The 144179-nt window shown below is 36.4% G+C and overlaps 2 protein-coding genes and 1 pseudogene across 4 annotated transcripts; 2 read left to right on the forward strand and 1 right to left on the reverse strand.

The window, feature by feature from the left end:
- Nucleotides 1–1186: 1186 nt before the first annotated feature.
- On the reverse strand, nucleotides 1187–52543 carry CDC40 (cell division cycle 40). Its single transcript, XM_026511643.4, has 15 exons — nucleotides 52314–52543; nucleotides 41735–41821; nucleotides 34086–34215; nucleotides 26506–26589; nucleotides 24684–24823; nucleotides 23447–23543; nucleotides 21966–22105; nucleotides 21032–21106; nucleotides 18515–18560; nucleotides 16165–16266; nucleotides 15040–15155; nucleotides 14669–14802; nucleotides 5982–6058; nucleotides 4324–4468; nucleotides 1187–3210 (listed from the first exon to the last, which is right to left on the reverse strand). The coding sequence occupies exons 1-15, from the start codon at nucleotides 52500–52502 to the stop codon at nucleotides 3033–3035; spliced, it is 1740 nt and encodes a 579-aa protein (XP_026367428.2). The 5' UTR covers nucleotides 52503–52543; the 3' UTR covers nucleotides 1187–3032.
- LOC123001748 (AP-2 complex subunit beta-like) lies at nucleotides 29205–31306 on the forward strand (annotated as a pseudogene).
- A 709-nt stretch (nucleotides 52544–53252) lies between the features above and the next one.
- Nucleotides 53253–120492, forward strand: WASF1 (WASP family member 1). 3 transcript variants are annotated; one of them, XM_057311147.1, is made up of 11 exons: nucleotides 53253–53503; nucleotides 58102–58146; nucleotides 67815–67915; nucleotides 99150–99310; nucleotides 106999–107133; nucleotides 111686–111839; nucleotides 112916–113033; nucleotides 114513–114685; nucleotides 116831–117010; nucleotides 118108–118736; nucleotides 119628–120492. In XM_057311147.1, the coding sequence occupies exons 4-11, from the start codon at nucleotides 99178–99180 to the stop codon at nucleotides 119783–119785; spliced, it is 1680 nt and encodes a 559-aa protein (XP_057167130.1). In that variant the 5' UTR covers nucleotides 53253–53503; nucleotides 58102–58146; nucleotides 67815–67915; nucleotides 99150–99177; the 3' UTR covers nucleotides 119786–120492. The 3 variants fall into 3 exon arrangements, with proteins under 3 accessions (XP_057167130.1, XP_048082089.1, XP_057167131.1); XM_057311148.1 differs by lacking the exon at nucleotides 58102–58146 and having other exon boundaries at nucleotides 53273–53503; nucleotides 67820–67915; XM_048226132.2 differs by lacking the exons at nucleotides 58102–58146; nucleotides 67815–67915.
- The last annotated feature ends 23687 nt before the right edge of the window (nucleotides 120493–144179 follow it).

Raw genomic sequence — 144179 nt, forward strand, 5'->3', positions numbered from 1 at the left:
AGTTCATTCATTTTATTTGCTGACTGATCAAATGAACATTTGAGAACATGGGTGTTCTCTGAAAATTCATGGGCTCTCATGAATTTTGAGCCACGTGCTACGATAGAACCATCTTTCTACTGGATCATCTCTTCTCCTTCATAGGTCCCTTAGCACTTGCTTTGTTTCTACTCTATTTCATCGACTGCTGTATGATCCACTAAGAGAGAATGCTGCCAGTTAAACCATGCATCTTTGATGGCACACAACATTGGTGTTCCCTAGGCCTCACCTTGAGACCCAAATTGAATACTACTGATGGGTATGTGGACCTGGATGGTACTTCGCACGTGCCTTCTCCATACCTGAATTCATTATGGCTCCTCCAGCTAAGTCCGTTTTCTTCTCTTTTGTATCTCAGTGAGCAACACCATCTCTGGGTGATTCTGATGCAGATGGTTCTCAGTCTGTGCTGAGAAACACTGTTCTTCAAGGAAAGCCATCTATAATCATTGCTAGTGTTGCAGTCCTTACGGCTGTCATTCAAGAGTTTACTATTTCACCATTGTTTTCCTTCTGGTAATTTATAAACATGCTAATAAGGACAGCCTCACAATGCATCGTTAAGAATCACTCTATACTTTTTTACTTAGGGAAGTGCCTGTTGGATGCTATTCCCTGTTCCCTATCTTAAAACTGTCTCCTGAGTTAGGACAAAATATTCCCAGCTTGTCCTTCAATATTTAAATATTCATTTGATTAAAACTTTCAGTAAGCATCACTTTTATTCTAATCTTTAGGAAGGAAATCTGTCCTGGGTGTGATAAAAAGGTTGCAGTGAGGAAAACAGGCTAGCAGGTAACTACTTAATTCCAGTAACAACATGATCTTGAGACTTTTTTAAGCTGGAAAAGAACCCCACTCGTTTGTGTACTCTGAAATGGGTGCAATTCGAACCCTGTGCCACCACGAAGTGAATATGGAATGTGTTAGACTTAATCTGTGTGCTCTCAGCACGCTGCCCTGTATTTCTTAGTATGTTCTTTAGAATAAACCCATTAATATACCATATTAGTATATCATCCCCATCTCTAAAGCATCATTTCTCCCCATAAAATAAAAGTGACCCATTTAAAATCTGCAGATGGTTTAATTTGTTGTCTCAACAGTTAAGACTTAAGACTAAGAATGAAAATTTTGATAACACTTTCTAGAAAAAATGCTTTATTTAAAAATACGATCTTTTTTTTTAAAAAAAGAGACAACTTTTATATACAGTTACTTAGTTTAGAAACAGTCAAAAACACAATAAAATAAATCCAGATTTAGAAATTATGATTTGTAACATATACAACACTGATGCTGAACAAGATAGTTTAAATGTATGATTAATTCTTTCTGTCCCATCACGTTGCGATCATTCACATTTGTTAACACCAGTGGTCTGGGACTAAAGAAAAGCTCTTCTGCAAATTGCTTCGTCTTCAGGAAGTGGCCGCCCCTCTTCCTGGCAGATACAGAAAGGCAGCAGCCAGGCAGTGCATTCTTATTTCTCTGAGTGTCTGTGTGCCCCAAAATAACATCTTACCATTTTTTATTCTCTTTTTCTATTTTCTTCTTTGAAATTTATTTATATGTGGCCATAGTGCCAGGTCATCTATACCAGGCCTTTTTAAAAATTAATTTTTAAAAATGGAAGTTCGAAGCCCAAGGAGCATGAATTGCTATCAACAGCCCAGGACGCAGAGCTAATGCCCTTAGGATCTCAACATTCAACATGATTTTGGTCTCCAAGTCAGCACTCTGAGCAGCTATGAACCAATGTTTTTAAGCATGGTACTGAAATATTTCAAAGCACATTCAAATATCTTACAACAGAGATTTGTAATAAACCGGGAGAAACGGCTTGTCAACCAAAATGCTGTTAGCTACTATATTCAAGAGGCTATCTTGATTTCACAATCTGAAGTTCTTAAACTTTTTTTTTTAAACCAACCAGTTATTGCTTCTCAAACTGGGGAACCACAGCCATCTTCCTGGAGTGTCAATTTGATTCAAAGATTTGGAAAGAAGTTAAAAATTTTCCTAATCTTAAAAAGTTCTGTTGCATATATTCATAAGCAAAATCAGAATAATTTTAAAGATAAAACATATCACTTCAAAGAAACTACAAGCTGACATTTTGGACGATGCCCTCATACCCCATCTCCTATGAGGAGTATTTCAGTAGTAACATCTATGAATCGATGACCTAGGAGACCCTGATTTCTGGAAGTGTAGCCAGGTCCTTACAGATAGTAAATACAAATAAAACTCAAAGTCTTGACTCAATTCTCTTGAGTTTCACCTTCAAAAATAACATAATTCTCTGATTATATATAGTCCTGTCTATACTGATCGGGAAGAAAGCCAAGGAAAAAACTCTGGACTGTTTATTTCCCATTGTTTAATAGTTAGAGGAATGCTGCAGTCAGAGAAGATTGCTGGCTTACAAGTAAACATACCATATATGTCATAAAAAATAGAACTCCTGAATCCAAAAGATTTGAACTTGACCCACCAAAAATAATGGGAACAGTAATTGTGGGTAGTTTTACCTTCTTTCAGATTCACATTAACATCGTCCCTGTTCCTTACTTCCCTTTTGGTTGAAGAGGTAAACATGGTGCCTTTCAGAATTATTCATCATTATTTATATTACCTCCTTTAAAACCCCAAATCCACCAGGGATTCTTCCTCAACTCCAAACAGATCCTTGCAGTATGTCAAGGGGGGTAAACCCAAACTGCCTGCTAACAACTACTCACCACATAGAAAGTCAATGGTCATTCTCTGTATAAATAACATCTATAAAGAACAAAATGAAGTTGCCAATGAAATTATATGAGCCGAATTTACAAAAAAAAAATATTTTTAAACAATGGGTCAACTTCATAAGGCCATGTACGGAAGTCATAATTTGTAAAGCAAGTTGTCATCCAACACATTTAATAATTAAATATAGTTAAATATGATACCGGATCAAAAATGACCCTAGGTAAGGATTAATCTCATTAATCCCACAATTTAATGAGACCATCCCAACCGCATGTTATGACTTTAGATGTTTCATGAGGATGCCACACTGCTCCTATACACACTTTATCGTGAGCTTTAAATCGACTGTAGAGTTTGGTGGTCTTCCAGTCCCAGATATTCAATTTTCCATTTCCATCTCCTGAAATCACGTAGCTAGAATGGGAAGAGAAATAAATTCAAATTGTTCAAACACCTTAAACTGACAAAGGGGATTAGGAAAAGAGAGTTTATCTTTTTCACAGTAACATAAAAAAAAAAAAGGTCAATGTGAATATACAATACTCAGTGAGAATAACAAGGTTGAGCATAAAGCAGTCTATAACTTCTTTTTTTAATAATATTTTTTATTATATTATGTTAGTCACCATACAGTACATCCCTAGTTTTTGATGTAAAGTTCGATGATTCATTACTTGCGTGTAACACCCAGTGCACCATGCAATACGTGCCCTCCTTACTACCCATCACCAAAAAACCCTCCCCATCAAGCTACCAATCTGTGAGTGAAAAATGTATTAACCCAAAGGTTGGGAAACCCAGGGGCCACATTAAAAGCAGTATCAAATCACTCTTCAGACAATCAGAAACAGTGCAGGGGAACCAGCCTCACACAGAGCCCGGGATACCCGTTCTACCGTAGTCAGACTCGACCACATTCCAAATTATTTTTTGGCTTCAACATCTTTTGAAAATGTGTAAGACTGACTTGGAGGTAGGAGTCTAAGGTACATTACCCAGCCAAACATACAAGCTTACAGAGATTTCTGGATTACTTCTCTCTGTTTCAGCTAAGAATGGGGAAATGAAAGACTCCATCTGGGCTTCGCAAATATAGTGCGGCCGAGAAAGAGTCAAGAGCTGGATCTGAGGTCTCACCACAGAAAAGCTGCAGTGGAGTTGTTAATGTCAACACCGCAGTACAGAATTAGTGCTGCCAGGGTTTAATCACAGCCTTACAGTGACTACAGTCCTCCGAGCCTCGTGAGGAAAGGAGAGAACATACGGCACAGCCCGTGTAGACAGGAACTTATGATGTGGTTAAAGGGCACAGGACTAAGCAAGATTAAGAGACCCGCTGAAGAACTTCAAAAAGCCACATGCAGTTTTCATAACTTGCTCTTGTCTTTCTATCAGGCAGTGTGACACTCTGCATAGTTATCACGTGATCACATACGTGACAGTGATTTTTAAAGTGTTACTATTTGTATGACATTAGTTATGTCATCACATTTGAATATAAGAACACACGAAGAGATTTAAACTTACCTCATGTCTGGTGAAAAGTCCACCTGACAAGCGTAACCCGCTACCATATGGCCCTTAAAAATTTTTTTCTTATTCAATCTAAATCTGTTCTGTGCTCCAAAAATTAAGATTTGGTTGTCCATTGATTGGCATGCTAGCCATTTCCCTGTAAATTCAATAAATGAGACAAGTTAGAGCAAGACTGAAAATTCTAAAAAGACTTTATTTTAAATATGTTCAGACATTAATATTCTTTTGTTCCCAATTACTTTACAATAATAGGAAAATGAATTTACCATACTATCTGTAAAGTGTTACAAATTTGTCGCTGACAAGAGGGATTTATATATAAAGAAGTAATGGATTTTGCTCAGATAATCCCAAATTGTTGAGCACTCTTCATATAAAAGCTTTTTTTGTTTGAATAAGGATATACAGAAATTCTGAGTTTAGCATTAACAGAACTAAAGTAAAACTTTATGAAATGAAATTAATTTGGAGTGAGTACAGACAAGAGAACCATGGGGGAAAAGAGACTTATCTGCATTAATTACGGAAAAAGGAGATTAACGCTAGGTGAGAAAACCTAGGATTATTAAATAAAACCATGCAAAAAAAGAGATACGATTAAAAAAATTATCGGAACTGTTCCTGAAAGGCCAAACTGCTTTTATCTAGCCAAGAGTCACCAAAGTCTCTAGAGCCTGAACTGTAGTATCTTCTTGCATCCGATGTGCCTGCAGACGTTATTAACTACGGGAACGCTCTTAACAGTATTCAGCTTGAGAGCGTAAATAGCCTTGCTCAAGATGGGCTCGATATTTGTAATGGGCAGTGTAAAAATACACTACAGAAAGTGTAGAGAGAGACAAATGTGACAGTATACGATGTGGTGGTTATCAGAATAGGACCCAGTTAGGCTGCTCTTCTCATCAAAATCATAGGGCACTTGACAAAACGATCCCTGATCTGCCTGTGGTAGACGCCTCGACGGGAGAGCAAACTCTTTCTTGCCTCCTCTTCCTTGCTGCACGCTCACAGGAGATATGGGAGCGAACAGGGGCTCTGATGACAGTGTTGCCCAAACACCAGACCCCCCACTCTAATACCTGCATGGAGAGCCATAATGCTACCAGTATACTGTCAGCATATCTGTAGTACGAATTACTTTGTACTTAGAAGGCAATGCACTATTGAATAGAAAACAGTAGTAGATGCATTTATCTTTTTTATTTTGGCTCAGAAAATCTTTTATAGTAAATTGCTAAAGTATTCTTATTATGGGGAACCAGATTAAAATTTTCTATCCTCTGAAAGAAAAAGAGCTCACAATAAATCACTAAATGATTGAACATGATTCTGCTGGAAGGAGAATTATTACAAAAAAAAAACAAAACCCTGATCCTCAGAGGGAAATCCTTAGATGTTCAGTCAATGTTAGCTGCAATTCACTGTTTATTATTATTATTATTATTAATATTATTAAAACCAAGAGAATGGGTGAGGTGACTCACAGATGAAAACCGGTGACTATTTCTAATACTGAAAAGGTTTCCTTATACAAGTATGGCCCTGTGACAGACTTCCCCTAGGAGGAAAAGGCCAAAGTTCTTTTGAATACAGAAATCACATCTTGTCTTCGAGGCTCATTTAAAACCACATTCTACCTACTCACTCACCATTTGGCGACAAAGTCACTGCAGGCATCGAGTGCATACTGGGCTCTGCTATGTACTTGAAATCCACAGGGATATCCCTAAAATTTAAAAACAGCTTATCAGAATAAGTAATTTTTAAAAAGTACCTTTAGGAGAATTATCTCTGAAACTAAAGAGATATTCTTGAGATTATGTATTTAATAAACCTTTCACGAAACTTCCTGGGGGAAGGAAAATCACAAAATGGCATCCCGTTGCTTATTACAAACCTTGTACTTCTCAAATGCCTTTCCATGATAATTGTAACAGTGTTAGTGATTTAGTTTTCCAACTCTATTTGACTTAAACTTTGGACTTTATGTTAAAAAAAAAAAAAAAAAGGCTGTGACTGAAGTTCTCTGACAATGAACTCATCTAAAAATGTACCATGGTGGGCAGGAGCAAGATGTCTGAGGCAGCCTCGGGGAGGGGGGTGTTCTTAGTTTACCTGCCGGCCTGCCAGCCTTGCTAACTCTGCAAGCGGGTGAGGGGTGAAGAGCCTTCAGCAATGCGAGGGGATAGCAGGCAACGCTGTACGGTAATTAAGCGCATCTGCTATTATTCTAAATGTGTGCGGTGCAGGAGAAAAGTGCATTACAGAAATTCTTACATGAGTGACACAAAGAAGAAAACACACCACAAAAATCTGAAACTAGTCACCTCAATCTAGAACCATGAAGAGTTCCAAATGCCTTTTTGTTTTTAATATTCTCCATGATAAAAAAAAAAACAAAAAAACTCTTCAGTAATTCTGAAAGATTTTGGTCTTGTTGCTTTTCATGAGTGACCAGAAATGTTTTGTTTTGTTTTTTTACAGAGTAACGTGTGGAATATGTAATCTGATGAATAACACAGAATATAAAGCAGCAGTATCAATTTCTAACTATGGTTCAAGTTCTAAAACTTTGATTAGTTAGAAAATAATAACTACCTATAACAATTTGCCTTTAAGTAAGGATTTTCTCTATCCATCCATCTACCCATTCAGAAGAAGCAAATGTTTAGAAAAAACTTCTATGGGCATCTTGGTTAGAAGAAAGTAGTTTTAGGTGTAACCTGGGGAACATTATCATTTATCAAATCCAACCCTTTATACCTCTCTAAGGTACCAAACGAGAAGTGATATTCAAAATGGCCCAAATGTACTGAAAAGAACCTCAGTCCAAAAAGGGTTCAACTGTTTTTCCCTCCTCAAATAAAATGATTAGCCAATAATAATCAATAACATAAGAGCATTTCTAAATTAACCATAGTCTAGGTTCAGATCAATCAATGTTTGCTTAAAAGTAAACAAACAAAAAAAATGTATGTAGATCCCTTATTTCAAGAACTCTTGGTACAGTGAGCTCTAGAACAAGAAATGGGTTTGAACATTCTATGAACATTGTTATTGCTAGTGAAAATGTCTGCTAGGCATAATTATATTTAATAATTTACTACTAATAATAACACAACACTATTTTCTAATTAGAAACTGTAATTCAGTATAATAAAAGTTAGTAACTTATATCTTACATATAATCTTCAGTCTGGAAATGAAATCATTGAAAAAAACCTTAATAAAAATCTATGAAATTTTAAAGATAAAAGATAAACAGTAGGATCAAAATCTGTCAAATTTTCTCCTAAAAATATTTTAACATAATAAATAACTTTGGGAGAAAACATGTCTATGACATCCCATGAATTTAGCCAATACCACAGGCTGTTCAATATCTAATTATAATCTCTTATTTTCTTTTAAAACTGTCTACTAGTCTTAATCTAGTATTGTTTAAGAAAACCAAGTTTCCGGGGGCGCCTGGGTGGCACAGCGGTTAAGCGTCTGCCTTCGGCTCAGGGCGTGATCCCAGCGTTCTGGGATCGAGCCCCACATCAGGCTCCTCTGCTATGAGCCTGCTTCTTCCTCTCCCACTCCCCCTGCTTGTGTTCCCTCTCTCGCTGGCTGTCTCTATCTCTGTCGAATAAATAAATAAAATCTTTAAAAAAAAAAAAAAAGAAAACCAAGTTTCCTTTAGTTTGTTTTCTTGTATCACTGTGCTACTCTTAGCAGGCATAGGGTGTAGAAGTTTGGCAAACACCACCTGTCTAAAAGTCCTAGTAATAAGACTCTTCTTACTGCTGGGGTCAGTTTTCACGCCTCCCTTTCTGCAAGCTGCCAGGAACACTAGTAACTGCTTTCAGGGATGGCTGTATGTGGTAAAGCATAGCTCCACGGATCCTGAGGTGGTTTTGCTTCCTACTTGTCTTTGTAGCAAGACTGATCCTCATGTTTCCTTCTGACTAATCAAACCGGATGCGACTTACCTTCTCTCCCCACCAGACCCTTCATTCATCTAACTATCCAGCTATATGATTAAGAATTCAAGCTCTGCATGTTTTATGTAAGCCTCATGGTATCCACAAAGCAAAAACCTATCACTGATACACAAAAGAGAAACAGAAATCAAAACATACTACTATAGAAATCATTAAATCACAAAGGAAGAGAGGAAGAGATAAAGGAACAAAGGAACTATAATCAACCAGAAAACAATGAACAAAATGGCACTAGTAAAAGCCCAGACCTCTCACTAATTACTTCAAATGTAAATGGTCTAAATTTACAAAAGACACAAGTTAGTTAAATGGATTAACACACACACACACACACACACACACAAGACCCAACTATATACTGTGTATAAGAGACTCACTTCAGTTTTAAGGACACACACAGACTGAGTGTGAAAGGATGGAAAACATATCCCATGAAAATGGAAACTAAAAGAAAGCAGGGGTAGCTGCTATACTTATATCAAACAAAATAAACTTTAAGCCAAAAACTGCAATAAGAGACAAAGAAGGTCATTATATAATGATAAAGGGGTCAATTCATTAAGACAATATAACAAATACAAGTATTTATATACCCAACATTAGAGCACCTAAATACATAAAGCAAATGTTAACAGATCTGAAGGGAGAAATAGATAGCAAGCAATACAATAATAGCAGGGAACTTCCATACTCCTTGTCAACAATGGATAGGTCATCCAGACAGAAAATCAATAAGGAAACATTGCCCTTAGATGACACATTAGACCAGATGGTCCTAACTGACATAGATAGAACATTCCACCAAACAGTAGCAGAATACACATTCTTCTCAAGTGCACATGAAATATTCTCCAGGATAGATCATTTATTATGCCACAAGACAGTCTTAATATATTTAACAAGACTGAAATCTTATCAAGCATCTTTTCTGACTACAAAGGTATGAAATTGGAAATCAATTACAAGAAAACTGGAAAATGTATAAGTATGTGGAGTTAACATGCTACTAAACAAAACACGGGTCAAAGATGAAAACAAAAGGGAAATCAAAACCTATCTTGAGACAAATGAAAATAGAAACACAATACACCAAAACTTATGGGATGCAGCAAAAGCCAGAGGGAAGTTTATATTGATAAACACCTGTATTAAGGAAGAAGAATCTCAAATAAACAACTTAACTTCACACTTCGAAGAACTAGGAAAAGAAGAACAATCTAAGACCCAAGTTAGCAGAAGGAAGAAAACACAAAGATCAGAGAGGAAACACATAAAATTTGATAAACATTTAGCTAAACTAAGAAAAAAAGAGAAAAACTCAAGTAAAAACAGAAATGAAAGAGACATTACAACTGATAATATAGAAGCACTAAGGATCACAAGAAACTACTTTGAACAATTATATACCAACAAATTAGAAAACCTAGAAGCAATGAATAAATTCCTAGAAACATGCAACTTACTGAGACAGACTCATGAAGAAATAGAAAATCTGAACAGACCAATAATGACTAAGGAGATTGAAACAGTAATCAAAAACCTCCCAAGAACAAAAAAAGTCCAGGACCAGATGGCTTCACTGGGGAGTTACACCAAACATCTGAAGAAGAATTAAAATTAATCCTTCTCAAACTCTTCCAAAAAAATAGAAAAGGAAGGAACACCTCCAAATTCATTTTATAAGGCCAATATTATCCTGATACCAAAGCCAGATAAAGACACTACAAGAAAAGAAAATTACAGGCCAACATCCCTGATGAATATGGATGCAAAAATACTCAGTAAAATTTTAGCAAACTGAATTCAACAGTACATTAGAGGAATTACATACCATGATCAAGTGGGATTTATCCCTGGGATGCAAGGATGGTTCAACATATGCAAATCAATCAATGAAATACAAAAAGGAAGGATAAAAATCATACGATAATCTCAATAAATGCAAAAAATAGACAATATTCAATATTCTTTCATGATAAAAAGTCTCAATAAACTGGGTATATGGGGAACATAGCCATGTGTGACAAGCCCACAGCTAATATCATACTTAATTGTAAATGGCTGAAAGCTTTTACTCTAAGATCAGGAAGAATGTCTGCTCTAATCACTTTTATACAACATAGTATTGAGAGTCCTAGCCAGAGCAATCAGGCCAGAAGAAAAAGTATCCAAAAAAAAAAGAAGTAAAACGTCTCTGCAAATGACATAATATTATATACAGAAAACTCTAATGATTTCACACACATACACACAAAAACTTTTAGAACTAATCAATGATTCAGTGAAGTTGCAGGATACAAACTCAATATTAAAAAATCAGTTGCATTTCTAGATGCTAACAATGAACTACTGGAAAGAGAAATTAAGAAAACAATTCCATTTATAACAGCATCAAAAAAACACGAAAATACTTAGGAATAAATTTAACCAAGGTGAAAGATCTGTACACAGAATTGATATTGTAAAATGTCCGTAATACCCAAAGCAATCTACAGAGCCAATTCATATCTACCAAAATTCCAATGGCATATTTGACAGAAGCAGAACAATTCTTAAATTTGTATGGAACCCCAAAAGACTCCAAAGCAATCCTGAGAAAGAACAAAGCTGGAGGCATCAAGCTTCCTGATTTTAACTATAGTTAAATTAAAGCTATAGTAATCAAAACAGTATGGTATTGGTATAAAAACAGAAACACAGATCAAACGGAACAGAATGGAGAGCCCAGATATAAACCCATGCATCTATAATCAATTAATTTTTGACAGAAGAGCCAAAAATAAACAATGGAGAAAGGATGGTCTTCAATAAATGGTGTTGGGAAAACTTGATATTCACATGCAAGAGAATGAAAATGGATGGACCCCTACCTTACACCATACACAGAAATCAACTCAAAATGGATTGAAGATTTGAACATAAGACCTGAAACTCCTGGGAGAAAACAAAGGAGATAAGCTCCTGGACATTGGTCTTTGCAAATATTTTCTGGATTAGACACCTTAACCAAGGCAACAAAAACAAAAATAAACAAGTGGGACTACCTCAAAGTAAAAAGCTTCTGGACGGTAAAGGAAACCATCAACAAAATGCAAAGGCAACCTAAGGAATGGCAGAAAATATCTGCAAACCACATATCTGACAAGGAGTCAATATCCAAAATATATAAAGAACTCATACAATTATTATCAAAAACCCTAGTAACCCAGTTAAAAAACGGGCAAAGGACGTGAACAGACATTTTCCCACAGAAGACAGACAAAGGGCCGACAGGTACAGGAAAGTGACCAATACTACATGTCATCAGGGAAATGCAAATCAAAACCACAATGAGCTATCACTTACACACCAGGATGACTACCATGAAAAAGATAAGAGATGACAAATGCTGGTGAGGATGTAGAGGAAAGGGAACTCTCGTATAGTGTTGGTGGGAATGCAAGCTGGTACGTATAGCTACTATGGAAAACAGGACGGAGATTCCTCAAGAAATTTAAAAGAGCACTACTGTATGAGCCATCAATCCTATTTCTGGGTATATATCCAAAGGTAATGAAATCACTATCCTGAAGAGATATTGGTACTCCTGTGTTTAATGTAGCATTACTCACAATAGCCAAGGTAGGGAAACAGTCTTAGTGTGAAAAAATGGATAAAGAAAATGTGGTATTTATATATATAATGGAATATTATTCAGACTTAAAAAAGGGAATGCTGCCGTTTGCAGCAACATGGATGAACCTGGACAGCATTATGCTATGTGAAATAAGCCAGACAGACAAAGACAAACACTGCATAGTATCACTTATATATGCACTCTTCAAAAAAACAAAAAAAAAACAAAACCATCAAACGCACAGCAACAGAGCAGGCTGGTGGTGGCCAGGGACTCCAGTTGGGGTGGGGAACTACGTGAGGCTGGTAAAACGGTACAAACTCTTATTTGTAGGATGAATAAGGTCTGAGGACCTAATGTATGACATGGCGACTCTAGTTACAATAGTGTATTGTATAACCGCAATTTGCTAAGAGAGTAGAACCTAAGTGTTCTTACCAAACAAAAAAGGTAAATATCTAAGGTGGTGGATGGGCTAACTCAGTGAGATCCTTTCACAATGTATCCATATACCAAATCATTATGTTACACACTTTAAATATATTACAATTTTGTCAATTGTACCTCAATTAAGCTGGAAAAAAATCTCAAGCTTTGGAATCAGCTTAATACAAGTTTGAATTCTGGATTTTCATGTCTCGTGGAATCTTGGGTAAATTACTTAACCTATATTAGTTTCCTCATCTATAAAACTGGGATAGCAAATACATCTATCTCGTAAGACTACTTTGGCACATTAAATCAGAGAGTTCCCATAAAATGCTTAGCGTGCTTGGCACACAGAAAGGGCTCAATAGATGTAGGCTCATTAATAATTCCGACAATAACGACTTCCTTAGATATTCAGCACATATGACGTGCCAGGCACTGGGGTAAGTGTGAGCATAGCTGACGCAGGAACGAATGCGCAAGCACTAAAAAACTGTGAGAAGCAAAGCACTGTGTGGAATCATGGACAAGAGGCACATATCCTCACGCGAAGATTGGTGAGGAAGGCTCCAAAAGCAAACGAAATCTAAAGGATGTCATCACTTATAAATGAAACACTATCATGACTCTTCGGAGTATTTCTTAAGCTCTGATGAGGGAAAACAAGAAACATGCTGACATTACCCCTTAATTTAATCAAAATATTTTGCTGACCAATGCTCTAATTTAGAAAGCACACACAAGTGTTCTTAGAGCCCTGTAATTGGTGCTTCATTTAAATATTTACCAATTTCGTTTATACCACTCCACATTTTAAAATGGAGCTGAAATATCATCTGTAGAAACATCTGAAAGTTAAAGTATAATCAAACTGCTGAAGTATATAAACAAAACAAGCACACGGATATGTTTATTCTTCAGAGGATGGTGCAAGTGGTCTAAGGCGGCTCATATAAAACTTGAGGTCTCTGCATGTAACATCATTTCTGAAGTAAGAAAGATCTTAGCTATAACACAGTCTCAAATCACGAACTCTAAGGATGATATCAACACTCTACATAAAGTATACAGTTGGCTCGCCATGAATGGGGGCAACGTGAAGGGGTTTGCTGGTGGTGAGCGTGGGAGAAACTGCAGTTAAATTACATGAAACCTTCAAGTACCCAAATTTCCCTGACGGTGTTAGGGACCTGCTCAGCTCCCCCAAAGGGACTCCGTTTCAGGAGCAAACTACCGGCTGTAATGAAAGGCTTCCCACTTCTTAAAGCAGAACAACTTCCGGGGTGGGAAGTCACACCTTCTAGGCCCTGCAAGGCTGTACCCACGGCTGAGCTGTGCTTCATAACTGACTATAAAAATGAGCTGGGCTCCATCCAAACATTCCTTTGAACAAAAAGACTATTATGCATTTCTTTGTAAATAAAGGATAAAACATGATTTATGATATTTAGTGAAACTAGCTTTAGTATTTCTTGACTTTAGAAAAATTTTTTTTCTCTCTCAAGGAAAGCAAAATTAACCAACATATTCTACAAATAAAACATTTGTTTCCTACCATTATGTATTATGAATGGCAGGACACAATGGGTGATGACATGGGGCCATTTTCAGTACTGAATAATCATAATGTAGGCGTTTAAAAACCTAAGAGATTTTTAAATATTTTTTCTTTTTTTTGGGTTGACTCTGAGGCCAGGATCTAATGGTCCATCCCCACCATAAATAATTTGGTCTACACATTTGTGGGCCCTGCATCTCATCAGTCATTTTGAAAGACAAAATACCTAATAAAGAATGTACGGCAGCACAATACGAACTTTCTGCCGATGCAGGAAAAATGGCTCAAAATATAGAACCTTTAGGGGCGCCTGGGTGGCACAGCGGTTAAGCGTCTGCCTTCGGCTCAGGGCGTGATCCCGGCGTTGTGGGATCGAGCCCCACATCAGGCTCCTCCGCTGGGAGCCTGCTTCTTCCTCTCCTACTCCCCCTGCTTGTGTTCCCTCTCTCACTGGCTGTCTCTGTCTCTGTCGAATAAATAAATAAAATCTTTAAAAAAAAAAATATATATATATATATATATAACCTTTGGATAGACTGCCCAAAGACTACGAAACGTACCATGTCTAAATTTTTATTTCCACATTCTGGGTCCTTAAATGTTTAAAACAGTTTGGTTGGCAAGCCAGAGATCACAGGTGTGAAAATATTCAAATCGTTGCATATTATCAGGCTTTTCTTTGGCTACAAATTTTTAAACTGCTTGCTACAATTATATAAATCAGATCTTCTACTGACAGAAACTCACCATTCCCAAACTCGTAGGCTCTTATCATCAGATGTGCTCACGAATCTCCTATTCTCATCAACAAAAACAATGGTGTTGACAGCTCCCAAATGCCGGTCATACTCCTGCACAATTTCTCCACTTCGAATGTCCCACTGTATAGCAAACAAGAGAAAAGGTAAGACCGAAGTGGAGCAGATACGAAAATAAAGATCAGAACTGTGGAAAAGTGAAGAAAAAGATCTCTAACATAATGACTGTTTTCTACTAAAAACAGACCGTTAGCAGTCCCTAAAAGCAGCAAGCATTAAACAAATTAATATTCCTTATTCCATCCCCTAATACAACGTAAACTATAGGAATCTTACTAAGAATACTGTAAAAAGACTTACCTGCACAATCTTTTTATCCGACATACCAGCTACAAAGAGATTTTGCTTATCTTCATCGGGATTAAATTTGACACAATAGGGCACTTTTCGGTTTGTAAATCTTGATATACACTGTCCTAAAACCAAAGACTCAAGTTAAAGTAGGTAAAATAAATTTGAACACTTCAAAGACAGCCCTGGGATTAACATCTAGAGAGCATCTGCTTAATACAATTTGGGGAAGGGCAGCCTGCTTGCTCTTTACTATAAATGATATTGTTCCTTTTCACAGATTCTTTATATGGATTAAAAATATTTTTTTTCAAAAGTAAATCCGTATCATCAATTGCAGAACAGATAAAGTGATTATGATGTGTAGCCTGAATTGAGAACCACTGTGGAGTAAGAGTAGGGGCTCTGGCATTAGAGAGACCTCGGTTTAAATCAGTTCAGCCACTTCCTAGCTATGTGGCTCTGGAAAAGTTCCCCCTTTAAGCCTCAATTTCTTCATCTATAATAATAATAGTAATTCTGGGGATATTTTAAGAATTGGATGTGATACTGGATACAGGTGCATAGCACAATGTCTGGTAAACAATAAGTGTTCAATAAATATTAGCTATTATCTTTTCCCTTAAAACTCAGTAAGATCAAAGATGGTTCTCTAATGATATAAAATTATACCAGCCACCATGTACTAATACAATTAACATCTGTGAATATATAAAACGACGTGACCCATGGGTCTGTAAACAGACTTACTTTTTAATCCATGTGGGCAATTAAATTTAATTTTGTTCATCAGACATTTATTGTGCTTCTATTATGTGTAACGCAGTGAGCTGGGCGGTGGAGGGGAACAAAAAGATCAATTAACTAGTCTGTGGAAGATTTCAAATTTGCTTGTCTATCAGGATGTTTGCTTTATAAATTGTATTTGGTGGAAACAAAGTTTCAGATAAAAGAGCTACTTACATAGCTGAGTGTGAACTCTACAAACATTTTATGATATTAGCTGACCGTCGATGATACGAGAATCATTTTGCCTCTGTAGACCTGAACTGAAGACCACTCAATGTTGTATCATTTATAAATGCTAATTTATAAGATAAATACGTATTGGCATTAGCATAAGTGAGCTCTTACCTGTCTCAGTGTCCCAGAGCTTAAGGTACCTGTCATAGGCTGCGCTGAGGAACTGTGTTCCTGCAGTATTAAAGCAGATGTCCCTAACGGCTTTGCTGTGGCCTAAGGCAGGGACAACAGAAATGCAGGTGAGCTGAAGTATCTTCTCTTAAAACACAAACACCATATGAGAAATAGCATTTTCAAGCCACCCTATGAGTCAAAATCTCTGGAATCCCATCCCCTGACTTTCTGATGTGGACTATGTTAGGTGTGGGCTTGGGAACGTAGGTGGTTTTTATTTCCCCTTCAGAAAGCGCCCTAGCTGTTTCTGATGCATAACATTTAGGTAAGAATCAAGAGAAAAGATCTAACATTTTTTTTTTTTAGAGTTTGTCATAGAAATCTTTTAACATGCTATATACATAATTGATGACTAAGCAGCCAGGAATTTAAGGAAACATAACAGACCAATTATTGCCAACGAAAGAGGAGGGCCGAGTGACATCTGGGAGGTTCCTGCTCCAGATTACTCACTAAGTGAAACAAAGCGACCTAACCCAAAAGTTCACGGAATCACAGCTCTTCTGCAATACCTGTCATTTCTGTGATCACATTACCAAGTTTCAGAGAAGTGACTTCAGAATCTCAGAGACTAAACCTTTTGGAAACTATAACTTCTGTTTGTTTTAAGATAGATTTTGACAACAAATTAACTTCAAGGTGCTTTGCTTAGAAATCAGTCTGCCAGACCAATCACCTCTTTTGAAAGTTACAGGGACAAACTGTGGCTAAATGAGAGCAGAAACTTTCCTATTTTCTATCACCCCTTCACGACCAAGACCGACAAAATGTGCATTGCACGAATCGTCAGCCACACACAGCAGCCCTGGGCCACCATCCCCAGTGAACTCGAATCAGGCCATGTGCCACAGTAATTAGGCGTTGTTTTCTACAGCAAGGGTCCCATCTTCCAAAACTGGTAATTTTGTTTTCCACTGAAAAACTGTCTGCCAGTGCAGGGGAGACGGATGGAGACCAGGTCAACTACATGTAGAAGAGGCATTTCCCCCCTGTCTGCTGCTGGGAGTCCTCCTGTAGGATGCCATGCATCTTGGGCAGTAGTTATTTGTTCAGCGAGGCCCTAAAATCATAACAAAGCACTGCGGAACGGACTCCCACTTGAATCTAAGAACAGAGACACTACGATTCACGCAAATAGTGTTTCAATAATGTACAGTTAAATTTGGAGATGGAACCAGGCTGCACATGAAATCTCACGAGGACAGTAAACTATCCTCTACCAAAAAGGCTCGTTTGCCACAAAGCTGTTCTCTTTTTGGCCTTGTTTTCTCCCTCACGGAGTTCGCTCAATCTTATTCTTTCGTATACTTGAGCCGCCAATTCTGAACCTCTTTTCAAAGCTCAGCACCTGGCTAATTGCTTACTGGCCACGTTCATCTCGATATCCCAAAGGCAGGTCAAATTTAATGAGTGGCACCTCGTCATCCTCTTATGTCCCCTCTCTTGGTGAAGGGGACCAGCGCTCAGCCAGCCAGCTGGGCATCACCCTAGATTTCTGCTTCACTCTTATCACTCACATCCAGGGACTAAGTCCCGCTGATTTTAACTCTTTTTTTTTTTTTTAAGATTTTATTTATTTATTCGACAGAGATAGAGACAGCCAGCCAGAGAGGGAACACAAGAAGGGGGAGTGGGAGAGGAAGAAGCAGGCTCATAGCGGAAGAGCCTAATGTGGGGCTCGATCCCAGAACACCGGGATCACGCCCTGAGCCGAAGGCAGATGCTTAACCGCTGTGCCACCCAGGCGCCCCTGATTTTAACTCTTGATTGTTCCTTTCCTCTCTATCTGCTGCTTTAGTCCAGGCTCTCATCATGTCTAATCCAGACCGATGAAATAACCCTGTCATTCATTTCCCTGCCTACAGGCCTGCCCTACCAGAGCATCTTCCATACTGCCACTGTGATCTCCGTAAACTTCAAATCTGATCGAGTTAATTTCTACAAGAGCTGTTTAATGGATCCTACACTCCTTATTGATGGCACATAAGGTCCTTCATGCTCTGCCCCTGGTTATACTGCTTTTTCCTCTTGTCCTCTCTCATCATATCCCCTCCCTAGCAATTCTGAAATATACTTGGCGGTCCCAAAGCAGCCTGCTTTCTCAAACCACTTTTGCTTTTGCTGCTCTCTCTTCCGGGTTCCCTTTTGGGAGAACTTCCTCTTCAAGACTCAGTTCGAGTCTTTGAAGACTTTCCTTATCAGTGTAGTAATATTACTGTTAATGATGTTATCTTAGTTTAAAAGTCTTCCCAAATAGATTTATAGACGGAGAGAAAAGAAGTATTACCAATAAATGTTCGCAGGCAGCGTCTGTCTCCGTAAACCTCCCATAGCTGGGGAAAAAACACATAGAAATATTAAATTGAATACAAGACTTTGATAAAGCGACAAGTTTCAATCAAGAACAACAACCATACGCCAGCTATGTGTGTGCATATCTGTGGGTACTGGGGATTTAACCAAGGCATCATACATCAACAAACATGATGCTTGGTGCTGCTAGTCTGTGTTGTACCACTTAGATTACATACACACACACACACACACACACACACACACACATTTGAAATCTGATACTGAAAGATACACCAAAATATCAAGAGAACTTAGATGGAGCTAATACAAGTGATTTTCACTTTCTTCTTTTTTTCTATATTTTATATATTTTCTATGATGAAAAGTTTCTGCTTATGTAATATTATGAGCTACTTTCAGAAGAACTAAATGTTATTAAAGCTGCTATGTTTATAACATTTTGGTACTGAAGATTTTTTTTGAGCTTTCTGAAGTAACAAAATATTATAGAAGCTATATGAAAATAATGATCTAGACTAAAATGTAACAGGCTAATGATTCTCATCGCACCTAAAGTGAATTAATACAATAGCTTCAAAACTCCTTCCTTCCTTCCTTCCTTCCTTCCTTCCTTCCTTCCTTCTCTTTTTCTTTCTTTCTCTTTTTCTTTCCTCCCACCCCGCCTCCCTCCCTCCCTTCCTTCCTTCTTAAAGATTTTATTGGTCAGAGAGAGAGAGAAAGACAGTGAGAGCACAAGCAAGGGGAGCGGCAGGTAGAGGGAGAAGCAGGCTCCCCACTGAGCAAGGACCCCGATGTGAGACTGGTTCCCAGGACCCTGAGATCATGACCTGAGCTGAAGGCAGACGCTTAACCGACTGAGTCAAACCAGGCGTCCCTAAAATTACCTTTATTCTTGCCTGCCTCAAATCTAATCCTCAATAATGTTACTAGTGTTCTAAAAGAGACCGCACTTCCTGGCCACCCAGTGCCAACAGGATAAAGTCTCAGTTCCCACAGCATACCAGGCAAGGACCTCTAGCACCTGATCCTTTGGTGAGGACTGCTGCTATGCTGTATCTCTCTGATTCGAGACTCCAGCAACCACAAACTTGCAGTGTTCAGCACACGCCATGCCTATCCATTCTATTCACTCATTTCAGACATACTCTACTACCTACGCTCCCTTCCCTCACCACCACTTTACTTGGTTACCTTCCTGCTGAAGGATGCTCCTCTTAGAAACCAGAACACCTTCCGCCTGACTCTATAACATCATTTATATCATAATGAAATAATTACCATGAGGGCAGGGACAGGGCCTTGATAAATTTTTAGTCTCAGCCCCTTGCACACAATAGGTACCTAATAAATGTTTACGGATATGAACAAAATTGAACTCTATGCTTTTTTAATTGGTCAAAAGACCTTAATCTCAACAAACATAGCTTGTATGAAGTCAAAGTTAAAGGAAACAAAGGTTTTTTACTCCAAACTGTTAGCCTGTGACTTTAAGCTATTGAGTAGAGATAAATGCCTAAATGGCTGTTCTCATCAAGAAAAGCTACCTTCATATATTGTTCATATTCATGAACTGTTTACAAAGAGTAAAATGTTAATGACTCAACTTTCCAAGCCTCAAGAGTATTACAGAGTTGATATTTCTTGACCATCATAACAATTTAGACACAGAAGACACAAAAAAAGATAACTATTCTTTCAGATTTAAGATTTTTTTTTTTAAGATTTTATTTATTTATTTGACAGAGAGAGACAGCCAGCGAGAGAGGGAACACAAGCAGGGGGAGTGGGAGAGGAAGAGCAGGCTCCCAGAGGAGGAGCCTGATGTGGGGCTCGATCCCAGGACTCTGGGATCACGCCCTGAGCCGAAGGCAGACGCTTAACGACTGAGCCACCCAGGCACCCCTCAGATTTAAGATTTTTTAAAAGGCTTTCCCCATGTTCAAGCTGACATGCAGTGGCAACTGAGTTTTCTCCCCCACATACTCTACAGCTGAAATTTAGCTTAAAGTGGAGCTTCCTAAGACTATAAAAGCTGAGAGAAGAGGCTGGGAGCATTTCTGCTACTTGGTATCTACTTGCATTTATAAGAAAAAGGATGAATTGCATTATCTATTTTCTACAATGGGATTTCTATCGCGTGTCCTCTCTACCTCCTACGGTTCTGAGGAACAAATGAACTCAGTTACACATCCAAAACCTCTAAAAAAATGCATTATTAGTGGTTAAATATTTATGTATCTAAACCAGAGTGATTGATTATATTCTAATCAGTTATCTAAGCTTACAAAAGAGCCTCGCCAATTGGACCACAGAGCCATATTTTAATCAACATGTTTGGAAGGAGTTCATAAATGGCTGCATTCATGGGGCCTAAGAGAAAATTTTTAGCCTCTAATTGCCTAACAAACCCAAATTTATTTATAATTAACCAAAGAGACTTCACCAAAGCACTAGCTCTGCAGCATTCCTACTGTTACTGAAGACTCACCTTAATTTTACAGTCCATGGAACAAGACAGCAATAAATGGCCAGAGAGAGGGAATAATCTGACGGCACTGACGCCCTAGAAAAAGGTGTTACAGTTATCAATCAGAAACATTCAACTATCACCTGAAATGAAACGTAAGGACAGTGTATTTTTATTTTATTTTTTATTTTTTATTTTTTAAAGATTTTATTTATTTAGTTGACAGAGATAGAGACAGCCAGCGAGAGAGGGAACACAAGCAGGGGGAGTGAGAGAGGAAGAAGCAAGCTCCCAGCAGAGGAGCCTGATGTGGGGCTCGATCCCAGAACGCCAGGATCACGCCCTGAGCCAAAGGCAGACGCTTAACCGCTGTGCCACCCAGGCGCCCCAGGACAGTGTATTTTTAAGCAACTTAATGTACTATTTTTCTTCATCCCAAAAATCATGCCTGAGCACAGCCTTCATTAGTATTCCAAGAACAGCCCTTATTGACACGAAGCTTTCGAAGATTTGTTTTTTAAACTTTAATACTGACTTTCTCACCCAAGGGAATACTTGCTCAATCAAGTTGCTAATGCTCTCTCTCTTCTTCCTTTTACTCAGTTCCTTTGCTCTTTGCCAAGAGCTGGGAATGATCAGTTGGAATAGTGCAGATGACAAGGAATATCAACATCAAAAGTTTCAAGTATCTTGTCTCTACATTAGTTTCAATATGACCAGAGTTTATCAACCAGAAACCAGCTAATCTTCTCTTAAGCACGATAATCCCAAGAGCTTAGGCAAGATTACTGAGGTTTTGGTGCTACTACCAACCCATTATTCATGGATGTGGTGTCCCAGAAAAAGCAGATTGTGGCAGGAATTTGTGGGGAAAGGCTTGGGCTACCCTAAGGCGACAGGACACCGAATTAAGAAATGTTATGTCATGGCCAATCCCTGTGACCAATCTGCTTACCTTTGTATGTCCCGACCACACATGAATTTGTTTTTTGGGGAGGTAGCACTTCTCAGGTGGCACAGTGGACCGCAGATTAACACCAACATCCTGAGGTATGTGAAGATAGGATCTACCTTGGTAGTCATACATTTCTTTAACTGAAACAACGAGACAGAGGAAAGCAGTGAACAAATACCAGCTACAGTCATAAAATCTATATCCTTAAATGATAACGGTTTTCTCATAGGGATATTGTTCCTTATTAAGGTTTGGGTAATAATGCTGATGAAGTTAAGACCAAGAGTCAGCTAAAATTTAGCTGCTTGAAATCCCTGCTGTTATTTAAATTAGAGGTAGTGTTTTGGAATTTCTAAATACCCAGAGAATATCAGACCTTTAAATAACATCTATACTTCTTTTACTTAGTTACACATTTTAATGATATATAAAAAAAGACTTCACTGCAGCATAATTACAGCGAGGGAAGACAAGAAAATACTTGGGCCTTGTGAGTCACTGGCAAAGACCCAGAAGCAAAACAGGACAGAAAAGAAGTTAAAACAAAAATATCAACTATCCTTTTTCCGTCTTCCTCTTTTATGCCCTTCCAGGTTCCTTTTCCCTTCTCTTTTCCACTTTCAACACAAAGTTTGCAGTGAAGTCACTTGTGGGACTTAAATGACATAGTGTATATAAAGCATTTAGTAGCATGTTTGGCACAGAGGAAGTCCTCGATGGATGTTGGCTGTTATTTTTATTATGGCTGCAAGCACCACAGTATTAAATAGCGTCCTTGAAGACAAAACTGAGTTTAAGAAACCAAATATGGCCTCATCAAACCTAAATATTTGATATGTGATCTAACATTAGAATAATCAAAAATTGATACTAAATTATTCTTTACAGTTTGATAATCACTACATAATTTTCCAAATGCAACTAATTATTAGTTATATTTGGTACCTGAACCAGGTACATTCTAGAATATTTATAATTTATTTTAGAATACATTTCCTGAATATGCTTTCCTTCCACATATCAAAATTAGCATGAGAATCTTAATCTCCAGTCTATTCACATGAAAAACAAAGTTTTTCTTTTCAAGTTTAATTTAGTAATAGTTATGAATTATGTGGCTATCTGGAGAATATCTGACTTGAGTTAAAAACAAAAGGATAAAATGGGGCAAGAGTCTGTTCTTAGGAAAGAACAGATTATGACAATTCAGATTTCTTCTTTATCTACTATTTTTAAAAATTCACTAGCACTTGAAAGAATCATCTGTGGCAATCATTAATCATGCTATTTTCTCTCCTTTATTAGTATATGGAAGAGTGTGCTGTAATTTCTTTGAGATGCAAATAGTCAAATACAATTATTCCTAATATAGGGAAGTACAGCAGCTGATTAGTATGGGCAATTGATAGTATACGAACAGAGAACAGAGTGAGTATCTGAAAGTTTATCATAAAAATGAAGAGGCATAAAAAATATATTACCATGTAAGATTGTCTTCTCCTCCCCAGGTTTCTCTTCTTCCTGTTTGCCCTTTTTCTGCCTCTTTGCTGTGATTTCATCCAATTCTTTTTGTTCTTCCTAAGGAAATTAAGGAATGAACTTTAAAATGGATGTTTTAGAACCCCACTGTGCCCAAAGCTGGTTATAAATACTTTATAATGAGGTCCAATTTTGGGTGAAGCAATAGCTGTAAGTATGTCTCCTGGGATACAAGTCTCAACTCTTTGACAGATTACAAAATGACATTAAACACATAATGGGTACTAGTTAATACTTTTAAACTTATTTTATTCAAAACCCATCTTTCTGGAACACCTAGAAACAAATGTATTGTATTATGCTAATTAAGCAAAAAGACAAAGTGGTTAGAAAATCTAGTATTGGAAAGGAAACTCAATTTTTGTACACAATGTTGTTCTCCAGTAAATAGCTTTTACTAAGTCATAAGGATATAAGCAATGACTACAGATTTATGACACAACTTTTATGGGAGGAGCAGTGGAAGGAAGGTGGGATAGTAGTAAGTCTTTATCTATAATAACAAAGAGGTCAACAAGTGATGTCTAATGTAAATAAAAAGTGGCATATGTATTTGATTGAGATACATGAATGAAAGATACAGCTAGAATATAAGCTTCATGAGGACAGGATTTTCTTGATCTTTTCCACTGCTATATCTCTAAGACCTAGGATAGTCACTGGCTTACACAGATAGTGGGATTAGGAAATGGAGAAGGACAGGTAGGGTTCTATGGTTGTACTTTATAACATTACATGGTATTATTATTTTTTTAAAAATAGATTATTATTTGTTAAAATTTTTAAATAAGTTAATAAACAAACAAAACCCACCATCAATTCTAAAATTACAGAAAGGTTGATTCTGTGATTACTATCTCAGTATATGGTATCAAAACCAGCTACCACCATAACTTAATAGCATTATCAATTTTTATTAAATTTTAATTTGTATTAAAAATTGTTCAATATTGTATTTTAATTAAAAATAAAGAAGAAAATAAATCAGAAAAGGATAAATTGAAAATATTCACAAGAAAAATTAGAAACTCTTACTCTATTTTCCCAATCAACCATGGCAGAGAAATATTGATGAGTAATCATTTGGTTCTCTAAGGAATCTCAAGTTTATTAATATAGATATCCTTCACAGAAACACAGCATCTACCTGAATTGGCAATGAAAAACATCAAAACTCACTTCTGAGGGTTTGGCTACATCTTTTTCATCCACATATTTTGCCCACGGTCCCAAAAAACCATCAATATTAGATGCGTCATTTTCTTTGAACTTTTTCCTCTTTTCTATTTTTTTCTGACCAGTTTCAAACACGGTTAAACCTACATTAAAAAAATACATAATAGAGATCACAAATATGGATATCTTCTAAAGAAAGAGTAGCATATAAATAATTTTTACTTTATATGGTTAAAGAAAATTGATTGTTCAAGTGACCAAAGATTTATTAAAGAACACAAAATGAAATCTATATGAATCTGCCAGGTACACCAACTCATACCATACAAAAAGAGACTCAATCTTCTGGGAAGAGAAGCTTTCTCCTACTGCAATATTTTGCAAGTCCTAATATATTTAAAGAAAAGACCTGGCTATGTAATCCTACAAGGTACACAATCCTTTTAATGAATCAAGGACCTGGATCAGTGGATTTTACCACTTTTTGAAAGGAATCCAGCAACTTAATATTGCTAAATAACGATAAAGCTACTTTCTTTTTTTTAAGAGAGAGAGAGTGTGTGTGGTGGGGAGGGGGAGAGGGAGAGGGAGAGAGAGAATCTTCAACAGGCTCCACGCTCTGCATGGAATCCGACACGGGGCTTGATCTCATGACCCTGAGATCGTGACCTGAGCCGAAATCAAGAGTCAGATGCTCCAATGACTGACAAGAATAAATTAAAATGTATCATTTAAAAACTGAATTAGATTAAATTACAGTAAGTAATTAATAACTTTGATTCACTTGCAATTTAACAATATAAATTAAGCAAGGTTTCACAAGAATCTGGTATTCTTCTAAGTGATCTAAATCTAAATTGGACCTCTAATATAAGTCTTAGATTAAAAAGAAAAGAGGAAAGAGGATGTTTCTAGTTGAGATTCTGAGTTGATCGGTAGGAGGTGGCAAGCTGTGTGTAGCCAGTAAACTGGAAAAAAAAGTTTTATGGGAGTCATAATTACAGTTTAACTATTAACGGAGACTCTAACTACATAAGAGATTTGGCGTGTAGAGGTCTAACTCAAAGAAAAAAGCTTACCTACATTAATTCAAATGCGTTTCCGTTAGGTTGTGTGCTACAACAAAAGCTTGTCGAAATTCTACTGAATAAAAATGTAGCTCGTACACCGAAGGTCGCTGGTTGATATAAGGTCTGTAGCTACTAAGTAGAAGTATCCTCATACGAGCAGCGTATTCTTTTTCTAATGAGCATAACTTACGGGTAAGATTCCAATGATGAGCTTTGTGACAAGTCAGCATGTAGAGTATGACGCTTTGTTATAAGTACAAAATGAATATGAGCACAAATACATATTCTAAAACATACTCAAACTCAGCCTTCAAAGCAACCCTAAGACAATCTCTGTAGACAATGTATAATAAAACTTGTTCTGCTCTGTAAAAATGTAGCTTGACATTAGTGTTGAGAAATAAACCGCAAACATTTGCTACGCATTAATTATAATTTACTGAATGATTTCTACAGGGTTGGCACTGTGCCAAGTACTCATAACAACCCAGAATAAATAGGTACCAACATCTTCCCTACAAGGATGCATGCCTCATGAATGGCAAAAATGAGCTTTAAACTGTAATGGTTCTCGACCATATTGCTCTATAATAGATTACTCGCTTGTTTCAACTTAAAAATAAAATCAATCTAATAAAATACTAGTTTTTACTACAGTCTCAGGTCATTTTGCAAGACAGTAATTATAAGTGTGTGTGTGTATATATACACATATACTTGATATGAAATATTTCAGATAAATTTGAATAAATTACCTTGATTTTTTTCAGCTTCTTCTACTGAACCAATATATTTAGTAGACACTTGATGATTATCTAATGAAGGGTCTAATGCATAACCTGAAAGGAAAAAAGTACTTATTACTGACTCCATTTTTGCCACTTATAATTCGTTTTATCACTATACAGATATACTCATCTCACATTTTCCTTCCCAGATGTTGAAATGGTCGCTTTAACTTAGGACTATCTTTCTTTCCTGAGCTATATTCCTATTTAGAACAATTAACCCAAATCTCAGACTGGACATGAAGGACTTCAGCCAAGTAAGAAGTATCTTATAGGATGAATCTAGCATATTGATATTACATTATTAACAGTCTCTCTGAATTTTAGTCTTTAATTTCTAAGATCTTAAAAATATATGTACACCACACATTTGGAAGTTTAGAAAGCATTTCCTTTTTGGTTTTGGTAATAGAAAATACATGGCTTTAGCTTATCAAATTATATTAACTATTAAATAATTTAAAAAAGAATAGAGTAAGAAGAATTATATAAAATCTAGCTATTTGAAAATGTTATTCTCTGTAAAGACAGTCTTCCCTCTCAATTTTAAAATAATACATTTTTACTTCATAAATCATTATGTATGTTTCCTTGGTAAGAAAAGTGAGAATATCAACTGGCATGTGAATACACGCCTTCAAAAAGTGATGAAAGTATGTAGCTACTATCTATATAAATGTAGTCTTCAGTGGTCTTTGGGGACTTCAGGAAAGAAAATCTATCTATGTTAACTCAAATCAATTTTCCTTAAGTGGGGGTGCTATAACATGATATATGTTTGGTAAAATTAGTTTTAGTAATCACCACTAATTTACAAAAGAGCCTAGGTCATTAAACAGTTTATGGTCTATGACCCATGTGAATAATCATAAAATATATAAAAGTACTAGCCACTTTTTTAAGGGGTCCATCCTAGTAGATAAAGTTGACACTTTAATTTTCCAGCTAAAGATTAAAGAGAACTTCTTTTGGGGAACAGAAAAAGATTTGTCATCAAACACACTTTTCAAACAAGCTAAGGATAGAGGTATTCAACTCACCCTCATGATATGCTAGAAAAGAACCAACCACCTGGCTATTAATGCAATTGCTTACAGTTTTTTGAGTAATAAAATATGTCCTCAGCCACAGGAGAGAGCCTGATGGCAGAAAAGCAGCTTTGGAATAACCTCTCTGAAATCACAGGTCCAAATCCCATGAGTTATTTATCTTTTGTCTCTTTGATGTACAGAACAGTGTTCTGTAAAGGATTTTTTAAATGAGATTTTATAAGGCTCATATAAAATTTAGACCAACATATCTGATGTTAAAAATCTCCATCTCAATCAGAAAAATTTATCCAGAATGTAATTCTATCTTGAGAGAGATTTATGTCTATACAAATGCCACTGCATTATATGTTTGGAGGGATGGAGTGGGAGGCAGAGAGGAAAGGCAGATCCCTGGTACTTCCTGTGATACCTACGTAAGCACCAATCCCCAGCTTATTTGGCCATAGTCTTGTTTCTGAGCACAGGAATTTATGCTCTCTTCCTTTTCCACATCATCTACGGTAAAATAAATCTTCACTGTCATTATTACCATTACTACTACTATTGCCTCCCACGTCAGGTAATTAAGGGATAATAATATTTCCCCTTTACAAATAAGAGAAGCTAAATATTAGCTATATGCCCTACTAGAAGGCAGCAAGTGACAGAGCAAGATATACTTCTAACACTACAAAATTTTAGTCCAATTAGTTTTCTATATTATCCTATGTCTCAAGTGACTATGTCTGCATTCTAGTTCTAATATTCCCATCTATCTTTGTTTTCCTTTTTATATTTTTAATACAGTTAATGTCTTTCTTCCTTTGTAGTCTTATTTGAAATATCTCTATTTTAAAAAATTTTTTATTTAAATTCTATGTAATTAACATATAGTGTAGTACTAGTTTCAGAGTGATCGAATTTAGTGATTCATCAGTTGCATCTAACAGCCACTGCTCGTCACATCACGTGCCCTCCTTTATGCTCATCACCCAGTTACCCCATTCCCCACCCACCTTCCCATCCCATCAATTCTCAATTTGTTTCCTAGAGTTAGGAGTCTCTAATAACACCAATTTTATTATTAGATCCTTAAGATCATTAATACTAATATCTCAATATGTAAATAAGATAAAAATGATCTGCAAAGACTGGTCACAAATATATCGAAAAACCTTCAACCTCACTAGTAGTCCAAATGGAACAAATTAAAGAGAGTATTTTTGTTATCACATAAATAAAGGAAAAACAATCACACAGAACTTAGGAAAAGAGAAATAGGACTTGAACACGTGGTGGTGGGCATGTAAGTTGGGAGAATTCTTTTGGAAAGCAATTTGACAAGATATAGCAAAACCCCTGAAAACATTTATATTCAGTAATGTGCAGGAAACCACTACAACACCACTTGGGCCATGTTCTCTGGCTGCGGCCGCCACCCCCACCCTTGCCTCCAGTGCACATTAAAGATCCCAAACCATGACTGACTCCAATACTTCACAGTCAATAAAAACGGCGAAATCTTTGAATTGAAGGCTGAACTCAACAATGAAAAGAAAGAAAAGAGGAAGGAAGCTGTCTAGAAAGTGATTGCTGCCATGACTGTGGGGAAGGATGTCAGCTCTCTCTTTCCAGATGTAAACTAACAGTCTAGAATTAAAGCAGCTTGGGTGTCTCTTGTTTGATGAACTATGCCACGAGTCAGCCAGACATGGCCATCATGGCTGTCAACAGCTTTGTGAAGGACAGTGAAGCTCCCAATCCCCTAATTTGGGCCTGGGCCGTCAGGACCATGGGGGGGGGGTGGTCATCCAGGTGGACAAGATTACAGAATATCTCTGTGAACCCCTCTGCAAGTGCTTGAAGGATGAGGATCCCTATGTTTGGAAAACAGCAGCAGTCTGTGTGGCAAAACTCCAGATATCAATGCCCAAACGGTGGAAGATCAGGGATTTCTAGATTCTCTGTGGAATCCCATAGCAGATTCAAAGCCAATGGTGGGGGCTTATGCAGTTATGCATTATCTGAAATCTGTGAATCTCGTCCAAGCAGCAACCTACTTGATCTGAACCCACAGAACATTAACAAGCTGCTGACAGCCCTGAATGAGTGCACTGGATGGGGTGAGGTCTTCATCTTGGACTGCGCGTCTAATTACAACCCTGAGACGACCGGAAGGCTCAGAGCAGCTGTGAGCGTGTACCATTAGCCTCCCAATGCTTTTGTGGAAGGAAGTCATGGAATCCATCACAAACACTTGCCAATACACCATGGGAGCACTGATGCAGGTGACAGCCCTGTGGGCACCACCACTGCCACCAACCCGGAACAGCCTCAGGTTATCCCCTCTCAAGGTGACCTTCTAGGAGAACTTTTAAACTTTAAACCTTGACCTCGGCCCCCCAGTCAATGTGCCACAGGTGTCTTCCATGCAGATGGGAGCAGTAAATCTCTTGGGAGGAGGACTAGATAGTATGGTGGGACAATCCTTCATCATCCCCTCATCAGAGCCTGCAACTTTTGCTCCTTCACCTACTCCTGCTGTGGTTAGCAGTGGTCTGAATGACCTGTTTGAACTCTCCATGGGGATAGGCATGGCACCTGGTGGATGTCTAGCCTCCTATAGTAAAAGCTAAAGGCTTGGAGATTTCTGGAACATTTAGTCACTGCCAAGGGCACATCTATATGGAAATGAACTTCACCAACAAAGCTCTCCAGCACGACAGACTTTGCAATCCAGTTTAACGAGAATAGCTTTGGGTGTCATCCCGAGTGCTCCTCTGGCCATCCGTACACCACTGATGCGAAACCAGAGCATTGATGTCTCCGTGCCTCTCAACACTTTGGGCCCAGTCATGAAGATAGAACCTCTGCATAAACCGCAGGTAGCTGTGAAAACTAATACTGATGTCTTCTACTTCAGCTGCCTTATCCCATTCAATGTGTGTTCTGTAAAAGATGGCAAAATGGAGCACCTGGTCTTCCTTGCAACATGGAAGGGCATTCCCAATAAAATGAGCTAGTTTCAGATTAAGGAATGTCACTTAAATGCTGACACTGTTCCAACAAATTGTAAAACAACAATGTTTATACTATTGCCAAGAGGAATGTGGAAGGGCAGGACATGATGTACCAATCCCTGAAGTTCACTAATGGCATTTGGATTTTGGCTGAGCTATGTAGCCAGCCAAGAAACCCAAATTATATGCTATCACTGAAGTGTAGAGCTCCTGAAGTCTTTCAGTACCTCTATCAGGGCTACGACAGCATTCTGAAAAATGAATAGACTGGTCCGGTGCCCCCTGGCCACCCCATGATTGGTGCAAGCCCAGAACTCTTACCTGGAAGAAACTGTATTACCATGTAGACTCTGAACCCAAACACACTGAGGCCACCCAGCAAGGTAGTGACCAGTCTGATCTGTGCTAACACCAAGGCACAATCTGTTGGATAGTTTTAGCTTTCATTTTTTATGTCTTTAACTCACTGGATAGTTCAATCTCTGTCTTAGCCCACCACCCCCTAAAGGGAGAGGCAAAAACCACTGGCTATTAAAAAAAACAGGCCCATTTTTGAAACCAGGTCTAAAGCCAACTGAGTAGTTTTAAATGCCTACTCTTACTATAGGATAATTTAAGAAGAAAAATAGGTACCAGATAAACTTAATTGAACCTTTTCTTTTCTGTTTTGTTTTAAAGTACTCGTAGCTATCTAAATTATTGCTTAAGTTCTTTCTAAGGTCTAAAACAAAGTCTTTAAAAGTCTGTTTCATTATAGGCTAGAATATAGCAAACTCATGATGCAATAAAGTTGATTTTTATGTGCTGCATATATACTTGATATTTACACGGGATCCCTTATACAAGTAATTCATACAATGCATTGATAACCATTTTTTTTTTTTTTGGACTGGAAGTGTCCAACCCTTCCAGGTGATTTCAGAGGTATACAGTCTTAGCTTTTGGCACACTGTCAATTATAACCTTGTTATGGTGAAATATGATTTAATATACGACAATCTTTTTACAACCAGTTTCCAAGAATATATCGTGATAAATAACTAAGACTATCTGTACTAAAACTCTAAACTAATTTATAGTGAATCAGTTTACATCACTCCCTAAAAATTAGAAAAAAAGTAACTTTCCAATATTAGAATAATTATGTAAATTATGGTACAGACACTACATAGTTCTAAAAAATGACAAACTGAGATTATAAATTAACACTGAAAAATGTTTATGATAGAACACTGAATAAAAAGATGAGATGCAAATTTTTTTGTATAGACTGATTATAGTATAGAGTAACTTGGAGAGATAAAGATCATGATGCTAACAGTAGATATGTTAGTATAGTGGGATTATAGGTAACCTTTTTCTTCTCTCTTTCCTAAAAGTTTAAAATTTGTTTATATTATTTAACGAAAATAACTACTATTAAAAAGCATCACTGAATACATATATTTCACATGATGCTGTTTTTTTTTTAACCTTTTTTAATCCTATCTTATAATAATGGAAGTTAATGGCAGAGAAGGTAGAAAAATTTGTTCAGAACTTAAAACAAATTCTATAAGAAATAAAAGGAAGAGGTAGAATTCTGATTGCAAAGAAAACTAAAGAAAAAAAAAGAGACAATTTACTGATGTCTAAAGATGTGATTATAAAATTTGTTGTAAAATTCTAAGTTTTCTTTTTCAATTACCTTTTTGGAAAGAAACACTAGCATAAGTAACTGATTTATAAAGAAGATCCCAACTACAATAGGCAAAAAGACACAGATGAGCTTATAGAAAGAGAAAGGAAGGGCACCACCAAATATTAGCAAATCTGGTATCAGTGACCAGGAACTATCAACAAGGACGTTATAAAGACCACCTTCTTTTAGAGGAGATTCCCAATCCTGTGTGCATGTTAACTTTCTTAAATCTGATAGGATATAGTTATCTTACACAATGAATCTGTGGCCATTCTATTTCCTGATGTCCTTTAATGAACAAGAGAAAACATTTCAGAGATAAGATCTGAGAAACAGAATAAAGTCAATCAGTAAATAACAAGATAAAAAGAATATGCCAAAAAACCAAATAATCTGATGAAAAATGGGCAAAAGACATGAATAGACACTTCCCCAAAGAAGACATCCAAATGGCCAACAGACACATGAAGACACACTTAACATCGCTCATCCTCAGGGATGCAAATGAGAACCACAATGAGTATCATGTCACACCTGTCAGAATGGCTAACATCAAAAACACAAGAAACAACAGGTGTTGGCAAGAATGAGGAAAAAAAGGAACCCTTGTGCACCACTGGCAGGAATACAAACTGGTGCAGCCACTATGGAAAACAGTATGGAGGTTCCTCAAAAAATTAAAAACAGAATTACTATAGGATCCAGTAATTCTACTACTGTTTACCCAAAGAATATGAAAACACTAATTCAAGAAGATATATGTAACCCTATGTTTATTGCAGCATTATTTACAATGGCCAAATTATGGAAGCAGCCCAGTGTCCACTGACAGATGATTGGGTAAAGAAGATGTAATATATATACACTGGAATATTACTCAGCCATAAAAGAGAATGAAATCTTGCCATTTGCAACAACATGGATGGATCTAGGGGGTATAATGTCAAGTGAAATAGGTTGGTCCAAGAAAGACAAATACCATATGATTTCACTCATATGTTGAATTTAAGAAATAAAAGAAATGAACAAAGGAAAAAAGAGATAAAGCAAAAAAAAAAAAATTTTTTTTTTTAAAAAAAGATTTTATTTATTTGACAGAGAGAGTGGCAGCGAGAGAGGGAACACAAGCAGGGGGAGTGGGAGAAGGAGAAGCAGGCTCCCAGTGGAGCAGGGAGCCCGATGCAGGGCTCGATCCCAGGACCCTAGGATCAGGCCCTGAGCCGAAGGCAGACGCTTAATGACTGAGCCACCCAGGCGCCCCCCCAAAAATGACTCTTAACTAGAGAGAACACACTGATGGTTACCAGAAGGGAGGTAGGTGGGGGGATGGGTGAAATAGGTGAAGGAGATTAAGAGTACACTTATCATGGTGAGCACTGGGTAATGTACAGAATTGTTGAATCACTATATTTATTGTACACCTGAAACTAATATAATGCTGTACGTTAATTATACTGGAATTAAAAAATAAAAGTAACCTCTTAACACTATCTGGTCATTTACCAACTTCAACAGCAACCTGCATATGATGGACATTCAATAACAAGCGTTCATTATCAAGTACAACAAAGAGTATTCCGTTTTTAAAACCTCAGACTACTTTTAGTATTCAGAAAACACAGCAAATTTAGAATGATAGTTAAAAATATTAGTTCATCTTCCCATTTGTATAAATATTTATAGATGCGTTTAAGAAAATATACTACCGTTTTTAAAAAAGGAATCTAGATTAATAAATTTAAAAAGCAAGAAGATAAAACAGATTATCCACACAGAAATATGTCGAACTGGAAACTGTAAATCTTATCACCTTACCGTATGTGGCAAAAGTTCTTCTTTGCTGTTCAAACATAAAATCATTGATATGAGCTGGTTCAGCATATCCAGAAAGCATATTTCGAGGGGCAGCCATTTGCTGTGTCCTAAAGGGATTTTCTGGTCCAAACTGCAATGTTGTAAGAAAAAAACGAACTTAAATTCTGAGTATATAAAGCTAGAATTACTAGAACTATTGTACAATATATTCTCAACTCTATATCATGAGGGGCTGAGTAACCGATCTGGAACACGCTCACCACACGTGCTCAGTGCAGCTGGGCAATGGCTGATGAGCAGTGTCTGTCAGCCCGTAGGTCAGAAGGAGAGGAATCCAGCTCACCTAAGTCTTTGTGTGGCTATTCAAATTTGAATTAATTAAAATAAAATATTCAGTTCCTCGGTCACACTAGCCACACTCCAGGACTTCAAAAGCCATTTTGGCTACTACATTTCCATCATTGCAGGAAGTTCTATTTGACAATGCTGCTCTTGATAATTGATAACTATATTTTGTCTAAACCATGATTTGGGGGATTTTTGGTGACTCTTTTTTAATTTGTAAAGATGATTTTTGGTGACTTTTATATCAATAATGGCACCATGATGTGATTTAAAAAATATATGTTTCTTCTCCATTAGATTATGAATTCCTCAGAGGTAGAGACTTAAAATCTTCAATACTTACCATAGTGCCTGGCATATAGAAAGCACTAATGAAGGAAAGATTAATCAGAACCCCACTGCGGGCAGAGAATAGGAAATAGATAGTATAATTAAAGTGCTTGAAAAAGTCCCTAGAAAAGACATTACAAATGGAAATAAAATTTCTCTACTGTGAAAAGTCACACTGTGAAAGTCTTACACAAAATAGTACATTATTATCTATTTGTTTATAATGCTTCAAGGTTCCATAACGGTTTCCAAATATTATTTAATTTGATCTGTACAAAAATCCTGGAAAGTTAGAGAGGTATTCTCTTTTTCATGTTAGAAATGAAAAAAAAAAGCCAAAGATGATGTATTTTATCTGCCCTAGAATCAATAGTTTTATTCTTAACTGGCAGAACCAGGTTAGAACAAACCCTAGTCTAGGATTCTACTGCATCGTAACATTCTTTAAGTGTACAATCATACTAACTTTTTAAAAAATTGGGTAAAAAGTACCAGATTGGGGCGCCTGCGTGGCTCAGTCATTAAGCACCTGCCTTCGGCTCAGGGTGTGATCCCAGGGTCCTGGGATCGAGCCCCACATCAGGCTCCTCCGCTGGGAGCCTGCTTCTTCCTCTCCCACTCCCCCTGCTTGTGTTCCCTCTCTCGCTGGCTGTCTCTCTCTCTCTGTCAAATAAATAAATAAAATCTTAAAAAAAAAAAGTACCAGATTATATCAAACACTATTAATTTAATGATATTTAATTAATGGTAATGGGAAAATCCAATTTTGCATTTTCTTTTCAAGATTTTATTTATTTGAGGGGGGGGGAGCACAAAGGGAGAGTGAGAGAGCGAGCCAGACTCCCCACTGAGTAAGGAGCCTGACTCAGGACTCAATCCCAAGACCCTGCAATCATGACCCAAGCCATAGGCAGACACTTAACTGACCGAGCCACACAGGCACCCCTGTATTTTCTTTTTAAATAAAGAATAAAATGAACTTCCCACTTTGGAAATAGTGGAATTAGACAGGATATTTTTATTTGAACTCTGGAAGGTCTATTGTCACGATGAAGTATTTTGATGTTAGGACATCTTAGGTCACTACCATTAGAAGCCACCTTTCCTATGATATATTTCTAGAGCCATAAATGTAAGTTATTGATCTTAAGCAGAATGCTGCCTTCTCTAGATAGGACAAAAATCTGAAATTAAATGTTACACTTGCCTAATGGTTTTTCTGCTTCAGAAGAAAATAAATTACTATAATATTCTTTTATATTGACAGCTTCCATTTCTATATTTAAAATGATTCAATTTAAAAATATCCGATTTACATATAAAACTTTTATTATTATTTATTCTGAATTATAATAAAGGATAGTGCCATGACTTCATAGCCAATATTGGTTCCTTCTTGCTGATGGGTGGAAATGTAGGGGAGAAAAAAAATTAGACTTCTGAATGCTGGCGGTCAGAGTAATTTCATTCAGGCATGAAATTTATTACAAAAACAAGGGATATCCATAAAATTAAAGATAATAAAGTGATTTAAAAGTTTCCTAGATGCTCTACCTAATATAGTCAGGTATCATCTGCAAAGCAGTATCTGACATTACTGGGGAAAAAATCTAAAGTGATAAAAATCTCTATTACTATTATTGTTACTCATATAATAAGTTAATCGTTATGTTTACACTTTCCAATTTGAAAAAGGAAAATACAGTTTCCATAGTCTTATTTTATTAAGAGTTTACAAAAAAAGAACAATTCTTCTATCAGCCATACATATCAAATCAGCTCTATCTTTTAAAGAAAAATTCTCAGTGTTAAGGAACTTTGATTTCTATATAAATACAGATCCACATATTATAGCTAAGTGTATCTTCTATGGGTGCTATTCCTAAAGCAGTCTAAAAATTTAAACGTGCTACATTTTACAGATATTTATGTTGAGACAACAAAAAAAAATCTTCTAATAGGAAGCTGGGTTGGGGGAGGATCCATCTACTTTCAGCTCTCCTTAACTGCCTGGTTACCAGCATCTACTGGAACTGACCTCAGAGACATTAAATAAATGCCAACAAAGAAAGGGAGAGAATGTTATTCAGCAGAACTCAGCTCTTCCCAATTACTTAAAAACTCTGTGTCCCAGATGTTCCTGGTCTCTGTGAATATGCACTTCTTTTAATTCCGGGTTAACTATTAAAAAAAACAAAACAAAACACAGGAGCGCCTGGCTGGCTCAGTTAGGAAAGCATGCGACACTCGATCTCAGGGTTGTAAGTCTGAGCCCCATTTTGGAAGCAGAGACTACATAAAAATAAAATCTTAAAAAAAAAATAAAAACAAAGCATATAAAAAACACACAAAACTGACTTCCAAATCTCTTTTTAACTTCTGGTAATTAACTAAGTTTAAGAGTAAATTTGCATTCAAGGAATTTTAAAAATACATATTCGAGTTAATTAGGTATGAGTATTTAACAGTTTTTAGCTAAGACCATATTGAAGTACACCACAGTCAATTATAATCTTAATCTCCCATATAAAATATACATATTTAAGTATTAATTCATAATTCAGATCACTACACTTCAGGATGTTCCTAAGTATGCTTACATCTTTCACCTGAGTGAAGTAGTGATTTATTTATAAAATAGGAGAAAAGCATTTTTTAAAAAGACTCATTTATTTGAGAGAGAGAGAGAGAGAGAGAGAGTGCGTGTGTGTGGGGGGAGAGGGTCAGAGGGAGAGAATCCCAAGCAGATCCCCCACGGAGTGTGGAGCCCCACAGAGACAGATCCTACGACCCCTGAGATCACGACCTGAGCCGAAACTAAGAGTCCAAGGCTGAACCGACTGAGCCACCCAGGGGCCCTGAGAAAAGCGTTTTTAATTTGTTAAGACACTGGTAGATAAATCTAAGCAATCTGTGTATTGTAAGACAGTGGTTCTCAAAAGTCTTCAGAAGGTAGAATGCTTGAGGGTCAACGTCTTAGTAGTATAACATAACATCACAAGAATTAAAACTTAACACTGGTAAAACCCGACTATATGAAATCATAATAATAAGTTTACATATAGAACGCCCCTCCAAATTACTGAACTAATAATCATATTATACTTAGATTGCTAATAAGTTTTTCATTAATATTTATTGCAGTCATCAATGTTTAAACACAAACTTTAAGGTAAGAGAGCTTGTTGAATAACTTAATTATTTTCCACAAATTTGTAGAAGATCACCACCATTCCATTTAATTGGCTGAATACCTCAATCTTTTAAGACATAAAAGCACGATTTAAATATTACTAATAAAAGAATATTTTATTAGTGTGAGTTCTATGACCTTAGGTCTCAGTTTCCTCATCTATGAAAGAAAAGAGCTGCACTATCGGATTTCTAAAGTTCATCCTAACATTAATATTTCTAGCAGCCCTATGGCCAGATTTTTAACAGAAACTAGGATTTTTTTTCCTTTTAACTTTGATATTTTTTCTATTCCTAAAAGTACTATTATTTTAAATCTGAAAATCTCCCAGGCTTATGGGTTTTACATGAGTCTTGAAAAGCTAACAAATACACTTTTCTCTAAGTAGATCCAAAAAGGATTGAGTGAAATGAAGAAAATCAGGGGACTAAAGCAAGGGCTATTATCTCTTCAAGTTCTGTCTATAATTTGAGAAAGCTATCTGGACCATTTAGGAAAAGTCCTTGGTTGGGGGGGAAAACATGTTTTATAAAATAAAAGTCAATTCAGTTAAATTACTGAACTAGCAAAGTCAAAGTATGTGCATAGGAGTGTAACATGCAAATCCCATAATGGTCTGCAAACTGGTCTTCCAGCCACAGAACAATTGTTAGGAGTGATATGAACTCACATTCCCAAATATGTTACTTGCTGGCAGTATAACCTGAGACTTGGTTTCCCCAGTATAAAATAGGGATTAGAGTACTTACTTCACAGGATTATTGTGAAGACAAAAGAGATAAGGTACACAAATATATAAATCCCTCAGTATGGTACCTGGCATACAGTAATAAATGGTAAGTTTTATTTCATTAGTTTCTATCCCTGTTCTTTGCCATCATGCAAACACTTACCAAATTAGCCTTCCTACAAAATTCAGCTTTGATTATGCCACTCTTTAATAAGAACCTTAAAAATCTATTTATCATCTATTAAATCAAGACCAAACTGCTTACCTTGGCCCCAAGATCCCTGTGCAACACTATATAAACTACCATTCTAGTCTTACCTCCCTACTCTCCCTTATTGACAACGATTAAAGTATTCCTGTTCTTTGGATCTTTTATGATTTAGCAAATGTTTTTCTCTTCTGTCTGGAAACTTTCCTTGTAAAAGCCTTCCTAGCATCAATGCCAATAACAGTAACATAGATAACAACAAGGGCTGCTATTTACTAAATGCTTACTCTGTGCCAGAGAGTTTCCTAACCATGTTATACATTACTGCATGTATCCATATAACTCGGTAAAGGAGAAGTTGTCTTCATTTTACCTATGAGAAAACTGAGGTAATCCAAGGTTACACCGGAGCTAATAAGCACTGTATTTAACCCCAAATCTCATGTTCTTAACCTGGACTTTATTGCTTATTGTAAATACTTCTTCCTCCATGCAACTTTTTCTTATCTTCACAACCAGATACAATCTCTCCCTTAACCTGAATAGCACTTTAGGCATTATAGGAAACAGTCTGGTCTCTATCTTTTTAAAAATAACACTGAACATCTCATCTCTGGTAAACAGTAGCTTGAGGAGAAGGATTATATCTTTTTCTAACAATGGATTCTTAAGATATGGGAACTTGAATTTCATTAAGCAAAGTTCCTGGTAACACCTTTCATACTTTGTCAAATGATATAGATCCTACTCATAAAATTCAAAGGTAATAATCTATTATGTAACAGACAGTTCATTTGGCAACCAGGAAAAATAGTAATTTTTCTTCATTTGTCAATCTCATCTCTCGTCTTAAAATCATGACAAGCATCAGTGTTCCTAACATAAATTAATCTATATTTTGAACGTGAGGCTACGTACCATGAGAAAAAAACCCAGAATACCTTTTAAAAGGATTGGTAATTTCAGAAAGAGAATGATAGGCCTAATTCCTCATCAGTATCACCAAAAAAAATCTTAATCTTCTAAATTTCGAAAACTATAATCACACAGCAATATATTAGTTATGCATGAGATGTAAAAATGGAAGAGAAACAGACTTCATATAAAATGCACTGACATAGGAATGTCACACACCACGCTACTTCCAAATTTTCTTTTTCTGTAATTAGTGGTCCTGTTTTACTGAAGCACTTTTCATTTAAAAAATCATGAAGCCTATATATAATATATAACCTTTCTTCACTGTGCCAGCTAAAATGGTGCCAAGGGATATGAAACAGTCTACAGGTTCAACAGACTAGAAGGATTTAAGAAAAATAAAATAAAATTTAAAATGTGCTGCAGTATGAGAAAGAGATTTTTTGCTTACTGTACACCCAGGGAACTGCTAGAGCACAGTCTAAATACTACCACTGACATCATCGGCTCCGCTACATATTTCAATTGCCGTATTTTAAGTGACTACAGAAACCTGAGCAGGCAAATTATATGAAACAGCTTTATGACTCTGCTTTATCAAAAAAAAAAAAAAAAAAAAAGGACAATGACTACATGCTAAAAACAAAATATTAAAAAGTACATCTTTCTCCACCCAGTTGCAATAAAATATGGCTCCTTACCCCCATTTTTAAAGTGTTTCTTAAAAATCCTCCTCCTGATGGCTTATTTTGTTTTATAATGACCATTTTCTGGCATCTCTATTTTTTTTTTTTAAAGATTTATTTTATTATTTATTTGACAGAGATAGAGACAGCCAGCGAGAGAGGGAACACAAGCAGGGGGAGTGGGAGAGGAAGAAGCAGGCTCACAGTGGAGGAGCCCGATGTGGGGCTCGATCCCATAACGCCGGGATCACGCCCTGAGCCGAAGGCAGACGCTTAACCGCTGTGCCACCCAGGCGCCCCTTGGCATCTCTATTTTCTTAATCAAGCATTCTTTCCATTTTTAAAAACAAAATAGTGAGAAATTTAATTTTTTCTACAAAGACTTTCCTAAATGGACAATTTTCACTAGTTTTTTTTTTTTTGCCTTTTTCCCTTCCTCATCTTCTTTATGCTTCCATCACCATTTAGCATCATCATCACTGTCATCACCATCATCATCACCACCACCATCATCACCACCATCATAAGATGTCTCACCCAGAGCAGGCAATACACACTGTGACTACTCGCGAGCAGTGAACACGCTAGGATGGCACTTCTTCTGAGCATTTAGCACAGGAGCACTTGTAACCTGATGTTTCATAATATTCTATGCACTGATGATGCTAATAAAACAAGTTTTTTCTCCCTTATGGTTAATTTATAATAGTCCCTTAACAGTACTGAGGAAGATGCTAACCACGTTCACATCTAAGAATCAGATATTTAAAAAGTTCCTTTTTCCAAAAGACATCATTCCATTCTATCAGATGTTGTATGTTGGTAGATAAACAGTAGTGGATTTTTTTTTTTTAAAGATTTTGTTTATTTATTCGACAGAGATAGAGACAGGGAACACAAGCAGGGGGAGTGGGAAAGGAAGAAGCAGGCTCATAGCGGAGGAGCCTGATGTGGGGCTCGATCCCATAACGCCGGGATCATGCCCTGAGCCGAAGGCAGACGCTTAACCGCTGTGCCACCCAGGCGCCCCAACAGTAGTGGATTTTTTAAAAGTACATTTTCTTTTCTATTTATTTAAAAATTGAGATATAATTGACATACAACAGGACATATTTTTTCAAAGTTTAAGTAGTATACTCTTCTGAGAAAACTCTGAAAAATTTGCCAACTGTTTATCTACTTATGTATAATTCATATGCTTTAGCAAAAGGCAGAATCTTAAATATAATGTTTTCTCACCTCAGGAGCAAACATGGTCTCATAGGTAGGATTATACTGAACCTCTTTGACAGCAGGGTCAATGTGAACTCCAGTCTCCAAATCTTCCTAAAAGAAAACCAAAAGAACATTAAATTTCTGACAAATAATCATTTTATTCTGGAAATGATATTAAGGTCACACTAGCTATTTTAATACCAATTTTATGATTATTATACTAGTGTCATATGATTAATAATTCTAATACTCAGAGACTAAAAGTAATGTGTGTAGGTAAAAAGGTTAGAATGCATAACATTTTTTCCTTTCAAAATGCTGACTTTATCCCATCTGAACAAATTAAAAATTTCTAAACAAGCTAATAAGCTACTCAAAGTTTCACATTAAGAGAGTCCAACTCCTCTTTTTTATGAACTCGAAAGACCTAATCTCTGGTCCCAAATTCAGGACAACTCCTTCTTTATTCAGCAAACTTTATTAGACATATACCCATATGGCACATGGTTCCAGGCTGCAGAAGTGGCAGGGCCCTAATATTCTAAATCTAAATCTTACACTCCATGCCAGTGTTTCAACCTTCTGAAATTCATCCCCCAGTTCAATGAACATAAAAATCTCATGTCCACTAGAGAACCACTGGTGATCTCTATTTTGTGTAACCACACCACCTACCACAAATATAATTCTCAAACTGGTATCTCTAGCCTGGACCTCACCTCTGAACTCTAAGACTTAGGTATCTAACATTTAGCTCAACATTTTTTCTCCCAGGATGCCTAACAGACATCTCAAACTTAATACACCCCAAAGGGAACTTCTGGTCTCCCCCTGCTCAATGACTTCTTCCAGCCTTACATTTGCTCAGGCAGAAACTCCTGAAGTTATCCTTGATTCCTCTTTCTTTCACATTGTATCTTTAATCCATCAACAAATCCTCTACCTTCTATATACATCTAAAGTTCAACCACTTCTCAAGTCCTGTTTCACGGTCATCTCATAGTCCACTTTACCAACTCACACCTGATTATTGTAACAGCCTCTTAAGTGGGCTCCCTGCTTCTACCCTTGTTCACCCACAGCCTTGCTCCATGCAGGAAGCTGTGTGATTTTTCAAGATTATGTTACTCCTGCTCTAAACCCTCAGGTAGCTTCTCCACTCAGAGTAAAAGCCTAATGAAGGCCTAAAGGCTCATTACCAGTTGTTCTCAGAAAGTAAGTATGGTTCCCTAGGGTGGTGTTATAGGGCATTTTTATCTTCCTGTATTGTCCTGCCTGAGTATTTACATATTAAAAACATGTTATTCGTACATGTTTCATTCACATATTTAACAGGCTATAAATACCTTTCCTTTAATTAGGGCACTCAAGTTATATTTTGAAATTTTTAAAGAAGTTACATATCATCTATAAATTATATTTCAGTAAAGTAGAATTACAGAGTTGCCATTACAAAATGAGGATGTTTGAATCTAACTGGTTGAGAATTTTCCTCCTCTTCCGAGATCTCAGAGGGATCTCTCCCCGCCAAACTTGCCCCCACAAACTTCTGTCTTCATCAAGTCCGGTACAGGTGCTCATCAACTCCAGCCTCACTGGTTCATTTGCTATTCCTAGAATTCACCAAAAGTCAATCCTGCCTCAGGGTCTCTGCGTACAGTATTTCCTTTCCCTGGAATGTTCTTTCCCTGGATATCCACATGATTGTTCTCTCTCTTTTATCAGGTCTCTGCTCAATTTTTCTACTTTCCTCTTACCTTGCTTTATTTTTCTCCATTATATTTATCATCATCTGACACATATATTTATTGTCTACTGCCCCTTACTAAAGTATAAGCTATACAAGTTGGATTTCATATGCACAAATGTATCCTCGACCCCTAGAATTATCCCTATCAAATCACCATCTTTATTCTGTTGGCCTTTTGCTGATGTAAGATACATCTGTCAACACAATACAAAACACAATTCAAAGTAATACTGAAAAATTTTTTTAATGAGATATCATGAAGTTGGCAGTGATGCTGGAGAAGAAGCAATGCCACTGACAAAAGATGTGATAGACTTAGAACAACTGATGACTAAAGACTAGAAAACAAGCAAACAAAAGCAATACAACAGGCATACAACTAGTGTTCCAAAATTTTACCACTTTTAAAGCAACCCTCACCCAAAGCAGGAAACTTAATTTCTCTACTTCTCAAAGATAGGGTTCCTCAAGTATGACTCCCTTAAACTTCTATCTTCTCTAGTTTCATAACTGTCCATATCTTTACCTTATCTTCTCTTTCTCAGGACTTCAATCTCCACCTCAAATTTTTATCTGCAATCTTGACCACACTCCCGGCCTCTGGATCCATACACCTAACTGCCTCCTAAACTACATGATACGGCTGTTCCACAGCATCACACACTCTGCAAAATCTCATTCTGTGCTTCCACCTTGACCCACTAACAAATAAGGCACTGAGTCTTACTGATTCTACCTCTGAAATAGCTCTCCAGCAACCCTACTTCTACTGTCCTTCCCATCCTTGTCCCTACTAGCCTAGTCCAGACTTCATCATAGCTTGCCTCATCTATTATCACACCTCCTTATCTGGTCATACACTCCCACCTTTGTCTTATTAGACAAATTACTTATTTTTAAAAATATCAAGCACTTTCACCCTTGCTGTACTGCTGGCAATGTTACTGTCTTTGTTCCTAATGCATTTCCCTTTATTATATCATAATATGTCATCTTCTTATTTTCTCCTATACGTTCCCTTCTCTTGGCTCAGGAAAACTGCCTTTCCATAATCCTAAGGAATGTTTTACGTAATTCCTTATAGCAATTGTTACATTATATGATTTGTTGCACATGACTTTTACTAACATATTATATTCTCACTGCCTAGTAGAATGCAGGGTAATCAGTGCATGTTCAATAAATATTTGTAAATTGAAAAAAGAAAAAGTCAAATCCATTGAGAAGGAGGATGAAGGCTGACTAAAGATCATTAAATTTGGCAATTACGTCACATAAAACCTTTGCCAGAGCGATTCTGGTAGTGGGGTAGAGCATGGAAAAGCAGTCATAAGAGGCAGAGGTATAACTAAGGATTTAGAAAAACAAGACAGTAATAAGTTTTACTCTCTCAAGACATTTGGCAATAAAGAAAAGAAGAGATGGGTGCCAGATTGAAGGCTTTTTGAGGTAAAATTAAGTTTGTTTTTTCCCTCAAGAAAAGACTAAACCAAGATTTAGTCAAGTATTAGCTACCAGATATGAGTGAGTAGGGAGAAACACAGGAACAAAGCCAGGACACAGCTGTAAGGTTATCTTCTGAGAAGAGGAGAGCCCTCTCTGAGACAAAAGAGAGAGGACAAAAACAAGGATGGATGATGGGTGATGATGTCTGGAGCTGATGGGAGATGTTGGAACTCATAACCGATCTTATTTTCTTTGTGTAGTTGGGGGCACAGGCCTCTTCACAAAGCAAGTATGGTAACTTCAAATTCATTTATACAACCAACAAATATTGACTGGGTGCCTACTATGTGCCAGGCATTGTTCTAGGCCCATAGAAATAGAAAAAGCTCCTTGTCCTTTTGGAGCTTATATTCTAGTGAGGGAGACAGACAATAAGCAATACATTTATTGTGAATTATATAGTTTGCTAGAAGAGGGTAAGTGCTATGAAAAAAAAGGGTTTAACGACCTTAATGTTGTCTCACATTATCTCATATAATTCCTACAGCACTTCTATGAAATAAGTGCTAGCAACATTAAGTCACTTACCCCAAGATGCTAACAGAAAATGAGAAGGGGAAAAATTTCAAGTAGCCACAAGGAACGATGTTAAAGGCACCCAATTAGCAACAACAAAAAAATCACCAGCAGATTATCAGTTCGGGTTCTTAGCTGAAAGCAGCTGAAACCCTTACAGACCGATTAAACAGTATTGAATCTTTTTGAGTATGACACCTTTTGTCTTAGAATTGCCAAGAAGGGTGGAGAATCAGTTTGGGGAACTAGGGTGAGTATACAGATGGAATCACAATTAAAATCAATCATATCACAGAACCAGTCCACTGAGGACAAGAGTTCACCATCACTGAACATCATTACTATTGTGCCCACTACTGGATTCTGCTGTTGAGCCTACTGGCCCGAGAAACTAGATGTTGGCCCCCACTGCCACTTAACATATTCTCTTCCCTTGCTTCTTTGTGGATTAGGTTTAGATTAGAATTTAGGTGAGTGCATTTGTCTGGTCAGCCGAAGTTACCGTCCCCAGCCTTAGCTGAAGGGAGCTGGGAGAACAAGAATCTGGGCTTTCAGCCTCCAGAGGTTGGGGGCAGCAAGGGCTGTTCCTCACATTAAGATTCTTAGGGAGAGGATTCAGATGCTGGGCCACCTAAAATATGATACATATACAACTGACCCCTGAACAACATGGGTTTGAATTTATATGCAGATTTTTTTCAATAAATACGGTACAGTGCTGTAAATGTATTTTCTTTTATGATCTTCTTCATAACATTTTTTCTCTAGCTTCCTTTATTGTAAGAATATAGTATAAAATACACATGACAAAGTATGTTTTAATTGACTATTTATGTTATCAGTAAGGCTTCCGTCACCAGTAGGCTATCAGTAGTTAAGTTTTTGGGTAGTCAAAATGATACTCAGATTTTCAACTGCACAGTGCATTGTTCAAGGGTGAATTATTACCCTAGAATGCACACTAGAATCTTCATTGGTTAAAGACAGTATCTGCCTAATGTTGAGTAGAAAAATTCAGTACCATAAAATTAAAAGGTCATATACAAGTGGCTTCAACTGCATAAAAACTAAATTAAATGCATTTCTTAGTATTTAACTCTAGTATAAACTGCTTAAAATAACAAGGTTTAGCCACATTCCTACCTCCCTAGTGGATTTCACAGAATACAGTTTCTAGAACCACTTTATAATATGGTTTACCAGATTGTTCCGACTACAAGTATTTTAAATTTGAATTATTTTGAACAGAGTATCATGAGATACCAAATTTTAAATGCAAAATACAATTTAAAAAGAATTACTCTTATATACACGACAGTGGCAACTAATAAAAAATATAAATAGGTCCCAGTCTCTGGTTCCTGCTAAAATTGTAGAACAAATTGAACAACCCTCCAGAAAATGAAGAGTTATTAATTAATTATACACTTAATTAGAAAAACTTGGACAATACCACAACCTTGTTTTAATACCCAAGAGGAGTTTAGTAATAATTAAGCATGCAATTGAAATTACCACAGAACTACAGAGGACTTCTATTCAGTTTTAATTATCCATAAAAATTAAAGTACAGTGAGTGAAGGGTACCCTATGGGTCAAATAAGTTTGAACAGGTTATCTTCTGTTGATTCAAAGTAATTTGAGAATAAAATGAGATAATATTTACTTTTGAGTCCTTTTCACATTTTTTACTATGTACAAATAAGAAAATAGATGGGAAAGCACTTTGTAAACCATAAAGCAGAAAACAAATATTAATCATTATTATGAACTATTTATCAGTTTATAGCTCCCCCCCCAAAATTTATAGCTCCCCCCCAAAAGTAGAAATGAATAAACTTCCTAAGATGGAAGTTTACATGGATGAGATAAAAGAATAGAAATTCACATAAAGATATCCTTTGGGTTTGGCCCTCAACAAACGCAGAGGAAAAAGGTGATCTATTTGAAGTTCAGGAGTATGAGAAAGATCACCCAAAAAGAAGAAATTTTAAAATATGCTGAAAATTAGAGGCAGAATTTTCATTTTACTCAAGTTGGCTATGTTAAAGCAGGGAATGCATTGGGGAAAAGTAACACAGTCATGGACTAAAATGAGAGGAAGCTGGGTCTGTTTTTATTTTTTTAATTTTAAAGTCAATTAACAAGCAACTCTTGTAACCCAATAAGGTTCATTACATGATTTCCAAAGTGCCAAATGTGACAGTGTTGCATTAAAATACGTTTTTAAACAGAGAATAATTATCATACATTGGAGAACAGGACTAAAATAATATGTGAAGACATAAGAACTGAGAACTTTCGAGAAACATTGACAATCCACACGCCAAACCAATCAATTTCCAATTAAAGAAACCCCACAAATTCTGAGCAGGACAAACAAAAAGAAATCCACACCTGGGTATCCCATAATGAATGTAAAGACTGAAACTACACCCCCCAAAAGGGGGCAGAGGGTAAGGGTCTTAAAAGCATTCTGAAGAAAAAAGAAAAAAGCTACACTGACAGCTGACTTGTTATCAGTGACAGTGAAGATCAGAAAATAGAATATTTTAAATATGCTGAGAGAAAAAAATTGCCAGTTAAGTAAACTAAAGCCAGTGAAAAGATCTTTCAAGAAAGAGGGTTTAAGTAAAAACATTTTAAAGACAAACTGAGGGGGCATGTGGGTGGTGCCTCAGTTGGCTGAGCGGTCAACTCCTGGCTTCAGCTCAGGTCATGATCTCGGGGTAATGGGATCCAGCCTCATGTGGGGCTCTGTGCTAAGTGGGGAGTCTGCTTGGGATTCTTTCCTTCTATCCCCCGCGCCCCGCCCCCCCCCACCCCCGCTCACTCAATCACTCTCTCTCTCAAATAAAGAAATAAATCTATAAAGGAAAAAAAAGACAAACTAAAACTACAAGCAGTTGCCACCAGTTAACCCTCACAAGAGGACATGAAGTACGCACTACAGGGAGAAAAAAGCAACCTCTTGCGTATAAGATACAAGAATCAGCTTAGCTTACCCTCATCTTCTGATGTTTAAATATATATTAAAAATACAGGACAATAATAGCTAAAGTAGGGGTAGGGGAATGTTAATAAAATTGAAGTATTCTAAGGTTTTTGCACTGTTCAGTAAGAGGCAAAAGTACTGATAAATTCAGATATGTTTTAATGTCTACAGGTAACCACTCAAAGAGCAGAAACTGAGGACATAATTTACAAATGAATACAGGAATAGAATGGAATGATAAAAAAAAAAAATCAATCCAAAAGTATGGATGCCTAGCATACTAACTTTCTGCCTGTCTTCTCCATTACCTGTATTTAAGACTATACTTAAAAAAAAATACTGCTAGGGTTGCGCCTCACAAGTTCTGGTATTATTTTCCTTATTATTCAGTTCAAAATATTCTCCATTATCATTATTTTTTATTTTGGCTCATGAGTTATTGAGAAGTATAATTTCATAATTTTCAAATGTGGGAATTTTATATTTTATCCTATTTGTTTGGCATATAAGCACGTGTTGGTTCACAAACTAGTGATAATTAACGTCCCTGACTCTCTCATCATAGAACTTCCAACGACTGGGGAAGAGGGGGCATCCAGCTCCATCTTTGTGCTCTGCTTCTAATGCACCTTTGGTCCCTTATGCGACCTCTCTTCCTGGATGATCTCACTTAAAACTTGAGGTGACTGAACAGAGTGAGTTCTAGAAACATTCCCTTGCCCCCACCCAATCAATGTACATGCTTTTTCAAGACTTTCTTTTTCACTTACTTTTTCATTTATTCTTTCACCAAATATATTTCCCTCTATCTTGTATACTAGGCATAGGAGACATGAAAATAAATAGACACAACCATCTCTGGCCCCCAGGGTCTCACAATAGTTCAGGGTAAAGAAAATGCTAGGTCACAGCAATGCAGGAAGTGCTACATCTGAGGCACAAAGGAGGGCTGCCTGGACAGACAGAGGAGGAAACGTGCACTGAGATGGAAGGACAGTAGAACTGGGCGGGGAGGCAGCATGAGGAACAAGGAAAGGGATTTCCATGTACAGAGACAAGTATGGACAAAAGTCTTGAGAGAAAAAAAGAAAATAAGGCTTTGGGGGCTTATTTTGTAGAGAGTTCAGCACGGGAGAATGGCAGGCCTCACATTACACAAGGAACTTAGAAATTATCCAGTAGTAACACAGTGTCTTTGGGCAGGAAAGTGATAAAACGCTGGACTTTAGAAAGATTACTTTGGGTGCGCTGTGAAGGAAAGAATGGAATATGGCACTAGGAAACAAGAAAGGAAAAGAAAAAGAAAAAGAAAGATCAGTTGGAAGGTTATTATAATAGTCTTGCAAAGAAATAAGAATCTGAAATAAAATATTTGATAAATACCATTGTGTCACGATGACAGGACCCATGACCCAGAAGCAGGGGTTGAAAGAGAAAGGAAAAACAAGAATGGCTCCTGGGAGAAGTAAGGAAGACATGAAGTAAGGCTGTATCAGTGAAAATGGAGAGGAAAAAATTAATTCGAGAGAAATTAATGAAGCAGAAAATTTAGAACCAGCTGAATGACTAGCTTCAGGGGTTGAGGAGGAAGGAAAAGGAAGACCCTTCTATTTTGGCTTGGACTAATAAGTGGGTTGTGGGATCATTAACCAAAACGGGAAAAACAGGTGAGGTGGATCATGAGGGGGAAAAAAAGTGTTAATTTTTCAGCACATTGGATTGGAGGTGCCTGAAAACCCTCGAGAGAGAGAGTTTAGTAGTTCTGGAGCTAGAAAGGAGTTTAGAGTTGGAAATAGTAGGGACAGTGTGTCTGAGAGAGTGGTAAGTGCTTAATGTGCTTTACGACAAGTCTATCCACAAGATCGGTCCTAGTGTCACCCCCACTTTACAGATGAGAAAGATCTTTGGCACAGAGCACTTAGGTAACTCATCCAACGTGAGCACTTGGGTGAGTGCTGGAGCAGTATTGGAATCCTGACAGTCTCGATTCCAACGCCTGTGTGAACCACTTCAGAGTGTTCACCTGTGAGGTATCAGAAGCACGACTGAGGTTGAAGGCATGAGAGAACATGAGAGGTGAAAGGGGGACTAAAGGCAGAGTCGCAGGAAACATACAAGGGAGCACAGAGGAGCAGGGTTTTGGAAGACCGAGGATAGCCCTACAGAAGCCATAGGGAGAGAAAGTTTCAAGAAACAAGACCTATTTAAGTGTCACTTGATGCAGACATTCAAGTCAGATAGCAGAACTTGATAAGTTCTCAGCATTTCTTAGGGAGAGTAAGTAGTTTTCTAAGAGAGTAGGGCTAGGTTACGCTTGGTTGAGGAGAAAATGAGATGAAGTGAGAGCTCCAAAGAATGAAGCTGTGCAAAAGAATGACAACTCAGGTTGCTGGGGTGATACAAGTTTGGGGAGTTTGTTTTGTTATAAAGATAGGAGGATCCTAAGCATTTTTTTCATACCATTCTATTAATAAAAAGTAAAACTCATAAAAACTTGCAGAAGACTTAAAGTCATAACACTAGACTTGGGAACATTTTTTGTTTGTTTGATTGATTTTTTTTTTATTGAAGTACAATTAGCATACAATGTTATATTAGTTTCAGGTATACAACATACTGATTTGACAATTCCATAGGAAACATCTTAAGTACAAAGTAATTTTTGCACACTGCCTCCCATCCCACATCTTGAGCTTCTGATCATTCCCATTAGGCTCTACTGGGCCTATACTACCAACTGGTGGATGCTTTCCTCTGGCTCTAGACACACCAACCTTTCCTCAGATCTTCAAACACACTAGGCTCTTTGTCATCTCAAAGCTTGCATCTCCTTTAGAAACTCTCGCCTTATCTTGCACATGGCTGGTCTCTCCTTCTTCAGAGCTGCTTTTTCAGAAAAGACTTCCCTGATCAATCTACGGAAGTCATACTCCTACCTTATTCTCTATCACGAAACTCATTTTTTTTTCCCTTCATTGTACTCAGTCCAATCTGTTACCACTGTATTTGCTCACATTTTATTGGCTGCCTCTTCCACTAGCATGTATGCATCAAGATAGCAAAGATGTCTGGCTTGTTGGCCTCTGTGTCTTCAGCCCCTAGAATAGTTCCTGGCAAATAACATGTCTTCAGTAAATATTTGTTAAATGATCCACACAACCCAATTTCTCCCTCTATCACCTTCCTCAACTGAGATCAAGCACACTGTTTCTTAAACCCAAGGCCTTTTCTCACTATATTGACATATATAACCACAAGGGTTAAACTAACATTTATTGTACTTTTATTAGATACTAGGCTCTGTGCGATCAGCTACATTTGTATCATTTCACTTAAATTTTTACATAACCCTCTCATATAGATATGTACTTCTAAAATTATCACCACTGTACAGGCGATGAAACAGAGGAGGGTGTATAACTTGCCCAAGTTCACAGAAGTGGTGGAGCCGGGATCTAGTTCTAACTTCAGAAACAAAGCCCAGGCCATTACTCACTTCAAGTGAAGATACATACTCTAGTTTGGGCAGTTCTGATTTACACTTGCTCTACCCAGGCCACATCCTAATCACAATAAATTCAAGTTTCACAACCCCCCCACTCCCCTTCCCACTTGCTTGCTGGCGGGAGGCAAGAGCGGGGAGCTGTGGAGAGCTGTCCTGAACTTCCAAGTCCCGGCTTCTCCCGAGGAAGATGCATGTAGGAAGAAGAGATCCGAGCGTTAGCAACTTATATCTCAGCACTGAGGAACAGGTAACCCGGGGCCTAATAGGAGACTTTCGGATTTTGGAGCAGAAGCAGACAATCCCGCACTGCATCAGTGGCCAAAGAGCTTACCTTAACTGCCACCTCCGGAGCCGAGTCCACCGCCACTGCCAGAGAGGGCTTGGTCGAAGCTGATTTCGTCAAGTGCATGAGGGAGTCGGCGGCTGGCAGGGAACACCGTCCGCCCTCACTGTCCGAGTCCGATTCGGACCCTGAACCCGAACCGTAGGACGCAGCCAGAGCTGCAATCGCAGCCGACATGACGGCAACAGATCCTCTGCGGAGACCAGGCCCGGGCGGAAGAAGCTGCTCCCAGGTCCTGACAGATGACCATAACACACATTATTTACTTCCTTTGCTAAGAATTCCCTTACAAAATTTTGGATTGTACATTAATTAGTATTTAATACGTATAGGAGAACCGAGAATATGAAAAAATTTATCTAGGGAAATAGAATTATAATACCTTTATAACTTTCAGGACCTATGTGGCTGGATTAAAGACTACGAGTTCCGAAATACCTTGAGGCCGCGAGGTCCTACACTCCCGGCGTGCAGCGCGGCGGGAAGTGGGAGAGGCACAGTGGGAAGTGTAGTTTGGAGCGAGGGGAGGGGCGAAGTGGGCAGGCCTCTCTTCAACCCCTCCCCTGAATGGATGGTTCATTCAATTGGCTATCATCTTCCCTCACTCCCTGGCCAAGCACTGTTCTCTCCGTCCCCTTCCCCCAAATTGAGGATTGGGCAATACCATACAGCCTCAGGAAATGGGGGGGAAAGCCGTATTCATTCCCTCTATTGGGAGAGTGGGAGAAAGCTGAGTTTTCCACCACGGCTGCACCTAGGCACTGGGAGAAGAGGAAAGAGAGACTCTTAAGTTGGAAGACCTTGAGTGGTGGAGAATAGCTCCTGTTGGGAAGGATGGGAGATTAAGTGGCGAGGGCCAGCGGTCCCCCCTGCTTCAGGCGCGGATCCCTGCGTCCGGTTGTGGAGCGTCGCGCGCGGGGAGGGGGCGGGCGGGGGGCGGTGGCGGCGGCTCTCGGTGTTGTTCGCTCGCGTCGAGCACACGGTGGGTCCGGCGACCGGCGGGCGCCGCAGGCGGCGTTCCCAGAAGCCCGGTGCCTCGGCCGCTGCCCGGAGCGGATTCCACGCAGGAGCCTGTCGCTCCTGGAGGCTCTAGGTGGAGTCCCGGGAGCTGAGGGGGACCGGCGGCCGCCACCGAAGCATGAAGACGGGGTAAGGCAAGAGCCCCCCATGATTTCACGGTGAGCGCGAGTCTCTCAGGAATTGTTTTTTGGTAGGGACAGGGTGCTGGGAGAGGAACTCTTTCTCACTGGCCAGAATGGAGAGAGGTGTGTGTAGCGCTCTTGCCCCGCAAAGGTGACGGGGATGGGCGCGCCGCCCCCGCGACGGCCCCCACCCCCATTCGCGGGTTTCCGGAGCTTCGGCCGCCCACCCGCCAGCCGGGCTGGGTGCCGAGGGAGACGGTAGCCAGCCGGCGCGCCTGGGTATCGGTTGCAGGGGCCGCCCGAGGCTGCTCTAGGTGGGGAGACTGCAGGTCTCACCTGGGGTGCCACCTCCTGAGCGCCCCTGCCCTGGCCGGCCACCCCCTTGCCTCCTCGCTCTGGGGGCGGCTGCAGCCCGAGGTGGCGGAAAAGCCCCCGCTTGCGCTACGTGCGGGAGGCTCTAAAGCCGGCTAGTGCGTTTGCGTGTTTGCGCCGCGCGTCTTTATATTACAGACATAAAGGTAAAGCGAGTGCGGGGATTCCTTTCTTCTCCTGAAGAGGGGGCGCAGCGGGGAGGTCGCCTCCGATGCGTGGTAATGGGGGAGTGCCTCGGGCAGAGTTAGGGAGCTGCTTACTCAGCTCCGATGTCGGCAGGACTCGCCCATTGTGCCACCCAGATAATTATTCAACTATGCAGCATCCATTGCACCTTTCCCATTTTTCTTTTCCCCTTGCTACAGCATGCCCCCTAGCTTCGATACTCTGACGCCTTCTCTTGCATGCACTTGCGGGTGATGAACTGGAATAATGATGAAAAGAAAGCACATCTGACCTGAACGTTCACAACCTGTCTTATAGCCGATTAATTAACTAATCCCCAGCTAGACTAGATAGTTTAATATGACTCAGTCTAATCCTGTCCTTTTCTGTATAAGGTGTGCTTTGGATTGTAATTTAATTTTTTCTTTGGTGCTAGATTCACGTATTAAGTCTTATTTCTTGTGCGGTAATTGATTTATTGGTTATTCAACCCATCTAATGTTCTTAAATTTAATATGTGTGATAGGTAACTTTCATCTTTCTAGTTGTTGATAGTACTATCTCATAATTATAAATGCAGTCTTTGAACTCTCAAAACAGTTTTTCCCATATGCTCTAAGTTTCTGTTAACAAGGTATTTTTATTTATGGCGAATATTTGAATAAAGTACTTGATAGAAAATTTCTCAAGTTTTGAATAAAAAAAGTTTTATATTTCGTTATTTTTCAGTAATGGAATATTTTATTGCTAATCATAGCCTTCAGTTGAATGAAAGGAAGCATTTAATATTTAAGGTGGGGTTTCAACTGCCATAATGAGCATTCGCTAACTTCTCTGAATTTTATTTTTCATTCAGTTCTTTGCAATATCATGTATTAAATTGTTGTAGATTTTTTTTTCTAATTTTTTTCTAACTTCTCTCTCGAAGAATGGGCAGGCTCCAGTTTTGCATGATCTACCTGAAAGATGGAATATTTTTTTGAAAACGGAAGAAGCAACTGTTGGTTACTTGATTGTTATGTTAAAAACTGTTTACCTCTCGTTATTTAAAAATAAATGATTCACTGCCAAAAATAAGTGTTTCCTTTTTTTTTGTTTTGTAATCCTCTCCTGGGTTCTCTCCTCTAAGCTTGTTGCCATAACCCTCTTGATAAAACGGAATTGCACATAGGCATTGCAGAGGCAGTGGTTTTAAGGTACAGTAATTGTTTTATGGCATTTGGAAGTGGCGCACATATAACTTGATGGTGTAGGATCAGTTGCTTGGTTAGGAAATGACCTTGCAATTTACAAAATGGACACCTCTGTGCCTTGGTTTCCTTGTGTATAAATGGAGATAATACCCATTTATGTCATTGAGTAGTATGCATAAATTCAATAAAGATGTTTTCATAATGTTTTTAAAGAAAATTTAGATATTTTACCCGATGGATGATGAAAATATTTCAGGGTAAAATACAAGGGGAAAATGTCATTAGGATATTCCCTGGCATGTTAGAATGGCAGATTTACAATGAATTTTGCTTTGGAGATATATGACTATAAACTGAAAAATGTTTCTTATCCATCAAGAGTTTTTAATAATTGCAAATTTAATAGGTATTGTAGTTAATACCTATATGTAGATATAACTATAGATATAGTTCATATTGATGAAAAAAGTTATATGACTTGGTAATAAAAAAGTTGAATCTTGAATTAAGTTTGTAAAAAAAAAATTTCAGAAAACATTAAGGCCTTTTTCATTGAAAAATTTGCAGATGACATTATCCAAAATACATACTTGGGATCATTTATAAGGTATGGTATGGAATTTTGTTTATTATTCAGGTTTGTAAATAATTGCATATTCAGATGCAATGTATTAATATTGTATAATACTATGTTTAATTTTACATTTTTCTTCATTTTCAGAATAGTTTAAGGTATCCATTTCCAGGTTGTCACAGAGATGGTAACAGTAGCTTTTGATCTCCTTATTGGAGTGTTATTAACTCAGTTAATTTTCATAGCAAAAGGTACTATTAAAATAAATTATTAAAAATTTTACCAAAGCCATATTTTGGTTACTTTGGGGAAGCTTTATATAGATCATGAGTTTATTCAAATGTCTTTAAAATTACTATTGTATAGTTTCTTTTTTTGAGAATAAATATGATTACATTTTTAATGTTTTCTCAAATGACCAACTTAAAATTCAGCTGTCATTATCACTTGGGTAAATACAGTTAATTAAAGGTTTTTCTAAGCTCCTTGAGGACAGAAACTAACCTGAATCTTATTGTCATAAATCCAAAATTGCTAGCATATTGTTTAGCACTATTGTTATTGTTGTTAGACAAATGAAATGAATGAGTGAAGAATCTCCATTGATTTAATGGACTGAATAGAAATTTTTAAAAATAGATTTATCAAACAAATTTTAATTCATGAAACATAGCTTTATTTCAGGAGAAAAGAAAAAATGTTTTGGAGGTTCTTTGAACTTTATTTACCTGTTCAGATAGAATTCCTTTACCCACACATTTTTTGGAAGAGTACTAAATATCTGTATACTATAATGTGGATTGTCAACCTTTCATTCATGAAATGATTAATTTTCTTACCTCTTATAGGGCACTTCATGAAAATATGCATTAAAGGTTTTTTGTTGTTTTCCCTAAATTAGATAAGTGTTGAAATGTTTTGGTTCTTTTTTGCTTACTTCAGTTTTCCAGTGAAATACTATTAAAAAGATGTATGTAAATCATATACTGTGCCAAATGTGCCTGAATACCAAGTTTTTTAAAATAAATGACCTCTGAGGTAGAGCTTTTTATAAAGTGAAGAACCTTGCATTTTTCATTTATCACATTCAAATAATTTTGATTCTTTGTATATTGCTGGTTCCTAATTTAGCATGAGATCTATATTTTAAAATCTGTAAAATGGTTTAGAACTTGGAACTTCCTCAAAAACAATATTCTTGGTGGTTAGATTTGCAGACAGCCCACCAAATTTAACCCATGATGTACCTAAATAATAAGATTTATAATACTAGAGAATTATATTAATACTAGGATAAATATTATATTGAAAATACCTGCACTGTGTACAGTTTTTCTTTTGGAAAATCCATTCAGAATTTTCTTTGAAATTCTAATACATTTCTGTTGTGTTAGATGTGACATCATTATTAGGAACTTCTCCAAAACCCACTGGATATGAAGAGGAGGACCTTCCTCAGTTCAGTGAGCCTTACGTTATATGGGGCAAGAAGTGAGAGAATGAGGGAAATTGGAAGGAGCTAGGGTCTTCTATGTGACGTTTGACAAGTCGTTTTACTTTTTAGGGTCTTTGGTTTTCTCGATTGTAAGATGAGAAGGTTGAAGTAGGCAATCTCTGAAGTTCCTTTCAGTTACAAATAATTCAAAGGCATCTTCATGTTCAGTGTAACCACTTTTTTCTGAGGTTCATTTTTCCTTTCTACTGTTACTGCTTATGTACCTCCTCTCAGGGAATTTCTTCTATCTGAGTCTACCTCTGAAAAGATTATAGTCTTGATCTTTTTCTCACGTGCCTATTCTTGGAAGCAAGACTTTTTAGGGTTTTTAAAGAAGTTTTTTGTAATGTTTGTTGTTTAGTCTGCTTTTATTTTTACTCTTCTTTATTTTTTAACTCCTAGTACCACCAAGAAACAGAGTTAAGATGATTTGCTTTGTTCTCTTCTTTTGAGTTTTTTACTGACAGCCTTTAAATAAAGTCAAGGTAGATTTTATTTATACTTTGAAGAAAGATCATATCTGGTGAATCTCTAGAGAAATGTTTTTTATAAGGAAAAATATTGGAACTAAGGTTTTGGGGTTGGTTTATTAAGATAAAGTGATGGAATATGGCCTGGTAATAGGGTTGTCACATACTGTATAGGATATCCTGCATTTTTATTGTTAAATCTGGCAGTCTTACATTGGGTGCTCTGGAACTTTGGGCATGGCAGGAGGATGGGTGTGGTGGGGCTGGAGGCAGAGTGAGAAAGTGAGTTTATGGATTCCTTGAGAACAGAGTTTTGTTGTTGTTTTGGTTGATTGTTTTGTTTTGCTTCATTTTTGTGTCTCTAGAATTAAGTGGATGTTTTAATGGATACAATCACTACAGAATAGTAGGTAAGTAATTCTCTTAGGTGGAAAGATCGGGATGCTGTGAGAAAAGGGGTCATGAAACACGGCTATGTTGGTCATACACGTTGGAGTATTTTGTAGATTTTTAATTAACTTCTTATTTGGAGGTTAATAATACTAAAAAACTAATAAGTAACATGTTTTCCTAAGTGGATAAAAATTAACATTACATGCTTGCTATATATAATACAAGTCACTGTATAGCTACCATCATATTTGTTATATTTAATTGGTATCATAGTCCTGTTAGAATTTAATGGAAGAAGAGAGTTAACTGAAATAAACAAGTTGTTTATTCTGCTCAGCAGAAGCACAGGTTCTCTGGGAACCACTTTCTTGTCCCTTCCCTCAGTAAGTTACTGTGGAACAACCATTTTAATAACTTGATAACAGTAATTCTGCCTGCCTGCTACCCTTTCCCTCATCTATAATTGGTCAGTCTAGTGCTGGTTACCACTTGTCCTATGCTAAACCAATTATTCATTCAGCACATAATTATTGAAGGCCAGCTGGGTGCTGGAAGTATACAATGGAGAGCAAAACCGAGGTCTCAATTCTCTTGTAGTTAACAGTATAGTAGGAGAGACAGATACTGAACAAATACACATATCTGTAATTAGAAATTGTGGTAAATGCTATAAAGGAAAAGCGCAGGGAAACTGCTTTACCTTGGGAGTCAAGGAGGGTTCTTTGAGGAAAAATTAGTGGAAGTCAGCTATGTGAAAAAGGAAGAGAATGCAAAGGATACATGTTCAACAATTTTGAGGTGGGAAAGAGCTTGGTAGATTCCACCAAGAACTAAGAAAAGGCCAAAGTAGATAAAACTCAACTATATAGTGAGCGAGAGGGACTGTGGCTTAATGTAATAAGGTTGTTAAAGGTAAACAGGCCAGCCATGTAAGGCCCACATAGGTTTTGTTTCAATTGGGGTTGTGGATTTTAAGTGTATTGGGGAAAGCCCCGAAGGGTTTTAATCAGGTTAACAACTGGACCAGATCTGCCTTTTAAAAAGATCACTCTGGGAGATCAGTCACAATTCTGCCCATTTCTGTAGTTTATAGGTGCAGTTCTATATACCTGCACTAAGCCAGGAGGACACTCAGAGCTTTTCCTGAATTCTAAGTGCCCAGAGGTTTGAATAATTTGTTTTTGCTCTAGTGGCTGAAACTGTAAGATATGAAACACAGAAACTGTTCATGGTGTTATTTCTTGTCACGTGAACTAAATAAACAGGGGCATTTGGAAGAAAGAACAAGAGAAGCAGATACACAGTCTTAGCTGTAGTCACCTGTCTTTGTCCATGGTCCTGAGATTGGGTTCCAAGAGACACCCAAGTGTAATACTGCTACTACTAATTTTTGTAATAAGTTGTCTTTTTTCCCCCCATAAACTAGTTGGAATTATATTTCTGGTACTTGGCAGCCAACCAACCAAGTCCTATCATAGATTAATTTGTATAAGGTCACATGGCTTTAATAAAAATGGTAAATTTGAACACAGATTTTAAAATCCCATTTTTTCCTACTACCCTGTGCCCATAAAGTACCACTTCTTAAACTAATGGTTCTAATGGAGTTCTAAGGACATGGTGGTTGGGTGTGGTTGACACCTATTAGGTGATGTTGGCAACAATGCTTTATTTTGGGTATGTTTGACAGTGGTATAGCTTTCTGCCATTCTTTCCTCTTGAGTAACAGTTACTCAGGTCTACTCTAATAAGTTAATGTTTCTATATTGACTAGCTTATTTGAAAAGAAAATGAAAAAGCTTGCATATCAGGGCATAGATGAACTTATTTGATTTCTCTACCAAAAATATGAAGTCTGTCATTTTTTCACATTATGCTACAAAAGCAAGCTTTTTTGTTTTCCACTCTTTAATAAGACTCTGTTGTCTTATATGTGTCATATATTTTTTGGGCAGGGATAAATGTTGTAACATACATGTGCTAGAAATGATGTCAGAAAATTGTGGAAGGGTTAAGGAGAAAAGGAACAGGAGAAGCATTTCATATTTTACTTGAGGAAGAAGACTAGCACTTACTTACTCTAAAAACCAAAATAAAAGCTTTGTGTGATACATCATAATATATGGCTAGAAATTTACCAGTTTTGTTGATATTTTCAAAGAATCTTTTGGTTTCATTTGTTTTCTCTGTTGATTTCCTGTTTTCAATTTTGTTGATTTCTTTCCTTCTGCTTGCTTTTTCTATATAGTTTCTAAAAATGGAACCTGAGATTATTGATTTAAATCTTCTTTCCTACTGTATGCATTCAGTGCTTTTAATTTCCCTCTAAGCACCACTTTTGATGGATTCCACACATTTTAATAAGTGGTATTTTCATTTTCACTTACTTCAAAATATTTTAAAATTTCTCTTGAGACTTCATTGACCCATGTGTTATTTAGAAGTGTGGTGTTTAATCTCCAAATACTTTGGGATTTTCTAGCTATCTTTCTGCTTTTGCTTTCTATTTTAATTCCATTGTGGTCTGAGAACATACATTGTATGATGTCTATTCTTTTAAATTTTGGAGGGTGTGTTTTATGGCCCTGAATGTGGTCTATCTTGGTGAACGGTCTATATGAACTTGAGAAGAATGTGGTTTCTGCTGTTTTTGGGTGAAGTAGTATATAAATGTCAATTAGATCCAGTTGATTGATGATGATGTTCAGTTCAACCCAATCCTTACTAATTTTCTGCCTGTTGGATCTGTCAGTTACTTATAGGGGGTGTTGAAGTCTCTATAATAGTGAATTCATCTATTTCTCCTTGCAGTTCTCACATTTTGCCTCATATAGTTTGGTGCTCTGTTGTTAGGTGTATATACATTAAGGATTGTTATGTCTTCTTGGAATGTACCCCTTTATGTTATATAATGCCCTTCTTTATGCCTGAAAAATTCCCCTGCTCAGAAGTCTGCTTTTTCTAAAATTAATAAAGCTACTCCCGGCTTTCTTTTTATTAGTGTTAGCGTGTCTCTGTCCCTTTCCTTTTCAAATCTGTATCTTTACATTTAAAGTGTTATCTTGTAGACAACACATTGTTGGGTTTTTTTTTTCATCCACTCTGAAATTGTCTTTTAATTGGTGTATTTGACTTATTCACATATAAAGTGGCTATTGATATGGTTGGATTAATATCAATCATGTTTGTAACTTTTCTGTTCATTACAGGTGTTCTTTGTTTTTGTTTTTTTTTCTCCTCTTTTTCAGCCTTCTCTGGCTTTAATTGTGCATTTTATATAGTTCCATTTTCTCTCCTCTCTTAGAGTACCAATTATACTTATTTTTTAAATATTTTTTAGTGGTTGTCCTAGAGGTTGCCTGCTTAACATAAATCACACAATGCTGCTTCACAGGTAATGCAGGTTTCTTATAATGAAGAATTCCAGATTTCTCTCTCCCAACCCTTATAACACTGCTGCCATTCATTTGCTTATCCATATGCTATAATCAGCCAGAAGTTTGTGGCCATTATCACTTTGAACAAGCAATTATCTGTTAGATTCAAGAATAAAAAAGTATTCTATCTTCCTTTCATTTATTCATTCTCTGTAGCTTTTTCTTTATGTAGATTGGAGTTTCCAACCTATGTCATTTTCCTTTTCTCTAGAGAACTTTTTTTCTTGGCAAGGCAGGTCTACCGGTGTCAATTCTCTCAGTTTTTATTTGGCTGAGAAAGTCTTTATTTCTTTTTCATTTTTGAAGGATAATTTCTCTAATGACAAACTCTAGGTTTGTGTTTTTTTTCTTTCAACACTTGAAATATTTCACTCCACTCTCTTGTTTGCATGGTTACAGACAAGAAGTCCAACAAAATTCTTATCATTGTTCCTCTATAGGTAAAGTGTTTTTGGTTTTTTCCCTGATTTCTTTCAATCTTTTTCTCTTTGTTTTTAGTTTTCTGCAGTTATATGCTTAGGTATGGATATTTTGGTATTTGTCTTTGCTTGATATGTTCTGAGCTTCATGGATTTATGGTTTGGCTTCTGTCATTAATTTTGGAAAATTCTCAGGCATTATTACTTCAAACATTTCTTTTACTCTTTTCTGTCTTCTGGTATTTCTTACATATACGTTACACCTTCCTTAATTGTCCCACAGTTCTTGGATATTGTTTTTTTCATTTTCTTTTCTCTTTGCATTTTAGTTTCTATTGATATTTCTTTGAGCTCATTGATTCTTTCCTCAGCTGTATCCAGCTTTCTGATGATCCTATCAAAGGCATTCTTCATTTCTGTTAGTTTTTTTTTATTTCTAATGTTTCTTTTTGATTGGTTCATAGAGTTTTCATCTCTTTGTTTATATTTCACCTGTTTGTGCGTGTTGTCCACTTTTTCCATTAGAGCCCTTAGCATGGTAATCATAGTTATTGTAAATTCCCAGTCTGATTATTACAAAATCTGCTCTTTCCAAATTTGGTTCTGATGCTTGCTTTGTCCCTTCTGAATATGCCTTTATTTCCTTTTCACATGCCTTATAAATTTCTGTTGAGAGCAAGACATGATATACAGGATAATAATAGAAACTGAAGAAGGTAGGTCTTTTGTATGAGGTTTTATATTTCTCTAACTAGGAATTAGGTTGTGTTTACTGTTTGCTGTAGCTGTAGCTGTAGGTGTCAGAGGTTTCAAATTCCTCTAGTGTTCTTGTTTTTGTTTCCCTTCTTATCTTCTGGTTTCCCTAGAAATAACTTCTTAAATAGTCTGAGCCTTGTAGTTTTGTTTGTTTGTTTTGTTTTGTTTTTTTTAAGCTATAATCCTGTTACTGTATAGGAGCCCTGTTGATATGGTGGTAAGGTGTGGGAAGTAGGGAAGTAGTCTATGATCCTATGTTAGTTTTTTAAGATTTTATTTTTAAGTAATCTCTACACCCAGTGTTGGGCTCAGATTTACAGTCCCAAGATAAAGAGTCACATACTCTATGGACTGAGCCAGCCAAGCACCCCTATAATCCTGTTTTTCAGTCAGTCTCTTACTTGGTCTGTGTCCCTGGACCTCCACAAGTGCTTCTCAGCTTGTCTTCCCCCTACTATAGGAAAGTCAGTAAGGCAAAAGTGGGCAGGAATTTGGGTAGTTTTCATTTCCAAGTTGCATAAGGCTCTGACGAAGCCTTTTCCTTTGCTAGATAAGCATTTCTTGTGGAGAATTCTGTGGACTTGTATCAAAATGTTATTTTATTCTTTCCCCCAGCCAAGTAGAAGGAGATTTTTTTTTTTTTTTTTTTTTTTTTAATTCTCACTGTGAGAAACTTGTGGGGCATAAAACCTTGGAAGGTGTGTCAGCCCCCTCGGACTAGACATCCAGAAGTTTTAAACTCTCAAACTAATCCACAGTGAGCCTCCAGCAACTTGTTCAAGTTACCATTTAAGTGTTCATTTCAATTCCTGATTTCTGTGCCTTCTACTTCGGTTAGCTAGTCTGTATTCTCTATTTATCATTCTTTCTAGTTTCTTGGGTGAGTGTCCTCTGACCTCAGTATCTCAAGGATCTAAAAAAAGTCCATTATTTTTCAGGTTGTTCAACTTTTATTTTGTTGTGAGAGAAGAGTGATAACTTCCAAGTTTTTTACATCTTGGAGTGTAACCTAGAAGTAATAATATATTAAAAAACAAAACGAAAAAAAAAACTGTGGTATTCCACTGTATGGATATACCAAAATTTAATTCATTTGTTCCCCACTGTTACATGTTTAGGTTGCTTCCTTTCTTTTATATGGCAAGCCATGCTCTAATAACTCTTCTTGAATAAACTGCAATTTTGATTTTAATGGCTATTTTTCAGTTATCTATATGTCCTCCTCTAATTACCCAGAGATTAATCAGGAATTGGCATACTTAAACCAGAAGACTGGATTTAATTCTTAGTACTTTCACTTATTAGGTAATCTTGGACCATTTTACTTCTGATCCATTTCCTCATTTGTAAAATGTGAATGATAACCACCACCTGGAGGAGCTGTTTAAGGACTAAATGATATATTAGAAGGTATTTTTAAACTATAAAACACTATGTAAATGTTAGGTAACTTAGGTATATTAAATTGTTATATAAACTATGAGGCTTAATAATAATCAAGCTCCATGGTGATTAACTAGCTTGAGACCAGGCTGCCTCGGACAGTGTTTTGAAAGAAGATATTATGATTTATTGATAATTCTGAGAAAGGGGGCACAGTTGATTCTGAGGGAGATAGCTAAGTAACAAGTACACCTTAAAAATCTGATGAAATGATATGTTGATAGGAGTTGATAGGGAATATTGTTTAACTTATGATAGAATATATTAGGTTTTATGAAGATAAGAACTAAGAAAAATAAGCAAAGCTGTTTTAATATAGTTCTGCAACTGGGCAGGCATTCAATATACTTCTGAAACACTTGTTAAAGCTATTAATCAGATATAAGTTAGATATTTCACTTATTTCAATATTATTCTCCAAAGTGACCTAGTAATTTTTGAGGTAACATAGTTTTTAGTGACTTGACACTCAAAAATGGGATTTGTGGACCAGTAGCATCAGCATCATGAGAGCTTCTTAGAAATGCAGAATATTAGGCCAACCCCATATCTGCTGAATCAGAAAGTACTGAAGCAGTTTAACAAGATCCCTGGGTGGCTGGCATATACTTTAATGTTTGAGAGTCTCTGACTTATTATGCATAAATCTTGCAATAGAGAAAGACCATTGTCAAGGTTTTTAACTTTATAGTATTTCTGAATAGCTTATGGTTTAAAGAGAGAATAGTGGGTTAAGTGTAACTTTACCAATATTGACAAAATTATGCTAAACAGAAGGATGCACTTATCTATTTTTAAAATCTTATACACTTGGGGTGCCTGGGTGGCTGACTTGGTTAAGTGTCTGCCTTCAGTTCAGGTTGTGATCTCAAGGTCATGAGATCACCCTGTAGGGGCTCCCGGTTCAGCAGGGAGTCTGCTTCTCCCTCTCCCTCTGCTGCTACCTTTCCCAACCCATGCTTGCTTGCACTCTCTCTCTTTCTCTCTCTGTCTCTCAAATAAATCTTTAAAAAAATAAAATAAAATCTTATACACTTAGCAAAGATGAGGGTAGGCTATTACAAATGTAATGATCTATAATAGGTCAATATTGAAACTTTAAAAAAAAGAAAATTTGATTAATTTTTAAACTTGTAAAATATGGTAATGCTTCCTTCATCTGACTTCCCTGAGAATGGAGAGATTCCATTTACATGTCTTTTCTAAAAATTATAGCTTCTCCCTTTAAAAGTAAAATTTGTATTTTAATTACTTTTTATGGGAACAGTTCTGAAAGTATTATATAGTTCTCTGTTTCATTAAAAAAAGTATGTGGAATGTAATATAACTTTTTCTTAATGATAAAGATTCCCCTGTCATCTGAAGCCTTATATGTATAGATGCTCTGGATTAAACTGATTAATTGACTCATTTTGAAAACCTACTGTTATTGTAGTCTGTTGTAATACAAAGATGTTGGTTATTAGAGGATATAGGATTATCTATCTGTATAATAAGTTATCCTACATTGCTGGCCTACATTATTGTGTTTGATTTTTTGAACTTCCTTTTAAAAAAATTATTTCTTTATTTGAGAGAGAGAGGAAGAGCGTGAATGCGGGGGAGGGGCAGAGGGAGAAGGAGAAGCAGACTTCCCCCTGAGCATGGGAGCTCTACGCGGAGCTCCACACCTGGGGGCTCCATGGGGGGCTCAATCCAGGACCCTGAGATCATGACCTGAGATGAAGTCAGACACTTAACTGAGTCACCTAGGTGGCCCTGAACTTTCTTAGTCTTTGGCTGTCAGTGTTACATGCCTGCTTCTAGTAGCTTCCCCCTCTAAATTGTCACTTCCGATCTACTGCATTCTAGGAAACCAAATGAGATTATACATCATAGGAGGGTCTTGGCCTCTCTGTTAATTAATTAATTTTTATTGAGCAGCTGTTAGGTGCCAGATTCTGCGAACTGCTGAGTATTCAGTGGAGAATAAAACAAAATCCTTGCTCGTGTGGGGCTTACATTCTAGTGGGGGAGATAGGCAATAAACAAATATCAATATGGTATAATGATAGGTGGCAATAAGTGCTATGAAAAAAAAAAAAGCAGGGCATAGATATAGAGAGTAATAGGAGGAGCCACTACTTTAAATAGGGTTGTTAGGAGAGTGAGGGGAGCAAAGACCTGAATGAAGTAAAGCGAGATATGAAATATAATAGTTTTTTAAAAAGAAGATTACAAAAATTTAGTGCATAGACAGGGGCTTCCTCTTTGCCTAGAATCCTCAGGTGTTTATTTAAAGTATACCTTTTAAGTATTTCTGCAGTTTTGATTTTGTTGTATAAGACGGGAACCAGGGGCGCCAGGGTGGCTCAGTCGTTACGCGTCTGCCTTCAGCTCAGGGAGTGATCCTGGCGTTCTGGGATCGAGCCCCACGTCAGGCTCCTCTGCTGGGAGCCTGCTTCTTCCTCTCCCACTCGCCCTGCTTGTGTTCCCTCTCTCGCTGGCTGTCTCTCTCTCTCTGTGTCAAATAAATAAATTAAAAAATCTTAAAAAAAAAAAAAAAAGACTGGAACCAAAAGTATGGTTACCATCACACCGTCTAAAAATTTTTATGCTAACTTCTGGAATGAAAGGCAGGCTGAAAGATAAAGTTTAGATGATAAAATGTTGGAACTTTTGGAACTTCAAAAGGTTTAAAGGAACCATTATAGTACATAATCTGAATTAGAATTGCTCTAGAAAATGTAGGACATAGATTGATTTAAAATAACACTGTAACAAATGTGTGCTATAAGCAGTCCCCTGGAGAAACAGAACGGCTTCTCATTTGGCTGTACTGCTCCTGACTTCACAGTGATAACAGTAGTACCATTTTTTTGAGCCCTTATTATATGCTAGGCACAGTGCTAGGCATATGTAATATAATCCTCACAACAACCCTGTGAAAAGGTGTAGTTGTAATTTTTATGAAGTACAAACTAAGCCTTAAGCATAGACTGCTGCAGAATCTTTCAGTACTAGCCAGAATTTAATTGCCCATTCTCATAATGCTTATTCCTGACTCAAGCTTTCCCTATACGTAGGGGGACAATGGAATTATTTTGATTTACTTGTTAGGTAACAAAACTGGAGGTATGTGTTAGAGATTGGTTCCAGAGTTCAAGCCATGTGTAAAGTAAAAATAGTGTACCATCAAAGGAATTAAATGAAAATGACTACATCATGTTCCGTTGATGAGCTTGCAGTTATTTTTACCAGAAATTCACACACAATCAAAAGATTGGCAAATTGATTAGTAAGGAATCTAGTACTTTGCTTTAATTTAAAGGTGATTTCAAATTCTAAGTGATTTGGTGCTGTTACTGGAAATAGAGAAGTCTAAAGAATGAGTACATTTTCTTTTTGGGGAGTCATGGAAAATGAATTTGAATTTGGATGTGTTAAATTTGGGTTAATGGACATTCTTGTGTTGTTGTCTGGCAGACTGATAGCACAGGATTAAATATTTATAGGGATGTTAGGGTTGTTTGTATAACTTATTTCGAGGTGATAGTTCAAGATTTGAAAATAGATGGGATTTATAAAGAAGAGCGTGTAGAAGGAATGGGGTATAACAAAACTGTTGACTCCTGACTTAATATTTACAAGGTAAGAATTAAAAGGAGAACCAGAAGAGGAATGCTGAAGGTGTCGTCAGAAAGGCTATCATATGTTGAACTCCAATACGGCTGTTCTTTTGGGACCAGGAGGTAAGGTCTTGTGGTCTGGGGCCCTTTTCCTTTGAAGAGACATCTGAAACACTAGTGAGGTAGGAGGGGAAGCAAAGCCAAAAGGATGTTGATGGTTTTGAAAATAGAGTGAAAGGATTGCAAGGACTGTGTAAGGACAAAAATTTTATAATGAGGAATTGAAAGGGTAGGATAGAATATTTAAATCAAAAAGGAACATTTCAGAAATGGAGGTCTTTGAGGTAGAACTGTATAAGGATCTGTACATAGATACTTCATATAGTTAGAAGGGAAGGTGCTAACTCCTCAATTCTCAGGTCTGGAAGTACTGACAATGGAGCCCTCGAGAGAAGTGCAGTAAACTTAGAAAAGCCTTGCTCTAATCAACATGCTTCTAACCCTCGATTTGGGGTTGGCAAGCAGTACATGCCACGTCATCTGAGGTGGAAATCTTGGAGGAAAGGAGTTATGGACTACTAGTGAGTGCTCAATTAAAATTCTCCTTCTTGCTTGTAAAAATAAATCTTTTTCATTGTGATAGAGGCAGCCAACACCCATGTACCTTATATATAGTAGGTCAGTATTAACATCATAAAAATCATTTTCATTGTCTAGTCACTGTCTAGTCATGGGAGTAAGTGAAATATAGCATGTCTCTTTACCGATTTGTCTATAAAGGACTTAACATTCATTCATTAACATTAAAAAGAAAATGTAAATTTCTTTTTTGTAATGTTATACTAAATACAGAAAGGTGACAGTAATGACCTGCCATCAGTTGAACATGAATTTTAATATATATTCCTTGTAGTGGGGATGGATTTATGATTCTCCAACTAATTTTAAATTCATTAAATTCACTCATTAAAAGTCTTACTGTTATGTGAGAGGTCACGTTAGGAGCAGAAACTGCTGGTTCAAACAGTATTTATTGTAATATCCTTGTGGAGTCTTTTGTAGGGTAGAGTGAGATGATTGTTGTAAAAGGCTTTTGAAACAAGTCTATATTAATATAGGATGTTACTGTTGACGTTATAAGCCCACAGGACGAGAACTATAGATAAGGCCATGATTGACATTTTTTAAATGAAATATTTAGTGTGGTATTTAAAGGTTTCTATTTTAAAAAATGACTAGACTAAATACTAGGTTACTTGTTTTGGTACTCATTAATAGTTAACTCATTAACTTTAATTTTAAAGTAACTCCCTATATCAGTCATTGAAGTTAAACTAAAGAAAGATGGTGATGATTTATTGAAAATTAAGTCACTTATTTTACTTAATCTTTTTGTTTCTATTTGAATCTGTTTTTCATCTGCAGCTGCATCGCCAAATAATGGTAGATTTATCTATAGTTGATTCTCTTTGAGAATGAGAGTAATGCATATAAATTCTTCAAGTTAAGTATAGATGTTCTCACTTTAAGGAAATTTAATATGAAATCACTAATGAAGTAATTATAAATAAAAATTTAAAAATAGGTCCAAGGACTAAGCCCTGCCTGAAGTACTCTAAGATTTAGATGTACAGAAGATGAGAAGGTGGTAGGAGGCAAGCCAGGAACTTGAGGTCTCCTGAAAGCCGGATTAAAAGTCATTTTCAAGGAGTGAACACTTGTGTCAGATGTAATTTAAGAGGCTGAGTGAGAAGAGGCCTGAGAATTAGTTTCTGGATAGAGCAGATAACTGATAGTGGTGAGATGGTTTGGTACAATGCTGGAAACGAAAGCCTGCATGGGACAGATTTAAGTAAGAATTGGAAGAGAGAATCCGGGAACTCATTCAAGAAATATTACCATAAAGGAGCACAGAGAAATGGGAGAGGGGTTAAAGTTCCTGGAGGGAGAAGTGGGACCAAGAGAGGTTTGTTTTTGGTTTTGATCTTTTTTTAAGAAAGATGAAATTATAGCATGTCTCTGTGCTGATGGCAGTGATCCAGTAGATGGAAAAACAGTGATGCAGAAGAAGGAGAGGATAATTAATCCCTACTACTTAAATAGGATTTGGGAACTGGTCTGGAACTTTGCCACCACGTGAAATGGTTTCTGTGGAAAAATATTTGACTTTGACATAGGCAAATTACAAATTTCTAGTAATCCAACTCATCTTTAGTTGTGGATTATTTTTAGTGATGGGGTGGGAATTGTTAATGTCGTACACTTACCAGTTTTCCATGGTGATTACTGTATTTATTTTCAAATCAATAAGACTGTTGTATGTGGATAGAGGATAGCAAAGCTAACTGATCTGCCTGAGCCTGTCTGAATTTGCACTATGTTTTAATCTGTTAGTCTTTAAGATTTTACACTTGCATATTTCCAGAAAATTTTTTGAAAAACAATAGCCTCTCGTACATTGAAGTTGTTGTCTAATATTACTATTGTAAGTTTAAATTTCTATTTTTTGTTTATAGGTAGTAGAAAATAAGCATTTTATAGCATGATATGATTATTGACTATATTGGAATAAATAGTTTATGAATGCTATTTGATTAAATGGATTTTTGATAGCTTTATTGAAATATAATTGAGGGGCGCCTGGGTGGCACAGCGGTTAAGCGTCTGCCTTCGGCTCAGGGCGTGATCCCGGCGTTCTGGGATCGAGCCCCACATCAGGCTCTTCCGCTATGAGCCTGCTTCTTCCTCTCCCACTCCCCCTGCTTGTGTTCCCTCTCTCGCTGGCTGTCTCTATCTCTGTTGAATAAATAAATAAAATTTAAAAAATAAATAAATAGAAATATAATTGACATACAATAAATTACACAATTGGATAAGTTTTGACTTATGGATGCTTTCTTGAAACCATCGTGACAAGATAATGAATCCCCCCAAATTTCCTAGTCTTCCTTTGTATTTTCCGTATCCTATCTCTCCCTACCCCTTCCACCAACCTCACCAACCCCACAACCCCAACCCCCACCCTAGGCAACCATTAATCTACTTTCTGTCACTATGGGTTACCTTGCATTTTCTAGTACTTTATATGAATGGAATCATATAGTATATACTCTTTTGTTTGGCTCCTTTCACTCAGCATAATGATTTTAAAATTCACCCAAGTCGTTTCATCCATAATTCATTTTATTACTGAATGCTGTTTTATTGTATGAACACAATTCCAGTGGATAACAATTTGTTATTCATTCATCTGTTGATGGACATTTGGGTTGTTTTCAGGTTTTGACTATTACAAATACAGCTGCTGTGACCATTCATGTAAAAGTCATTGTTTGGACATATGCTTTCATTTCTCCTGAGTAAATATGTGGAAGTGGAATGGCTGGGTCATATAGTAGGCATTTGTTTATCTTTATAAGAAAGTCCCAAACCGTTTTTCAACGTGATTGTTCCATTTGATATTTTTTTAAAAATTTTATTTATGTATTAGAGAGAGCAAGCAAGCACGAGGCAGGGAGAGGGGCAGAGGCAGGCAGAGGGAGAAGCAGACTCCCTACTGAGCACAGAGCCCAGTGCAGGCTGATCCAAGGACCCTGAGATCACAACCTGAGCCAAAGTCAGAGGCTTAACCTACTGAGCCCCACAGTGCCCCAACTGTGCCATTTTATATTTCTATAAGCAACTTATGAGTTCAGTTGCTCTATATCCTAACCATTCTGATTTTAGCGATTTTAACAGATTTGTAGTGGTATCTCATTTTGGCTTAAATTTGCATTTCCCTAATGACTAATAATCTTGGTCATCTTTTCAAATGCCATTTGTGTATTTTCTTCTGTAAAATATCTGTTCAAATCTTTGGTTTTTTATTTATTGGGTTATTTGTTTTCTAATTGAATTTGCAGAGTTTTTAAATTCTGCATGCATGTACTTCATCAGATAGGTGATTTGCAAATATTTTCTCTCAACCTGTGGATTATTTCTTCATTTTCTTAATATCTTTCAAAGAGCAGAAGTTCTTAATTTTGATGGATTCTAGTTTACTAGTATTTCATTTTATAGATTATACTTTTGGAGTTTTTTTGTTTTTTGTTTTTTTTTAAGATTTTATTTATTTATTTGACAGAGATAGAGACAGCCAGCGAGAGAGGGAACACAGGCAGGGGGAGTGGGAGAGGAAGAAGCAGGCTCCCTGAGGAGGAGCCCGATGTGGGGCTCGATCCCAGGATTCTGGGATCACGCCCTGAGCCAAAGGCAGACACTTAATGACTGAGCCACCCAGGTGCCCCTAGATTGTACTTTTGGTGTTACATGTAAGAAATCCTTACCTAACCCAAGGTCACAAGGATTTTGTTTTTTTCTAAGAAGTTTTACCACTTTATATTCTACATTTAGGTCTATAACCCATTTGTACATGGTGTGAGGTAAAGATCAAAGGTTTTTTTTAATGTGAAAGATTAATTGACCATATATATGTGGGATTATTTTTCTAATAAGTATTGAATTCCAGTGGTATAAATCCTTCACTAGTTACTTTCCTTTTTCAATGGGCTATGTAAGTTATTTATTTCTTCTTGAGTGAGCTTGAGTAGTTGTATCTTTCAAGGAATTTATTCATTTCACTGAAGATGTTGAATTTATTAGGATAGGTGGTTTATAATATTACCTAACTATATTTTAAAAAAATATTTATTTTTTTAAGTAATCTCAATTTACGCCCAATGTGGGGCTTGAACTCATGACCCTGAGATCAAGAGGTACATGTTGTTTCAACTGAGCCGGTCAGGCGCCCCTCCCTAACTATTCTTTAATATCTGTAAAATCTATAGATAGGAGTGTGTTATCACACTACTCATTCTGGATATTGGCAATTTGTATCTTTTTTTTCTTCCCTGATCAGTCTGGCTAATGGTTTATCAGTTTTATTGATGTTCTCAAAGAACCAGCTTGTGGTTTCATTTTTTTTTCTTCCATTATTTTTCTGTTTCTGTTCCATTGATTTCTGCTCTCATCTTTATTATTTCCTCTCTTTTGCTTACTTGGAGGTTAATTTGCTCTATTTTTTCTAGTTTCTTGCGATGAATGTAGTTGAGGCCATTTGAGACTTCTTTGCTAATACAGACATTTTAGTGCTATAAATTCCCCCTCTCCGCACTGTTTTAGCTCCTTCCTTCAAATTTTGATATATTGTTTCCATTTTCATTTCAAAATTACTTCTAATTTTTCTTTTTATTTCTTCTTTGACTTGGGACTATGTAGAAATATGTTTTCTAGTTTCCAAATATTTTTGTATTTTCCAGTTATCTTTCTGTTAACTGATCTCTAATTCGACTGTGGTCAGAAAACATACTTTGTAGGACTTGAATCCTTAAAAATTATTCTTATATGTTTTATAGCACAGAATATGGTCTGTCTTGATAAATGTTACTTGTACACTTGAAAAAATATGTATCTGCTGTTTTGAAATAGGACGTTCTATAAAATTCAAATAGGTTGGGGCACCTGGGTGGCTCAGTCAGTTAAGCATCTGCCTTCCGCTCAGGTCATGATCCTGGGGTCCTGGGATAGAGCCCTGCCTCAGGCTCCCTCTCTCTATCCCTCCCACCCACTTGTGCTCTTTCTCTTAGACTCCCTCCCTCTCTCTCTCTCTCAAATAGATAAATAAAAAATATAACAATTCAATTAGGTGAAGTTGGTTAATGGTGTTCTTCAACCTCTCTATTCTTCTTTTCTACTTGTTCTATCAATTATTGAAAGAGATGTTGAAATTTCTCACTATAGCTATGCACTTTCTATTTTTCCTTTAAGTTTTTTTTTTGCTGTTCTTTAAAGCTATTTTTATTATTTTTTAATGATTTTATTTATTTAATTATTTGGGGGGGAGGAGCAGAGGGAGAAGAACAAGCCGACTCCACACTGAGTGCAGAGCTAGATGTGGGGCACGATCCCACCGTCCCGAGATCACAAGGGGTGCCGAAACCAAGTTGGATGCTCCACCGACTGAGCTGCCAGGTGCCCCCAAAGCTATTTATCATAAGTTGCATAAACATTTTAGATTTTTGTGTCTTTTTGATGAATTGATTTTTATTATTATGAATGATCCTCTTTCTCTCTAGTAATATTCTTTGACTTTTTGTCTGATATTAATATAGTTGCTCCAACTTTTTATTCATTAGCATTAGCATGATACATTGTCTTCCATTCTTTTACTTTTAACCTATCTGTTAAAGTTAAACCTATCTAAAAAGTTTTCTTCATATTTAAAGCAGGTATCTTATAGGCAGCATATGGATGGGCCTTGCTTTTTTTTAAATCCAGTCTCACAATCTTTACCTTTTTATTGGCATGTTCAGATCATTTATGGTTAATATGATTATTGATATGATAGAGTTTAAATCTATTATTTTGCTATTTGTTTTCTTGCTGTCTGGACTGTTCATCAATCCTATTTATCTCCTTGCTTGTCTTTTTTTAGATTGAGTAGGTTTTTTTTTTCTGATTCCGTTTTGTCTCCTTTGTTGGCTTAATAGTTATAACTCCTTGTGGTATTTTAGTGTTTGTTTTATAGTTTATAGTATACATTTTTAACTTATTATGGTTTATTGTCAGGTAGAATGGTGAGTTTTTCACAAATTAATTTATCCAGCTTTCAGATTAACATGTCATTTCGGGCTCATATTCCTTTAGTGAATATGAATATGAATATGAAGTCGTATCCACCTGATTGAAATCCTAGCCATGCTACTTACTCACTGTAGGATTGCTTACACTTTCTGTGCATTAATCTTCTCATCTATAAAGTGGAGTTAAATTCTTTCGTACTCTTTTGTGAGATAGAAAGCACTTAGAATAGTACCTGACATGCACCACTATAATTGGTAGCTACTTTTATTAAAAATCATGTTAAGGGGCGCCTGGGTGGCTCAGCCGTTAAGAATCTGCCTTTGGCTCAGGGCGTGATCCTGGAGTCCTGGGATCGAGCCCCACGTCAGGCTCCACAGCTGGGAGCCTGCTTCTTCCTCTCCCACTCCCCCTGCTTGTGTTCCCTCTCTCGCAGGCTGTCTCTCTCTGTCAAATAAATAAATAAAATCTTTTAAAAAAATCATGTTGATGAAAATGTCTTATGAATTTTAGTTATCTTGACATCATTCTACTTCTCAACTACCCTACTTAAGATACTTATGACTTTAGATTAGTCACTGGTCTGCTACTTTTCTCCCTTTTCCAGTTTGAATCAATCCTGCCAAGTTAATCTTTCTCCAGTGTAACACCAATCACATCATGTCATTTCTCTGTTCAAACTATTTCTACCTAACTACTCACTTTCTCTAGGATTAAGGACAAATTCTTCATCCTGACAAGCAACATAGCCTATTGTATCTGTCCTTCAACTTTCTTTAATTACTCTTTTTTTTACTTGATACAGTTCAGTCAAACTGCAATTCTCTTTCTTCCTCCAGTATGTTCTATGCGGGTTACTCTTGAACAGCACGGATTTGAACTGCACAAGTCCACTTATATGTGTATTTTTTTACAGTAAAGTACTGTAAATATATTTTCTCTTCCTGATGATTTTTTAAATTTTTTTCTGTAGCTTTATTGTAAGAATACAGTATGTAACGCATATAACATACAAAATATGTGTAAATTGACTATGTTATTGGTAAGGCATTTGGTCAGTAATAGACTATTTGTGGTTAAGTTTGGGGTAATTAAGGGTTACATGTGGATTTTCGACAGTACAGGGGTTCAGCACCTCTCACCCCTGCATTTTTCAAGGGTAGTTTCCTGTCTCTGAATTTGCTGTTGCTGCTTTATATACCTAAAAAGTTTTGGGAGCAACTATGTCTGAAAATTACCTTTTGTAGGGTTTACCTGTGTTCACTATCACGGTCTGTTGCATCTTTGAAGGCTCTCATCAAATGCTGTCTATTTCATGAAGCTGTTAATGGTGGTTGTCTCTCCATCCTTTATGTTTCTACAGTTATCCTGTGCTTTTATATCACTGCCCTTACACTACCTTGGATTATACAGGCCCCAAATTCCTTATCTGTATTTTGAAGTCCAAAAGACTCTGAAGGCTGGGAGTGTGGTTTTTTGTTTGTTTGTTTGTTTTTTTAAATGTATTTGGTAGCTGTGATGTGCAGAATAATGCACCCTCAAAGATGTCTACGTCCTAATCCCTGGAACTCGTGACTATGTTGCCTTACTTAGCAAAAGGGACTTGCAGAGGTGATTAAATTAAGGATCTTAAAATGGGGAGATTAGCCTGGATTATCGGGACAGGCTCAATATAATCACAGGGGTCCATATGAGGAAAAGAAAGAGGCGAGAGAGTCAGAGAAGGAGATGGGATGGCAGAAGCAGAGGTCAGTGTGATGAGATAACTGGCTCTGAAGATGAAAGAAGGCCAGGAGCCAAGGAACGCTGACAGCCTTTAGAGACCGTTAAAGGCAAAGAACAGATTCTCTCATAGATTTTCTAGAAAGAACCCAGCCCTGCAGACATCTTGGCTTTAGCTCAGGGGGATTGTGGTAATTTTGTATAGCAGCAGCTGGAAACATGCAGCGTTAAAACCTTACCTGATGTGAGGCTATTTGTAGTCTTCATTTATACCACTTAATATAAATGCTCATACTTTTTACTGTGTAAATAATAAAGTTTGATCATATGGTACTGACCTAGACCTTGCTGAGTGGTTATTTAATATGAGTATATATATTGTATTACCTTTCTAAAATTTTAGAAATTCTAAATTCTGAACACATTAATCCCCAAGGGTTTCAAAAAAACCAGTTTGTAGACCTAGAGTCTTTTACACTAAATAATGTCTCTTTTTGCACTACAAGATTATAAGCTATATGAGGGCAGAAGTTGAGACTTATTCCTCATCTGTTTGTCTCTCAGCTTAATGATTTGCAGGTAATAGTTTGAAAAAATATTATTGAATTGATCCTAAGTTTCCATATACACTAAAAATGTGGAAGACCTGGGAACTGCTCAGAGTATCTCAGATCCTAATAACTAAGGAGATAAGACATATGTTGGCTCATGATGAGGTACCATAATGTAAGTGACATACAGATAGTGTAAGGACTGAAATAATCTGTGGAACTTCCACCAAAGAGGTGACATTTAGCTATAACAGTGACTATCATTTGTATAGCACCTACTGTACTAGGCTCTTAATGTGTATTATTATTATTATTATTTTAATTGAAGTAGAGTAGACACACCAGGTTACGTTAGTTTCAGGTGAACAACATAGCAATTCAGCAACTCTGTATGTTAAGCTCACCACAAATGTAGCTACCATCTGTCACCATACAATGTTATTACAATGTCACTGACTGTATTCCCTAATCCCATGATTTATTCATCCATAACTGGAAGCCTGTAAATCCCACAAAAATCTTGTGGTAAAACACATGCTCAGAGATGTTAGATAGCTGTCAGTCTTAAAGGTGAGTAGATTAAGTTTGGGTTCATTCGTTGAGGAGAGAATGGCATGAACAAAAATCTGTAAATGAATAGGCACAGAATATATAGAGAGAATTAGATTCTCTTTAAGAGTGTATCTACATAATACTGTAGTCAATCTGAAATATAGTTATTTGTTGAATAAGATGTTAACTGTTCTCTAGTTGCTGGGATTTGAGATGATTTTTAGTTTTATGTATGTGAATATTTCCCAGATTTCCTTCAGGAAACATATTGATTATGTAACCAGCAGCAGTAAATGTTATTTCGCAAAATTAAAGGACAGGTTTGTTGTGTCTGAATATATTTGGAACACTCCTTTCGATGCTACTATTTGATAATTTTTTTAAGTTAGTGACCTACTTAAATTTAGTTCATTATACTAATTTACATGCCATACAGACATGTTATTCCCCTTTAAAATAACTGACCTTAGAAATTCCCTCTTTTCAACTGCCTGAAAACAACCATTATTTAAAAATCTATTTAAACACAGTTACTGCTTTTATGCCGGAAACATTGTAATCCTGTCTTTGGAACTACACTATGCTGTGTTTGGGAATTAGTATATAAGTTTCATTTCTGTGTGTTTCAGCAACGTGGTATTTAACCTGGTAAATGCTATTACAGTGAAATAGGAAAAGTGGAAAGAAAGCCTAGTGTGAAGTCACAGAGTCACACTAGCAATGATATGGTTATCCCTGTGTTTCTAAGTAGCAAAATGCTTATCCTAGGTACTCCAGGCACATAGGAGCTAGGTTTTATTTGTCAATTAATAATTTAGGTGATGGTAACAGGTGCTTATTTTTAGGTAATAAATTTTTATTTCGTGTTGGGTGTTGACCTTGGGACCTTTTCACTTTAATTCCCTGTGGTGGATTTAGTTTTGTCCCTTCCTCTTTCACTATCTGCTTGGAGAATAAACCAATATGGTGCCGTACAGAAAGGAAACATTGCTTATTTTTAAAATACTTATTGAATACTTCTATGTAGCAAGCAGTATGCTAAGTACTGGAACAGTAATGAATGAAACATAGTTTCTACTCTCAGGGAATTTATAGCTTAGTGGGAAAGATATAACAAATAAAGAAGTAAATATATATTTATAAGTTGAAAACATGCTATGAAGGAAATAAATAGGAGACTATAATAGGATAACAAGGGGATCTATTTAAGAGGAATTAGGAAAGGCCTTTCTGAGCCTTGAGAAATGAAAAGGAGCCAGAAATGCTAAGGGGAAACAGTGCATACAAAGGCCATACAGTGGAAAAGAGTGGTGTGCCAGGAAAGAGTGTGTTATAGGACCACTAGGATCTTATAATCAATTTCCAGACAGCATAGGATGATACAGTGGGAAAAAACATTGAACTAGATAATACCTGATTTCTAATTTTGATTCAGCTGTGTATAAGTAATAGTATTTTGGGCTAGTTACTAGCTTTCTAAACTTCAATTTCCCGTCATGTAAAGTAGGAATAGCCTATCTCTCCCCTAAGGACTTTTTGTAATGATTTAATGTAATGATTAAATATATTAAAACATACATGTATATAGCATTTAGCAAAGTTCCTGGAACAAAGTAAGAGTTTTTTTTCCCTAAAAGACCTTAACATAATACCCAATATGTAGGTCTGTGGTAGATTGTAAAAATGACCAAATAAGCAGCTTGGCTTGGTATATCACCTATTTTTCTCATGAATGTTTCTCTTTTCCCAACCATGCCCCAGTATACCCCTTATATCTAATTTTGCATTTCTCCATCCCTATTCCTTTTCCTTTGATAAAATCTTGGCCTAGTCATTTGACATTTGTACCTTGCTCCCTTTATTTCTAGAATTCATTCCCCTTGTGAGTAACCTACAAGAGGAAGTAGAGGGGTGCTAAGTCTTCTAGAATACTGTACTCAGACTTTATCATGCATCCTAATAACCTGGGGGTCTTGTTAAAAAGCAGATTCTGATCAGAAGCTCCAGGGTGGGACTAAAATTCTGTAGTTCTTGCGAGTTCCTAGGTGGTGTTAATGCTACTGATACTGGTTTTAGGACGACACTTTGAATGAGCACTTTGAATGCTATTAGAAGGTCTAAGCCAGAAGGAAGTAGTTAAAAAAAATATATTGCCTTAAAGGAGACTTAAATGATGATTTAAAAAAAATAAATAAAACCTCCCTTGCTCTTTCCATCATGTGAAGACACAGTAAGAATACAGCCATCTATAGATTAGGAAGGGGGCTCTCATCAGACATCTTGATTTTGGACAGCTTTGATCTCCTTTGATATTGGACTTCGCAGCCTCCAGAACTGTGAGAAATAAATTTCTGTTGTTTATAAGCCATCCAGTATATGGTATTCTGTTACAGCAGCTCAGATGGACTAAAACAGTAGTTGAGTAAGAAGAGATGGAGAGGAGACAGACATCTAAATAAAATATCTTCTTGGTTCCTAATATTGCTAGGACCCTCTTACGACTTTTTGAAAATGGTAAATATACATAACAAAATTTATCATTTTAACCATTTTGAAAGTGTACAGTTCCTTGACATTATATACATTCACATTTTTTGTGACTTAAATAGACTTTATTTTTTAGAACAGTTTTAGGTTCACAGCAAAATTGAGCACAAAGTACAGAGAATTCCCACATTCATCTTCAGGTCACACATGTACCTACTCCCCACTATCAACATCCCCACATCCTGCACCCCAGTGGTACATTTGTTACAATCAATGAACCTATGCTGACATATTGTTATCACTCAAAGTCCATAATTTAAGTTTCACTCTTGGTGTTACATATTCTGTAGATTTTGACAAATGTATGATAACGTGTCCACCATTTTAGTATCCTAGAGAATGCCCTAAAAACCCTCTGTGCTGGGCCTATTCATCTCTCCCTTCCTCCCTAACCCCTGACAACCGCTGATTTTTTACTGTCTCCATAGCTTTTCCTTTTTCAAAACATCATATAGTTGAAATCATACATTATGCAGCCTTTTCAGATTGGCTTCTTTCTCTTAGTAATATGCATTTAGGATACCTCCATATCTTTTCATGGCTTGTTAGCTCATTTCTTTTTAGCATTAATATTCCATTGTTTGGATATACCAAACACTGTTTATCCACTCACCTGTTGAAGGACATTTTGGTTGCTTCCAAGTTTTGCAATTACGAATAAAGCTGCTATAAACATCTATGTGCAGGTTTTTGTGTGAACATAAAGTTTCAACTCATGGGGTGTGATTGCTAGATTATATGGTCAGAGTTTGTTTAGTGTTGTAAGAAACTGCCAAACTGTCACCCAAAGTGGCTGTACCAGTGTGCGTCCTCACCAGCAATGGGATTTCCTGTTGTTCCACATTCTTGTCAGCATTTGAATTTTGGATTTTGTCATTGTTTCAGATTTTGGCTGTTCTAATAGTTATGTAGTAGTAGCTCATTTTAATTTGCAGTTCTCTAATGACTTACGATGTTTTGCATCTTTGTATATGTTTATTTGCCATCTATGTATCTTTTTTTTTAGCAAACTGTTTAGGTCTTTTGCCCAGTTTTTAACTAAGTCGTTAGTTTTCTTACTGTTGAGTTTTAAGAGTTCTCTGTGTATTTTGGATAACTGTCCTTTTTCAGTGTTTTGTGAATATTTTCTCCCAGTCTATGGCTTGTCTTCTCATTTTCTTGACAGTGTCTTTCACAGAGCAGAAGCTTTAATTTTGTACCGTCTAGCTTATTGTTTTTTATGGATCTGGTGTTATATCTAAAAAGTTATTGCCAAATTCCAGGCCTCTAGATTTTCTTCTGTGTTATTTTCTAGGAGTTTTATGGTTTTGCGTTTTACATTTAAGTCTGCAATCCATTTCGAGTTAATTTTTGTGAAGGGTATAAGGTCTGTGTCTAGGGGCACCTGGGTGGCTCAGTCGGTTAAGTGTTTGCCTTTGGGTCAGGCCATGATCCCAGGGTCCTGGGATCAAGACCCAAATTGGGCTCCCTGCTGAGCCCGCTTCTGCCTCATGTCCTGGCTTATGCTCTCTCGCTATCTTTGTCTCTCTCGCTCTCAAATAAATAAAATCTTTAAAAAAAAAAAAAAAAGGTCTGTATTTAGATTTTTTTTTCATGTGGATGTTCCATTTAGTGAAAAGACTATCTTTGCTCTATTGTATTGCTTCTACTCCTTTGTCAAAGATCATATATTTATGTGAGTCTATTTCTGGGTTCTTTGTTCCACTGATCTCTTTGTCTGTTCTTTCGTCAGTACCACACTGTCTTGATTACTGTAGCTTTACAGTAAATTTTGTAGTCAGATATATCAGTCCTCTAACTTTGTTCTCTTTCAATATTGCATTGGCTATTCTGGTTTTTTTGCCTTTCTCTGTAACCTTTAAAATCGATTTGTCAATAGCCATTAAATAAGGTGCTAAGATTTTGATTAGGATTGCACTGAAATCTATAGATCAAGTTGGGAAGAACTGACATTTGACAGCATTGAGTCTTCCTATCCATGAGCAGGAAATTTTTCTCCATTTATTTAGTTCTTTGATTTTTTTAAATCAGAACTTTGTAGTTTTCCTCCTACAGATCTTATGTGTATTTTGTTAGAATTATACCTAAGTATTTTGGGGTTTTGAGGGCTAATGTTAGTGTGCTTTTAATTTCAAATTTTAATTGCTTATTTTTGGTATATAGAAAAACAATTTGAGTCTTGTGTATTAACCTTGTATCCTGGGACCTTGCTATAATTGCTTATTAGTTCTAGGAGGTTTTTCTGTTGATTCTTTTGTATTTTTATGTAGACAATCATGTCATCTGTGAATAAAGACAGTTTTATTTTTTCCTTCTCGATCTGTATAATTTTTTTCTTTTTCGGTCTTAATTGCATTAGCTAAGACTTTCAGTATAATGTGATGAGAAGGGATGTCTTTTCCTTTGTTCTGATCTTGGCAGGAAAGCTTCTAGTTTCTCACCATTAAGTATGATGTGAGCTATAGGTTTTATGTAGATGTTCTTTGTCAAGTTGAGCAAGTTACCTTCTGTTCCTAGTTAGCTGAGTTTATCATGAATGGGTACTGGATTTTGTCAAAATTTTTTCTGTATCTACTGATGTGATCATGTGATCTTTCTTCTTTCTTTCTAGCCAATAGATGTGATGGAATACATGACTTGATTTTTGAATATTGAATCAGCCTTTTGTAACTGTAATGAATCCCAATTGGTTGTGGTGTATAGTTTTTTATACATTTTTGAATTCACTTTGCTAATTTTATTGAGGGTTTTTGCATCTGTGTTTATGAGAGATAGTGGTCTGTAGTTTCCTTGAAATGTCATTTTCCTCTTTTTGTTTTAGTGTAATGCTGGCTTCACAAAGTTAAGGAGTATTCCCTGTACTTCTGTCTTTTATTTTATGATTTTTGAAGAAGAAATATGCTGTCTGCCTGGCATATCTTAGTTTATATCTTGCTTGTCTTGAGAATACCGTACAATGAAAAAGCAAAAATGTGATTAGGTCAGAGTGGCCTCTCACAGAAGAGTAATCATGGAAAATCATGGAAAAAATTGGGGAAGTAAAGTAGAACTTATCTCCGTATGTTCTAGGACCTGTCCCTAAAAATAAAGAAGTTTTTTCATATACATCTAATCATTCTTGATGTGTTGACATCACTTTTACTCTTTAAAAACACTTTGAATTAGTTTTCTGAAATACACTCACGTAAGTTCCCAAAAATCACCTCAGATATGTCTATGAGACAGATAGAATTCTGAATTTCATCACTTATTTGTATTCTTTAAAAATTGCCTGACAATAAACTTTGGATTTATTAAGTTAGGTTGGTGGTAACCAAGTCCCCTCACTGCATGTTTTACTTTGGATCCCTTTTCTTTATTTGTTTATGTGTGTAAAAATATTAATCGATGGGGCCCCTGGGTGGCTCAGTTGTTAAACATCTGCCTTCGGCTCAGGGCGTGATCCCGGCATTCTGGGATCGAGCCCCGCATCAGGCTTCTCCGCTGGGAGCCTGCTTCTTTCTCTCCCACTCCCCCTGCTTGTGTTCCCTCTCTCACTGACTGTCTCTCTCTGTGTCAAATAAATAAATAGATAAAATCTTTAAAAAATATATTAATTGAGGTCTTCCCCTCTGGGCTAGGTTCTTGCTAAAATGCGTCCTTCCGTTGCGGTTAGGTTAAGGTTGTGCCGTGGTTCTTGCTGTCATATAGCCTGTTCATAGAAGGTAAAGTAACATTGTTCATCATAGTAAATGAGAAATCTGAAATGCAGACATCTTTGTAATAATGCATTAAAAGCCATTAAATGTAATCTGTATGATGTTGTATTTTATTAGGCATACAAGCAACAGAATCAAAACAAAAAATATGAAAAATATGTTGGGAGGGGAGTAGAATTTAGAAAGAAGGGACTCTTTCTCTGCCTATCAACTCATCTTCCTTGCTATCATTCAACCAGTTTGTAGACTCCCATTTCCCTGAACATTTCTTCAGATACAGGAGAGGTCACAGCTTCTCCTGAAATTTACTTTTGGAAGTCAAAAAGATCCCTCTCATTTTTCACTTCAGAAGTACTCTTCACTCTTCTCCCACCTCTTCCTCCCCCCCAGGTCCTTAAAACAAACTTATATATATTACCCAAGAAAAAAAAAAATACATGGCCACATGCAACCTTATATAAAATGCTCATAGTAACTTTATTTGCAATAACTCTAAACTTAAAATAATCCTAATGTCCATCAACAGATGAATAAACTATGATATATCCATACAATGAAATACTATTCAATAAAATGAATGAATTATTGATACATGGAACAACACTGATGAATCTCAAAATTAGGCTGAATGGAAAGAAGGCAGGCAAAAAAAATACTTTACCCATATGGTATCCAGAGAGAATGAAATCAAAACAAGCTAAAGAGGTTAAGGAAGACAATAGTGGTAACAGACCTGTGCTGTATACATTCACTGCTAGCCCCATGTAGCTAAATTAAAATTAAATGAATAATTTAAAAATCAGTTCTTCAGTCACATTAGCTACACTTCAAGTACTCAAAAGCCACATGTGGCTTGTGGTTGCCACATTTGACAGCACAGCTACAGAAGATTACACCATTACTGCAGAAAGTTCTATTGCACAGCACTAGATGCCCAAGATGGATAAAATGGTAAGAAGACAAGATACGTTAAGTCAGGCACAAGGAAAGAAATAAAAGGAAACTTGTTTGAAAGGTACACAGAGGTAGAAAAAAAGATTCTCTCTGGATACCTAATAATTTGTTTTATCCTACTTTTAAACCTTAGCCATCCATATGTTCATCTTTATTGTTTTTAAGTTTTTGGCATATATCTTTGCTTCCTCATTATCTTTTAAGCTTTTGGGTGGTAAGGTATTTTACTTCTTTTATATCTGTTTTACCACCTATATTTTGATCATCATACATAATCTGAAAGTATTTTTTTTTAAGATTTTATTTATTTATTTGTCAGAGCAAGAGAGAGAGGGCATGCACAAGCAGGGGGAGCAGCAGGCAGAGGGAAAAGCAGGCTCCCTGCTGAGCAAGGAGCCTGAAGCAGGACTCCATCCCAGGATCCTGGGATCATGACCTGAGCCGAAGGCAGGCGCTTAACCGACTGAGCCATCCAGGCATCCCTGAAAGTATTTGTTGAAGAAGGTAGTCATCTGGGAACTGAGGAACTTCAAAATACCACTGAAAATTTTTGGGGTGTTGTGAAATTTAGGAGACTGATTTTGCAAGAATACAAGATAGATTTTTAAAATATTAACAGATTAAGATTAGAACAGTAGATTAAAAATCTGGAAACCTAAAATCTAATCATAGCTCTGCTGTTAATTTTTTTAATAACTTAGACAAGTTTCTTAACTTTTTCAGGTCAATTTGCTCATCTACAAAAGTGAAAGATGAATTATTTGGCTTGTAGTATCTTTTCCAGTTTAAGATTCTTAAAAATAGCTGGGTTTTTCTGAATTGAAAACTGTTAACAGTGGGAATTAATGTTGGTACTAGTTTTATTTTGTATTTTAAAAAATGTTCAGGAAGAGAAAGTACACGTTGAAATGCCCAGGTTTGAAATGCCAGAACACTCCTCTGTGTAGTGAAATGCCAAGATAGAAAAATTATGTGAAGATCTCATGAGACTATGAGTGGGCAGGAAAATAGCAAATCAGCTTTTTTGTAGCAAACAGTAAATACAACTAAAGAAAAATAAAACTATATTCAAATGATTATTTATTTCAAGTAATTTGTTGCAAATCCAGGAATGAAATTTAGGAGAAAATGTCAACCTGTTACAATGAAGGAAGCAACTGAGCTGGAAGTCAGAGTAAGATGATTATCTCTCCAATGCCAGTAATTAGCTGTAGGACATTATGCGGTAAAGTTTGAAAGTGTATTTACTTCTGCATGCCATAGCATTATCTCTTGACACCTTTAGGACCATAGCATAAACCAGAGAATGCCCATATTCTTTTCGAAAGACTTAGAAATAATTCCATTATGTTCCATCTCACTGTTTTCTGAGTCAGCTGGCAGAACTACAAGCTGCCTTTGTTTTCTGTTATCTTCTGAACTCACATCTTATACTGCTTTGAACAGTTCTCCATTTGAACCCATTTCTCCATCTTTCCCAGATCCTTACACTGTACTCCAGAGAGCTTCTGCTTCTATGACTTGCAAACTTCCCTGTATATAGTTATTTTCCTCATCTTTTCCAGACTTAAAGCTTCAATCTCCTTGCCTTAACGGATAACTGGCTAGCCCCTAAAATTAGTTTCATCTGTACCCTCTTGTGTTGGGAGTGCTACGTATATTCATACATCCCATATATATAAACTTGGAAAAGACATGGGTCAGTATCTTCTTCGATATCACTTTTCCCACTTTAAAATGAGTCAAAGAGGGGCGCCTGGGTGGCTCAGTTGGTTGAGCGCCAACTCTTGACTTCCACTCAGGTCATGATCTCAGGATTGTGAGATCGAACCCTGTGTGGGGCTCTGTGCTCAGCGCAGTCTGCTTGAGATTCTCTCTCTCCTTCCCCCCTCTCTCCACGTGCCCAGTCTCTCTCTCTAAATAAATAAATGAATAAATAAATCTTTAAAAAATGAATCAAACAGTACTGTCAGTTCTCTTAGCGATTAATGTTGGTGAGAAATTATGATATTAGTAATATTTATTATGCACTTACTGTGTAACAGGGACTCCCCCCCAGCTTTCTTGAGATGTAATTAACATATAACAACATAATTTGATACACATATATTGTGAAATGATTACCAGTAACACACCCATCACTTCACGTAATTACCATTTTTTGTTGTGAGCACATGTAAGATCTACTCTCTTAGCAATTTTTAAGTATATAATACAAGATTGTTAACTATAGTCACCATGCTGTACATTACATTCCCAGAACGTATTTGTCTTATAGCTGGTAGTTTATACCTTTTGACCAATATTTCCCCATTTCTCCCAACCTCCAGCCCCTAGCAAGCACCATTCTGCTCTCAGTTTTCTGAGTTCAGCTTTTTTTTTTTAGTTCGGCTTTTTTAGATTTCACATGTGAGATCATACTGTATTTGTCTTTCTCTGTCTGACTTATTTTACTTAGCATAGTGCCCTCAGGGTTCATCCATGTTGTCATAGGTGGCAGTGTCATTTTTTATGGCTGAATAAAATTTCATTATATATATTTACCACAAATTCTTTATTCATTCATCCCCCGATGGCCACTTTGGTTGTTTCCATGTCTTGGCTATTGTGAATAATGCTGCAGTGAACATAGGAGTGCAGATATTTCTTCAAAATAGTGATTGCATTTTTTGGGATATATACCCAGAAGTGAGATTACTGGATCATAATGGTAATTCTATTTTTAATTTTTTTTTAGCAACTTCCATATTGGTTCTCATAGTGGCTGTGCCAGTTTATAATCCCACCAACAATGCTCAAGGTTTCCCTTTTCTCCTCATCCTCACCAGCACTTGCTATCTCTTGTATTTTGATAATAGCCATTCATACATGTGTGAGGTGATACCTCATTATGGTTTTGATCTGCATTTCCCTGAAGGTTAGTGATGTTGAGCATCTTTGCATGTACCCATTGGCCATTTGTACATTGTCTTTAGAAAAATGTCTATGTATTCATTCCTCTGCCTGTTTTTTTTTTTTTTAAAGATTTTATTTATTTATTTGACAGAGATAGAGACAGCCAGCGAGAGAGGGAACACAAGCAGGGGGAGTGGGAGAGGAAGAAGCAGGCTCATAGTGGAGGAGCCTGATGTGGGGCTCGATCCCATAACGCCGGGATCACGCCCTGAGCCGAAGGCAGACGCTCAACCGCTGTGCCACCCAGGCGCCCCGCTCTGCCTGTTTTTTAATTGGATTGTTAGGAGTTTATGCTACTGAGTTGTGTAAGTTCCTTATATATTTTGGATAGTAACCCCTTATCAGATAGACGGTTTGCAAATATTTTTTCCATTCCATAGGTTATCTCTTCATTTTGTTGATTTTTTTTCTTTTTCTGTGCAGAAGTGTTTTAGTTTGCTGTAGTCACACTTGTTTATTTTTGCTTTTGTTGCTTGTGCTCATGGTATCATATTCATAAAATCATTGCCAAGACCGATGTTAAGGAAATTTTTTCCTATGTTTTCTTCTATGAGTTTTATGATTTGGGTTCTTACATTTAAATCTTTAATACATTTTGAGTTAATTTTTGTGAGTTGTGTGAGATAGGGGTCCACTTTCATTCTTTTGCATGTGAATATCCAATTTTCCCAGCACTGTTTATTGAAAGTACTATCTTTTCTCCATTGAGGATTCTTGGCACCCTTAACAAATATTAATTGACCATGTATGCATTGGTTTATTTCTTGTCTCTCACTTCTGTTCTGTTGACCTGTGTGTTTATTTTTATGCCAGTACGATACTGTTTTAATTATTATAGCTTTCTAGTGGTGTTTAAAATCAGTAGGTGTGATGCTTCTCCCTCAAGATTGCTTTGGTTCTTGGGGTCTTTTGTGGCTTCATACAAATTTCAGCATTGCTTTTTCTATTTCTGTGAAGATGCCATTAGAATTTTGATAGGGATTGCATTGAATCTATAGTTTCCATTTATTGGTGTCTTCTTTAGTTTCTCTCATCAGTGTCTTATGGTTTTCATCGTACAGATCTTTCATTTCCTTGGTTAAATTTATTCCTAAGAATTTTACTGTTTTTGATGCTATTGTAAATAGGGTTGTTCCCTTTATTTCTTTCTTAGATGGTTTGTTGTTCCTCTATAGAAATACAACTGATTTTTTTGTATATTAATTTTATATTCTGCAACTTTACTGAAATTGTCAGTTCTAACAGTGTGTTTGGGTAGTCTTTGGGGTTTTCTAGTTATAATAGTCATCTTCATATAGCTACAGTGCTACTTCTTTTTTTCCAATTTAAATGCTCCTTTCCTTTCGTTTCCTGTCCTGTCCTGTCCTTTTCTCTGGCTAGGACTTCCAGTACTACATTGAATAGAAGTGGTAAGAGTGGGCACCCTTGTGTTGTTCCTGATCTTAGAGGAAAGCTTTTAGCTTTTCACTGTTGAATGTTATAATAATTGTGGTCTTGTCATATATGGTCCTGAATACATTGAGGTGTTTCTTTTATAGCCAATTTTTTTGACAGCTTTATCATGAAAGCATGTTGAATTTTGTCACGTTTTTTTCTGTATCTATTGAGATGTTATTTACCCTTCATTTTGTGAATGTGGTGCTTCATATTTACTGATTTGCATATGTTCAAATCCATGCATCTCAGGGATAAATCCCATTTGACTGTGGTATATGATCCTTTTAAAGTGCTGTTTAATTTGGTTTGCTAGTATTCTGAAAATTTTTGTGTCTGTATTCATTGGGGATTGGCCTGAAGTTTTCTTGTAGTCTCTATCTGGCTTTGGTCAGCGTAATGCTGGTCTCATAAAATAAGTTTGGGAGTATTCTTTACTCTTCAATATTTGAGAAGAGTTTAAGAAGGATTGGCTTTAATTCTTCTTTAAATGTTTGGTAGATATCACCAGTGAAACCATCTGGTCCTGGGCTTTTCTTTGTTGGGAGGTTTTGATTACTGATTTGATCTCCTTACTCATTGGTCTGTTCCGATTTTCTGTTTCTTCCTAATAATGTCATAGTTTGTATATTTCCAGGAATTTATCCATTTTTTCTAGGTTATCTAATTTGTTGGTGTGTAATTGTTCATAGTAGCTGCATATGAACCTTTGTATTTCTGGTGTCAATTGTGATGTCTCCTCTTTCAGTTATGATTTTGTTTATTTCAGTCTTCTCTTTTTTTTTTTCTTGGTTGGTCTAGCTAAAGGTTTGCCAGTTTTCTTTATCTTTTCAAAAACCAACTCTTAATTTCATTGTTTTTTTCCTATTGTCTTTCTCTATTTCATTTATTTCTGCTCTAAGCTTTATTATTTTCTTCCTTCTCCTAACTTTGGACTTAGCATGTTCTTTCTTAAATTCTTTGAAGTGTAAATTAAGGTTGTTTATTTGAAATAAGAGATCTCATAGAGCTGAAAAAGTGTTAAAATATTCTCATGTGTGATAAAAATGAAAATGGAATAATTTTGTTGGAAGCAATTTGGAAATAAATGTTTAAGAGTCTTAAATTTTTCATACTCCAAGAAAATAACCAGAACTTGTATAAAGAGTTATATAATGTAACTTTATCAAGTATTATTTATTATAACAAAAATTTGGAAGTAACCAAAATGTCGAGTTTGGAGAATGTCAAATAAATTATGGTATATTTTACAGAGTATAATGTGTTTAGACAGTCCACATGGGGGCGCCTGGGTGGCTCAGTCGTTAAGCGTCTGCCTTGGGCTCAGGGCGTGATCCTGGCGTTGTGGGGTCCAGCCCCACATCAGGCTCCTCCACTGGAAGCCTACTTCTTCCTCTCCCACTCCCCCTGCTTGTGTTCCCTCTCTCACTGGCTCGCTCTCTCTGTCAAATAAATAAATAAAATCTTTAAAAAAAAAAGGAAAGAAAGTCCACATGTTTGTGAGGATGTGGAAATATAAATTTATACAAAAATTTTGGAAGATTTTCAGAAATTTTGAGGAAAATGCCAACAGTTTGATACCAACAGATGATCTCCTAGCAATTGAATAGATATTCTTGTACAGATTGGATTTGCTAAGATTGAAAGGCGTCAAAGAAGATTCTATCTAACTAGCCTATACTTCGATGGAGCTGTTAACTAATATAAGAAATAAAGAGCTAGGTTTTTGCTGGGGAAAAATAATGAAAAATAATGACTTTAGTTGGGGTTGTTATTTTGAGGTTTTATTCATGGTGATATCCAGAAAGAGATAAATAGTATTTGGAAATATGTATGTGGAGATAAACGAAGAAAACATGAAAGAAAGATAGTGGGGAGGGAGTAAAATTTTCCATATTTTGGCATAAATCAGGTATAGAAGGAGTCTGTTGGTGGGCTTCTTATCATCTATGATACACAACTGATGACTTTCCTACTTTTTAAAAATATGTGTTCATCTGTTTTGGTTTGTGAAATAATCATTTTGTTTCTCCTCTTATGTGAAATTTTGTTCAGTCCCTGAATAGTGAATTGTTAGAATGGTTTTTTAAAGTGCATGTTGTATAAATACATCTTAATATGAAAGAAGCAATAGAGTTTGATAAAACGCATGTACACAAATAGCTTCTGTTCCTAACCCTACTTCTTTTTTTTTTTTTTAAAGATTTTATTTATTTATTTGACAGAGATACAGACAGCCAGTGAGAGAGGGAACACAAGCAGGGGGAGTGGGAGAGGAAGAAGCAGGCTCCCAACGGAGGAGCCTGATGTGGGGCCCGATCCTGTAACGCCGGGATCACGCCCTGAGCCGAAGGCAGACGCCTAACCGCTGTGCCACCCAGGCGCCCCTCCTAACCCTACTTCTTGAACAACTCATTGCACCTCCTTGAGTGATGTCTTTGGCTTGGCCTAGAATGATTCTCAGCCTGGACATATATTTTGATGTTTGTGTTTTCTATGTGAATTTTAAAATTTTAAAAATTCTTTATTTAAAATTTTTTGAGTGTAGTTGACACAATGCTACATTAGTTTCAGGTGTACAACATAGTGATTCAGTATCTCATACATTATGCTAACCTCACCACAAGTGTAGTTACCACCTGTCAATATACAAGGCTATTAAAATATCATTGACTATATTCCCTATGCTGTGCCTTTTATTCTCATGACTTATTCATTCCATAACTGGAAGCTTGTATCTCCCACTCCTCTTCACCCATTTTATCCCCCATTCCTCTCCCCTTAGGCAATCTTCAGTTCTCTGTATTTATAGGTCTGATTCTGCTTTTTGTTTGTTTATTCATTTGTTTTGTTTTAAAAATTCTTAACTTTGAAAGGACTTAATGAAAGTATATTATGAGTCATTTAGATGTCTACCTTATAATGAGTCCTGGGAAGTAATTTTAGTATCTCTGTTTATGATTATGTTTGGCATAACTTTGGTGGCAGATAGTGCAACTTTGTTTCAGTCTAATGGTGATATTACAGGGACACACTTGCACCTAAATGTTGTGTTTGAACATAGTAAAGCCAATAGTGTCAGTTCGGTAACAGATGAATAAAATTTCACAGTAGTTCAAATAAAGGAAAGCTGTTGTATAGCAGGATAGGCATGAACAAAATAAAGCAGATTTTTGCAGCAGTCAGTACAAGATTCATATAGCAAGCAATGATTGATTTAAAGCAAAGTGACCTTGGTCATATTTAATACTGTTAGTTTGAATTTTATTGGCTTTGTATTTTTGTATTTAATTTTAAGTCTGTTTTGGCTTTAGGGGTGCCTGGGTGGCTCAGGTGGTTGAGCGGCCAGCTCTGGATTTCTGCTCAGGTCAGGATCTCAGGGTCCTGGGATTGAGTCCTGCATCTGGTTCTGCGCTCAGCAGGTACTCTGCTTGAGGATTCTCTCTCCCTTTTCCATCTGCCACCCCACCCCCGGCTCGTGTTCTCTCTCTCTCTCAAATAAATAAATAAATCTTTAAAAAATATATAAACTAAAAAATTTCAAAAATAAATCTATTTTGGCTTTATAGTTATATAAAGATTTATAAGGATAAACATTTTACATCTGATCTTGTATTTGTATACTGCTAAGTAACATTATATTCAAAATAATTTAAGGGATCTGGGTATTTTTTTCTCCTTCAAAAAGCACTAATACGTTATTAAATTTTTAGTGTGCAGACATCACAAGTTTTCCTATACTGTATGCCATTTCATCGTTAGCCTTAAGACACTTGAGGTATTTTTAAATCCTCATTTGAGTGGTAAATTTCAACAAAAGAGAAAGAAATGGAATTTGCCCCATAATGAATATACAGTTTCACAGAATAGTGTGGCTGTTGCCATTGTCAGTGATCACCATCCATTTTGGTTTTTAAGACACATGAAAAGAAAGGTACAGTTAAACATTGGAGAAATTGAATTTTTCATAATCCAGATACACATTTTTGCCATGCTGTCCCCTACAGAAAGAAGATGACTGGACACTTCATTTGAATAGAGACATTGGAAGGTGAAATGCTAAGATATTATGTTCACTCTGGTCCTCGCCTAGAAGTCAAGTAAACTCAAGTTATAGGGAGGGTACAGAGGATGGGACAATGTAGGGGAACGAAGGAGTTAGGTGGAACAAGATTTCTCCTGTGGGGCTAAAATAGGTAAAGTAGGCACATGTCATATAGGAGAATAATGAAGTATAAGGAAAAAGTAAAAATAAAGGGAAAAAAGAAAGCCACTAAATACTCTTTCATCTTCTTGATTAGTTTGGCTTTAAAAGCTGTCATTCGTCCACAGTGTTCTACTCTAAGTATCATTAAGTTACTCTCTCTGTGATCTCAGTTACCTGGTATCACAGGTACTTATTACTACTATTGGTCATAAATCTCTTTCTAATCCCATAGATTTCATGGATAGGAATAATATATTGATATAATAGATCTGCTTCAGGAATAACTTTTAGTTTTTGGCTGACCACAGAAAGTTTCTTATGCCAGGAATTTGGACCTCACCCGTATATCTAATCCATTGTCAGTCTTATTGATTCTGCCTTCAGTATATATCTTGAATGGACATGCTTCTATATACCATCACCTTGTTCAAATGACTACCATCGCAGTCACCTGAACGATCTCCGTCATCTTCTAATTAAATCTTCTAATTTAGTCCACCTGCATTTATTCTGCCATTGCCCCCCGACCCCACCAAGTCTGCACAGAGCAATTAGAATGAATGGCCATTTCTGATCTTGGTACTCTTTTGCTTAAAATTCTTGAATACTTCCCCATTAGAATCAAATTGAAAATCTTCCACATGAACTTCAAGGTCCTAGTTGACTTGACCCCTGATGACTCTTAGTGTCTGCTCACTATACTCCTATCTATCGGACTGCTGTCATACCATGTGGGTGAATCAAGCCCCTTTCCCGTTCAGGGCCTTTGCACATGATACACCTTCTAAGTTAGAATGAAAACACACACACACACACACACACACACACACACACACACGCTCCAACTCTCCCAACCCAGCTAGGTAACACCTACTAATCCTGTTGGTCTCAAATTAAATATTATTTCCTTAAGGAAATCGATCTATTTATAGTGCCTAGTACTTTACTTCATCACACTTAGCATAAATATAATTAAATATTTGATTCTAGCTAATCCATGGAGATTGGTTTGGCTCACCCCTTTAACACTTAGCACAGTGCTTGAGTCTTTGGTGTTCAATAAATGAATGACTAGATGACTGGATGGATATCAGTGTATCCGTAGTGTAATTTTTCATATAAAATATAACCTATTTGATAGGTAATTATTGTTTTTAGAAGTATTACTTTTTAATAGTATAAAGAATACTTGATCTTGTTTTTCATATAGTTTAATCTGCATTTGTGGTTTACATACCTCAAATTTCAAATTAACACCTTTAAACCACTGAAAATAACTTTGGAGCAATATTAAATTTGTATAATGATTTGTCAAGTAAGTTTCCGTGGTGGTTGTATTAATTTAAAAGACATACATATTTTCTTTGAAAATGACTTGGAATCACATAATTACTACCATCTAGTGAATCTTATTACTAATTTGACTGTCCTTAATGTCAATTCTACTCAATAGGTGTTTAATACTATTTATTATTTGATTAGCCTCCAGTTTTCTTCTTGAGTCTAACAGTGATGTCCATAATGAATTGCAGAGTGTGTAGCTTATTTCTTCATTTCTTTTCAACCTTCATCTATCGAAATTTAATACAATTGTTATTGTGACTCGAGATGAAAGATATAATTACCTATTTGTTTTTGGTAAAGATAGCACTGTTTTTAGGGCAAATTCTTTAATAGGGCCAGAGCATCTCAAAGCAATCAAATAAATAGAGGTGTTCAGCATGATTAATAGTTCTTTAATCCTATGAGTGCCTAATTTGGATTTGCCATATCTTTGTGTGTAGAATTTTAGAGATTTATGATTAATGAGTAATTTTGAAATTTACCTTAAAACAAACGGGAGATTTGTTATTTTTATATATTCCTACTGCTGTTTTATGCAAATTTATGTTGTTTCACTGGTAAGTTCAGTTACTTTCTATTTCAGTTTATTTATAATATTAAGACAGTTTGGGCTACATACATTATAGATTTTGGGGGAAGGTAAGTTATAAAAATTCTGTTCTTGATACATTTTAAACATCTTTTTATATATTTTAAATTATATCACTTTATTTAAAGACCTATGGTTTTACATAATTGAAATAAGTATTTTCAATTAGATTTGATCTATTTGTTAACATGAACACTTACTTCATGCATTCTTATTTCAAAAATGTTTTATATTTTAATCCCTTGTGTCTGTCAGATTTATAAAGTATTTCATCATTTGCATAGAAGTTTTTTGGGAAAACTATTTCTGCAAAGAACATATCTCCATGTAAACGTTCTTGTGCTCAAATTATTTAATTGTTCTGTTATACATAATTAAGTATTAGCTTCTAATCTTAGGGAAGTAGGACATTTCTTAGAAATCACTGGCTCCCTTAAAAATTCTTAAAGTATTTAAAATACTGAAATTTGTTTTTATTCGAATAGTTATTTTATTTTAACCTGTTCTCTTAAGTCACAATATAATCCTTTAGTCTGAATAGTGTTAGGAAAATTGAAAATTTTATTTCTATAATTTAACATAAAATTTTCCTTATTTAATATTTGTGTCATTTTTTAAATACAGAAACACCCTTAATTGATCATAGATTAGTTGTTTCATTGATGTATGAGTGTAAGGAATTAATCACTTGTCATCAATGACATAATAGAATACTCTTAATTCTTACATTCTTTATGTAACCCATAAGGCAATTATTAACTATAATTAACTTATGGCGATTTTTTTAAAGGAACTATTTATTTGTCTTGCAGTTGTTACTAAAGGAATCCTTTAAACATTTTAAATAAATTTTACAGACCATTTTTGAATTCTGAAAATGAGAATTTAGATAACTTATTTTTCTGATTTCTAAAGCCATAAAATTACTGTGATATTTGATCTTGCATTATTTTTAACACTTTATATATTGCTTTATACTTTTAGATAGATATATAGTCTCAATTTGGATCAACAAAAGCATTCTAAAATAACTTAGAGAACATATTGATATTAATAGCCACCAAAATATAATTTTAATATAGAATTCTATTAAACATGTTGCTATGGTTAGATTTTAGTAGTTTCATTTTCCTTACTCTTCTTCTAAGAAGGTTTTTATTTATTTTTATTTTTTTATTTTTTTAAAGATTTTATTTATTTATTTGACAGAGATAGAGACAGCCAGCGAGAGAGGGAACACAAGCAGGGGGAGTGGGAGAGGAAGAAGCAGGCTCATAGCGGAGGAGCCTGATGTGGGGCTCGATCCCGGAACGCCGGGATCACGCCCTGAGCCGAAGGCAGGCGCTTAACCGCTGTGCCACCCAGGCGCCCCTAAGAAGGTTTTTAATATACTAGCTTAATAAACATGATTCCTGGGCTTAGTCGGTTAAGCATTTGACTCTTGATTTTGGCTCAGATCATGATCTCAGGGTCCTGAGATTGAGCCTGGCATCGTGCTCTGCGCTCAGGGCAGAGTGTGCTTCTCCCTTTCCCTCTGCTCCTTCCCCTGCTCACATTCTCTCTCTGTCTCTCAAATAAATAGACGAATGGAATCTTTTAAAAAATAAATGAGTAAACATGATGCCTTTAGCAGTATCGTAGCTAATTTTGTTTTTTATTTTAACATTCATATTAGGATTTAAAATTAAACCCATAAGAAATGTTCTTTGAATTAAGAAATAGATTTATTGAAATTTTAGCTGAATTATTTTAAGAAATAATTTAAAAATCTTTAGGGTATGTAGACTTTAGTTTGCATTCTCTCAATCTCTTGATGTTTGCTTCAGTAATTGAGAGTTTAATTGCTAAGAACCCAGGAAAATAGATGAAGCCTAAGAATTGTTTTAGCAAACAATTACTTTTATAACCACTTGGGTTATATAATAGTTGGCAAATTGTTGTTTGCTATATTTGGTTATGACCTAAGAAAATAGATTAACAGTTTTCATAATTAGTTTTTTATGTTTTAGCACAATATACTTTAGCTTTTTTATTAAATAAAAAGTTTTCACCCTTAAATAGGCAAATTAGTCAAAGGTGGATCAAAAGATGTTCAAATATGTTATTGGCTCATTCTGTGCAGTATTTTTTTTATTGTTTTTAAAGAGAAAATGTATCATTTGCTGTATTTAAAAAAATACTGAAATAAATTTGATTTTAGTTTTGCTTGCTAATTAAATTATACCTTTTAGCATTTCGGATTTTTTTCACCCTTTCCCAGTATGACAAAGGATCCTACATTAGTGTTGTAAACTCTCTAAAACAGAAATTAGGCACTTTCTCAGGATTTAGGAGATGAAGTTGTTAAGCTTTATTTTACTTGTGCCACCAAGATTTTGATAGTTGAGTTAAATAAGTGACCATTAAAATCACCAAGGAATAAGAGAAAAAATAAGAAAAAGAATCTAATACTGAAACTGAAGTAATGGATGAGGAAGAGAGTTTTTCTCTACAAAATGCTTTTAATTTTACCTAACGGCACTATTCTAATCACAACAAAAGCTGTCCATCCTTTTTTGAGATTAGGGTAATATTTTGAAACAACTTTCTTCATAACTATTATTTATCACTGGGTGAGTACAGGCAGTCCTTACTTTGCATGGTAGTGTGGGACCAAAAAAATAAGCATACAAAATAAAACCACACATAACGATCTTAATCAGTGGGAAAAATTACAGTTGTTCTATGATCTTTAAGAAATTTTGTCAAGATGTTAAAAAACTCTCTTATGTTGGTTATAAATGTATATGGAGAAATGAAAAAAAATAGTAAAACAATATTAATTTAATACAAATACTATAAAACATTAAAAACAATTAGAATTGAAGTGTTTAATTTCTTTGTAAAAAAATTATGAAGAGTAGCTTGAACAGTGCTTTGCCATCTCCTTGTATAAATTAGAATAGTAGATCTAGCCAGAGTGAGCATCTTTTCTGTGCCTTGCAAATTGTCCATTTGGATCAGCTTCCCACATTTTATTTTTGCATTTTTAATGTCGGGAAATATCTCCAAGAGTTTCTTTAATGTGAAGTTTTTTGCTTGCATCACCTCCTCAGGGACATCTTCTTTTTTGTTTCAACCACTTATTTATGTCAATAAGTTTACCTTTGTTAAATTCTTCTGATAGCGGATCTAGAGTCTCTCAAACAGTGATAATGGCAACATTTCAACAACTGGCTGTTTCTTCTATTACTCCATTTACATTTGAATTCAGTTTTACTTCCAGCTTTATCATTTTTCATTTCTTTGCTGTACTTTTATCTTTGTTGGCCAATTCCCTCTTTTAGTGTCCCGTTTTGTAAAATTTCACATGGGTTTAAGAGGCAAGAAGGTAACACAGCTACATGCTTTGCTGTCTTTAGATAAATGAATTGAATGTGACCAGTCACCAACCAACTTTGGGGATGGAAGTGATCAGTCACTGATCATGATATACATCTCTTATTAACATAGTGCTTTGCATACTGAAGTGCTAACAAGGAAATTTGTATTTATGCAGTTGTAGTTAATACAGTGTGGTAAGTGAAATTGAAACCGTGTTGTTGAAAACTGGTATTATTGAACTAAACCTATGGTAGCTGAAATTTGTGCAGATGTGAGACCTGGGAAGTAAGAGCTGCCTATAATTGGAAGAAAGTTGAACTACTTGATCAATTAAAGATATGGTCGGTGTTGATAAGATTGAAGATGTAGGACTACTTGGACTATTTGATCTCTGAGCCATTGAACGCCTGATACATTTTATGTGGAAATGTAAATTTGATCCTGTTCTTCCAGCTTCTTTAATTCTCTTAAGCGCTTCCTTAGAGAAGACCTTTCACACCATTTCTCAAAAAAAGAAACAAAACAAAACCAAAAAAAAACCTAGTCGTAGTAAATAAAAACGTGGGTTTAGGAGAATAATACTGATTTATGAGTTCATTATGAAGCAACTGACATTGAAAGTTGTTTTTTTTAATTTTTATATAATGTTGAAATTCTAATAATTGAAGAAGAAAGGTGGTTAATAAGTTTTGATTCATTTAGACAGTGACTCCATTTTTATTGTCTTTGTACTAGCAAATATTTTATTAAATGTGAAAGATGAGGTCTTACTCTGTGTTGGGTGCAACTGAATGATGTTAATTTATTGTTTGATTTCTTACAGGTGAACTGGCACAGAGGTTGATCTCAAGATGCCATTAGTGAAAAGAAACATTGATCCTAGGCACTTGTGCCACACAGCACTGCCTAGAGGCATTAAGAATGAACTAGAATGTGTAACCAATATTTCCTTGGCAAATATAATTAGACAACTAAGTAGCCTAAGTAAGTATTTTTATATCAATGAAAAATATTTCTTGCAAACCAGAATGTTACGCGTTAGAGTATGAGTATTAAGAAGATGTTCTTATGATTAATTTTGGGGGGTGTTTGGTGAGAAGAATACAAAGTTATCTTGGAAAATGTAGCCATTTTAAATAAAATTAATGAGTTTTAGAATAATTTCTTCTCTGCGTGTTTCCTCTGGGAAATAAGGACAATTTTAGGAATAGGATCACATGATGGACAAGAATTACTGAAATCGTTTTTTTAAAATATGATTTGATCTATGAAAGGTAGTGCCAGGGTTGTACTTTTGCTTAGTTATCATCACTGTTACTTTTTTGGAGGCTTCATTTATTCACTGGTATCTCTCTCTTTACATGTATTTTATTAGCCTAAGGAAATATTTTTATATTATCAAATATCTAAAATTAAAAGGTGTGATGTAGTCACTGCTCAGAGAATTAGGTTAGTCAAGTGAGTTGTCTAAAGGACATTAGGAGTATGACGTGCAGCGTGCTGTGAAAATAGCAAGGAAACCTGGTCTCTCACAGACGAAAGGCAAGCAGGTTGGCCAGATAGTAAAGGCCAATGGAAGGGACAGGTAGGGGAGGAAACAGGCAAATGTGTCCCCATCATAAGACTGCAGAACAGAACTGCTAAGTTAAGGAATTAAGTAAATTATTCTAAATTTAAAATCTAGAAAATTAAAAAAATAAATCCAATCTGTCTTTTAAATCGATGGCTTAGCTTTTTAATAAGACATTTATATTTCATTTTAAAGAAAAAACAAGATGTTCTTGGCCTTAGATGTATTCTCTAAGTGGTCTTAGATTTTAGCCATACCCACCCAGATAGATTGTCCTTACAGGCAAGATTCACTCTGTTCTTTTCCTTTTAACTTTTGTTCTTTCTTTTTATAGTGGAGTACTTATACTTAGCACCAGATAAAGAGAGGTTGTTAATTTGGACATACATATATGTAGCTAGAGCAACATAAAAATTACTTTTGAGTGCTCTTGGTGAGAGCACTAAATTTCTACATTGCCTGTGAAATAGTCTTGAAAATAAAAGGATATTTATTTGAATTTAAATATATCCGTTGCCCCTTTTGGTGGTTATTTTTTCAGGTTAGTTATTGATAGTGAATTACTAACATTATTTACCTGTTTTTTTCTTGGGAAAGTCAATATAGAATATACTTTTGAGACAAGTCAAAAGTAAAGTCTTAGATATCATATTAATATATGATTAACCATATTTTTAAAGACATTTGCTGACCTTTTTTGTGACCTAGCACCAATTAAATCTAACATGACTTCATATAAAATTTGTATTACTTCATGTACATGAGTACATCGGTTAATATTAAAATACATATTAAGAGCATAGAAATGACAATGAATTTAGTTAAATTTATTTCTTAAAGTGAGTTTTGGACCTAATACAGGCATGTTGTTCTAGGTATATTCCCAATATAGATTTTAGAGCTAATATAATGATTAAGAGTGTTAATTTGCTGTACTAACCCATTTTTTTATATAACCTAAAGATGGAAACTTAAGGAATGTTCAAGTCTGGTATAATCCATATAAGTAACATCTATCAGCAAGCACTTGGTCATGTTGTAGCCAAACTCTGAAAATAGAAATACCTTGTAAAATATAACTGGTGCTTCAGATTTGGAATCCGAGACTATTGTAGACATTTTCTAAGCAGTTTGTAGAGATTCAAAAACAAAAGAAAACCCATAAATATTGTAGCAAGGTGTAATAATAATTTACTGCCCTGGAATTAAACTCTCTGGCAGCTTTCCCACTGACATAGTTGGGAATCCAGAATTAAATTTAAAAGGCCCCTAGCTAGCCAACATAAACAAGCCCATGCACTAAAAACTATGTACATAAAATAGCCAATTGATCCTTCTCTCGGAGTCTGTTTACTCTTACTTTGATATTTCATATAGGTTTGATGATCTGATTTCCAAACATTTATGCTTCGAAACATTAAAAGAGGGAGGTATAGGGGAGATAAAAATAGAAGCAGGTATTACCTAAGCCAGTCAAAAGAAGTAGTTTACAGCAAAGGAAGAAGTGACACAAGGGAAGAAGCAATATAAAAACCGGAAAGAGGCCATTTCATGTAAAAGCAGATATTCTTACACATTTCAGGGCTGCTTTCTCACTTAGAACATTGTGATTTCATAATCAACTCATCGCTGAGTCCTCAAGAAAAGGTTAAATTAATTTTGTATTTCTACTTAAGACAGGGAAGCTTAAAATAGATTTTACATCAGTTTTCATACAAAGTAGTTAAAATAATTAATACATTAAATCATCTCTCAATTACTTAGTAAACTTGGCTGTCCAAAATGATTCTAGGTGATTGAGATGTTGGCTTTGGTAATATTGTTAGCACCAAAAGTGTTAAGAGAACACCAAAATAAAGGTCAATTGTGGGGGACATCCTCTTGTCTTAGGGGAGACCTTCCTGTCTTCTTCCTTACAAAAATGTTTTTCCTAGTAGAACACAATTCTATTTTATAATAGATAATAACTGAAAACATAGAATTCACTTTCTATAAATTTCTTGTTATACCAAAATTCTTTCCCATTTTATTGTTGTCTTATTTAACGACCGCTGAGACTCTAATTACCTGAGGGATCTTTTACCATTCTCTCTTCCCAAGGCCATCCTTCTGTTGAATACAGTCAGTTCATGCTGCCAAGATGAGCTGATAGCGTCTAAATTTGACAGATAGATAGCAAGGTAGGAGGGAGGATAAATAGATTGGCCTGATAAGACTAATTAGAAACATAGACAATAGACAGATAACACTGAACACTTTGCTGTGGGATAAAGCCATGTGGTTCTTGCCTGAAAAGAGTATACCCGATTTGAATTGAAGAGTCGAATATGATTAATACTGAAATCATTCTGAACAGTGTGAGCATGTATATAATTAAAATCATGAGTTTTAGATTACAGGAACTGAGAAAAGAGATAAAAATAAGGTGAAGTCATTACAGGAGGCTTGCTGAATGAAATGTGAATTGAATTGGGCCTTCAAAAAACAAAAAGAATTTGGAAAATGGAGGGGAGAGAGGAAGGAAGGCATTTTTAGCTTGCAAGAAGAATAGACAAATGAATAGAGGCAAAAGTAACTATGTAAGGGGGATTAAAGGGACAGATGATACTGGATAAATATGGCAGACCCTGATTTTGGAAAACATAGAATATTAGTTGAGACGATTTTGATTTAGATTTTTAACATCATAGATGATAAGATAGTAAAGAGACCAAGTAGGTTCTTGAAGGGTAAGAAGTATAATACTTCTAAGGGTAATTCATATTCAGATACATGCCCAATCAATTTTACATTACAAACTGTATTCCTTTTCCCTCAAAGAGAAAGAGGAGGTAGATTTGGAAAGTAAGAAGGGATATGAAAAGAGGACAGATGGGATTTTTTTTTTATCCACTGAAGTACTTTAGTACTTAAACCTGTAGTGGGGGGAGCATAGACTCTTTTTAAAAAATCTCTTGAGAAACTGTGGGCCCTCTCTCCAGAAAAATGCAAATATATTTAAAAACCTGCATATAGAAAAAGCATTTGACAAAATACAGCATCCTTTCCTGATTAAAACCCTTCAGAGTGTAGGGATAGAGGGTACATTTCTCAATCTCATAAAAGCCATCTATGAAAAGCCTACAGCAAATATTATACTCAATGGGGAAAAGCTGGAAGCCTTTCCCTTAAGATCAGGAACATGACAAGGATGCCCACTCTCGCCACTATTATTCAACATAGTACTAGAAGTCCTTGCAACAGCAATCAGACAACAAAAAGGGATCAAAGGTATCCAAATCGGCAAAGAAGTCAAAATGTCTCTCTTCGCAGATGACATGATACTCTATATGGAAAACCCAAAAGCATCCACTCCAAAACTATTAGAAGTTATAGAGCAATTCAGTAATGTGGCGGGATACAAAATCAATGCTCAGAAATCAGTTGCATTTCTATACACGAATAATAAGACTGAAGAAAGAGAAATTAAGGAATCCATCCCATTTACAATAGCACCAAAAACCATACGTTACCTTGGAATGAACTTAACCAGAGACGTAAAGGACCTATATTCTAGAAACTATAAATCACTCTTGAAAGACATTGAGGAAGACATAAAAAGATGGAAAAATACTCCATGCTCATGGATCGGAAGAATTAACATAGTTAAAATATCCATGCTACCCAGAGCAATCTATACTTTCAATGCTATCCCGATTAAAATACCAAGGACATTTTTCAAAGAACTGGAACAAATAGTCCTTAAATTTGTATGGAAACAGAAAAGGCCCCGAATCTCCAAGGAACTGTTGAAAAGGAAAAACAAAGCTGGGGGCATCACAATGCCGGATTTCGAGCTGTACTGCAAAGCTGTGATCACAAAGACAGCATGGTACTGGCACAAAAACAGACACATAGACCAATGGAACAAAATAGAGAACCCAGAAATGGACCCTCGGCTCTTTGGGCAACTAATCTTTGATAAAGCAGGAAAAAACATCCAGTCGAAAAGTCTCTTCAATAAATGGTGCTGGGAAAATTGGACAGCTACATGCAAAAGAATGAAACTTGACCACTCTCTCACACCATACACAAAGATAAGCTCCAAATGGATGAAAGACCTCGATGTGAGACAGGAATCCATCAAAATCCTAGAGGAGAACATAGGCAGCAACCTCTACGACATTGGCCAAAGCAACCTTTTCCATGACACATCTCCAAAGGCAAGACAAACAAAAGATAAAATGAACTTATGGGATTTCATCAAGATAAAAAGCTTCTGCACAGCCAAGGAAACAGTCAAAAAAACTAAGAGGCAGCCCACGGAATGGGAGAATATATTTGCAAATGACACTACAGATAAAGGACTGGTATCCAAGATCTACAAAGAACTTCTCAAACTCAATACACGAGAAACAAATAAATCAAAAAATGGGCAGAAGATATGAACAGACACTTTTCCAAAGAAGACATACAAATGGCTAACAGACACATGAAAAAGTGTTCAAAATCATTAGCCATCAAGGAAATTCAAATCAAAACCACACTGAGATACCACCTTAAGCCAGTTAGAATGACAAAAATAGACAAGGCAAGAAACAACAATTGTTGGAGAGGATGTGGAGAAAGGGGATCCCTCCTACATTGTTGGTGGGAATGCAAGTTGGTACAGCCACTCTGGAAAACAGTGTGGAGGTCCCTTAAAAAGTTAAAAATTGAGCTACCCTATGATCCAGCCATTGCACTACTGGGTATTTACCCCAAAGATACAGACGTAGTGAAGAGGAGGGCCATATGCACCCCAATGTTCATAGCAGCATTGTCCACAATAGCTAAATCGTGGAAGGAGCCGAGATGCCCTTCAACAGATGACTGGATTAAGAAGTGGTCCATATATACAGTGGAATATTACTCAGCTATCAGAAAAAACAAATTCTCAACATTTGCTGCAACATGGACGGCACTGGAGGAGATAATGCTAAGTGAAATAAGTCAAGCAGAGAAAGACAATTATCATATGATGATTTCTCTCATCTGTGGAATATAAGAAATAGGATGATCAGTAGGGGAAGAAAGGGATAAAGAAAGGGGGGTGATCAGAAGGGGGAATGAAACATGAGAGACTGTGGACTCTGAGAAACAAACTGAGGGCCTCAGAGGGGAGGGGGGTGGGGGAATGGGATAGACCCGTGATGGGTAGTAAGGAGGGCACGTATTGCATGGTGCACTGGGTGTTATACGCAACTAATGAATCATCGAACTTTACATCGGAAACCGGGGATGTACTGTATGGTGACTAACATAATATAATAAAAAATCATTAAAAAAAATAAAAAAAATAAAAACCTGCATATAATTTTCTATTGGTTTACAGATTATAAAATAAGGATCCCTGTGTTAAACTAAGCTCTTTTAAGGATGAAATTGTCTCCTATCTCTGTATTCCTAGCATTTTCCCTAACAGTAGTTGAATAAGTTGAATAAATGAATAATTTTATACCTGCTTTTTCTTACATTGGGACTTGGGGTGCTTTCCTTATTTGCCAGGGAAACTGTGTCTCTGGAAGTATTTCAGACACCATCCCACACCCAAAAGTTAGGTGCTTTTTTCTCTGTGTTCTGTGGCTTTTACCTTATATTATAGTAAGGGACGCCTATTGCTGACCTCCTACCCTGTATGTGGAACTCTGCCAGGTTCTCTACTCACTGTCTCCTTTTCTTATAAATTCTTTTTGAAGCAGTTATTTTTATCCCTATTTCACAGGTGAGGAAATTGATACCAAGGCCTCAAAGTGAATGGAATAAAGATTTGGACTTATTTATTAAATTGCTTTTTGTATTTGTTAAGTGTCTGTTTCTCCCTCTGTTCAAAACTCATCAATGGCAGAGACCTTCTTCCATCATTTTTATATACTCAGGGTCTGGTACAATGTCTGGCACATAAGACCTTTTCAGTTAATTTGGCTTAAAGATGTATGTGAGTAAATGAATATATACAAAATGATTCTTTTTTATTATATTTTTGTAGACATTAAAGTTCTTAATTTATTATAGAGACTTTAAAGTTCTGATTTTTTTCTTCAAGATTATTGAATCTTCCAGGACAGGAATTTTATGTTCTACTTTTTGTTGCCTTCAGAAAGTCATACACCTGCCTGGCACAGGGCAAACCCTCATTAAATGCTTGTTGATTTAACTGATAATAATTGAAATACCTTGAAAAAATGCAATATTATTCAAATATAAACTAGTGAGATTAACGAATTCATTTAATAAATATTATCTCTGTCTCAGGAACTGTCTCAATAGAGCTTACTATTGAGCTAGATTTAACCTACATAGTATCCTTGGGTCTAAAATGTCTTAATTTAGGAAGACCATCAATTTTCTTTTTTATCCAAAGGTGCACATAGTAATTGACTCACCTTTATATTGTAACTATGCATTACTTTATATGTTCTAAATACACTTGAATAATGTTTTCATTATAGGTTGCCTAAACTTCTCCTGGCTTATTTACTAGACAAAAAATTTCTGTTTTTTTCTCCTTTTAGAATAGGATTATTTTTGCTTATTCTTTTTGGTAATAGAAATTTATATGACTAGAGAAAATACAGTGATTTTAGATTTATGATGCTTTTTTAGGAAAATAGAACAAGAAAATATAAAATATCTCATAAATTTTCTATGTTTTGGGCATATCTGAGACTGGTCTTCTGTTGGGCTTATGAAGACTCTTAGATTCTGCCATTTGGCCTGAAAATCAGTTCTAGTGTAGAGTTTACGAATGCTGATTTAAAAGAGGTATTATTTGTATGTACTTTTACATTGTAATGTACTGAACCTCAACAACTGGGCCTGTATAGATAAAGCAGGTAGAGTATTTGCATTTTAGGCACAGGACACTTAGCAGGAAGTAGTAGAGCTAGTATTTAAAACCAGATTTCCCAGGGTTTATGTTGTTTTCCCACTTTGTCTTAAGTTGGTTACTTTAGGGTTTAAAGTATAAACTAGTTCCAAATAAATGCCAAATTCATCAGGACAAAACTTTAAAAATGTTAAATTGTTTGATATTTATCTCTGATCACACTAAATTTTATGGTATATGTCTCATTTTGCCTAGGTAAATATGCTGAAGATATATTTGGAGAATTGTTCAATGAAGCACATAGTTTTTCCTTCAGAGTTAACTCATTACAAGAACGTGTGGACCGTTTATCTGTTAGTGTTACACAGCTTGACCCTAAAGAAGAAGAGTGTAAGTTTATTCATATTATATTTTCTTCCATGTATATATTAGATTTCGTGAGATGAGCAATATATTTAAGAACAGTATTAAACACAAGTTTATTACAAGTCTTTTTTAGCCATGGTCTTTGATGTACATGTTGTAATAAATCAGTGAATTATCTATAAATATCATTAGTATGACACGCCTGGCTTTTCTATTATCTTTTTCTTTTTTGCTTCTTCTTTTTCTATATTAAATAGCTTTTCATTTTTGGACATAAAAAATGTTTTAAAGACTTTACTTATTTTAGAGAGAGAGAGAGAGTGAGCATGGTGTGGGGGGTGGGGGGGAGGGAGGGAGAATCTCAAGCACACTCCACAGGTTGTGGAGTTCAATCTCACGACCCTGAGATCATGACCTGAGCCAAAATCAAGAGTTGGACACTTAACCAACTGAGCCATTCAGGCGCCCCTGACATAAAAAAATTTTTACCTAGACTTTTTCTCTATTTTTTCTTTTCTCCTTTATAATTTATTTGTATATTTTTGTCCTAGAAATAAAAATTGTTTGAAGATTACTTGAAATTTTTAGGTTTTATTCTGTAAGAATATAATTCCTTCTAATATTCTTTGGTGTGTGCATATTGTTAATTGCTAAACTCTGATCTAATTATTTGAATGTTACTCCCCAGTTTAAATGATCATTTCCCCAAAATACCCAAATCGCCTGTATGTAGGACAAAAGGGTTTCTACGCCGAGTATTAAACCTGGGATATCAGGTGACAAACAATAAATTACCGTCTGAAATAATGGTAGAAACTTTAGTGGTAAAACAGCATTTTACACTTTGAATAGAATACATTGAATCCTGTTGTGTCTCAAATTCCTCTTTTTGGTTTTTTGGGTTTTTTTTTTTCTTACACAAAAAGAAATGGAACTATTCAGAACATAATTTCCACTTATTTTCCCTAGAGAATTACTTAATGTATGTCTCTTATAACCCTTTCTTCAAAATATTTTTTTGTTGAATAACATTTTTAGTACAAGTGCAAGTTATATAGTAGACCTAAACTTGAATGAAAATAATAGAAGATATCACTGGAAAAAGCAAAAAGTAGAATGTAATGATAAATGTCTTCATGATTGAACCAACTTCTTTTGATATAACCCAATTTAAAGCCTAAATAAGTAGACAAATACCATGTTAAGTTTCTATTGCTTCCAAAGAGATAAAAATCAGAACAGAACTTTTTCTCCTTAAACAGCATTATTGAGATATATTTCATACACCCTACAGTTAACCTGTCTAAAATTAAAGTGTATAATTCAGTGGTTTTTAGTATATTCACAGTGTTAAGCAACTATCAGCATAATCAGTTTTAGAACATTTTCATCACTCAAGAAAGAAACCATGTACCCAGAGCAGTCGCTCCCCTATTTTCCTTTTCTCCCAGCCTCTAGCAATCACTAATCTACTTTCAGTCCCTATGGATTTACCTATTCTGGACATTCTTATGAATGGAATCATATAATATGTGGCCTTTGGTGATTGACTTCTTTCATTTAGCCTGATCTTTTCATTATTGGTTCATGTTGTAGAATGTATGTACGTTTTCCTGATGACTAATGATGTTGAGCTTTTTCTCATGGCTTGTAACCATTTACAGATAAGTGATCCAGCAGGAAGTGGTAGAGCTAGGATCTAAAATCAGGGTTTAAGTGACTTATCAGATGTGTATCTTCTTTGGAGGTCCTTTTCCCATTTTTAAATTGGAATATTTTTCTTTTTCTTGAGTTATAAGAATTCTGTATATATTCTTGATCCAAGTCTCTTATCAGATATATGATTTACAAATAATTTTCTCCCATTTTGTGGGTGGTTTTTCTTAGTGATATCTTTTGAAGCATGTACATGTATGTTAATTATACTTCATAAAATTCTTGAAATAATTGTTACAAATGAAAAAATATTTTATGACCATACTTTAAAATATATAATTTACGTCCAAATTTTTTAAAGTTAAACATTAAGTTATAAATATATGCCATCTAATAATACAGAGATAGAGAGGTATTTCCTATATGTAACAGAAATAAAAACTAACAGTTAGTTTCAAAATACTGTTAAATTTTATCTTAGCACTCCAATTAAAATTGAAAACAAAAGTACACATACCAGTTAAGTACTTAAACAATATGTTCAAAAAAAATCTTAATGTGCCAGTAACTATCACAATTGTTCAGTTTCCTTTAAAATTATGGGGAGCATTGGAGAAGGATTCAGAATCTGAAAGCTGAACTGCTTAATTTGATACCATTTTGGGATGTTGGAAAGAAGAAATTTTCAAAGTTACTTAACCTAGATTTTTAAACTCAGAGTTCACATGAGATAACATTATGAATACAATACTAAATTACAGAGTGTAATATCAGTATTTTTGTTTTCTAAATTATTAAATAATTTAAGTAATGGTGAGAATTATGCATATAAACGGGCGCCTGGGTGGCTCAGTTGTTAAGTGTCTGCCTTTGGCTCAGGGCATGATCCCAGAGTTCTGGTATCAAGCCCCACATCAGGCTCCTCCACTGGGAGCCTGCTTCTTCCTCTCCCACTCCCCCTGCCTATGTTCCCTCTCTTGCTGACTGTCTCTCTGTCAAATAAAGAAATAAAATCTTTAAAAAAAAAGAAAATATATGGAAGATGAGTTGTTAAACAAAGACCTATATAATTATATTTAATTATGTTTATAAATATTGTGTTGACTTTCTGTGTTACGTAATACTATTTAAATATCAGTTGTCATTGGCAACGGGAAGGGCTTTTGTAACAGTGGCCTGTTGGTAAGACAAATGGTAAATGAGAGCAGTTGGAGATGGAAAAGTGCTTATTAGTGGGGCACTTGGATGGCTCAGTTGGTTAAGCGTCCAACTCTTGGTTTCGGCTCAGGTCATGGTCTCAGGGTCGTGAGATCAAGCCCAGTGTTGGGTTCCACCCTCAGTGTGGAGTCTGCTTAGAGTTTCTCTCTCCTTCTCCCTTGGCCCCTCCCCTGCTCTTCTTTCTCTCTCAAATAAATAAATAAATCTTTTTTTTTTTAAGTGCTTATTACTTTATACATTCTTTACATCCTCGACTAAGAAAAGTTTGGGAGATTAAGCTGTAGGTTCCATCCTGGTTATATATTTATGGTAAATAAGTGGACTGGGTGAGTGGCAAGAATTGATCCATTTTGATTATAGAAAACAGGCCACATCTGACAGGAGCCAGAGAGCAGTGTGTGGTGTTAGGGCTAAAGGATCAGTCTCAGAGGCAGACAGATCTGGGTTTTCTGCTCTGGCTCCACTGCTTATTAACTATTTTGCCTTGGGCCAGTTATATAATGTTTCCTAGCCTTGATTTTCTTATGTTTAAAATGGAATAATCATTTCTATTCTCATTGAATTGTTGCAAAGAGTAAGTCTATAGTCTATACTCATTAAGTATCTCTTACATCATTAGTTAGCGATAGTGCGGAAAAAATTTTTTTCCTTCTCTGAATTTTATTTTGGTGTTTTTGAGTGTGTTACAAATCATGCAGCAGGGGAATTGCTGCCAAGACAGTCATGGTGTGGCCGTTGCAGAGCCATGTTGCTCCAACTATTCCATAGATCCAAATGTACGTTCATGCTGAGTGAATTTTACTTGTGAAGATGATAGAGATACTATTTTAGGGAGAAAATAATTTAAGAATTGTTTAGTACTGGCCTTGCTATGGTATAAAGCATTTATCTACATACTTAAAGCCATATTAAATATATAAGAAATTGCCTACTTTTTTAATATGAGAAAGTCATTCTAATAGTTAAGAATGTACTAATTTGATACATTTCTTATTTTAACATGCTGCATAGTCCAAAAGAAAATGAGTAAAGGAAGTTATTTTAGGTTATCATGTATGTGATGGAGCTCTGCTAGTTACCGGAGATACTGATGTACAAGACAGTGTCAGTCTTCAAGAGTTTATAGCTAAGTAGAGATCCTTATAGTATAAGATAAAAGATAAGTGAAGTAGATGAAGATAAGGATTGCCTGGTACTTGAAAATATTTTCTTTACAGTAAAGTTTGTTTTAAGTCAAAGCATATGTATAATATTTATAGTCTAGAGAGCATAGAGGTCAATAGTATGTTTAGCAAGAATGCCACTGAAGACTAAGCAATTCCTTCAGTGTCATTGGTATAAGCTAAATAAAAGTAACAAAGGGAAATGGGAAAAAAGATTATTAAAAAAAAGGAAGAAGAAAACGTGGGTTAGTGGGGGCTGGGGATGGTAAGTAGGAAAAAGATGTTTGATGGGAAATGTGGATAATGCTTCAGGTATCAGTAGAGCTTTTTGACCCTTAGAAATCAAAGGGGCCTTCAGACTTACCTGGTTGGAATGATACTGGGATATAATGATAGAGCCTTCAAAATGTTCCTGAGTCACAAGCCACTACAGTCACAACTTCCTGAGCTTGCTGACTCTTAAACGCAGTGTGTGGTGAATCTGTGCTTGTGTTTAATCCACTTAGTAAAACAAAGTACATTTTTGATTTTTGTTTTAGTGTCTTTGCAAGATATAACAATGAGGAAAGCTTTCCGGAGTTCTACAATTCAAGATCAGCAGCTTTTCGACCGCAAGACTTTGCCCATCCCGTTACAGGAGACCTACGATGTTTGCGAACAGCCGCCGCCTCTCAATATACTCACTCCCTATAGGTCAGTGGGCTAAGCGATACGAAGGCTGGCTGGGTATTGCGGACCTGCAGTCCAATCAGTAGCAGTCTACCTTTAAATGCTAAATCCCCAAACACTGTTTACGTCACTGGGCTTTTCACCAGCACGGAGAACCCTCCTCATCCACCACCTTTAGAAAACTTGCTTTATTCACTAGGCGCGTTCTCAAGATTCTGGCATACAAAAGACAAGACTTACTCAAGGGAGTTGTTTTGAGAAGTGTTATTAATCAAAGCCAGTGGCAAACTTACTAATATGAAGGGGCAAGGAGTTACTATCTTTTTAATGTAACAGCTGGTCAGATGAAAAATAAAAAATGAAGGGCTCAAAATTCCATCATGCTAACAAAATTAATATCATTTTGGTTTGTTCATGCCTACTCTTGATCTTATGCATTAACTTTTTACAAAACGCATATGTGGTATCTATTTTAAATTTTTTTTTTACCATTTAAAATCTCGAATTCCTCAGGCTTTCTTTAGGGGTACTTCCACATGATTTATTAAATGAGTAATTTAAGATACACAACACATATCCTGAATAAAATGGTATTCAGATATTTATTTGAAACTGTTTTGTCAGTATGCAAGTCATTGGGTGAAAATAACTGTTACTACTAGAATGAGTTTTAAAGGATATTTTTAGGGTTTGGTGAAATAATAAGCAAATTAGAGTATTGGCAGAAACCCTGTGTAATTTCTCTATTCTAAATGATATTATTGTCTTTTATCTTTGGCAGAACCTTTTGTAACTATTGGAATTTCCCAAAGGACTTTTAGAAAAGTTGGTATTCAGCACAAGTTAGGGATGAAAATTGTCCAGCTGTTCTTCAGATTAGTAACACCAACTCTGAAAAACACCTGGTTTTCCATTTTCCTTAGTTTTTTTTGTCTGATTTGTGAGAAATACTTTATTAATGCAGCATTCTAATTTATTTTGTCAGTATTTTTACACATGCTATATTTCATTAATGTAAGAGAAAAACATTTAGTAAAATTATTCTGATTGCCTCTCTAAGTCTTACTGATGTATGTTTTAATTGATATTTTACATTTCAGAGATGATGGTAAAGAAGGTTTAAAGTTTTATACCAATCCTTCGTATTTCTTTGATCTATGGAAAGAAAAAATGTTGCAAGATACAGAGGATAAGAGGAAGGAAAAGAGGAAACAGAAGGTATTACAAGAGATTCAAAAAATTGAAGTTAGTTTTCATGTATTTGTGTTTTGTTGCATACAGAGAACTTTATTAAGCTTGTATCTTGACAGTTTTATACTGAAGTCTTTATAAGCACACAGGAAGATCACAGTCTAATGGGGGAGCAGATGAGCAATCAGATTATTATAATATGGTATGATAAATGCCATACCAGAGGTATGTGTAGAGGGTTTAGGTAGCACAAAACAGCACCTGCTTTAGCCAGAGGACAGGGTTGGCAAATACTTTCAACAAAGCTTATAATAAATATTGCAGGACAAATAGGAATTAAGTGGACCAGAGAAGAGCAGAGCATTCTGGCAAGAAGAGACGAAGGAATATTGTGCAGATATTGGCAAAGTAGATTAAGCTATATTTTCTTACCACAGATCATATCCTAAATGTTTTGGAAAGATTATTATATTCTCACTAAATTCCTGTTATCTGTCTGCTGTGTTGCCATTTTCTACTTTGTAATAAAATTCACTTGGATCTGCTTTATTCCATGTTGATGATAACTGGAAATAAAGGAGGAGGAAGCAAAATTGGGATTTAGGCAGAATTATGAAGGAGGCAAAATCTGTTTTCATCATCCCTCTGTTTCTCTTGTAACTCTCTCTCCTCTCCTCCCTTTCCCCCATAATGCCCTCATGTTACTATTTTCTGTACTAGACAGTATCCCGGTGCTCTAGCCAGAGTTTACGAACAGTGACTGGCAGCTCAGATTATGCCTGCCGCCAGTGTTTTGTTTGACAAACACAGTGGTTTTAAAATTCTTGAACTAGAAAGCCTTGGGTGGACATGCCTATTTTTTCATTGCAATCCCCATCTTACTCCTGACTTCTTCATTCATGTATGTGTTCTGCTTGGCCCCTTTGGGCATTGGACTTTGTTATACCAACCCTAGACCACTCTATGCTTTCTCCCACAATTTGAATTATTTTGTGTTGTATTTTTTGAATACCCTGTTTTCTGTTGAGTGACACAGTTTACTATGGGTTAATTGGATAATTGTATTGGCTAGCTAATTTGTCACTTTCCAGATTACAAAGCCTTAATAATTAATTTTCAGGCTATGGTTAGAGTTAGTGCCATTAATGGTAGAAATTTCACTCATTATAGCAAAAACTAATAGATGTGGGGGCAGAGTTGGTGAATCTTTTTTCATCTGAAAGGACTTTCTGACCTCAAATTTTATTATTTAGGCATACTATTTTTATCTGGTGCATCAATTCAAATTAGAGGTTAAAAAAACATGACAAGAAACTGGGATTGCAAGCAAGCTAGCTAAGATTTAATTCTGAATGTACAAATGAACTGTCTCTGTGTTACTTTAACTATATTATGATGGCATGTCTTTTTCAGTATTAATGGTAGAATTTTATTTTGATTGTTATAACTTCTTTTTAAAAACTTAGCAGTTCAGCATTTGGCTTTGTTTCAATACATCTGTTATAGCAGAAAAATCTAGATCGTCCTCATGAACCAGAAAAAGTGCCAAGAGCACCTCATGACAGGCGGAGAGAATGGCAGAAGCTGGCCCAAGGTCCAGAGCTGGCTGAAGATGATGCTAATCTCTTACATAAGCATATTGAAGTTGCTAATGGCCCAGCCTCTCATTTTGAAACAAGGTTTCTTTTCTTTTATTTGTTTTTTAACAAAATTAATGATAAAATACTGGCTTTATTTCTATTATCTGTGCCTCTTGAGTCTTAGGTCCTGAACCGTTGAACCAGCAGACCCTGCTTTAGCTATAGAAATAATTTTGAAACCCTGATCACTGTGAGCCTACTAAAGTCTGATCTTGGGCAGGTCGTTTTCATACCTAGATTTTAATTTTGTCATCTATAGAAAGAGGTGGTTGGAATAGATGATTTTTAGGGTTGTTTTAGCTTTCATATGAAGTGTCAGTGCTCTCTCTCAATATTTCAGGCAGAGTCTGCTAGAATTTCATAATAGAGGAATGGGGTCTAGAATTTTTTTGAAGTATTACCAATTCACTACATATAAAATAGGAGCTGAGAAAGGGTAATATTTTGTTCCTTTTTCTTTTTCCTGACTCCTTTCTATGCCACATCTCCCACCTGAGTTACATCGGGACTTTTAAACAAAATTACTCATCCCCTCTTGCAGAACTATAGTATCGGTCTTTTTCCTTTCTCAGTAGCCATGGCCCCATCTAAGTAATATGCTACCCTATCTAAACATTGCACTAGCATTCTCTCTGTAAAGGAATTTGTGTATAGTTGAAGGAGTATAGTTATTGTTATATATATTATAGTTAATGATTTTTGAATGGAAACGAGCTTAAAGTTTTCTTTCGAATAATACATGTAAATTATTAGGCTAATATCTTGGCCGGGTTTAGGAATAAGATATATGTAAGATACTATTTATATGCATTACTGAAAGAAAAAGACCAAAAGAATTAAGATTTAATTTAAAAAGTAATCCATAGATAAACACTTTCTTCTACTACTGTTAAGTAATTATGGTATTACCTGACGCAGTAGTGTAAGTAAAATACAGTTGATCCTTGAACAATGTGGGAGTTGGGGGCACCAATCCCTTGTGCAGTCAAAAATCCACATGTACCTCTTGACTCCCCAAAAACTGAACTATAATAGCCTAGTTGACTGGAAGCCTTACTGAGAACGTAAACAGTCATTTAACACATATTTTGTATGTTATCTGTATTATATACTGTATACTTATAATAAAGTAAGCTACAGAAAAAATGTTAAGAAAATCATAAAGAAAATACATTTACAGTGCTGTACTGTAGAAAAAAAAACCTCATATATGTGGACATGTTCAGTTCAAACCTGTGTTCAAAGTCATCTGTATTTTCTAACTTACTTTGTGTACATTCATCCCCAGCACGCACTACAATCAGTAAATATTTATAAATCTAAAATTTTACTTAAATCTGATCTTAAGTCACATGTTGCTTTGTTACTCAGTTCTATTTTCTGAGTACCCTACCACCTGTAAAAACACCAAAAAGACAAAACCATGTAGTTAGCCATCTCTGTGATGCTAGTATCATGGAGGGCTTTCTCACTGATAGAAGACATTTAGAAGTCATTTAGGTTCAAGAGAACAATGAGATATCCTGATGGTAGAAAATTCCAGTTTTCGGGGCGCCTGGGTGGCACAGCGGTTAAGCGTCTGCCTTCGGCTCAGGGCGTGATCCCGGCGTTCTGGGATCGAGCCCCACATCAGGCTCCTCCACTAGGAGCCTGCTTCTTCCTCTCCCACTCCCCCTGCTTGTGTTCCCTCTCTCGCTGGCTGTCTCTATCTCTGTCGAATAAAATAAAATAAAATAAAATAAAATAAAATAAAATAAAATAAAATAAAATAAAATCTTTAAAAAAAAAAAGAAAGAAAAAGAAAATTCCAGTTTTCATATTCTAGCTTTTTGTCATTGGCATCATGTTTTAAAGGAAAAAAATGAAATAGAGGCAGATAGCTTTGAACACAATTTGCCAAAAGTTACTTTCTTTTCTTGTTATAAGATTCTATATGTAATACTTTTTATCCTTGTGAATTGAATTAGTATTACATTATAAAATAATAAAATAGCTGCAAAGAAAGATTGCACTGTGAGCAGAATACTTTGTTTTAAAAGTGGTAATAAATTTCTGAAGCTTCTAAGTAGTGGTTAAAATACTGACATTCAAAGGATACATGTTAAATATCTCCTGTAGAACACTTTACTCCACTAGTAATTCAAGAAAAGTACACTGATATTGTATTTTTTTCTTTTTTTTTAGACCTCAGACATATGTGGACCATATGGATGGCTCTTACTCACTTTCCGCCTTGCCATTTAGTCAGATGAGTGAGCTTCTGACTAGAGCTGAGGAAAGGGTCCTAGTCAGACCCCACGAACCTCCCCCACCTCCACCAATGCATGGAGCAGGGGATGCCAAACCCATACCCACCTGTATCAGGTATGTTGGGACAGGCACATGATATTTGTTCTCAGGGGTTGGTAACTTTTTTCTTTAAAGAATGTTGGTAAATATTTTACATTTTGTGGGTATACGTTCTCTGTCACAGCTACTCAGCTCTGTCATTGTTGCATGGGAACAGCCACAGACTATACATAAATAAATGCCTGTTTGTGTTTCAACAAAACCTTATTTACAAAAACAGAGAGCAGTTCAGGTTTGGCCTGTGGGACGTCATTCACCAGCCTCTGATAAAAGCGGACCTGTTCTCGCGGGGAAAATTTAGTGAATGAGCATTTAAAGATTAAAGTGTGTTTCATTTTATTGTGGCTTTATTATCAAGCACATGATGTGCAGTGTATTAATAAAAATTAAGAATTTTTGGAATATGGTAAGGGACTAAGAAATGGGACCCAAAGATGTGATTCTAAGTGTTAATTTGGTCTTATGGGGAATACTCTGAGAATTTGAGAGAAAAGAGGCAATAATCTTTCAGTAAAGCAGTTTTGAAGTTTAATATTGTCCATTGTTATCCAGATTATAAAATTTTTAATAGGTAAATAGAGACCAGCTTTATAATTTTCTTTAAAAAAATCAGCCTTCTATCACTGAGTCATTTGATGTTCCATCCTCAGGAAGGAAGAGAGCCATAAATTTCCTTTTGTGGCTTGTAATTAGTTGTTATTGATTTAACTGAAATGACATATGATGAGTCTTAATAGCTTCAGTATCAGTGCAGCATTGTAATGGCCACAGGTATTGCTGCAAATATTGTAATATGATGAATGTTGAGTCATTATAAAGACTCCTCTTACAGCATAAAATTGAACATTTTTTTTATCAAAGTAAGCATAAAATGCTTGAGTGTATATGACAGGTGCATGGGAGGATGAGACTGTTTAGAATATTACAGACAAAAGCACCACCTACTGATTTTCTTTTTGGTGTATTCCCTTCATCCTGAATTCTTAAGAATTTTTAATTTCTCTAGGAACATGTTAATGCATCTACCCTGATATAATTACTGATAGTCATATCTTTCCTGTGGTTAGTTCTTTCTCTTTTAATAACTTGCTAGGGTTTCTCTTTCATTTCAGTTCTGCTACAGGTTTGATAGAAAATCGCCCTCAGTCACCAGCTACAGGCAGGACACCTGTGTTTGTGAGCCCCACCCCCCCACCTCCTCCTCCACCTCTTCCATCTGCCTTGTCAACTTCTTCATTAAGAGCTTCAATGACTTCAACTCCTCCCCCACCAGTACCTCCCCCACCTCCACCTCCAGCCACCGCTCTGCAAGCTCCAGCAGTGCCACCACCTCCAGCTCCTCTTCAGATCGCCCCTGGAGTTCTCCACCCAGCTCCTCCTCCAATCGCACCTCCTCTAGTACAGCCCTCCCCGCCAGTAGCTAGGGCTGCCCCAGTGTGTGAGACTGTACCAGTTCATCCACTCCCACAAGGTGAAGTCCAGGGGCTGCCTCCACCCCCACCACCGCCTCCTCTGCCTCCACCTGGCATTCGACCATCATCACCTGTCACAGTTGCAGCTCTTACTCATCCTCCCTCTGGGCTACATCCAGCTCCATCTGCCGCCCCAGGTCCCCATGTTCCATTAATGCCTCCATCTCCCCCATCACAAGTTATACCTGCTTCTGAGCCAAAGCGCCATCCGTCAACTCTACCTGTGATCAGTGACGCCAGGAGTGTACTTCTGGAAGCAATACGGAAAGGTAACTTCCTCATGGCCATTAAAAGCATTGCTATGGTAGCATTAGAATCTTTTAAATATTTGACACAATAACGTTTTCCTCACTTATAAACTTTTAGATGATCATATTTTTGCACAAATGGTTTTTAGAAAGGAAAGTTATGTTCAATGTATATTTTAAATCACTTTCCAGAAAATATACCACATTTAATTATCTTATTTTCATACTTTAGTAGGGATTTTTAAAATGTTTATTGAATAAATGAGAAATTAAAAGTATCAGACTTATAAGTTTTAGAAAATTTAGTTAAAACCCTTTATATTATGTTTAATATATACATTAACTCCTTTAAAAATGGTATTTTCTTCAGTGTTAAGGCTGTCCATTTGGTGTATCCGTGACATGTGCTCTTCCAAATGCCTTTATAGAATTAAAGTTCCTCCGTTAGTAACAAAGGAAAGACCTCTCGTATTCATTCGTTTATTCAGCCAGCATTTCCTGGGCACCTCTACTATAAGCCAGGCCCTGACAGTATAGAATGAATAACTGTGCCTTTCCCTCAAGTACTGGGGAGAATAAAACCACAGAAAATATACTCAACAACATTTATTTGACTTTTTGGGGGAGTGCTGAGTAGGGAGGCACAGTAAACCATCATGGCTAAATAAACTGTAGATATTCACTGTGATAGCTGGTAAGTTTGACCAACTAGTTTTACAGATAATGAAAGAATTAATTGACCAAATTAATATGATTCTCAATATGATCGCTTCAAATTCTTTTTAATAGATCTTGCTTTTCATTTTCCTATTAGTATTTCTCACATGTGTTTGATTTTATACTAGAAAGATTAATCATATGTAGTATTTAGTGTTTTAGTTTACAACGAATGCTTCGGTTATTCTATGTCAGGTATTCAGCTACGCAAAGTAGAAGAGCAACGTGAACAGGAAGCTAAACACGAGCGCATTGAAAATGACGTTGCCACCATCCTGTCTCGCCGTATTGCTGTGGAATATAGTGATTCAGAAGATGATTCAGAATTCGATGAAGTAGATTGGTTGGAGTAAGAAAAATGCATTGATAAATATTACAAAACTGAATGCAAATGTCCTTTGTGGTGCTTGTTCTTTGAAAATGTTTGGTCATTCCAGTGTTTTGCTTTCTTTTCCTTATGATAAATAACCCTTTTCCTCCATAATTTTTGATTTCTAAGAAAAATATTAGCATACATTTCAAACTAAATGTTTTACAGTGGCTTATCTTTTTTATTTTTCCCTGAAAAGATAATTTGGTCAAATAAACCACTAAGTATTAAGCATGGACAGCTGTTGTTAGAGTAGCAGATTCAGTTTTTTGATATATCTTAATTGTGCACTTTGTGAATTTTAATTTAAAGAAAGCAACTGAGATTGAAATCTTGAGGGCAGCTGTATCTATTAATGAGCCTTATTCCATTTCCTGATGTTTTAAAAGAAGAAACACTGCCTTGATTATATGAATACACTCAGAAAGTACATTTAGCTAGTAGTATTGAATTCTCTTAAAGGAATGCTTGAATTTTTTTTAATTATTGTTTTACCGTTTTTAAATACTTGCCTTATTTGAATGTTTAGCAGTACCCCCTTCCCACTTATATATTGTGTGGTACGATTTTGCTTGCCTATAAGAGTTTAAAAAATTTCCATGTGAAATACTCTGACATAAACATACATGTAACTTACATTAACTGTTAAGAATAACAGTCCGATTTAATAAATGGCTCATTTTAAAGGTTCATGGGTGTTGCTCTTTGAATAAAACTATTTCTGGTAATTTATCAAATTTATATAAAGTAGGCTTTTAATACATAATCATAAGCAAAAAATTTTAAAACCACTTAAGCTATATAATTTCCTCTTAATTATACAGATTCATGTTGTCTAGTATGTAAGGTAGCTTTTATATTATTTTTTCCTAAGTTCACAAAATCAGTATTTTTCAACTTCTTATGCTCTTAAATTAAAATCTCAATGTGCTAATTTCAACACACCTTGACCAGTTTAACAGCATTCTTGAAATTTTATTTTGCAATGAAAAAGTGAGTTAATGTTTACACAATCTAGATTTAAGGATGGAGGGAAAGCAGCATTAATATTAGATTATTTTATGTGAAGTTTTTGTAGTTGGACTGTAAAAGTGACTACAGTCTTCATCCTTTTACAGTGCAATTTCTAGCTCCTCCTATCAAGAAATGGGTTCTTTTCCCACCCCACCTTGGATCTGAGTGTTGCTGAGACTTGTTCTAGCCAGTAGCATTGTCTCAGGTTAAGCTCAGGGTAGCCTGCTAGATCAGAAACCTCATATAGAGAGCTGTGCCAAGTGAGACCATCTTAGACCAGCCAAGCACAAGCTCACCTGCTGGCCGGCTATAAACAGATGAGCAAGGCTGGCTAAGATTAGCCCAGCTCAGAAGAATTGTTCAACTGACCTATAAATTTATGAGCAAAAGAATAATGCTTATTGTCCTACACCTAAGCTCTGAGATGGATTATTTCACACAGCATTAGTACAACAATAATAGATAGCTGATAGATAACTTCATAAATTCGGGGGTTATTTAGGTAAATAACTAATGACCCGTACTCTTTGTGGAATAAGAATGAGGAACTAAGTTCCACTGTGGCAATAGTTCGGGCATTAAAAAAAAATTTCCTAATAGCTCTAATTAACAAAAGATTTGCATTGTTCTTTTGGGTAGCTTTGCCTAGAACAAGAGATGAGATAGTGGGGGCACCTGTGTGGCTCAGTCGGTTAAGCATCTCTTAGTTTCGGCTCAGGTCATGATCTCCAGGTTGGGCTCTGTGCTGAGCATGAAGCCTGCTTAAGATTCTCCCTCTGCCCCGCCCCCCCTCACTCGCATGCATGCACGTGCTCTCTCTCACTCTCAAAAAAAAAAAAGAAAGAAAAGATTAGTGATTTGAGGTTTCTTTCATCTTGACAAAAATATATAGTGTTGAATTCAATTCAGGAAAATATGACACAATTTAAAGTTTATCTTCCTAAGTGTGTAAAAGGCAGTGGAAGTATAAGTAGTTTTTATAAAGTTCGGTTGTGGCCAGTAACCAAAATGTAATGGTACCGGCATTGGAGTAGTTAAGGGTAATAAAAAATGAAATGGTTGAAGATTTCTTAGTACTAGAAGTGGATTTGTTTCAAAGCCTGCAGTACCTATCCTAAAGAGTTTATGAGATTATTTTGTTTTTCGGAACATTCTGGAAAGATAAGAAAGTGCCCGTAGACTGAAGAGGCCATATACGTCATATCTATTTTGAAAGCAAAATAACCTTTCAGTCTAGATATTCAGCTTAACTTGGTGAGAGAATTTTGGAACAACCATGCAGTGGTCAATTTTAATACTCTGAAAAGAATGAAAGTTACTGGACAATTACTGTCGTCTTCTTATTGAACTATATTACTGTTCCTCCAGGTCATGGAGCATGGAGGCAGAAAAAATGAATTGTATATAATGGAGAAATAATTGGCTTCACTTTTCTTGGTCAAAATTGTTACCCGTTTACCTCCATATTGCCAAATTCAACAAATACCTTTTAGTCCTTATTTGACCTTTAGTATGTAAAAACTACATACAGAATATATTCTGTGCACATTCTGTGTATTGTATTCTGTGTATATTTTTCGTGTTCACTCCACTGTTCCTTGAAGCTGTCTCTGGCTTTTTTGTGTGTGATGCTGTTCCTTCCCCTTCACAATTATGGTTAAGACAGAAGAGGAGGGGAATATTTAGCTGCAGTGAAGTTTAGGATGACATTCAGTCATTATAGAGGGAAGGGGAGTGTGTCTATAACTTTTTCTAAGGAATATTTGTGAGCTCCATATTTATAAATAATTTTAAGCTATAACCACTGCTTTTCAAAACTTAGCTATTTAGGCAGATGAGATGACTTCTGAAGCATTTTCACATTATAAATATTTATTAAAAGACAATTAAGGAAAATGTTCATTTGGATTGTGTTCTGTAAATTATGAAACACCTTTTATTTCCACTTTCAGAAAGCCCTATTCTTTCTTCAACATTCATCTCAAATACATATTTTCATGAAGTCATCTCATATCACAACTGGAGTTCATATATATTCCTTTTCAGTTTCTCTAATTCTTTTATTATAAGCTTTCTTCAAGTACACTTAAATGCCATTTTGCATTACAGTTATTACCTATTTGAGCTTGCCAAATAGATTACTCACAAGAGACCAGGGGCCTCATCTTAAACAGACAACTCATAATTATCTCTTCTTGTAAACAGGTTCAGAAATACCCTTTTTTTCTCTGTCCACTAGAGCTCTTAAAATCATATCTTTCTAGGCACTACTTCTTAGAAAAATTTCTTCCACTAATCTCAGTAACACAGTTGAGCTAAAACTAGTCCTAACTTCATCAAAACTCTGTGTGTGTGTGTGTGTGTGTGTGTGTGTGTGTGTGTGTGTGATTTAAGAAATGGAAAGCTCAAGATTGACTCTTCTGGCCAAAAGTTAAAAGTTACTAATATTTCTGAAGTCTGTTCTTAAGGCAGAGAGCAAAATTGATAAAGCGTTTTCATTTAATGGGAATATCATGAATTACTTTCAAAGCATAGCTTTAACTTTGCCCTTTGTAAACATACTACTGCTATTTTTTTCATTTTCACTCCACTGCATTTGCCTTGACCGCAGCTTTTTTTAAAACTACATCCCTAAAAGTACTAAGGCAAGTACAAAATGAAGTATTTAAAGCTCCTAAATAGTTTAAGAATTTCCTTTTTGGAATTCATGATCTCTGTCTACATAGTAAAAAAATGTAAATAAACCAATGCAAGATATTAATCATGCAGTATCAGAATTTGAAGATGGCTTTGCTCCATTGAACTAAGGAAAATGAAATATCAAAGTATGATATTTCTAAGTTGTATCATTTAACTGTAATTAATAAGCTAATCATCTTACTGAAGCTAAACAATGCATAGGAGACCCTTATAATACAAATAATAAGTCTTTTCCTCCCTTTATTCATTGCTGTATGAAGAACAAATTTATTTATGTTCTCCATGACTTGGCTGTAGAATGCATCAGTAATCTCTTGCTTTCCAAGCCTGACAGCCAGGCGCTGAATAAAGAATGAATACCAGCCTTGAATGAACATTTCAGGCACTTTTTTTTTTTTTTTAAACAGACTAGTTATCAATACCTTTTTCACATTATTGTAAGGCCAGCTGCTCTGACTTTTTTTCCTTTAGAAAAAAAAATTTAAACCACTGACCATGTATTGAAGTCGTCTTTCTCAGAATATTTATAGTTTCTCCTCTTTCTTACTGTAGATAAATTTGCTTAGTGGTAATGATTTTGAATATTTTATAGTGTCTATATAAATATGTTCCTTATGTATATGTGTGTGTTATATTCAAAGACTTCTCAATAAATTTCTTACTTATCCATCCTGCCTTTAGGCTAGCTTTTTCAATACTATTCTTTTGATATAGGACACTGATGTCTCCAGGGGTAATAAAATTTCCCATCCATCTTTTTGGCTCAGAAACAACATAAAAGACATAAGAACCATCAAAACACAATATGTCTTCTATTGTAATAGCTTCCAATATTACTTAAAAGTATCTATTTTATTCATACCTTTGAAATGCATGAAATGTTGCACATCTAACTTTAAAGAAAATCTATAGGAACTTTCTACCTAGACCATTCCAGATGAAGGAGCACATCTATCATTAATGCTTTATTTTTATTTTTTAAATTTTATATTTGTGATATTTCTTTTCATTACTCAGATTTTTTTGATGCCTGCAGAGCTATTTTGCTGGGTATTGGGGCCACAGCAGTGAATAGACAGAGCCCTACTTTCTGAGCATACAGATAAATTAACAAAGAACAATGAGTGTTATGTTAGGGAAGCACATAGCACAGAGACTGAACCTAGTCTAGGAAGTCAGGAAAGGCCTCCAAAAGGAAATGGCATTTAATGTTTGAGGTGAACCTAGGCAGATAAATATTGAAGGTGAGGGTGGACAGTCTACCAGGCAAAGGAAATAGGTGTGTGAATGTCTGGAAATGCTTCATGCAAAGCATGCACAGATGGAGTGGTATAACTAGAAATAAATGAGAAAGATAAGCAGGTGCAAATCATGAGAGGGTTAGGAACCATATTAAGGAGTTTGCAGTTATTTCGTGGACAGTAAAATTGAAGTGACGTAACAGAATAGCATACTGGAAAGATAATTGGCAGCTGCAACATGGTAAATGAATTAGAGAGTAGTAAGCTGGGAGGTGGAGGTCAAGAGACCAGTCAGGCTTTGTAATAGATGACAGATAATAATTAGGGATGGTGCTGACTGAGGAGATAGATGATGAGATAGATTCAAGAGAAATTCAGGATGTGGAATACACTGGACTTGGTGATTAGAGAGGAAGGAATCGAGGATAACTTGAGTCCTGGCTTACTGATAGACCATTAGAGGAGGAGCAGGTTGGGCAGGATGGATGATGCAGTTTGGGACATACGGTAGGGGAAGGATCACCTACATGGTTGGAGGGAAGAATTAATCTTGGATTTGCAAAAGGAAACCTCTTTGCAGGAAGGAGAGAAGGATAGATGTGTAAGCAGTTAGATTTAAAGGTCTGGTCCCAAAAAGTTGAGAAAGTTTCTTTCCAAAAGAGGATCTGTTTTCTCTTTGAAGCAGATGACAATGCTGCCTTGGGCGATTGGGGAGACAGGAAGAATGTCAACAGTTTTAAGAAAAGTCATTTAAAATTACTATTTTAATGAAATAGTCATTGTGATAAATGGGAGCTCTTTCCAGGGAAATAGGAAATTGTCAGACCATATTGAAAACATTGTTGAGATTGGTGACCATGAGTTTATAGTGGCTCTAGGCTACGCTCTATGATTTTTTCTTCCCCAGGAGTCTGGACACAGTTGCCAGAAGGAAACCATTGGATTCTTTCAGCGTTAGGTTTTGACTGTACTGTGGGATGGAAGGACAATCTCTAGGAAAGATTGACTGATCTCCTTGCTATCTTAACTCCATGATTAAGCTCCCATGTTGGAGTTCTTCTCTATTTTGCCATAATGCTAGTTTGATCTCCTTTTCTCATTAAGTACAATCATAGGCTCTTCTAGATTGTCAAATCATGCAAGTGAGTCTTCTCTTGTTTTGAGACTTCATATTCCACCTTCCCTATGCTCAATATCATCTTGGTTTTCTTTTATTACCCATCTCCTCCTTTCTATCCTGTTACACCTGCAGAATTCCTGCTCTATTCCTTTTTTTTATTATGATATGTTAGTCACCATACATTACATCATTAGTTTTTGATGTAGCATTCCATGATTCACTGTTTGTCTATAACACCCAGTGCTCCATGCAATACGTGCCCTCCTTAATACCCATCACCAGCCTATCTCATCACCCCACCCTGCTCTATTCCCATTTTAACGTGCTCAGCTACCCTTTATTCTGTTCTCTCTCAGATCTAGACATCTTCTTCTAAGGATTTTGTCAGAGATAATTCTGCCACGAAGGTTATGTAATTCAAAACAAAGAAGTAGCAAGGGATTTGACTTTTTATCTACCACTTTCAAGTCTGAGCTGCCTCATCTGCTTCGTTTACTTTGCTGGCAGGAATCCATTTTCTTTTGAAGATACTTCGCTCAGCTCAAAAAATAAATTCTATGCTTGATTCTGTTGGTTTTCTTTTTTAGAGCATATAAAATGAGGCCAAATTTTTAGATTTGATTCTTGGATTGGTTAATAGCCAACCATCTCAGAAATGTCTGGCATAGGGTCTCAGTAAAACAATCTGGATAATTCAACGTGAACTGCTTACCATTATCAAAAAAATAAAGAGTAGGGCCTATTAACCAAGCACTAAGCCTTCCATTTTGATATCAAAGGCCAGCTTATTCTTTTTGTTTAATTGTTTAATCTTTTTTATTGTGAAACGTGCATAACAGAAAAGTGCATAAAATTTTCAGCTCAATAATTTACTGCAGTGTGAGTACCAGTATAACCACCATCCAGGTCAAGAAATAGAATATTATGATCGCTCTAGAAAGCTCATGTCCCAGGACGCCTGGCTGGCTCAGTCAGTTAAACCTCTGCCTTTGGCTCAGGTCATGATCTCCAGGTGCTGGGATTGAGTCCCGCATCAGGCTCCCTGCTCAGCGTGGAGCTGTTTCTCTCTCTCTCTCTCTCTCCCTCTGTCCCTCCCAACTGCTCGTTCTCTCTCTCAAATAAATAAGATCTTCCAAAAAAAAAAGAAAAAAAGAAAGAAAGAAAGCTCATGCCCCCTCCTCACTACTAGCCCTTTCTTCATCTCCAATCCCAAGGGTAACCACTACTCTAATTTATGGTAGTCACTTCCTTGTTTCTCTCAGACTTTTGCCACCTAAGCATGTGTTTTGAATATGATAGTTTAAATTTGCCTATATTTTGAACTTCACAACAGTGGTGTCTTTTAGTATGTGCTTTTGTTGTGTCTGACTTAAAATTTTGTGAGTTTCGGCCATCTTATGTGTAAACTACTGTGTTCGTTTCATTGTTTTATAGTAGTCCGTGCTGTACATGTGTCACACTCCATCCATTCTACTGTTGATGGATATTTTAGTTTGTGGTTTGGGGCTTTTACAAATAATACTGGTGTGAACCTGTTTGCATAGGTTTCTTGTTCATGTGTGGGCATTTCTGCTAAGTGTATACCTAGAAGTGGAATTACAAAAGCATGAGTATCTTCAGCTTTAGTAGATAATGCCAAATGGTTTAGTTTTACCTATTCTAGTGGGTTTGTGACAGTGTCTGATTGTGGTTTGTTTTCTTTTCCCTGATTACTAATGAGGTTGATTATCTTTCCATATGTTTATTAGCTTTATCTTTTCCCCCTCTGTGCCTTCTCTTCTCACTTTATTGGTGCTTTTTGAAAATAAGTTGTTAACATTCAGGTAGTCCATTTTATCAATTTTCTTCATGGTTAGTGCATTTTGTGCCCTAAGAAATATTTCCCTATGCCACGTTGATAAATGATTATTCTATACTGACTTTTGGAGACCTTGTGTTACCTTTCTCAGTTGGATCTATAAACCATCTGGAATTGATTTTTGTGTGCCATGTGAGGTCAGAGTTAAGTTTCATTTTCTTTTCCTATGGATATCCAATCAAGTTAACACCATTTATTGAAAAGAGTGTTCTTTCCTTTCTGTTCTGCAGGGCCAATTTATAAAAAATTCATATGTATTTATGTTGATAGGATTGCATAATATGACTGTAAAATGATGATAATACAGATATGCACAAATGAGTCTATTTATAGACCTTACTCTGTTCTGGTCTATCTTTCCACCAGTATCACAGTTTTTTAAAATGGTTTACAGCCTTATTGAAAGTGTTGATATACCTGTTCACCTTGTTGTTTTTCTTTAATATATACATTTTAGAATCAGATCGGCTGCTAACAGATTGGACATTTAGATGCAGCTATAGCTAGATTTGCCTTGGTAAGTGGGAGCCCACTATGTGGTCTTCATTTTTGCCACAGCGGCCACTCTGTTCATATGCCTTCATGTAAATTTTCCTGGCCTTCACATAGTAGACCTCCAACAACTGAGCAGTTAAATGCCTCTGAAATTCTGTGACTCAAATGAACAAATCTTCAGTCAGCTGCTCAATTATATCTGCTCTTCCATAGCCAGAAGTAAGGGCCTTTTTGTAAGCAGCCCAACTACGCTCTCACCCATAGTCTTGACCTGCTTGTTAACAGCCCTCACATTCTCATAACCCCTCCCCAGAACATCATAGCAGCTTGGCAATAATCAGCCAACCCTGCTGTCCTTTTAGGCATTGTTCTCCTCATTTCATTCAAATGTCTGAGTCATTATGCATGCAAGGGCAATCACCTCTCCAGGATGTTTTCCCTCATCACCTTAGGTGAAATCTGTAGCAGTTTGGCTGCTCCCCTGTGCCAGGGACTATCCATGCCCCACATACCACTCAGGGTAACATTCCTCTTTGCCTGCCAGGTGATGAATAAGCCAGTCCAAAACCATCCTACCACTTGTGTTCTTAGACCACTCCTGCCTCCGCCTACATTAGTTCAGGTCCTCTGAGATACATATGAAAGACAGGATTAGATGTGCAGGATATTTATTGGGGGAAGAAAGGGGAGTGGGCCAGAGAAGGCATGTGGAGACCCTTTGGATGGTGAAAGGAGAGAAGGGAAAAAGGAAGACTGCTTGAAAAGTGCCTCAGACTGCAGAGCTATTCAAGAGTTTTCTAGAGTTTTTGCTAGGCCTATGGGGTGTCTTCCTTCCCAAGTTGCCTATTAGAGGGATGGGCCACTATTACTGACCCTGCTGTGCTTAATCATTGGGTAGGAGCAACATAAGGTAAGCTTGGCCTTGGCATGAACATAACAGTAGATCCAGAAGGGTAGCAGCTGGGGCCTCGGTTAACTATGCTTCCCCCGGCAGGAGATCGCAGTACATTTCTATGGCCACCACAGATTGCTTTGGTGACTTTGCCAAATTCAAACGAATATATGAGTACAGTTTTATTTCCAAGCTTTCTATTATCCCATTGGTTTATTTGTCCTCTGCCACTACCCCCACAGTTTTGATTACTGGTACCTTTTATAAGTCTTAGAGTCAGGTACTAAAAACCCTTCAATTAGTTCTTTTCAAGATTGCTTTAGATAATCTTAGTCCTTTATATTCCCATGTGAATTTTAGGATAAGCTTGTCAATTTGTACAAAAAAATTCTTCTGGGAATTTTGACTAAGACTGCATTGAATCTATAGCTCAGTTTGGAGAAGAATTGACAACAATATTGAGTTTTCCCATCAGTGAACAGGGTCTGTCTATTTAAGTCCTCTTGAATTCTCAGCAGTATTTTGTAGTTTTCAGTGTAGAGGGTTTCCATGTTTTCTGTTACATTTATTCCTGAAGAATTTCATGTTTTTGACAATTTAATTTTTTTAATTTCACTTTCCAGTTGTTTGCTCTTAGTATACAGAAGTACGATTCATTTTATGTATTGACTTGTGTCCTTCCAACTTGCTAAACTCACCTATTAGTTCTACTAGTTGTTTTATAGAATCCATAGAATGTTTATGTAAACAATCATATCATCTGTGAATAGAAACAATGTCCTCCTTTTCTGATCTGTATGCCTTTTATTTATTTATTTTTTGTTTTATTACTCTGGTTAGAACTTCTAGTGCAATGTTAAATAGGAGTGGTAAGAGCAGACATCCTTGCTTTGATCCCATCTTCAGTGAGAAAGCATTCATAAAGTATGATGTTACCATTAGGAATGATGTTAGCTGCAGGGTTTCTGTAAATTAATTTTACCAGATTTAGGAAGCCCTCTTCCATTCCAAATTTGAGTTGCATTTTATCAGATGCTTTTTCTGTATCTGTTGAACTGATATGATTTTTCTCCTTTCTTCTGTTACTGGGGTGGATTACATAGATTTTCAAACATTAAATCAACCTTGCTAGAATAAGCCTTTGCTTGATCATGATCCTTTTTATATGTTAGATTTGATTTGCTAATGTTTTATTAGAGATTTTTTTTTATCACTGTTCAGGAAGGCTAATAGTTTTCTTTGTTTGGAATGTCTTTGTCAGATTTTCACATAAGAGTTAATGCTAATTTTATAAAAGTATTCCCTTCTCTGTTTTCTGAAAGAGTTTGTGTAAGATGAGTATTCTCTTTTCCAAATGTTTGATAAAATTTTTCAATGAAACCTTGTTAGAGTTTTCTTTGTAGGGTGGTTTATTATAAGAGATTTAACTTCTTTAATTGATGTAGGGTTATTCAGATTTTCAATTAAGTCCATTTCATCTAAATTATTGAATTTACTGGCATAGAGCTATTTATAATACGTCTTTATTATCCTTTTAATGTCTGTAAGGTCTGTGGTGATATGAAGTTTTTGTTTTGTTTTTTAATCTTCCTTGGAATCCAAAGGGCTTCTTGAGTCTGTGGTTTGATATTTATCATCAGTTTTGGAATATACTCAGTCATTATTTCTTTAGAAAGTTCTGGCCTATTTACTTTCTTTTCCTCCTGGAATGCGCAATTACATACATGTTAGACCTCAGTGTCTCCTCTTTGTCTCTCAGTCTTTGTTCCCTATTTTCCGTTTTTTTCTGTGTTAAATTTGGATATTATCTTATGACTTCTTTTGTAATTTACTTAATCTGTGTGTAATCTGCTTTTATACCTATTGAGTGAGGCCCTGATTTCTATGTATTTACCGTTTCTAGAATTTCTAATTTTTTAAAAGTTTCCAGTTCTCTGTCAGAATTTTTAATCTTTTCTTTCATCTCCTTGAAAATGGTAAGGATAGTTATGTATCTGATAGGATCTGATAGGATCTGGAATGAATCTGGATAAATAAAATATCCCCTATTCCTAATGTCTGTTGTTTCTATGGGTTTTCTTTATATTGTCTTCCCTCCTTATGTACCTAGTTATTTGTGATTATAGAAATAATTTGAAGGTTTTTTTTTTTAAAGATTTTATTTATTTATTCGACAGAGATAGAGACAGCCAGCAAGAGAGGGAACACAAGCAGGGGGAGTGGGAGAGGAAGAAGCAGGCTCATAGCGGAGGAGCCTGATGTGGGGCTCGATCCCATAACGCCGGGATCACGCCCTGAGCTGAAGGCAGACGCCCAACCGCTGTGCCACCCAGGCGCCCCTGAAGGTTTTTTTTTTCAGTCATCTTCCAGAGAGGAATTACTTTTGCTACTTCCAGACCCAGCAATCAGTACAGGATCACTTCAATCGTTTTTGGAATGGAGGTATTTCAAGGTTGAGTTGCAGTCCTTGCAGAGCCTGTCTACTTCTGATCCGACCTTACTCCTGGGGTGCAGCCCTTTAAGGTCCTAACCTAAAGTGAGCGGGTTCACCTGCCCTCCCCACTGTGGTTAGCCCCAGACTCCAGTTGCCATATATTCCAGCACCATAAAGGTGCTAGAAGTATAGCTTATTTTCTCAGTAGCCCCTTTAGGAATCATTAAATTCATCCAAGAGAAAGTGACTGAACCATCAAATACCCCCAGATCTTGGCCTGCGAATTCTTTACTATTTTGTTATCTCTCAGGTAGTTTCAAGCACTTATCTTTAATATTTTGTCCAGCTTTCTAATTGTCCTCAGCAAGAAGGTCGATCCAAATCACCTAGTGCCCCATTACCAGAAGAGATTGGTCAGCCCAATCTCTTTTTTTTGTTCCTTTATCAACAGAAAGAAAATTAAGGCGAAGTCCATTTTTGGTACTTATGAAAAGTTAAAATTAATAACCAAACATTTTTCCATCTTGAGCATGAGTTACATAAAATGCACAATTTCCAAATTTTTACTGAGTTTTTTAAGCTCACAATTAAACTGTTTGCTGTGAAACCGCATGCAGCTGTATTTAAAGACACATCAGAACAAAAAAAGAGAACTATGAACAATCCAGGTTATTTTTAACTAACAAAGGGAAGTGTTCAAAAGCGTAGATAACAGAAGGTTATGTAAGTGGAGACAGTGCATCCCTGGAGTTTTCTGAAGAATGAGAAAAAGCAAGTGACAGATATGTCAAATGGCTCCCAACTTATTGCTTGGGGACTTATAGGATGCTATTTGAAGTTACACATATTGTAAAAACTTCATCATAAATTAAAATTCCCCAGTGGCACTTTACTTTGAAGCAGTCTTACTTGAGGGAAGAAGGTGTGTATCTGAAGCATTTATTTGTACTTCCAATTCTATTTTAACTTTTCGGTGACTGGAGAGTCTGTGGATTACAAATGGTGCCCTAAAAGGTATCACTGATAATACCTCTCCTAGAGGATTCATCTTTCTACTTCCAGTTGTTGATATAATATACGTTTGTTAAAATACTAGCTATCTAGAATTCATGAAAAATAAATCATTCTGGATAAATCTCCTTTCCAGATAATTAGGGATTAAAAAACTTTACATATTATAAAGGAAGTATATTACTGTTACTACCATTACCACCCCCTACCCCCACCAGCCATCTGTTTAGACCCTGTCCTAAGTAGTTTACATTTTTTTTCCTCTGTTGAAGTGTACCTTTATTTATTTGTTTATTTATTTATTTATTTATTTATTTATATTGTTAATTTTTATCATTGAGGTATAGTTGTACAAGGTTATATTAGTTTCAGGTGTACAACATAATGATTTGACAGTTCTATACAGTACATTACTCAGCGCTCACCACAGTAAGTTTAGTCACTATCCGTCACTATACAACATTATTATTATATTATTTGCCACATTGCTGGTGCTGCACTTTTCCTCTCTGTAACTTATTTATTTTATAACTGGAAGTTTGTACCTCTTAATCCCCTTCACTTATTTCACCCATTCCCCAACACCCTTCCCTCTGGCAGCTACCAGTTCTCTGTATTTATGAGCCTGTTTCTGGTTTTTTGTTTGTTTTTTCATTTGTTTTGCTTTTTACATTCGGTATATAAATGAAATCATATGGTATTTACCTTTCTCTGACTTATTTCATTTATCATATTACCCTCTGGGCCTACCCATTATGTTGAAAGTGGTAAAAATCTCATTCTTTTTATGGCTGAGTAATATTCCGGTGTGTGGGGGGGAGGGTGGAGTGTGTACCACATCTTCTTTATCCATTCATCTATCAGTGGACCCTTGGGTTCCTTTCATTTCTTAGCTATTGTAAATGGTGCTACTGTAAACACAGGGGTGCATATATCCTTTGGAATTAGTGTTTTCATTTTCTTTGGGTAAATACCCAGTAGTGGAATTACTAGATGATATGGCATTTCTATTGTTAATTTTTTTGAGGAACCTCCATACTGTTTTCCACAGTGTCTGCACCAATTTACATTCCTAACAGTGTATGAAGGTTCCTTTTTTTCCCCACATCCTCACCAACACTTGCTTCTTATGTTTTTTAATGTTAGCCATTCTGACAGATATGAGGTGGTATCTCATTGTGGTTGTGATTTGCATTTCCCTGATGATTAGTGATGCTGAGCATCTTTTCATGTGTCTGTTGGTCATCTGTATGACTTTGGAAAAACGTCTGTTCTAGTCCTCTGCCCATTTTAATTGGATTATTTGTGGGATTTTTTGGTATTAAGTTGTATAAGTTCTTTATGTATTTTGGATATTAACCCCGATTGGATATATCATTCATACATACCTTTCCATTCAGTAGGCCGCCTTTTCATTGTGTTGATGTAGTTTACATTCTTTATCTCATTTAATCTTAACAACAGAATGAGGTAGGAACTAGTATTATCACCATTTTGCAGAGGAAGGAGCTCAGTTTCAGAGAAGTTGTGACCCGTGTCTCACAGCTTATAAGGAGTAAAGCCTGAATTTGAATCCAGGTCTGTCTGACTCCAAAACCCCTGTCCTTAGTTACTATTATTGCTGAAAGCTACTATGAATTTTCTACCTTTTAAGAAATGATATTGTGGACATCATTTCCATTTAAAAAAGTGATACTAACATGACACAAAAGAATATATTGTAATTATTTGTTTTTATTACTATCTCCTTATATTAGGCTGTGAGCATCTTGAGAAGTCCAACTTGTTCATTTTTGTATCTATCGTTAGCCCTCAGTATAAGCCCTAGCCTCATAGGAGGCCCTGGAGGCCTTTGGTGAGTGTTAAAATAATGAAAGGGTGCGTTAGTGTCACTATGACCAGTACGAGTGATTGTGAGCTGCTAAAAAGCAGATCTAAGGTAGTTGGTGGTGCATGAAGCTAAAGGAGTCGTGTGTCCATCCTCGTACTTGAGTTTTTCTCTTTTGAGAAAAGCTCCAGGTGTCATTTTTTTTTTTTGCTCATTTCTTTCGATCATTCAACAAATATTTACTAATTGTTGCTATGTGTCAGGTGCATATGATTATTATGTGCTTGTAAAGAAAAGAAAGACCCAGATCTAAAGTAGTTTACAGTCATCTTCTCATAAAGGAGTGAAGCTCGTACAGCTGCACCTCTTTTAAGAAGGGGAAGATGGTTTGTTTTTTTTCCAGAAAAAAAAATTATTAGAAATTAGAGACGGAAACAGCCTTATCATAGAGAATCTTCTGGCTCTGAACAAAATCCTCTATTGTTCTATTATGTTGACTTGTCAGCATGATTGATGCCTCATGAACGCAGTGAATACACAGATACTTCTCATAAAGCTTCTATCTACACTTCCAGTTCACTTGCACTATTAGTTCATGGAGTGAGGAGGAATTGCTTACCCTTTACCCAGTGGTTTGTTTTTTTTTTAAGACTTTATTTATTTGACAGAGACAGCCAGCGAGAGAGGGAATACAAGCAGGGGGAGTAGGAGAGGAAGAAGCAGGCTCCTAGCAGAGGAGCCTGATGTGGGACTCAATCCCAGAACACTGGGATCACGCCCTGAGCCGCGCTACCCAGGCGCCCCTACCAAGTGGTTTTTAAACTTGGCTGGTCATCAGGTTCATCGATGGAACTTAGAAACCCCTCCACCATTGTCTCAGCAAATTTCTTTTCTGCCCTGTTTTCTGTCTCACCTTCCTCTGGGATTTTAATTACATATGCTTGGTTATTTGATATTGTCCCACAGCCCCTGGATTCTGTTCTGTTTTCTTGCCCACCCTCCCACACACTCCTTTTTTTTTTCTTTTGTGTCTCAGATTGGGTAATTTCTGTTGCCTTATCTGTGAAGTTTGCAGATTTTGTCTTTGGCTGTGTCAGGTTACTAATGTCAAAAGCATTACAGCTCCTTACTGGGCTTTTTATTTCTAGCATTTCCATTTCATCTTTCTTTTTTTTTTTTTTTTAAGATTTTATTTATTTATTCGACAGAGATAGAGACAGCCAGCAAGAGAGGGAACACAAGCAGGGGGAGTGGGAGAGGAAGAAGCAGGCTCATAGCGGAGGAGCCTGATGTGGGGCTCGATCCCATAACACCAGGATCACGCCCTGAGCCGAAGGCAGACGCTTAACCGCTGTGCCACCCAGGCGCCCCAACCATTTCATCTTTCTTATCATTTCCATCTCTCTGCCGAAATTCCCCTTCTGCTTATGTGTGTTGTCTACCTTTTCTGTTAGAGTCTTTAACATAGTGGTCATCATTGTTGTAAAATTCCCCGTCTCATATTCCAGCAAGAATAGGTACTGACCATCTTTGTAGTTCTGGTGAATGTGAAACAATATCTCTTTAATTATTTTCTTTCATATCTTTATTGGCCATTTAAGTTTCTTCATCTATATCTGTTTGTATCCTTTGCCCATTTTTCTAATAGAATATTTGTCTTTCTCTTACTGATCTATATTATACAATAATATGAACTGTAAGTATCTTCCAATCTGTACCTTGCCTTTAACTTTGAGTATGAAGAGTTTTATCATACGGAACTTTTCAGTTTTAATGTGTGAGCTTGTTACTATTTTTCTTTATGGTTGTATTTTTCGTGGCTGATTAAAGACAGCTTTTTGTACTCTGGAGTTGTAAAGATATTGCCATGTAATTTCTTCTGAAAACTTTAGAAGTAAGCTTTTTCACAGTAGGTCTTTAACCATCTGAAATTTATTTTTGTTTAGGGTATGAGATAAAGAATCATTTTTCTTTATGAATAAAAAACAATTATATAGTCCTTCCTATCTCCACTGAATTGTAATGCCACCACTCTCACATATCACATTCCAATGTGTGAATGAGAATGGTGGTATATTAGTCTTTCTCTACAACACTACATTTTCTTAATCACTATAGATTTCTAAGTCTTGATTTCTGGTAGGCCAAATTTCTTTTGACTTTTCCTAAGAAGAATATTGGCTATTTCTGGCTCTCTAATCTTTCAAATGAGCTTTAGGACTAACTTAGCCAATACCATGAATACTTTTTTTGAAATTTTGATTGAAATTGCACCCATTGCCATCTGTGCATTGATTGTATAGATAGAATATGACCCCGCTGTCCAGGAAACTCATGTCAAGGCACTCCCGAGAACCCCGTTTCCACACTTAGTTGACAATCTGGGTTGGCCTACGAATTTTGCAGCTCAGTCAGCAACCAAATAGAGAACTCATTGTTAGGCATCTCCAATCTATTAGTCTCTCTTGAACCAACTGCCCTCTCTACTCCCCACTCAGCTAACCATGAATTACCCCACTCCTCTTAATTTTTTTTTAAAGATGTTATTTATTTATTAGAGAGAGTGCAGAGCTGGAGAGAGGGAGCCAGCATGAGCAGGGAGAGGGGCAGAGGGAGAGAGAGAAGCAGGCTCCCCACTGAGCAGGGAACCCAACACGGGGCTCAATCCCAGGACCCCAGGATCATGACCATAGCCAAAGGCAGACTCTTAACCAACTGAGCCACCCAGGCACCCCTACCACTCTCCTCTTAAGGTTACTGCTGACCGCTCCTTTGTCCTTGTAATGCTCTACCTAATACATTGGGCAGGAATAGAGGTGGATGGTCGTGGTTCTGTATTCCCTAGAAGGAAGAGTCTGGTCCCAAATGTGGTTGGTTCATCGTAGTGTTCCCGTAGGTCGTGTACTTGATTACTCTTGACCTCACTTTTGGTCTTAATAGTTCTGGGATGACACACTAGAAAAATCCCATTCAACATCCTGTTTACATATACCTTACAATTTTTGTTTGTAAGGCAGAGATTGTAAAATCTTTGGGAATAGGCACCTGTCTTGATAAATGTGGTATCTCTAGTATTAACACAGTACCAGGACAAAGAAAGTAATCAATAAATGTTTTGTGGAATGTATGGAAACCATATGTGATTTTTAAATTCTTGATTAAAAAAATAAAAACATTGAGTATCTCTGTCCCTTTGAGATCTGGGGACTGAGAGAAATTTTTGGATATTTGAGAAGCTAAATTCTATTTCAGTGTGAAACGAGAACCTTCAGTAAAGTCTAAGATACAAAGAGGGACAAGATGCAAATGGCTGCAGCTAATATCAAGGACTGAGAGGAAAGCAGTCCAAAGCAGGGCCAGCCACCAGAGTGCCATCCCATAGAGGACAAAAGGAGAGGCTCAGGTAGGAAGAAGCAGCGGCTAAGGGAAAGAAATAGTATAAGTAAAAGAGACCTTTCCTACCCTCGTTGGGAGGTTCCACCTCTAACTGGTAGGTTCCTGCTCTCTTCTTCTACCCTTTGTATTTCTTCACCAAAGATAAAACCTTGGATGAGCTGTACTTGCCTGCCCATCCACTTCTACTGATTATTTTCCTACACAATCCACTCCATTAGCTCCATTCTGAAAATGTTTTGGTTATGACTGATAACCTGTCCTGTACTACTCACCAGCTATCTATTATTGAGAGGATGCTTCTGAGAGACAGTCCTCTCTCCTCTTGCACTCCGGAAGACCCAGACCACTGGGCCATTTCTCAGGGTTGTTTTGCAGTGTGCAGCCTTGAGGGATGAGACAGTATCTCCCCAGCAAAGAGCAAACTTGCTTGCTTCCTGCTCTAAAACACAGGTACCCCAAGCTCTGTATTGTTCTCCCATAATGTAACCCACTGGGTATGCAGCTCCCTCTATATCTAGGCCCATTCACATCTCCCAGTGCGACCCAGAGTTTGGGGAGCCATGGAGAACATCTGACACTCTGGCTACTGCTTTTGCTGTGAGAAATAAAGTATTTCACTTCTTACTCAGCTTTCTCATGTCTTCTGTCAGCATCCAGGAAAACAGCTTGCAAATAAGATGAAATCTCAGACCCTTTACAGTTCTTGACAGACTAAATTGTAACCATGCAGCCAATGAGGTTGTCTGGGACTTGCCAGCAACTGGAACCATCAAAAATGATCGAATTTTCTCTTTTTTGTGACCAACTTGTCTACATCATTGCAGGAACATTCTGAAAATTGGGTATATCTTAAAGGAGGGCCTTTTAGAACTTGGGTTTGGGACTCTGAACCAAGGCCAAAAAGGAACATTTTTTTTTTTGTCAGAAGATTGGCTATATACAATCTTTCTTCCTGTAATGAATGAAAGATGACAGCCAGTATCAGAACTGGAACTTACAGGGTCTAGGACTCAGCCGACTCCTGTGTGCTTGGCTGGAAATTTAACATCTGCCCCTTTTCTTCACCTTCCTTCTTCCTACCCTCTCCCTTCCTTAAACCCGCAAGCTGGCTAATTAACTTTTAAAATATGTTTTGTTTGGAAATAATTTCAAACTTACAGAAAGCTTACAAGAATAAGAAATAGTACAAAAAACATACAGATACCTCTCATATATAAGCTTACACTTAATTCTATTCTATTGTGAATAATGTTAGCCTGAAGTTGCTGTGTACTCAGAACATCTTTATTATTGTGAGAATTTAATAAGGAACTTGGTGGTTGAGAGTTTGGGCACCTAGTATTTCTCCAATAAAGTTATTTTCACCTCACAGGAATAGTATGATATTTTATATCATAGTTCCACATGTATGATTTGTTATTGTCTTCAAAGCATGATTTCTAGAGGTACCATTATTTTTTTTTTTATTTCGTTCCTCCTTAGGATGAGATATAATTTAAAGTTCATGGTATCTATTGTTATTTGGAATGCATGATTTTAAAATATTTACTTAATTTTCACAGATTTTATAGATGTTAGTGACAAATGATTTGTATTAGAAAACCACAACATAACGAGTTGTTGAACACTACATCAAAAACTAATGGTGTAGTATATGCTGGCTAATTGAACATTAAAAAACAACAACAACAAACCTTTCCCCACCAAAGGTGTATCTTCTCCAGACAGTCTTCCCTCTGGGACCAACCCTAGAAAAATTCTACCCCTGGCACCCATTTTGTATGCAGATGCGTGCATCAGTGTGGAGAAGTCTGGAGAGGAAGCAAATGACAAATTCTCCTACCTTAATTTCTAGGTCTGGGGAGGTTACGCATGTCTGTTGTTTCTTTTTTGCAAACTGTAAGACTGTTAATCATGGATATCTAAGTATGTGAATAAAAAACATGATGAATTTTTAAAAAATGAAACACCCTGAAAACACCAAAAGAAGAAGAAGAAGAAGAAGAAGAAGAAGAAGAAGAAGAAGAAGAAGAAGGAAGAAGAAGAAGAAGAAGAAGAAGAAGAAGAAGAAGAAGAAGAAGAAGAAGAAGAAGAAGAAGGAGAAGAAGAAGAAGACCACAACAGGAATTCTGAGATTGAAAACCCTTTGCAAATCCAGCGCCACGCAGATACTCCTTGTAGCTTGCAGTGACTGCACACGGTACCCGTGTAGCATGTAGAAGAAAGAAAAGTAGCTTAAAGGAAAGGAATAAGCAAACCAGTTGATAACAGATTAATTTTTTAATTATCTAGGATTCTGTGGGCCTGGTCTTGGCGCCAATCTGCTACCAGGTAAATATAGCAAAAGATAGTCTCTGAATATTTTAATGAAAAATTCATAAATTCAGAAATACTAGTGGTGGTTGTATTTCATTAAAACATGATTTTGTTATTGGCCAGTGGCGATTTATGACACTGAAACCTGAATAGAAATGAGCAGAAATCAGAGCAAGTTGGCTTATATCAGTTTGAAAACTTAGTGCCAGATCCACATTAATAACATGGTTAGTTTTAAGAAAGAAAGGAGCTGGTTTTAATTAGGATTGAAGTTGCCTACTGTGACTTGTACTTGGAGAGTGTCACATTAACTTAAAATGACATGGAACCTATCTTCCTAAGAAAAGAAAACCAGCAACTTCTTACCAGAATTTTACATTTTGGGAAGGCAAATAAATGATTCTATGAAAATTTCAGCTCACTTTAATAAAATACCTGAACTAGCTTGTTGTAAAAAAGCTAGAAGGCATTTTTTAATATGTTATGCAATACATAAAAATTATGAAATATATAAGCTGAAGCATATGAAATTTCTCTTTTCCCAGGAATCTTTCTAACATGCTAATGTGTCCATGAACAATGTAATTCATGAAGGATGACCTTCCCTGGTTCGACTTAGACATTCCAGAGACAGAGACAGGATATACAGCTTTTCAGAGAAGGTGTGGGTGTAGACCTACACTCCTGGGAATTGGAGGGAGGTGATTCTGAATAGAGAGAGAGGCTGGAGACGCTCAGCTCACTACGTTAAGAACTCGAATGGCAAGGACAGGGAAGAATAAACTTGAAGGTTGGAATCTGCTAGTGGAGATAGTTGGCTCTGATTAGAACATTAGGTAAAGAGCTGGGGGACCAGGGCCAGGAGAGAAGGCATATTGGTGATTTCTTAGCAGAGCCCAAAGCGTGGAAAGCTAGGGTGTTTTTGGGTCCAGACAGGGAAATACCATGCGACTCCAGAAACAAGAACAGACAGCCTGTCTGAAAGAACTCAATTTAACATGGGTTTAATAAGCCCTCAGGCAGGCAAACAGTGTCCATCTTGTCCCCTCTCCCTCCCCAGGGCTGAAAGCTAGGAAGGCACCACAACATGGTCTGAACAAGACAGTTAAATCTGTCAACCATTACTGAAGATTTGCCTTGTACTACAGGAAAGATTACACCCAACAGCAATCATGCTATGTTACAGGGGAAGGGATAGGGATTCGATGATGACAGGAGAGAGTGAAGTAAAATCATGAGCACAAGGAAGTTGACTGTTTAGGTGAGATTAACCTTGTCTCGTGGGGGTCAGAGGGGTGGCTTCTAAATAGCAGCTAAAAGTAAACCAAAGCAGATGATTAAACCATGACAAACGGGCAAGAGTTTGGAGGAACGAGAGGGTATGCCATGGAACTTAGGTTTTATCCCTAGGGAAAAAATAAGATTGTTAAAAAAATATCAACAACAAGATGGTAATTGTAATCATAATTCCCTTCTTAGGAAGGGAACATTCAATGTTGTGTTTTTGTTTTTTTGTTTATTTGTTTGTTTTATCATTGAAGAAACAGGGACGCTTGGGTGGTGCAGTCGGTTAAGCATCTGACTCAGATGGTTTTGGCTCAGGTCATGATCTTGGGGTCGTGAGATGGAGCCCCAAGACTGACTGCGTGCTCAATGCAGAGTCTGCTTCAGACTCTCTCTTCCTCTGCCCCATCCCCTCCCCCATGCTCTCTCTCTGTCAAACAGATAAATAAATCCTTAAAAACAAAGAAACATATCCAGATTTTTAAAAATCTTACAGACATAATCCCAGTTGTGCAAAAATAATAAAACATAGAACTCCTGAATGAACTATATATCAGTATCTCTCTAGATCGAAAGATCGCCACAGTCTTCTACAGATTATATGCATTTTCCACAGAAAAATTCTATTTCAAAAATAAGATTTATTTAAAAAACCATACTTTAGAGCTTTAAAAAAATCTGCAGAAGACTGATGCTGGGTTAGAATCACCAGCCAGGGCCAGCCTGAGGTGGGAGGGAAGGAAAGATACACACACACACACACACACACACACACACATTATGTGTATATATACGTATGTGCAGGGACAAAGTGTTTACTTTTTATACCTTCCATTCTCTCCTGGAATAAATTTCCCACTTCAGTCATAAGGGCCTCTCCATCTCATCCCTCTGCAGCTCCCTAACAGCACTGCGCACGCCCCTCCCGTAATGCTTCACCCCGTCTCACCAACAAAATGCACTAGTCCTCCTCTATATCTCGAGTGGGCTTATCGTACACTGTCAGCACGTCAATAAGCTAATCACGCCTAAGGTTTGTTGCTAATAGTTTGTTCCCTATAGCACCTTTAACAGATATTGAAGACTGGAAAAGCTTAAACCGAAAGAATGATAATTTAACATGATTTTTGGCATTTCAGGGAAGTGTTGGGCCAAGGTTTCTTGGATGCCTCTCAACTCACACCCAAGGCTTGAGGTTATCTTGTGATTTTACTACTGCCAGAGAGCCTGTAAGTGATGCCCAGTGAACACAGCTGTAGGGGAAGGAACATCTTGCAGAATCCAGCCGTGTCCATTGAGCCCGTCCAACCCTACCTTTGCATGTTATATAACCTGAAGAGCCCAGGTTTTCTCTGGTAAAACTCATGTTATTCTAGATTTTGAGATCTTTGGATAAATTAAACCTTTTTAATCTTCTTTAAATCTTTTTAAGATCTTTTGAGATCTTTGGATAAATTAAATTGCGCCAGGTATCCCATTATCCAGGATGAGATCCAGTCTTTCTAGAAATAGGATAAAAGAATAAGAGATTAGGTAATATAGGATACGAAAGAGAGTCTTCTCTAGGCTGGTTTAAACTTAAAATACTTCATTCAGTTTCTGGGAAAGTAGATTGAAGGAAGAAAATGTATTTTATACATGTCAGTTTATTTACTATATTCTCCTAGAATGAGCTACCTTTTAGGTATATTTATGTTCTTACGTAATTCATCAGTAAGATTTATTAGACCTCTGACATCAGTATTTGATTCAGCCTTATATTTTCAGCAGGAGATGATTTGTCTTCTCAAAGAAAATGTGTAATCTCTGGATTTCTTTCAAATATGCTCCATTTTCATACCTAATAATAATGCTATCAAAGTAAATTTTTTATCAATAGCAGTACAAACTGTCTTGAATTATATGTGGCTTTAATTTGATATTCGTTAGCTAAGCTAAAAGGTAAAATACTAAACTATGTTTCTTTCCTGGGAATCCTGCTGAACTCCACAAAAATAGAAACTGTTAAAAATATATGGAGTAGAATTTTTCCCTGCTATGGTATTTTAGAAAAAGCTATCCTAGTTACCCTAGTTAGATACTAGAACACAGAGGATATAGTATCTAAATGATAACACTTCTAAATAATTTTCAACCACCCAATTTTTTTTCTTTCTTTTTTTTATAATAATATTTTTTATTATATTATGTTAGTCACCATACAGCACATCCCTGGTTTTTGATGTAAAGTTCCAGGATTCATTAGTTGCGTATAACACCTAGTGCACCATGCAATACATGCCCTCCTTACTACCCATCACCGGCCTATCCCATTCCCCCACCCCCCTCCCCTCTGTGTTTGTTTCTCATAGTCCATAGTCTCTCATGTTTCATTCCCCCTTCTGATTACCCCCTTTCTTCATCCATTTCTTCCCCTGCCGATCTTCCTAGTTCTTATGTTCCATAGATGAGAGAAATCATATGATAGTTGTCTTTCTCTGCTCGACTTATTTCACTTAGCATTATCTCCTCCAGTGCCGTCCATGTTGCAGCAAATGTTGAGAACTCGTTCTTTCTGATAGCTGAGTAATATTCCTTTGTATATATGGACCACAACTTCTTAATCCAGTCATCTGTTGAAGGGCATCTCGGCTCCTTCCACGATTTAGCTATTGTGGACAATGCTGCTATGAACATTGGGGTGCATGTGGCCCTTCTCTTCACTACGTCTGTATCTTTTCAATCACCCAGTTTAAATGCTTACAATTATCACTACTTTTCAACAGATCAACAAACATTAATTAACACT

Source organism: Ursus arctos, unplaced genomic scaffold (genome assembly GCF_023065955.2).
Source record: "Ursus arctos isolate Adak ecotype North America unplaced genomic scaffold, UrsArc2.0 scaffold_13, whole genome shotgun sequence".
NCBI classification, from domain to species: Eukaryota; Metazoa; Chordata; class Mammalia; order Carnivora; family Ursidae; genus Ursus; species Ursus arctos.

Excerpts from the sequence above, each read along its gene's own strand:
- WASF1 (XM_057311147.1), top strand. The coding sequence starts at position 99,178 with ATGCCATTAGTGAAAAGAAACATTGATCCTAGGCACTTGTGCCACACA. Across the intron at positions 107,134-111,685 it reads TGACCCTAAAGAAGAAGAGT|TGTCTTTGCAAGATATAACA; the intron begins GTAAGTTTATTC and ends TTTTTGTTTTAG. Across the intron at positions 118,737-119,627 it reads TCTGGAAGCAATACGGAAAG|GTATTCAGCTACGCAAAGTA; the intron begins GTAACTTCCTCA and ends ATTCTATGTCAG.
- CDC40 (XM_026511643.4), bottom strand. The coding sequence starts at position 52,502 with ATGTCGGCTGCGATTGCAGCTCTGGCTGCGTCCTACGGTTCGGGTTCA. Across the intron at positions 23,544-24,683 it reads ATGTAGCCAAACCCTCAGAA|GAAGAACAAAAAGAATTGGA; the intron begins GTGAGTTTTGAT and ends TAATTTCCTTAG. Across the intron at positions 15,156-16,164 it reads GCTCTGGGACACTGAGACAG|GACAGTGTATATCAAGATTT; the intron begins GTAAGAGCTCAC and ends CTTTGGTTTTAG.